The sequence below is a fragment of the Rutidosis leptorrhynchoides genome, chromosome 4, assembly GCF_046630445.1.
Source record: "Rutidosis leptorrhynchoides isolate AG116_Rl617_1_P2 chromosome 4, CSIRO_AGI_Rlap_v1, whole genome shotgun sequence".
Taxonomy (NCBI): Eukaryota; Viridiplantae; Streptophyta; class Magnoliopsida; order Asterales; family Asteraceae; genus Rutidosis; species Rutidosis leptorrhynchoides.
The window spans coordinates 81722092-81866270 of record NC_092336.1 but is presented as its reverse complement, the minus strand read 5'-3'; the positions used below and the strand labels follow the sequence as shown (position 1 = coordinate 81866270).

General features: G+C 35.1%; 4 protein-coding genes and 1 long non-coding RNA gene across 13 annotated transcripts; 1 reads left to right on the top strand and 4 right to left on the bottom strand.

Moving 5' to 3' along the window:
- Positions 1–15977: 15977 nt before the first annotated feature.
- LOC139839916 (nascent polypeptide-associated complex subunit alpha-like protein 2) lies at positions 15978–17656 on the top strand. Its single transcript, XM_071830127.1, has 4 exons — positions 15978–16131; positions 16208–16298; positions 16823–16941; positions 17029–17656. The coding sequence occupies exons 1-4, from the start codon at positions 16081–16083 to the stop codon at positions 17377–17379; spliced, it is 612 nt and encodes a 203-aa protein (XP_071686228.1). The 5' UTR covers positions 15978–16080; the 3' UTR covers positions 17380–17656.
- A 737-nt stretch (positions 17657–18393) lies between these two features.
- LOC139839848 (uncharacterized) lies at positions 18394–22654 on the bottom strand. 4 transcript variants are annotated; one of them, XM_071830023.1, is made up of 8 exons: positions 22527–22654; positions 21706–22428; positions 20549–21612; positions 20280–20454; positions 19755–20081; positions 19561–19680; positions 19435–19497; positions 18394–18791 (listed from the first exon to the last, which is right to left on the bottom strand). In XM_071830023.1, the coding sequence occupies exons 1-8, from the start codon at positions 22591–22593 to the stop codon at positions 18676–18678; spliced, it is 2655 nt and encodes an 884-aa protein (XP_071686124.1). In that variant the 5' UTR covers positions 22594–22654; the 3' UTR covers positions 18394–18675. The 4 variants fall into 4 exon arrangements, with proteins under 4 accessions (XP_071686124.1, XP_071686125.1, XP_071686122.1 ...); XM_071830024.1 differs by having other exon boundaries at positions 19561–19677; XM_071830021.1 differs by having other exon boundaries at positions 19435–19680.
- Positions 22655–23741: 1087 nt separating this feature from the next.
- LOC139840774 (uncharacterized) lies at positions 23742–24212 on the bottom strand. The gene has a single exon (XM_071831021.1). The coding sequence runs from the start codon at positions 24210–24212 to the stop codon at positions 23742–23744; it is 471 nt and encodes a 156-aa protein (XP_071687122.1).
- Positions 24213–47177: 22965 nt separating this feature from the next.
- LOC139845383 (casein kinase II subunit alpha-4, chloroplastic-like) lies at positions 47178–48567 on the bottom strand. 4 transcript variants are annotated; one of them, XM_071835642.1, is made up of 6 exons: positions 48439–48567; positions 48148–48191; positions 47996–48044; positions 47715–47753; positions 47567–47630; positions 47178–47456 (listed from the first exon to the last, which is right to left on the bottom strand). In XM_071835642.1, the coding sequence occupies exons 4-6, from the start codon at positions 47723–47725 to the stop codon at positions 47301–47303; spliced, it is 231 nt and encodes a 76-aa protein (XP_071691743.1). In that variant the 5' UTR covers positions 47726–47753; positions 47996–48044; positions 48148–48191; positions 48439–48567; the 3' UTR covers positions 47178–47300. The 4 variants fall into 4 exon arrangements, with proteins under 4 accessions (XP_071691743.1, XP_071691745.1, XP_071691742.1 ...); XM_071835644.1 differs by having other exon boundaries at positions 47715–47763; positions 48148–48194; positions 48439–48561; XM_071835641.1 differs by having other exon boundaries at positions 48148–48194; positions 48439–48558.
- An 80-nt stretch (positions 48568–48647) lies between these two features.
- LOC139840272 (uncharacterized) lies at positions 48648–92752 on the bottom strand. 3 transcript variants are annotated; one of them, XR_011757311.1, is made up of 6 exons: positions 49722–49965; positions 49513–49630; positions 49236–49415; positions 49060–49122; positions 48906–48950; positions 48648–48702 (listed from the first exon to the last, which is right to left on the bottom strand). It is a non-coding gene; the product is annotated as an uncharacterized lncRNA (long non-coding RNA). The 3 variants fall into 3 exon arrangements; XR_011757312.1 differs by lacking the exon at positions 48648–48702 and adding an exon at positions 91271–92752 and having other exon boundaries at positions 48923–49122; positions 49722–49776; XR_011757310.1 differs by lacking the exon at positions 48648–48702 and having other exon boundaries at positions 48923–49122.
- Between the last annotated feature and the right edge of the window lie 51427 nt (positions 92753–144179).

Here is a 144179-nt window from a genome sequence, read left to right as displayed (position 1 = left end):
ATGCTTAAAAAGTCAACACGAATGTTGGTGAGCTATAGTTTGTTGTAATCAGTAATGTAATGTAGACCACGAGATTTCAGTGCTTCAACCAGCAGTTTAAATCAGTATTTCAAATCAGTATGATAAAGTATATGCTTATCCGTGGGCACCCGGTAACTAAACTTACCAAGTAGTATATCACCCCCTAAAAGTGAACTTGGCGAGTGCGTATGTCCTCGAAGTATTAAACACCCGTTGAATGCTAGCGCGACTAGCCCGAGTGGGGATGTCAAACCCTATGGATCCACATCTAAGATTCGCGTCTACCAGTTCATAAACCAATAGTTAAACGTTACGTGCTAAGGGGAATCTTTGTGCCGTTATGTCACCCACACATATATAAAGTTTAAGTACTCGTGTCTAGTATGTAAAACATAAAAAGCGCATGTATTCTTAGTCCCAAAAATAGTAAAGTAGAAAGGGAGCTATAACTCACTGTGAATAAGCAGTAAAAGTCAATATGAAAAGTATGCAAGTAGTAAGTCGGTCCGAAAGGTCGTCAACCTAAGTCAAAGGTCACTAAGTCAGTATATTGTCCCCAAAAGTTTAAAAGTGCATAAATTAAGTCTTAAGTATCATCATCATCATCATCATCATCATTCGTAAAAGCTAAAGTAAGTTTTCAACATGAATAGAGATCGAAACAAAAGGCTGACTTCGGACAGCTGCTACGACCTCTATACAAAACGAAAAGACTCGTGGTCAGTTCCCAAGGCTCCGTATGTGAGTCCTCTAACCACTGTCCAATTTTCAGATCCTAAATCGATGTTGTTTGACCGTGGCGACGGTTCAAGCGCGAGTAGGTCAGAATTTTCAGTACGTCGTTACAAAGGCGTAGTGATTTTCGGAAGGCTATAAATCCTAAACCGTATATCAGATTTAGTCGAGTCTTAAATGAAAAGCCATCTACTCGAAATGAACTATCTGAAAATCAACTTTACACAAGTCCCAGGTGTCTGATTAGACCCTGAAAAACAGTAAACAAGTGCTCCGGTGGGTTTCTTGGTGCTTGATGCTCATCACAGTTCTCATCTTGATGCGTGTAAGCTTCAAGTGTACAACTCTTTGATATTTTAGCATCACTTTGACCAAGTTTCAACCATCAACACACAAAGTCAAGACTAGGTAAGAATACAACTCACTTAAGAGTTTTAGAATGATGATGAACCAAGGTTACATCATGTTCTTAGTCTTAACACAAATACAAGTTCTGTCTACAACAAAAGCTACAAACTTTCATTCAATCAAACAAGTAAGAACATAAATTTGATCAAACAAAGTAATGGAACCCTAAGTGTAGCGACCCGACCAAATCGTCATTGACGGCGCCGTCTACTTAGGTCCCGTTACGTGGTCATAAGTCTTTAAAATGACGTTTGACCAAAACATGTCGCATTCATTTCAAATGTGTAAGACCTGGATTCTGATTCTGGCAGGTCGCGCGCCGCGCCACTTGGTCGCGCGCTGCGCCAATGGTCGCTGGCAGACTCCTTTGGTTATTTTAAGAGTTTTAAAAGGGCATTTCTGTCTTTTCGCGTTTGAGCCAGATTTGAGGACTTAACCTCATCCACCCATTTCATTTTCGTATTTCTTTTTCCTTTTCTTTCCATTTTCTCTCAACAAACTCAAACACCCATTTGATTCTAAGGGATTTTTTGAAAGGAAGAAGCGGGTTTTGATCTTTGGCGTAGTTGACAAGTTTGTTCCCCTCGTTCTTAGCTTCAAGGTAATACTAGTGGTAAGCTCTAACTCTGAATTTCGTTTCGTATTCATCATTCAATTTTGGGGCTTTTGATTGTATGATTCATAAATGGAACCCATTTAGTTGTTAATTGAATATTAACACCAAGATTCGGGTTTATAAGTGTTAAAGGCGGGTTTTGGGTTGGTTAATGATTTAACTATGATTAAGACTTGTAAATGGTGTATAATCACTAGTATTAGTGATTATTGATGATTTGGAGACCTTTAGGGTTCTTGTGGTTGACAAATTTTGACTAGAGTCAAAATTAGGGTTTGTTGATGATTATGACCCGAATGTCGATTCGATGAGGTTTATAAACTTAAAATGGATTAAGTTGAAATATAAAACCGAGTTAAATATGTTTTGGTGTCAAAACTTGTAATTGGTGAGATTTTGACTTTATGGGTTAAAATTAGGGTTTAATGGCGATTTTGAGAACGATAGGTGTTTAACACTTGTGTTCGGGTTTAATTGGCATATTAGGACCATTATCACTTGTGTTAGTGATTATTGGTTAGTTTGGGCACGGTTTATGCTTGGAAGTGCAATTGGGTCGAAATTGCACTAAGTGTCAAATTGGGTTGGTTTGTAAATCCATCATAATTGTGTTGTGGTATTTATGATTATGGAATAGGTGCTTTCCATTGACGAGTTGCGGATTATTTGGAAGCGTTTCATCAAGGCGACAAGGTGAGTGTTAATATCCTATGTGCATATGTATGTGTAGGATGGGTGCGGGTCGGGTGAAGTGGTTCTCGGTTATAGAGCTCACTTCACATATAGGTGGATTTGATGGACTTTTGTATGAGTCCAATTGGCACGGTTGTGCATTTTAGTTGACCTCCTTTTGGTGAGGTGTACACTTGTGTGTACATTATCACATGTATTGTGATGTGGTTTTGGATAACCCCGATGTGGTGGACTTTATAATCCCGTGACCGTAGGTTTTGTTATTGAAGAAGTGAATCGCGTGTAGTTCGGATTCACGATGACTCGTGTAGTTCGGTCATCTTATTGAGGTAGTAATCTCGTGTGGTTTCGGATTACTAAGGCTCGTGTAGTTCGGCCAACCTCGATGTCGTGAAGATAGTAAACTCGTGTGGTTTCGGATTACTAAGGCTCGTGTAGTTCGGCCAATCTTCGTTGTGGTGTTTGGTATTCGGTAATGGGTTAATGGGTTAACCTTATTTGTTTATATTGTTATATATGTATTGTTGTACCGTCGTGATGCAACTAACCCTCCGGGTGTAGCTTCTTGGCGTTGTTCACATCGTCGTTGGTGAACTTATGTTTGTTGATACATATTTAGCTTGTTGCTTAGTGATCGTACGGTATGCTTAGCTTAGCTTGCCTTTATGCTTGGATGCTCCGGTATGCGGTATTTGATTATTGTGTGGCGTGTCCATTTTATGCATATATATGTATGTAGTATATTTTCACTCACTAAGCATTAGCTTACCCTCTCGTTGTTTACATTTTTATAGATTGCTTGGAGACGGTGGCTCGGGTAAGCGTGGGAACCAGTGACTCGCGTAGTTGCTTTAGAAGGCTTGCTTTTGGATTGATTAAGATTGGGTAGCGTATCCCCAATCGCCATGCTCGGCTTTATTTGTATTAAAAGTCTTGTGGTTGAAAACTTGTATTTTCGTACGAAAGTCGTAAAACGGCCGATGTGGGCCCGATCTTCGTAAAACTAATTTTATTAATGGAACGTGTTAGTTTTACAAATATGAATGCGTGGTTAAAAGCGTTTTGTCTAATTAGGTTGGGAAATGGCCAATCTTTTTCGCATTTCAAACTTTTTGGGACAGAGCAGTTTGGCGTGCCGCGCGGCCTTATGGCGCGCCGCGCCAGTTGCTGAACAAACAAAAATTTTTTTTTTTTAATATTTAATCACAGGTTGTCCGTGGTTTGGTTTGGGTTGTTACAAGTGGTATCAGAGTATGGTCTAAGGGATTTAGGTGACTTGAGATAGGTGCCTAGACTTAGACTTTTGTGTGTGCTTAATTTGTTGCGGGACTTGTTGGATTACAGGTCGAAATGGGTTAAGTTAGTGCCTTGTTTGTAAGTGGACTAACGTTTATATTAGTAATGCGAATATTATTAATATATGATTGTGTTGTGATTAAAATTCTCGCGTGTGTTTATATCGCGTAGGATTTTATTTGTGTTTGTTTATATCATCGAGCGAGGCAGTCGTTGTACTAACGAGTTGATACGGCGTGTATGCGTAATAAGGACTTGCAAACCTTATTACGGGTGCAAATCAGGTCTAGCAAGTGATGTACGACGAGTGTTTAGCAAGATGGGGGCGGTATTGTGTGTGTACTTTATACGTTCGTGATCTAATCGCTTTGCATTCCTTAGAATGGCGATGGGAAATGGGATCGAGACGAACGATGTGGAGTTTAACGCTAGAGTTGCGGCCGCCGTTGCGGAGCAAATGAGTGCGTTTCGAGAAGAAATGGATAGGAAGTATTCCGAACTTCAAGGTAGTGGTGAGATGGAGCGTTGTCTTAAAAGCTTCATGAGGGCTAAACCCCCGATGTACGACGGAGAACCGGATCCTTTGATAAGCACAACTTGGATCTCGGATGTCGAAGGGTGTTTTTGAACAATTGAATGTCCTCCCGAGAAGAAGACGAGACTCGCTACTAGTTTGTTGCGGGGTAGGGCGAAGGATTGGTTGGATGGTAAGATTGATCTTGTCGGTGGTGAACCGTTTATGGCATTATCATGGGACGAGTTTAAGAAGGAATTCTTCAAGGAGTTCCGAACTTCAGCCGATTTATCGGAAATGCTTAATGAGTTGCGAAATTTGCAACAGGGTTCTATGGATTTGAATACTCTCAAGACGACCTTTATGGCGAAGGCTCGTTTTTGCCCGGAGTATTTGGGGAATGATCGATTGTTGATGGGGGATTTCTATCAGACCTTGAATGATGACTTGAAGAGTAGAATTAGCCGGGGTCAAGTGAAATCATTTGCGGAATTATTTGACTTGGCTAGAGGTTTCGAGTCGTATTCACGATCGAAAAGGTGTGAACCTTCAAGTGAGAGAAAGGTTGTTTCGTATGGTGCTCCAAGTAAGAGGACTAAGGGTCCGAGTGTGAGCACGGGTGGTACGCGGACGAGTATGTTAGATTCTAGTACGTCTAGATGTTACAATTGTGGCGTGAGGGGTCACAAGTCTTGGGAATGTTCGGTGCCAAAGGGTGATGGCATGGTGTGTTTCAATTGTCAAGAGGAAGGACATCGTAAGTCGGAATGTCCCAAGTTAGCGGGGACAGGTGCGGCAAGGAGATGTTAAGGTACGTTTCATTTTAAATAAATATGTCCTTTGATTATTTATTATGCGCCGTTGAGTTTGAGTTTATTAAATGCATTGTGTTGTGCATGTTGTTGTTATGGGTGACATTCCTAATGGAAGTACCCTATGGTGACGTTTGATTGTCGGGCGAAGGGCGTAAGACTTGGTGCAACCAAGCATTCCTTAGTATTTGGGAAATGTTTCTACCAAGCCATGGAAATGGGTTTTGGTGTTCGATTGTTAAGCGCATGTTCGCTTGTATGTTGGACTTGATGAACCATGAGATTCGACGGGTAGGATGAAACCCTTGAAATCGAGTGTTTTGGATCTCGATGTACGTTGGTAAAGAAGTCTATGTGACGCGACATTAGGTGCCTCTTTTATACCTACTAGCGTGGTGTTCGACTCCGATTAGGTTGTGGTTACATTGTACTTAGGGTACCGAAGTGAAACCCTTAGGTACATGAGTGACAAGGTGGAAGTTGACAAACTAAAGCAATTTGATGATTGCGAGGGATTTGGGTTGTGTAATTGGTGGTACACTTTTCGTTCGAAGTGTTTAAGGATAGGTTAAGATCCTTGGTATGCTCAAGGTTGGAGCAAGAGATGGTGATGGGTCGTGTGAACCTAATTGTTGGTAAAGTCTACCTTTGGTAGCATTGTACGGTTGTACGAGGTGCGGATATGGAACGTAGTTCCAAGTGAGGGGAGTTACACTTCCGCCCGAGGAAGTTTTAGTGTGAGATTTCGGATGATGCTTTTGGTAGATCCGGAAAATGTTGTCGAGACCTAGTTTTGGTCGATTTGGGGTAGAGTACAATTTCGGATAAATTGTACTTATGGTTTGGATTTGAATTACCACCGAGGTGGTAATGCGGTAAATCTCGATTGAGAGATAATGGACGTGTTTAGCGAGCAAGGTGAAATCCTTCGGTTAAGGGAGGTGTGTGTCAGATTCTCTTCTAAAGAATCATTGTTTTTGTGCCTATGTTTGATATAGGTGGTTCTTGCTCGATTGTGTGGATGGTTAGTGGTATCCGTTAGGGTTCACTATAGTGTAGCAGAGCGCGATGTTACGCTACTCGTTGTTCGAGGCCAAAAGGGCGTTGATTGGTGAAGCATGACCTTTAGGGTCCGCTGACTTCATCATGGTTATTGATTGGTGGAGCATGAGCTTTAGGGTCCGCTGACTTCATCATGGTTATTGATTGGTGGAACATGACCTTTAGGGTCCGCTGACTTCATCATGGTTGTTGATTGGTGGAGCATGACCTTTAGGGTCCGCTGACTTCATCATGGGAGTACATGATTGGTGGAGCATGACTTTCGGGGTCCGCTGACTTCATCAGGAGCGTGGTGTTATATCGGTGGAGCATGACCATTGACGGGGTCCGCTGACTTCATCCGGTGTTGAGATTGGTGGAGCATGACCTTCGGGGTCCGCTGACTTCATCATGGTAGTGGATCGCGTGTGGTTTCAGATTCACGATGACGCGTGTGGTTTCGGTCATCTTATTGTGGAAGTGAATCTCGTGTAGTTCGGATTCACAAATGACTCGTGTGGTTTCGGTCATTGTATTGAGGAGTGAGTCTCGTGTAGTTCGGATTCACAAATGACTCGTGTAGTTCGGTCATCCCTCTAGGATAGTGACTCTCGTGTAGTTCGGATTCACTAAGGCGCGTGTAGTTCGGCCAATCCCGATTGTTGTTGTGGTGAAGGTAGTGAGTCGCGTGTAGTTCGGATTCACTAAGGCGCGTGTGTTTTCGGCCAGCCTTCTTGTTGTGTGATCTGTCGGTTGTTTTATACACCGATGGTGGGGTCGTAAGGACCATGATGTTTGATCTATTGGTTGTTTGATACACCAATGGGGGGGTCGTAAGGACCGTGTTGTGGGAACTATCGGTTGTTTTATACGCCGATGGTGGGGTCGCGATGACCATGTTGTACGTTTAGTGATGCGATAGCCGTGTTTCGCTCACATGTTGTTACGGGTGTGACGATAGTCGATTTTGTACACCTTTGGATTAGCGTTGCCATGGTCGTTTCGGGCGCTATCGGTTTTAGCCGTCTGTTATGATGTTACGGTAGTTGCGTATGGGTTGTATTGCGCACTACAAGGGATGTTTAGTGGTAAGTGTTATCCGTAAGGATTTACTTCTTCTCAGTCTTCGTCGGTTTAGATGGTTGACCTTAAGTTTGGTATGTGGTTACTTTAGCATTGTACTTGGTAATGGTATGCTAGGGGTTGACATCTCGGTTAGAGATTGGATGAGTTTTCCCGATGCGAGGGAATTGAGCAGGTTTTAGTGCTCGGATTGTGGTTTTGATAAATCGCGGGTGACGATCTTAGTTGTTAAAGGTGATTCATTGGGAAGAATTGTCTAGGAAAGTTCGGATTGGGACTTATGATTGAGGACCGTTAAGTGGGTCCGGAGTGGTTAAGTGGTGAAGATCACGAGGACGTGATCGATTTTAAGTGGGGGAGAGTTGTAAGACCTGGATTCTGATTCTGGCTGGTCGCGCGCCGTGCCACTTGGTCGCGCGCCGCGCCAATGGTCGCTGGCAGACTCCTTTGGTTATTTTAAGAGTTTTAAAAGGGCATTTCGGTCTTTTTGCGTTTGAGCCAGATTTGAGGACTTAACCTCATCCACCCATTTCATTTCCCTATTTCTTTTTCCTTTTCTTTCCATTTTCTCTCAACAAACTCAAACACCCATTTGATTCTAAGGGATTTTTGGAAAGGAAGAAGCGGGTTTTGATCTTTGGCGTAGTTGACAAGTTTGTTCCCCTCGTTCTTAGCTTCAAGGTGATACTAGTGGTAAGCTCTAACTCCGAATTTCGTTTCGTGTTCATCATTCAATTTTGGGGCTTTTGATTGTATGATTCATAAATGGAACCCATTTAGTTGTTAATTGAAGAATAACACCAAGATTCGGGTTTATAAGTGTTAAAGGCAGGTTTTGGGTTGGTTAATGATTTAACCATGATTAAGACTTGTAAATGGTGTATAATCACTAGTATTAGTGATTATTGAAGATTTGGAGACCTTTAGGGTTCTTGTGGTTGGCAAATTTTGACTAGAGTCAAAATTAGGGTTTGTTGATGATTATGACCCGAATGTCGATTTGATGAGGTTTATAAACTTAAAATGGATTAAGTTGAAATATAAAACCGAGTTAAATATGTTTTGGTGTCAAAACTTGTAATTGGTGAGATTTTGACTTTATGGGTCAAAATTAGGGTTTAATGGCGATTTTGAGAACGATAGGTGTTTAACACTTGTGTTCGGGTTTAATTGGAATATTAGGACCATTATCACTTGTGTTAGTGATTATTGGTTAGTTTGGGCACGGTTTATGCTTGGAAGTGCAATTGGGTCGAAATTGCACTAAGTGTCGAATTGGGTTGGTTTGTAAATCCATCCTAATTGTGTTGTGGTATTTATGATTATGGAATAGGTGCTTTCCATTGACGAGTTGTGGATTATTTGGAGGAGTTTCATCAAGGCGACAAGGTGAGTGTTAATATCCTATGTGCATATGTATGTGTAGGATGGGTGCGGGTCGGGTGAAGTGGTTCTCGGTTATAGAGCTCACTTCACATATAGGTGGATTTGATGGACTTTTGTATGAGTCCAATTGGCACGGTTGTGCATTTTGGTTGACCTCCTTTTGGTGAGGTGTACACTTGTGTGTACGTTATCACATGTATTGTGATGTGGTTTTGGATAACCCCGATGTGGTGGACTTTATAATCCCGTGACCGTGGGTTTTGTTATTGAAGAAGTGAATCGCGTGTAGTTCGAATTCACGATGACTCGTGTAGTTCGGTCATCTTTTTGAGGTAGTAATCTCGTGTGGTTTCGGATTACTAAGGCTCGTGTAGTTCGGCCAACCTCGATGTCGTGAAGATAGTAAACTCGTGTGGTTTCGGATTACTAAGGCTCGTATAGTTCGGCCAATCTTCGTTGTGGTGTTTGGTATTCGGTAATGGGTTAACCTTATTTGTTTATATTGTTATATATGTATTGTTGTACCGTCGTGATGTAACTAACCCTCCGGGTGTAGCTTCTTGGCGTTGTTCACATCGTCGTTGGTGAACTTATGTTTGTTGATACATATTTAGCTTGTTGCTTAGTGATTGTACGGTATGCTTAGCTTAGCTTGCCTTTATGCTTGGATGCTCCGGTATGCGGTATTTGATTATTGTGTGGCGTGTCCATTTTATGCATATATATGTATGTAGTATATTTTCACTCACTAAGCGTTAGCTTACCCTCTCGTTGTTTACATTTTTATAGATTGCTTGGAGACGGTGGCTCGGGTAAGCGTGGGAACTAGTGACTCGCGTAGTTGCTTTAGAAGGCTTGCTTTTGGATTGATTAGGATTGGGTAGCGTATCCTCAATCGCCATGCTCGGCTTTATTTGTATTAAAAGTCTTGTGATTGAAAACTTGTATTTTCGTACGAAAGTCGTAAAACGGCCGATGTGGGCCTGGTCTTCGTAAAACTAATTTTATTAATGGAACGTGTTAGTTTTACAAATATGAATGCGTGGTTAAAAGCATTTTGTCTAATTAGGTCGGGAAGTGTCCAATCTTTTTCGCATTTCAAACTTTTTAGGACAGACCAGTTTGGCGCGCCGCGCGGCCTTATGGCGCGCCGCACCAGTTGCTGAACAAACAAATTTTTTTTTTTTTTTTTATATTTAATCACAGGTTGTTCGTGGTTTGGTTTGGGTTGTTACAAAATGTAAAGAATTTTCAAGTTTACAAAAGTAGTTCTACAACGAGTTACGTTACAAAGTTTATAAGTACAAATGAAACCCATGCGACACAAGTAAATGTAAAGTCAAAAGATGCTCCATGTATGCATGTATACTCGACATCCAAGCAAGTATCAAAAGTGAGCGGAAGCATGTATCATTTCTCATTCAAGAACCTGAGAAAATATATAGAAAACTGTCAACGAAAACGTTGGTGAAATCATAGGTGTAGTAATAAACGTTGTTTTTGAACCACAAGATTTTGTATTTCCATAACGTAGATTATGCAAATCATTTGCATTCCAAAAGTGTTGTTATACGCGAGCACTCAATTATCAAGACTTAACCAACGTTACCCCATCACACAGTGTTAGAACCTACACTAAAACACGAAAATATATTTCATCCGCATAACGGTAGCGAACCGTCTGAATGAGGGTTTGTCAAACCCATATGGATCCATACAACATAAGTTCTCGCTTACACCCGGCAAGTGTAACTAATGATAATCGAATTGAGGCATTTCGTTCTAAACTCGCACGTGGAATGTTTGTTTTCGTACTTGTGTTCAAAGCATAAAAGTATGTAGTATAAAACTGTATATGTTTCTCATCCCATGATTTAAAAGTATAAAAGTTGTTAAAAGATGGGACTATGATCTCACCTCGAGTGCACGAGTAATAAAGGTACTTCACAAAGTAAACGTGTGCATGAAAGTTGTTTAGTCTTGACCTAAACAATTAGGGTTGTATCAATAACGGTAAACACGATCGGTCAAAGATGTTCAATTAGTCCTATGGCTCGTTACGACTCGATTATATATCATGCGAATCAAATTGTCGAGTTTCATGCAAGATACAAGTAAAGAATCATGTTAGAAAGATTGCATAATCATTTAGTTAAGTTTGACAAAAAGTCAAACTTGAGTCGGGTCAAAGTCAACGAAAAAGTCAACACGTTCGGGTCGGGTCCCGAACTATTTTTCTGTGCTAGTTATTCATATATAAGCATGTTAGAACAAGTTACATGTGAATCGGAGGTCCCTAGCATGCCACACATTTTTCGTATAATGTACAATGGAAACAGAAATCTGGAGACGCCTAATGTCGCGCCGCGACATAGGCTTGCCGCGCCGCGGCACTTAACGTGTGCTGGTACCTGGTCAGTCTCAAATGGCCAAGTCCCAAATCAAAACTCAAACAAACACAAAACACAAACCGTAAACACTTAGAACGCGTATCTTATATCGTTGGAAAGCTCTTTTGACAAGGGATACAACTAAACATGTCTCATCAAACAAAAACATCATTTTCAATAACCAATTTCTCGTCAAGTGGTCATTAAAAGTCTATTTTCAAAGTTTCAAGTTCTCAAAACTCATTTTAAGATTCGGGAATCCAATTCACACATATGGTATGCCGTTTTGAAGGTAATGAAACATACATTACAACTAAACACTTACTAATAACATTTCATGGCATTCAAAACATCAAAAGTTCGTTTTAGGCTTATCAAACCCTAACCAAAATTCACAAAAATCACTAATCATGTATTTGAAGTTTTCTTAATCAACCTACGCATCAAAACGAAGCTAGTGATACTAGTAACACAATTAAAACATGAACTTAAACAATTTAACAACATTAACTCATCCAAAATCAAAGATTAAGCAAACTCATTTTCAAGTTCATGCTAGTTACTCCAAAACAACAAATTGAGCATATAAATCATATATTCATTTTAGACTTGAGCTATAGACACTAATTAACAACTTTATAATTTAAAAACATCAAGGACACAAAATCTAGTGATTTTAGAAAGTTACCCAAATGAGATGAAATTGGTATCGAGTTGTAGAGGATGAAGAGAGGATTTCAAATATGTAATTTGTTTTGTTGCTAGCCTCCTAATCCGAATTTAGATGATGAATTCTTGTTTTGAAGATTGAGAGAAAAATGGTGAAAGTATTTAAGAAAAGGGAAATGAAATGGAAAATGAAAGAAGGAGGTGGGTGTTGACCACTTTGACCTAGTCAAAGGTTTGGTCTTTTGGCAAGTCTAGTCCCTCTAGTTTATAAGCGGGTGCGTGAATTACCTAAACGAGATATTTTAGATACGCACATTAACGGGAGATGTTATAATCCAATAACGAAAATTATTAAGAATGTTAGCTAACGTAGGATACGAATCTAGTCACGAAGGATATTATTTAAAATAAAAAGACGGGCGTTAAAATAATTTAACGGAAAAATGCGGGATGTTACACTAAGCTAGAGAGCTTGGATCCTTTTAACAAAAGTTATGAGATTGCAAAGCTAGAAAGCTTGAATCTTTTATGTTCTTGAAGATCTTGAAAGCATGAAGCTAGATCTTCAAGTTTCATGAAGATCATAAACACAAGTTTTGATATTTCTAACAAAATAAGGAGATCATAAGCTAGAGAACTTAGATCTAACAAGTAAATGAAGATTCAAAGCTAGAAAGCTTGAATCTTTAATGTTCTTGAAGGATTCAAATCAAAGTTTGAATCTACAAGATATAACAAGATCAAAAAAGCTAACAAGCTTGATCTTATAAAGATGATGATGATTTCGAAAATGAAGAAGGAAAAAGAAGAAGAAAATCAAGAAACTTACAAGTTTTAAGTGTGAGAAAAACTATAGAGAAAATAAGAGAGTAAGTGTGTGTAAAATGAGAATGAGATCAAGTGAGAAATGGGTGGAAATGGCTTGGTATTTATAATGGGGAGGGTGGTGGTGGCCGTAGGTTCATGGGGGGATAAAGGGGACACCTTTTTACTTTTTGGTTAGTGATGGTCTAAAGTTGGTGCTTATTGTTAGGATCCCATGCAACATTCCTAGTAATGGTTAATAAAAATGCTAGTATGTTGGCTCTTATAAATGGATTTTTGTCCTACATCTTAATAGGTCACTAGTCCATAAAAATTGGGCTAATTAAATGGTCCACTAGCTAGAGTAGGGTGGGCTTAAGTCCAATAAGGTAGAAAGTCCAACAAGACTAACTAGTGTGTTCTAGTAAATTACTAAGCGTAATTAAGCATCTAAAAATCCAAGTAATTGTTATTATAAAATAACAACTAGTATTACGTAGTCATAATATTCTAATTATAACCAAAGTTAAACGTGTACCAAAATACATAGCTCGTTCTAATCGTCAAGTGACACTAACGGTCATAAAAGTATTTGAGGATCAAGTTAAGTATCTAAGTACTTAATGGCACGTTGTAAGGTATTAACGAAAGTAATTAGTATGAATTATGATCCCAGAACATCATATAGCTCAGTACGCACAGATACGCAATTTCGTGATAACAACAAGCACAAAAGTAAGTCGAAAAAGTCGAGTCGTTACATGTAATCAATTGCTTTTGATTTCGTGGTCATAACAAGATAAGAATCATTCGTTTTCATGATGTAATCTGTGTTTAAATGGAGTCTTTAGTTAGGTTTTTATCTAAGTGGGTTTTGATGTCAAATTGTTTGATTTTGATGTTGGTTTGGTGTAAAACGTTATGGTTTATGTTCCTTTAGTTGTTATAAACGTTTTCTAAGCTTCGTTCAGTCAAAACGTTTAAAATCGAGATTTGGGTGATTTTGGTTCGAAACCCGTCAGTTTCTGCTGCTGTTGCTCGATGAATACAACCGTACGGTTGCAGCTTGCAACCGCATGGGTAGACTGTGCAACCGTACGGGTGCAACCGTACGGATGCAGGGGGTGTTGGTGCAACCAGGCAGTGGGTGTGCAACTATACGGGTGCACGATGCAACCGTACGGATGGACTTGCAACCGTACGGATGCATGTGCAACCGTACGGATGCAGATCAGTACTGCAATGTTGTTTAATTTGGCAGTTTTCTAATCGTTATGCTGCCCACGTGACTTATGATAATCAGAATGCATATTCTGAAAATGCATAAGTGTTAAGTGGACCTTTTTGTGGCGCTTTTGATACTGATTCGATGTATTGTACTGTTTTGTGCTATCGGGCAGAAACTAACTTGGTTTATGAACAAATGAATGTTGCATTGTAATTATATTCATTAATATTAATATTTTTAATATTAATATATTTGCTTTCAATACAAATATTATACTATATACTAAATATGGACAACACCCTCCAATCATAACCCACCACATACCCCAAAAACACTGTAGCGAACTGTAGCTACTGTAGCGAACTCTAGCTACAGTAGTTTTTTTTTTTCCGACCACCAGTTAATATTCGTCTTTTTACATATATTCAAAAAAAAAGAAAGAAAAAAACCATGAACTTATTAGTTTTTGGGTCTCTTTTCCATCTACACCAGTATTCCATGTCCACCAACCACCTGCAACCGCCACCATCAGCCACTTTACACCACCATGCACTGCCACCTACCACTGCCGATTTCACGGCCGGCTACGACCGTCACCGTCCACAACTTTCAACCACCATCAAATCTGATCTAAACAAAAAACATCCAGATCCACACATGAGACAAACTTCCGGAACAAAGGGCAATTTAGTGTTTGATGAAATATATAAACATACCTGAAAACTTAAAAGACACCCAGAATATCAAATACCTCACGAGTCCACCCAATTGTCTGATTTAAGGGGGGGGGGGGAACGATAAACATATATATTAAAGGAACAAAAACAAATCTAAAAATTAACCGATCAATAAACAAATCTGAACATAGGACGGTTTGGTAGTGGTTAGAAAAAACACATACCTGAAAAGTCAAGTTTTTGAGTCGGGTTTTTCACGACCGTGGCTCTGATAAATGTCAAGTGCTGGACCTCCTGTAGGAGAACAACTACAATAGCCCAACACACCACGAGAGTGGCGGTGGAAAGCTACTTCCGGCAACAGTTACGATCACAACAGCCGACGCCGCCGTCGACCTTCACCGTCGGCCAACACCTTACTATTGTAAAAAAAATCAAAAATAATAATTTTTTTCTTACCTGCATTCTTGAGTACAACTAGCGATTCACATATATATTACAACTAAATATGCACACGGTACAACTAACCATATAAATAGTACAACTCTATTGAGCGTGGGGTGTTAGAAAAACCGAAAAACTAAATCGAGTTCAGGTGGTCGGAACTACTGGAAACCACCGAGTCAACCGCAACCATCGATATAATTTTTCTTGATTTTTTTTTTATGATTTTAGTGTAAGATATTATAATGGTAGTGAAAATGAGAATGGAAAATTGGGGAAGATCGGTGGAGAGGATAATAAGCTGTTAAAGGAGAGAATACGGAGTACTAAAGATAGGGTAGGATGGATATGTGGATGAAATCAACCCATTTTACTTTATTATTTTTTTATTTACACCCCCATTTACGATGAAAATGACAAACTGAACCTCTAAGTTATAAATATTACCACTTTAAGTTCTTTTTTTTAGCTTCAATATGTGTTACACAAAACATTGAACCTACATAAAATTGTAAAGATTTATATTTCGAACATCAATTAAATTAAATTCTTATATTATACTCTATATAAACTTTAGAGTATGTTAATATTACCGGTAACCGTTTTCCTTTTACGTATAATTAACTTATCGTTAACCGATCAAAATCATCCCGCAGCGAAATATGATATCGGGTTGGAAAACTAATTTTTTATCTCACGACCGAAACCACCTATTCGATTAATCGAGAGTAAAGGGGTAAGACAAAGTAGTAAAGTAATTGTTGACCAAATCATGTGGCTACCAAATACGAAGTCCAGTTGGCCGTTGCATCTTCCAACTTTTTTTAATCAAAAAAATACTGCAATATTACGGAGTATAAATCCTTTCATTTTTCATATATTTTGCTCTCAAAAACATAATAAAAATAAATGTCTATAAATTTATAGTGGGGATAAATGAGTAAATAATCAACGCTAAATGCGTACAACAAATGTTTTGTCAAAACACGTTATTGCAAAAACTTTATGACAAAAACATTGAGAACCGCAGCAACGCGCTGGCTTCCGAATCTAGTTATCATCTAATACACACAGTGTCATAAATTTAAAAGTTTAAGTAGATATAGATAGATAATGTACATTAAGGATAAGTGAGAAAGTGAATAACAAAGTGGGCTAGGCCCAATCCTTCAACCGGTTAATAGAAGAAAACCCTAACCATAACCACCACTACGAGTAGCAGCTGTGAAAAAAATTATCACATAGCTACGTCCACCATCAACAATGACAGGCGCCGTTGTCGAAGAAATCGAAACTCAGCACCAGAAGCTTGAGGTAATACTTAATCTTATTTACATCATCATATATTTATTATTTCTCTAAACTATATAATAATCTAATAATCGTATAGCATGACGATCACCCAACCATTGAGGACGTTAAGGACGATGATGATATTAACGATGAAGACGCTGATTCCGATGAAGAAGACGCCATCCAAGGTTTTATCCTCCATTTATCTAACTAATTGGTATATTTGATTGCTAATTAAACTTGTTGCAGATGTTTTTAACTTATTTTTATAAATTAGTTGGGCTTATTGCCATATTCTACTTGAATATAATCAGATACGCGGTTTAAATAATTTCAAATATTGTAATGAGTACTCTTTATATTAGAGTTTTGCTAACGTTAAGGTGCATCTGCAATGAACTCTTAATTTTCTTAAATACGAGAATTTGTAGGTTTATCTTTAATGAACTCATTGATTTGGTAATTTTTTAATTACCAGAATTTGCAGGTTTAGTTTAGTTCAATGTGATGCAACTTTTAGGGATATCTTTTTATGAAAATCAGAATTTGTAATTTATAATACAGATAAAAGTAATTATTAGATTGAATTATTAACAGTAAATGCAATTGCTAGTATTTAATTAATTTTCAAAGCTAATTAAATATCGTTATAGCCATAGTTATGCAAATCTAAAGTGCTGTTTGTAATTATTTTTGGAAAAATGTAATGTAGGTGTGAGTGACAGCTCTAAGCAGAGCCGGAGTGAGAAGAAGAGCCGTAAGGCGATGTTGAAGCTCGGTATGCAGGCAGTTATTGGCGTTAGTAGAGTCACCATTAAGAAAACAAAGAACGTAAGCTATTTTATTTGACACGCTAATGATTCAATTTGTGCGAGTGGTGTTTATTTGTTGCATTTCTTGATGATGATATCAATGCAGATGATGTTTTCTATATCAAAACCTGATGTCTTCAAGAGCCCGAATTCTGAAACTTATGTGATATTTGGGGAAGCAAAGATTGACGATCTAAGCTCACAGTTGCAGACTCAAGCTGCTCAGCAGTTTAAAATGCCTGATTTAAGTTCTGTTATGGCTAAATCAGATGCTTCTGCTTTGACTGCTGCTGCTGAGCAGGAAGATGAAGATGAGGAGGTTGATGAAACTGGTGTTCAGCCTAAAGATATTGAGTTGGTTATGACACAAGCAGGTGTGTCGAGGCCAAAGGCGGTCAAGGCTCTCAAGAAGCACGATGGGGATATCGTCAGTGCTATCATGGAGCTCACTAATTAGATTGTCTGAGCATTTAGCCTTTTTTTTTCATACAAACAATGATGGTTTTACGTTTTGTTTCCTTAATGTTTTTTTGGATACATTTGATATTTAGCAGTTTCGGTACTATTTGGTGATTCGAGGTGTTAAGATATTGTTTTTCTTTTTCTTTGCTAAAACAGAAATTACTAATATTATCATTACACAACATTTAAGGTCAACTGAGTTACAAATGAAGGTGAAACAGCCTGTTTGTTACATCAATTGATATAGGGCATGGTATGCAGTTTTTAATTTATATGAAAAACTTCCCATCTAATAAAAAGCTTCTTTTGATTAAAAGAACTTAAAACTTCTAGACACAGGAATAAGTTAGAAGCTAAAATTTAAATTAACTATTATTTGAAAAAAATGTTAATTTTTGCATTTTGCTTTTAATTTTAACAGTTTTAGTTACTCTATCAAACACTTTAAATACATACGAAAAGTTAACATCTATCGGCTAGTTTTGCCAACATACCCATAAGCCTACAACCATTGAGACTATCATCCACCCACATCTTCATGCAAAACATCCGAGGTTTAACATTATCAGAAACGTTGCACAACAAATGAAGACAATAAACAAGTGACCTTCCGATGAAAAGGACATGCGACATCCCGACCCAACCAAATGACAGAAGGAACACCAAGCCATGACCGCACTGAGACCATGAAGGATGAAACAATGCAAACACGACCCGCACACTAACAAATCTTACAAAAGGATATCCCGAGCCACCCAAACCACTCCCAACGCCGTCAACCAAACACCACCAAAACTCTGCTACCAATAACCGGAACCCCAAACTGCAACACCAATAGAATCACCCTAATCTGTCGCCAATACTCAGGATACTACCACCAGGTAACAATATCTAAACACACCATCCTCTCAACGCATTTGATTCCCATAATACTAGTTTGATATCATCATTTAGTACATCTGACTATCATAGTAAGATAGTGGTAAAATGATAAATTATCATCTTGATTTTGTAAAGTATTAAGATGAGTTCGGAAATCCAAGGGTTATAGATACTTCGATTAGATTATCGTATATAAGTTTGCTCATTATGCATCATACATAACCTGAGTTGAAAGGTAAAAACATTCCCCTTTATACAAAGTTTCAAGGTAAAGAAAAACCACCTTTATACAATGCAACTCGAACACATATATGTTGCCAATTACACTACCAAACTTGATACAATGTACCTCCTGAGACTGAAAGGGACATTAACAATCATATCAGTTTAGACTCTGTTCCTTGAAAGCTCATCTTTTCATGACATATTCCCAGTCGGACGATCCACCACAAGTAGTGTATGACCCAGACTCGAACTGGTTATGTATCAGGCTTGTCCCACCAGAGCCTGGTGCCACTTCCTCTTCTGCATCACCATAATCAAACTCTCTTAACAGTTTTAAGATGTTGCAAGTTTCACCAATTGGCTTGTAAAATAATTAATTTTATCACCTCAATAATTAATCAAATAGATAATAAAATCAAAAGTTTAGGTAGTTATGTACCAATACGCCTAATATATAAATGTCAAGACTTATATGTCTTTCAGTGCATAGCTCCTAAACACTATGTTAAAAATATTACATAAGTACTGAACAAAATATCACGGATGGTCCTTGTGGTTTGTATCAAAAATCACTGGTGGTCCCTGCCCTTTTTTTTCGTCATGGATGGTCCCCGTGGTTTGCATTTTGAATCACCCATGGTCCCTGTGGCGCATATCCACAGGGACCATCTTTGACGGAAAGAAAGTACAGGGACCACCGATGATTTCTGATATAAACCACAGGGACCATCCGTGATAATTTGTCTAAATACTGTAATATTTAACAATTTAAAGGTAAAAAAACTGGAACATAAACTACTTAAGGTGAACCCAATTCATTCTCATCAACACCAAAATTGATCCATTTCCTCAACCCACCTGACCCACTAATTTTTATGCCTCTAATATTTGAGGCCATGTTCATTTGTTTAGATGAGCAAATAAGATATAATTAGTTGATTACCTTTACCAGCCAGATGTTTAAAATGAGGTCCAACAGCTACACCAAAACCCTGACTTTCTTTACCTGCAACTTCAGCACGATCATCTTCAAGATGTTCACATTCAATATTAACAGAACTGGACTCACCTCGAGATTTCAAAATATTCAACCTAGCCATAACTGCGTGTTCAACATTCTCATCCTCCATGGCAAGTGAGTAATGTAACCTCTGGTTACCATAAGTAGGAATCGTAACTGCATCGTTTGCTACATATTGACAAGTTAGTCGTCAGTTTGACATTATAATGTAAGATTTTTATATACATTTCCATTAACTTTACCAGGTAGATGCTGTTGCCAATGGGGTTCCTTAGCCACTATAGAGCTTGGAATTTCATTACCAACATATTCTTGATCATCATCATGTTTTTTCTCTTCCAAGTTAAATGGATTAGACTGTTCACGACGTTTCAAAATATTAAAACGTGTCATCACTGTATTCTCAACATCATCGATATGGTCAATGACACCCGAAAAAGATGGATATTGTTCATGGGTCTTTGTTATATTGCTAGCAGCAGCTTCATGCATTAGTTTGGCAGCAATTGGTGACAAATTGGAAGTTGAAACTTTCTTTTTGTCAGAAGCAACTTCAGATACATCTGGGACTGAAAACATAATGTACATTTAGTGGCCATAAACATTAGAGATTTTTATCCTGCGTGAATACATATAAAGGTAGCAAAACACGAACACATTGAAATGGTTTCATATCTAAAAAAACATATCTAAAAAAACACATTTTTAAACGGGCCAAAATGAGCTGGTCCTGGTTTCAATAATAATAGTCACAAATTAAGCAATACCTGATGGTTTAGATTTGTTCATTTCTCTCTTGATACGCTCAAAACGAGCTCTGTAGCTCGAGGCACACAGCTCTGCTTCAGTTTCAAGCCACAGATTTTTGTACAAAAGAGTATCAGAAGATAGATCCTTGTCCTCCTTGTACTCTAAATTCTCATCCAGTAACCTTTTTATTTTCTGCTCAATTAACATTATTCAAGCGATCAAGATTTTTCAAATCTAATGTTAATACAAAACAAAATCCAATCACTGGAAAGAACAAAGTAATTACCTGAATCATATTATAATCTTTCGGTAGATCATCATTGTCCCTCAAAGAGGCACCCTGTAGTTCTACAGTGTTTTTAGCGGAACCATCAAAATAACTTTCGTGATCATCTTGTGCAGGACCCACTTGTTGGTTTTTTCTAGATACACACAGATTAAGATTGTGAATGACATCAGCGAGGGTCTTGTGATCATTTTCCTTTAATCCATATTCATCCTTTGAACTATGAAGCAAAAGCAACTGTGAAAGGTTACTCAGTGCTTTAACAACAACATTCAAATCCAAGATTTCAGTTGGTACAAGATTATCATCATTTCCGACAGAAACATGCATGGTTTTGTCCTCGACTGCATCACTTGATCGGATTTTCATCTCGGGCTCCACAACATTAATTTTTTGTTGTTTTTTCATAGGATGCTGAGATGAATCTGCTTCTGAGGAGGACCCAGATGATGAATACCGAACGGGAGCTCCTTTCCAACATGGAGAATCTTCTGAAGAATTCGGATGATCAAAATGTTCTGAAACATTTGCAGCAAATTTTGAATCTTTAGAGCTTTTGATATTAGGAACTTCCATATTTGTACTTGCTTTGAACTCAAAATTTAACCGACCATCAGTAGAACTCTTGTTCGATGCATCTCTCTGATCGCTCAGTTGGTTTGAAGTTAAAAACTTATCTTTGGCTTCATGACCCTTTTCTTTCAAGGGTTTATGACTAAAGAGATCATCATTGCTGTTAAATATTGTTGTACTGTTTGTAGAAACTGCACCCCGAGTTGAAAAGGGAGGAACTTTGACTGAAGGTTTTATCACAATAGAAGGTGAAGATTTTGTTATTGATGGAGATATGTAACCACTAGAGAAATCAAGCATGATTGGTCTTTTCTCAAAATATGATGTCCCGCCATTCCACGTAATCGTTTGTTCATCCGAAAAACCACTAGAAACATTGCCTTGATTTGTTGAAGAAAATGATGCATCTTGAGACTTTAGAATAATTGAAGGCCCGATGTTGTTTTCTCTAGCAATATCTGACATTCCTCCAAGCAAATAATCTTCTTTTCCTGCACAATTACCTCGATTACACGATAAACTTTATATAATGCTAATGTAGTATTAAAAAAATTAACAAAATGATAAAGCAAGAGGCTCATCACCTTGTGATCCATCAGCTTGTCTACTATATCTTGCTGATCCTGACAAGCCTAGGCCATAATCAACTTGAGAAGGCATGTAATCACGAAACAAACTCCCACTTCCGTTATTATCATTAACGTAATTCCATGTTTTAGGTTGCGGACTCCGTTTTACACCAAACAAATGGCCATCAGACTGATTTACAGGTTCTAACCCTGACTTAATACTCGATTCCATAGAAGACCAGTTAAGAGTGTTTGGTGAATTAATAGTGTCCCGATCTAAAGTCCAATTGTAAGGGCTTTGTGAATTTATCAGGTTCGGCTGCGAAGTCGAACTAAGAGTACACGATGAGTTTACAGCATCAGGATATTTAGTCCGAGCACCGAAAAAATGCTGATTTTCGTGTTGGAAGCCTGATTCAACACTAGAATTCGAATTCATATTCATATTAAAATAGTAATAAGGATTTGTTGTTGAATTAGCATCAGGAACGGTTGCGATCCTAATCGAATCAGCATCTAAACCTTGTGAGGCATTTGAAGAGTGAAATTGGGACCAAACGGAACTACTGTTGGTAGTTAATTCATCTGATTTGCTACTGAAATTAAAATCTAGGTTTGAAGTTGAATTGAGCTTATTAGGGTTAGATCGTTCAACAGTAAAGGGTGGCGCTAATGGTGACAAATTTGAAGATGATGATGATGATGAAAAATAATACCCTAAATTTGTCATTTCAGCGTCTGTTTAAATAAAATGAAAACATACTAATTAGGTTTTGTAAAGATGAATAACATGAAACTATAGTTAATTAATAGAGATGAAAATTAGGGTTACGTACCAGTGGGGGACTTGTGATGATGGTATCTGGTTTTAGTTTTCAACTTTGAATTTTGATTTAATTTCATTGATTTTGATTTCTACTATTAATAGTAAAAAAAACAGTAATGCACCATTATTATATTCTGCAAGTGAAACAGGAAGTGACGCTACGTAATTCCTTTTTTTCTACTTTATGCCGCCTGGTTTGGACCATTTGGTTAAGGGAGATGACTTTTCAGAAATCCATTCAAATTTTACATTAAGAAATTATTATTATTATTATTATTATTATAATTATTATTATTATTATTTTATTATTATTTCTAAAAAGAAAGGCAATTTTTATTAACGGTTAAAACCATGAATAATCGTTATACTTTTGTTACTTCTTCCATCCCATTTTAAGTATACACATTTGACTTTTAATTTTTTTTTATCAACTTTTATCGTAAATATCTTTATTTTTGTTACATAATATTTGATAAAATGTATATGAATGGATTGAATTTTAAACCCGATTTCATTTATATAATTTTAATCAAATAATATATAACACAAATACAAATATTTACGGCAAAGTTGACAAAGAAAAATTTTAAAAGTCAAATGTGAACATTTACAATAAGACGGATGGAGTATAATTTAAGCTATATAACCAAAAATATACCAGTGTATGTCACGTACTTTCAAAAAAAGTGTGATAATATAAACAAATGGTGACCCAGAGGCGAAACCAGAATTTTAAATCGATGGTGTCACAAAATAATACTATAATATATCGCGTAGACAAAGTATGGTTTGATTAAACATTAAAAGGTTAAAGCCAAAAATAGGCTACAAACTTACACAAATGTACCGATGTCGCCCACAAACCCATTTTCGTCCTACTGTCGCCTACAAACTTTCAAAAAGTGTACCAATGTAAACAAAAACTTTTAAAAAGTGTACCAATGTAAACAAAAATGACTTCCTACCGGCTAAACTGGTTAAAATCAACACGTGTCGTTCGTGGATTGGATCTTAATTCTAAAAAAAAAAAAAAAAAAAAAAAAATTATCAGGTCAAAATTAGTATGTAACAGGTCAAAACTATAAAATGTTGATATTAAAACATTTTTTGAAAGTTTGTAGGTGACAGTAGGACGGAAATGAGTTTGTGGGCGACATCGGTACATTTGTATAAGTTTGTAGCATATTTTTGGCTTTAACCCAACATTAAAAGACCAAGTTATCATCTAATACAAATTTCCCCTACGATATTTCATTCGTTGAAAACGGTCCAAAATTGCTTCAATGGTAACACTAACAAGTGTTTCTTTTTCTATGGCAACAAGAAGACAACCGTTCAGAAAATCATCAATATTCATTCGACTACGCAAATCTGATTTTACAAGCTTCATTGTCGAAAAACACCTCTCGCCCTTTGCGGTTGCAACAGGCAAAACCAAAGCAAGTTTTACTAACCAATAGACATAACGATACAAAAGATGCTTTTGAGTTTCAACCATCAATTTAGCAAGGTCGTCAATCCCTTTTAAGTTAGAAAACTTGTCATCTCGACGTATAACCTCATAATAGATGTCAAGTTCACGCTTAAGATGATCTCTTTCCCCTTTATTAAAATCCATAAGATACATCTCACTCAACTTCATTAACTTAGATGCATCAAACATACAAAATGAATTGCGTGGGCTTAAAGCCGCCATATTATTAAGCAATTTAGTACTTACCTCATTAAATCGATCATTAAGCTCTTGAATTATCATATCCAATACAGTGTTAAAAATGTCAACCTCGAAGTAATATTGATTGGCAAAAAATTCTCATACTCTGTGATCAACTATAGTTCTAGGTTATTCAGAGATTTTGTATTTATATTTTTTGTTAGTCTATAACTTTGAAGATTGATCATTGACAATAAGATTGATTGATTACAGTTTGTAATCGTGATTGTGTTGATTATCCCGTGATTTAACAATGGCTAGGAGATGAGATTCTAGCTATTAAGTTTAACAGATTACTCCGTATTTTAATTGGATACTGATGGTGATGATGGTGATTGTAAGTTGTCGGAAAAATGGGTCGATTGCAATTGGAGATGGAAACGAGATCATTTGAGATTAATTGAATCCCATTTGAATTCGATTAGAATTGTTGTGTTATTTTTGGAGTGAATAAGAACGTATATGAAGAAACTTTGGTTTTCTATATATATATTTAATATTTAATATTTAATTAATGAAAGAATACAAATGTTACTACAACAAAAACTTAACAGACACATGAAAAAAACAAATCAAAAGAAGAATGATCTTAGGACTTTTATAACTAGAAAAATACAAGGAAAGATGACGATTCATGCTGGCCATAGACGGTTGTCGATGGCGATGAAAAAGTGTTTGTCGTCGTACCATTACGATTAATGTTTCGCATGTGTCGTCTCAACATGTTGATCGCCATTTGGTATTCTTCCAAAAGCTCTACCATAACCCCCAACTTCATCATCTCTTTCTTCCTTCCTTTTTTTCTTTCTTTGCTTCTCACAAACTATGACTAAGGTGTTTAAGTTTTATTCTGAGTTTCAAGATAAAAGAATGTATATGTATATAACATATATAACATATGCTTATATATATATAGACATAAATAGTAAAATAGAAGACGTGGTGGTTAAGATGTTTACGTCCGAGAGTACTACAATTAAGGAAGATGGGGACTATATTCTTTATCTTTTTCTTCCTCTCTCTCTACACATCACATGTCTTATCAACAATTTATAATAATTATTATAATTATGACAATTACTATAATATAATAATACTAATTTGTTTGTTTTTGTAACGTGAATAGTGAATGATCATATCATATCATAGATATGAGACAAATGTATAAGGATGGAGATGGACATATATATAAAAAAGATAAAATGTCTTAAAATTTAAAAAATATGACCCGAAAAGATAACATAAGTTATTCAATTTAATAATTAATGTAACATTCAATTTGGCTAAGTCCAAAAGGATTGTAATTTAATTTTTGCTTGTATGTTCAAATTTTTAAAATTGAGGTAATATCCAATGAACACAAAATTTAAAATCACGAATTACTTCATATTGAGACTTGAAACAGATTCCTAGAGTTTCGATTATCATTCTTTTTAAGCAACTAGATCCAAAACATCATGAAAAACAACGAATCGGGATGAACAAGTCGACTTGTTCAAACGAATTGTTCATTTCGATTCGTAGTTTTTCATGATGTTTTGGATCTAGTTGCTTCACAAAAAATGATAATCGAAGCTCTAGGAATCTGTTCCAAGTCTCAATTTGAAGTAAATCGTGATTTTAGATATTGTGTTCATTGGATATTACCTCAATTTTTTTAAAAAATATTGAACACGCATTTCTTTTTGTGAGCAAAAATTAAATTGCAATCCTTTTTGGGCTTAGCCAAATTAAAGGTTACTTTGATTGTCAAATTGGGTGACTTAGGTTACCTTTTCGGACCATTTGCCCTAAAATTTACACCATGAATTTGATTAGTAGAACATAGCTACACACTATCAATTTTTAAAGAAGAAAAATTAAATCGGGTAACCTGAATTCATTTGATGTATCATCTCAAGCAGGGTCCGACGATGACGGCTCGATGGGTTCACTAATCCAACTATCGACAGTATATAATCTAGCGAACCCAAAATAAATGCTAAACTCGTCAATCCTAACAAAGAAGTCATTCAAATAAAAAGGTATAACGAATTTTTTAGTGAAATGAGTCAATATGGTCATCCCCCAACTCCTCCCACTATAAAAAAAAATGTCAATGAGATTTGCGTCTTGGAAAACGAGAGGCCTCAGGTCTTGGGAATGAGGTCGTATGGTGGCTGATGGATGTGGAATGTGGAAAATGGAGTGTTGATACGTTTTTGAAATGATATTTGGCTTTCAAATGTTCCTTTATCTATCAAATATCCTTCTATAGACTATACATTGATTATGTTGGTACAAGAAAGAAAATCATATGTTTTACCGCCCTTCTATAAGTGATAATGATGGTGGGTAGTTAGTGCAAATGGACTTTCCATTACAATAGTATGATGCAGCCGAGTATGCTTTATTAATGACCGAGTTATCAAACATTGTTTTAATAGAGGAAAAATAGGATTCTATGTCTTGAACGCTTGCGTTAGATGGATCTTATTCGGTATGTGAGGGTGTAGGCTGTGATGATCCGGAAAATTTTGACTTATTTAACCCAACTCTCTATACGATTTATTATTTTGACACGTTAAACAAAGTCTGTTAGATTGAGTCTCAAAATTTTAGAATTGTTTCATATATATACAATTACCTTTGACTACTCTCGACGATTCATGAACAATTATATATATATATATATATATATATATATATATATATATATATATATATATATATATATATATATATATATATATATATATATATATATATATATATATATATATATATATGTACAAGTAGAAAATGACTTTCCTACAGTAAAACACTATTTGCTACAGTAAAAATGACTTTGCTACAGTAAAACACTATTTGCTACAATAAAACACTATTTGCTACAGTGAAGCCGTATTTTGCTACATTGCTACAGTGAAAACACTATTTGCTACAGTGAAGCTGTATTTTGCTACAGTGCTACAGTGAAAACGACTTTGCTGCATCGCTTTGCTACAGTAAAACACTATTTGCTACAGTAAACCCCTATTTGATGTCGACGAACTAGCAAACAAAAACGGAAAAGGCGGCCATGCGATCGCATGGCAAAAACACTGAAAACTCATGCGATTGCATGAGCTACAGTAAATGCAAAAGTATTATAAAAGGTCAGTTTGCTCGAACGAAGTATCACACTTTTATCTATCTGATTCTTTTATATATATAATTATAATTTTAATTTTAATTTTAAGTTTAATAATAATAAAGTATTTTCGAGGGTATTTTTAATTCGGGTTTCAAACCGTTTTAAGCTAAGGAAATATTGGGTATTGTTCGGAGTATTGTTCTTGAATCCAAGGTCAACCATACAGTCGTCTACCATCATTACGTTTACGCAATTTGTCTACAATATTGAGTCTCAATATTGAACTGTGAGTTTATAGTCTCCCTTTTTAAATACTTTAAATATTTTTGGGCTGAGAATACATGCAATTTATTTTAAACGCGATAAGACACAAGTACATACTAAATTCTACACTGAGCTAAACCGAAAATCCCTTAGCTTTGGTAACTAGTAGCTGCCAGTACATAGGATATGGACTGGTGGGCGCGAATAATTGTATATGGATCCATAGGGCTTGACATCCCCGTCCGAGCTAGAGCGCTAGCCTTTTAACGGACGTATGTTATTTGAGTTTAAGACACGTTAGTGTGCGTGTATTAAAACGAATGGGGTAATTATCACTATAGCATTAAGTTTAGTTACCAGGGTGCTCTGTTACGTAGAATCTATTGATAAACTTTTGATGAAATCTTGTGGTCTATCTTTATATATGTTTATAACTCGAGCAATTAAACCTATAACCAACATTCGTGTTGACTTTTTAGCATGTTTTATTCTCAGGTCCTTAGAATGCTTTCGCTGTGATGTGCTTGTTGCCTGCATGGAGTCTCTCATGCTTTGTACAAAGTTTATTGCATTCAAAATAAAACTGCGTTGTGTAATAAATAATTGGACTGTGATGTCAACCTGTAAATTAAAGACTTATGTATTTTGGGGTTTTGCTTATACCTAAGCACTTGCCCACATGTTTATAACTTTCTATGTTTAGAAAGTCACTTATTTTAATGAATGCAATATTTTATCAAAACGTATCATATAGAGGTCAAAACCTCACTGTGAAATCAATGATTAACGTGCCGCGTCAATAGCGATTTTGACGGGTCGCTACAGTTGGTATCCGAGCTTGAGGTCATAGGGAACCAGAAATTACATTAGTGTGTTTAACTGGTAATTGTTAGGATGCATTAGTGAGTCTGGAGTATGACCATATCTGTTTTTACTGATTTTTGCTTATCATTTGGTCAAAAATATTATATGTGATATATTTATATGCTAACGTAATTGTTGTTTCAATTATGTGATAGATGACTTCTTCTAATCCTATCATTTTGTACGACTCGGAATCGGACACTGAATCTATTCTATCCACAACTGAAAAGGGCGTTCCAATACCTATTAAAGAAGAAATTGTGTTAGCCGGGGAATCTCAACTCCCGGTAAACCCAGAGGAGGTTCCAGCTCCACCCAGCTTTAGTTTTCCGGAGCCACAGTATCGTTGGCATGGACCCATGATCCCTGGAGTAAACGAGGATCGTCCATTTCTAAACAAATATGGACATTGGTCCAGATATACCGCCGACGGGCGGGTTGTGCCGATTACGCCTGGCAGATTTCGGTTCATGACCACCGGTACATATTCTCGCAGTTCGTCATCATATTCTCCTACACATGACTCAGACAGTTCGTCATCAGACGAAATCAGTAAGGAGGAGGATTTCGCTAATGAAATAAAAGAGGTCACTAAGGAGAAATTCCAACTTGCTATAGATAATAAAAACAACCACAATAATAAAAAGTCCTTAATTATTAAAAAGGAACATGACCATTCGATCCGTAACCACCCTTATTGTATTAAACCCACTGAGGCAACGGGTACCTCAAAACCCCAACCAAAAATAAAATACACTGCCAGAATGTCTGTCGGACCATGCGCACACAAACAATTGGCAGAGAGAACCAAATGGGAAGAAGTTTCTGATAGTTCTGAATAAACGACCTCGCAACCATAAATCTTCCATGCGCTATTCTATTGCTTATGTGTGCTACTCTATCTTGTTATGTAAAATAAACATATGTAAAATATCAGTATTGTATGGTATTGTATTATTTTGGTTTATTAATAATAAATGCATGGAATGATTATTTGTATTATTACTACTTCTTATTATTATTATTATATAATAATGTAGTAACTCGCTATAATTTTTCATAGTGGAATATTATTAGGATTTTAGTAGTTAATTTCTTGTACTAGTTATTATGTATGAACTTAACGGGTAGGTAATACCCTAGAAATAATTATAAAATGCTAATAAGAAGAAAAGGCTTTTATAATAATCGTTTCATATTATTAATATGCTACGATTAACTATTGACAACTCATTTTACCTATAATATTCTATATGATTAAATTATATATGTTGTGTTTATTGAAGAAACACGTCTCAAATGTCGGATGCTGAGTTTGAGCAACTAGTCGAGAAACGTGTGAATGAAAGAATTGCTGCAACCGAGGCAGCAAAAGCAACAGCCGAAGCAGCAGCCAAAGCAGCAGCCGTAAACACAAACTCACGAAACGGATGCTCATACAAAACTTTTCAAGGATGCAAACCACAGACGTTTAGTGGAACCGAGGGACTAGTCGGTCTAACCCGATGGTTTAAAAAGATGGAGTCCGTTTTCAAAATCAGTAATTGTGCGAACGGAGACAAGTCAAAGTATTCTTCGTGCACGTTGCAAGACGGTGCACTTACTTGGTGGAACAATTATGCTAAAGCAGAAGGAATAGATACGGCATATGATATCTCTTGGGAAGAACTGAAAAAGATGCTAATCGAGGAGTACTGTCCTCGAAACGAGATCAGAAAAATGGAATCTGAGTTACGTAATCTGAAGGTTATCGGCGCGAATCTCAATAACTATGAAAAGCGTTTCATGGAACTAGCCTTGTTGTGTCCCGAATTGGTGCCAAACGAGAAACGAAAGATAGAAATGTATATTGACGGTTTATCGATCAATATCAAAGGAAATGTTACATCGTCAAAACCAAATACGATGCAGGAAGCCATGACAATGGCACGCCAACTCATGGACCAGATCACAGAGAGTTCGATTAAGGCACCAATTACCGAAGTCAAGACAACTGAAGGAAAGAGGAAATGGGAAGACTATAAGGGCAAAAGTACTCAACTGAAGAAACAAGAAACTTTTAAAGGTAAACAAGATGGGGCAACTGCTAGTCCAAACTATAAGGGACCCCATCCGTTCTGCAAATGATGTTACACACATCATGCAGGTTATTGCCAAGTGGTCTGTGATAAGTGCAACAAGAAAGGACATGTGGCGAAAGATTGTTATGCCACCATTTCTGAAGTAAAGACAAAATCGACCGATGTCAAGAAATGTTATGGATGCGGGAAGTTTGGTCACTTTATAAATCAATGCCCTGATAAGGAGAAGAACAAAGAACCCGCACGTGGGAGGGCATTTAATGTTAGTGCCAGTAAAGCACGTGAGGATCCTAATCTTGTCACGGGTACGTTTACCGTTAATAATCAACTAGCTTCTATTATGTTTGATACGGGTGCTGATAGAAGTTATATGTGTAAAGGCTTTAGTTCTAAACTAAAATGTGCATCATTACCTCTAGACGATAAATATACTATTGAATTAGCTAATGGTAAACTGATAAAAGCCGATAAAATTTGCCATGGTTGCGAAATGAATCTCGCTGGTGAAACCTTCAAAATCGATTTGATACCCGTAGAATTGGGAAATTTTGACGTAATCGTTGGCATGGACTGGATGTCCAAAACAAGAGCGGAAGTTGTTTGCGCTGAGAAAGCAATCCGCATCCCTCGTAAGGATGAAACGTCATTAATGATTTATGGGGAGAAGAGCAACTCAAAGCTGAACCTTATCAGCTGTATGAAGACCCAGAAACTTATAAGAAAAGGTTGTTATGCTATTTTGGCACACGTAAAGAAGATCGATACTGAAGAAAGAAACATTGATGACATGCCGGTTGTAAGAGAATATCCCGGAGTATTTCCAGAAGAATTACCTGGGCTACCTCCACACAGATGTGTAGAATTCCAGATTGATCTCATACCAGGAGCTGCACCTGTAGCCCGATCTCCATATAGACTTGCACCTTCAGAAATGCAAGAATTACAAGACCAGTTTGCAAGAATTATCGGACCGTGGATTTATTCGTCCCAGTTTTTCACCTTGGGGTGCTCCTATTCTGTTCGTCAAGAAGAAGGATGGATCTATGAGAATGTGCATAGATTACCGAGAATTAAACAAATTAACGATCAAGAATCGGTACCCATTACCGAGGATTGATGATTTGTTTAATCAATTGCAAGGATCAAGTGTTTATTCTAAGATTGATCTACACTCAGAATATCATCAGCTGAGAGTGAAGGAAGAAGATGTTCCTAAAACCGCGTTCAGAACCCGTTACGGTCACTATGAATTTTTAGTCATGCCTTTTGGATTGACTAATGCTCCAGCAGTATTCATGGATCTAATGAATCACATCTGTAGACCGTATTTAGACAAATTTGTCATTGTTTTTATAAACGACATATTGATTTACTCGAAGAACAAGGAAGAACATGAGCAACACTTAAGACTGGTACTAGAGATGCTCAAAAAAGAAGAATTGTATGAAAAATTTTCGAAGTGTGATTTCTGGTTACAAGAAGTACAATTTTTGGGCCATGTTGTTAGTAAACATGGAATTAAAGTTGACCCTGCCAAGATCGAAGCCATTAGTAAATGGGAAACACCGAAGACTCCAACACAAATCCGCCAATTCTTAGGTCTTGCTGGTTACTACCGAAGATTCATTCAAGATTTCTCTAGAATCGCCAAACCCTTAACTGCATTGACTCAAAAGGGAAAGAAGTATGATTGGTCCACGGAACAGGAATCCTCATTCCAGTTATTAAAGAAGAAGTTAACGTCTGCACCCATTTTGTCATTACCGGAAGGAAATGATGATTTCGTGATCTATTGTGACGCTTCACGCCAAGCTTTAGGATGTGTATTAATGCAATGCACAAAGGTTATCGCATATGCCTCACGACAACTAAAAATTCATGAAAAGAACTATACGACGCACGATTTGGAACTTGGAGCAGTAGTTTTTGCACTCAAAATATGGAGACACTATCTATATGGCACCAAGTGTACAGTGTACACCGACCATAAGAGTCTTCAGCATATTTTTGATCAAAAACAACTCAATATGAGGCAACGTCGCTTGGTAGAGTTGTTAAACGATTACGATTGTGAAATCCGTTACCACCCCGGAAAGGCTAATGTTGTAGCTGATGCCCTAAGTCGAAAAGAAAGAGTAAAACCTCTTAGGGTCCGAGCTTTGAACATTACAATTCGTACTGATCTCACAAAGCAAATTCAAGCAGCACAGTTAGAAGCTTTAAAAGAAGAAAACGAAAAAGGCGAAATGAGCAAAGGGTTAGAAAAACAACTTGAAGTAAAAGCTGATGGAACCCTGTATTTTGCTGGTAGGATATGGGTACCAAAACATGGTAACCTAAGGCAATTAGTACTGGATGAAGCACACAAAACGAGGTACTCAATTCACCCAGGAAATGGGAAAATGTACCACGATCTCAAGAAGTTCTATTGGTGGCCTAATATGAAGACAGAAATTGCTACTTATGTAAGCAAATGTTTGACGTGTGCAAAGGTCAAAGCTGAGCACCAAAAGCCGTCAGGATTACTGCAACAACCAGAAATTCCGCAGTGGAAATGGGAAAGAATAACCATGGATTTCATTACGAAATTGCTAAGGACTGCAAGTAGTCATGATACTATTTGGGTGATAGTTGATCGTCTCACTAAATCAGCTCACTTTTTACCAATAAAAGAGACAGACAGTATGGAGAAATTAGCACGCCTATATTTGAAGGAAGTAGTTTCCAGGCATGGTGTACCTATCTCCATCATATCTGATCGCGACACCCGATTCACATCACGTTTTTGGCAGTCATTACAAAAAGCATTGGGAACTCGATTAGATATGAGCACCGCTTATCACCCACAGACAGATGGTCAAAGTGAAAGAACAATACAAACATTGTAAGACATGTTACGGGCATGCGTGATTGACTTTGGAACTAGTTGGGATCGACACTTACCGTTGGCAGAATTTTCATACAGTAACAGCTATCATACGAGCATCGACCCAGCGCCATTTGAAGCACTTTACTGTAGAAAGTGCAGATCTCCTATTTGTTGGAGTGAAGTAGGAGAAAGACAACTTACTGGACCAGAAATTATTCATGAAACCACTGAAAAGATCATTCAAATACAACAGCGATTGAAAACGGCCATGAGTCGCCAAAAGAGTTATGCTGATGTAAGAAGAAAACCGCTAGAATTTCAAGTGGACGACAAAGTCATGTTGAAAGTGTCACCCTGGAAAGGCGTTGTACGATTCGGTAAACGAGGAAAGCTAAGTCCTAGGTACGTAGGACCCTTTGAAATCACCGAAAGAATTAGAACAGTTGCTTATCGATTAAAGCTACCGCAAGAACTTAGTAGTGTTCATGACGCATTTCACGTGTCAAATTTAAAGAAATGTTTAGCTGAAGAGGATGTCGTAATTCCTCTTGACGAAATACGAATCAATGATAAACTCCATTTTATCGAAGAACCTTTTGAAATCATGGACCGTGAGGTCAAACAATTAAAACAAAGCAAAATACCAATAGTTAGAGTTCGTTGGAATGCAAGACGAGGACCCGAGTTTACTTGGGAACGTGAAGATCAAATGAAGCAAAAGTATCCACATTTGTTCACTGATATCGCTCATGAAATAGGTACTACTCAAAATTTCGGGACGAAATTTTCTTTAACGGTAAGGTACTGTGATGACCCAGAAAATTTTGACTTATTTAACCCAACTCTCTATACGATTTATTATTTTAACACGTTAAACAAAGTCTGTTAGATTGAGTCTCAAAATTTTAGAACTGTTTCATATATATACAATTACCTTTGACTACTCTCGACGATTCATGAACAATTATATGTATCTATATATATATATATATATATGTACAAGTAGAAAATGACTTTCCTATAGTAAAACACTATTTGCTACAGTAAAAATGACTTTGCTACAGTAAAACACTATTTGCTACAGTAAAACACTATTTGCTACAGTGAAGCCGTATTTTGCTACAGTGCTACAGTGAAAACACTATTTGATGTCGACGAACTAGCAAACAAAAACGGAAAAGGCGGCCATGCGATCGCATGGCAAAAATACTGAAAACTCATGCGATCGCATGAGCTACAGTAAATGCAAAAGTATTATAAAAGGTCAGTTTGCTCGAACGAAGTATCACACTTTTATCTCTCTGATTCTTTTATATATATAATTATAATTATAATTTTAATTTTAAGTTTAATAATAATAAAGTATTTTCGAGGGTATTTTTAATTCGGGTTTCAAACCGTTTTAAGTTAAGGAAATATTGGGTATTGTTCGGAGTAGAGCGCTAGCCTTTTAACGGACGTATGTTATTTGACATCCCCGTCCGAGCTAGAGCGCTAGCCTTTTAACGGACGTATGTTATTTGAGTTTAAGACACGTTGGTTTGCGTGTATTAAAACGAATGGGGTAATTATCACTATAGCGTTAAGTTTAGTTACCAGGGTGCTCTGTTACGTAGAATCTATTGATAAACTTTTGATGAAATCTTGTGGTCTATCTTTATATATGTTTATGACTCGAGCAATTAAACCTATAACTCACCAACATTCGTGTTGACTTTTTAGCATGTTTTATTCTCAGGTCCTTAGAATGCTTCCGCTGTGATGTGCTTGTTTCCTGCATGGAGTCTCTCATGCTTTGTACAAAGTTTATTGCATTCAAAATAAAACTGCGTTGTGTAATAAATAATTGGACTGTGATGTCAACCTGTAAATTAAAGACTTATGTATTTTGGGGTTTTGCTTATACCTAAGCACTTGCCCACATGTTTATAATTTTATATGTTTAGAAAGTCACTTATTTTAATGAATGCAATATTTTATCAAAACGTATCATATAGAGGTCAAAACCTCACTGTGGAATCAATGATTAACGTGCCGCGTCAATAGCGATTTTGACGGGTTGTTACATAGGCTTATTAGTTAATGAATCTATATAATCAATTCCGGAGTGGGCAAATTTTTTATGGTACAACTCTATTCCTTCTAACATTCTTATCTTTGTTTGGCTTGCCATTCAAAGTTGCATTCCGGTCAAAAAATACTTCACTCCAAAGAGGTATTCTACAAGAAGGTCAAAATGTGACTTGTTTTTGGTGTTGTAGCTCGATTGTAAGACCCAAATATTTACTGTACATAATGTATTTATAGTGTACGATGCGTGTATGAAGTGTACGAAGCATGTACGTGTTGCTTGCTCGAATGTCGAAGAAAACTGGACGTTGTTTGAGTTACAAGGAGTGTACGTATCATTTCAACCCCAAATAAAGTTCGTGTTGATGTTTCAAAGCCTTACCATTGGAAAGAAAATCTTATTGTTTCCAACGATATTTGATTCATCGAAAACGGAGCTACGGTCAAAAAGTTATGGCCAAAACAAGTTACTGAAAACTGACCTAAAGGTTGGAGCGGCGCTCCGATTGCCTCTGATGCGTTTTTCAGCTTTTTTAAAGAGCTTAAATGAGGGGTATTATAGTCCTTTCGCATATGGACGGTTTGGGGACCTCAATACTGATCCAAAACCTTATCCTAACTCATTTCCTTCTCATTTCTTCCTTCCCATTCATTTGAAACCCTAGTGAGAGAGTAAGAGGTTCTAGAGAGAGAATCAAGGTTTTGGATAAGAAGAAGGGTGATTCAAGTCGGGTCTCAAGATTTAATGTTGTTCTTCTCGTTCACGGCTACGTTGTGGTAGTGTTGGTAAATTCTAACTCAAAGTTTTCATTATTTGATTTGATAATCAATTTGGGGTTTTAACTTATATGTTCTTGAGATAACCTAATTAGTTCATTAATGGAAGATTGGAACTAGTAATCGGGTTTATTGTTGATGTTGACGGGTTTTGTGTTAGTGAACGATTTAGCTTTGTTTAAAGCTTGTAAATGGTGTATAATCACTAGTATTAGTGATTATAGAAGTGTTGGAGACCATGTGAGTATATTTGGTTGACTAATTTTGTAATAAGTCAAATTTAGAGTTAGTTGGTGATTTTGGGTTGATTTTCGACTATGTAAAGTTTATTAACTCATAAGTGTCAAGTTAAGAAGACAAACTTGAATTAAAAGTGTTTTGGTGTCGAAACTAGCAAATGTTGGAATTTGACTTTGCAAGGGTCAAAATGGGTTTTGTGCAAATTGATGCAAGTAAGATGTTTTGATGATGAAACCTTGAGTAAAATGAGTTGTTGGAACATAATCACTAGTCGATTGTGATTATGGGGGCTTTCGGGTGAGATTTGACTTAGTCAAATGGTGGTATGTGCGAATGGGTCAAAATTGCACTTATTGGTGTTTTGGGCATAAGCTAGAGTGTTTAGCTTATTTGTTTGTGAATTACTTAGGTAATTTGCATTTGGACGATTAGGAGCTCAAGCGGGATTGCTTTTCAAGTAATCGAGGTGAGTGGAATATTTATACGCTTATGTATATAATTTGGTTGCTTGTGTGCGATGTGGTAAGTGACATCCGTTAGGATTCACTTTTCGTGGACCACGATTGAGATGGGAAAATATAGTGAGTGATATCCGTGTGGATAGCTCTTCGTTGGCTATATTCGTTTTGTGTTTGTGGCGAGTGATAAACGTATGACCTATCGCTCTTTGTCGGCCACGCGTGTATATATGGTGTTTGGAATGTGGTGAGTTATATCCGAAAGGAATGACTCTTTGTCGACCACGATTGGAGGTGAGCATGTGACGAGTGATTAACGTTCGACCTATCACTCTTCGTCGGTCACATGTGTGTGTTTGGGCATGTAGCGAGTGATTAACGTTTGACCGATCACTCTTCGTCGGCTACATGTGTATGTTTAGATATGTGGTGAGTGATTAATGTTTGACCTATCGCTCTTCGTCGGCCACATATGTGTGTTGGGGTAAGTGGTGAGTGTTATCCGTTTAGGGATCCGCTATTCGTTGGCCACTTATCGTGGGATGGTAAGCGGTTTCATTTTTCGTCGGCCATCCTTGTGATTGAGGTAAGTGTTAACGTTTCGGTTGCACTTTTCGTCGGCCTCATGGTGCGTAGTGGTGAGTAATTAACGATTTTGACCTACTACTCTTCGTCGGCCACGTACGCGTGCGATGGGTGGTGAGTAGTTAACGATTTTGACATACTACTCTTCGTCGGCCACCATCGAGTCGAATGTCGACATTGGGTATATTGGGATGTGTAATTTTATTAGCATTGTACGTATTTGTATTTGGCGTATATTATTATTGAGATCTCTATGCTAATGATGTTGACTTGTTGTACGTACGATTATTCGTTTATTCGTTATTGCGGTTTGCTAATGTTATTTGTGTTGTTGTGTAGGTGTATGCAAGTAATTGGATTATGTATGTATGCGTATAAGTATTGCATTCACTAAGCATTAGCTTACCCTCTCGTTGTTTACTTTTTTTTTTTAGGTTCGAAGGCGGACGTGGCAGGGTATGCTCGGGATTAGACGATTTTCCCTTTTGTTGTTTGCATGGATCACTTTTGGATTCGACCTAGGATTGGGTAGTTTATCCCCAACATCATGCTCGTAGTTTTGTTGGAACTTAAACTCATTTGGGTCGAACTTGTATTTTGTAATCAAGGGGTAATTTGGGCATATGTGGGCTCGGTGTCGTAAAACTCAATTTTATTATTGAAACATGATGGTTTTACTTATATTAATGTATTGTGAAAAGCGGTTTGTCTAAATACGGCGGGAAGTGGTCAAACATTTTCGCATTTGGGACTTTTTTGGACAGCGGGCTGCCAGACCCATTCTGCGCGCCTCGCAGGGGAATGGCGTGCCGCGCCACCTGCTGAACAAAGAATTTTTTTTTATTTAATATTTCCGTGTGATCGTTTGTATATCGGGTTGGGTTGTTACATCGATTGAAACGGTTAATCATTTACTACTATATCGTCCTTGGGCTAGCTTGATATGGTCGAACATTTTTCGTTGGTTGAATCATAGATGGGTTATGCCGTCTTCACTAGTTACTTTCACATACGCTTGGAGCTCGGGAATGGGAATCAAAGTGGGGAAGTTGTGGCGGTTAATCGGACCGATTTTAATTTGGTTAATCTGGCTTGCAAGAAACAATGCCTTATTCAACGACGAGTTTACATGTTGGATCACGATTGTGAAAAATTCAAAATTTAATCGTTTGAATGAGCAACGAATGCAAAGTTATGTTATTCTCACCAATTTTACATTTGGAACTCGAATAAGTGGGTTCTACTTTAATCAAATAACCGATGACTTCGATGAAGGCGTTCGTGTTTAGCCTCTATTGTAATACTATGTTTTATTTTTCCTTACTATTCAAAGTGTAATTTTTACTTTAAGCATCTTATCCAAATGTATAGTGGATCAATAGAAGGCTAGTTTTGTAACGGGTCAAGCAAACAATTTGATGGCTAGTCTTGATTAATTTAATATACTTCTTTGTTTTTTTCCAAAAAAAAAAAAAAAATTTAAAAGGAAATTAATTTTATTATTGTATATACGGTGTTGAAGGAAGCACATCATATGATCAAACCATTAAAGGAAGTGGCCACATCTTTAAATTTCAATCATATATTCATCAATGTCATAAACAATTAACTTAATTACATGGGACCAAATAATAATGGTGGATGTTTAAGAGGGGCCTATGCCCCCTTTAATGTAGTGTGTACGCGAATATAGATGATAAATATGTGTACAACAACAAAATTGAAAACTATCGTATGTGGAAGATCGAACAATATGAATGTACGATTCTTAGAAAAGGAGCTTGTTTCTTTCTTATTGGTACTATTTGCTGATGATATAGAGTTTATCTTCAAAATGTTTGTTAAGAACCCCAAGGGGTTGGCTTGGTGGTAGGATGCTTGGAAAGTTCCAAAGGGACCCAAGTTCAATCCTCACTTGCTACACTTTGGGGGGCTTGCCTTTCAAAAAAAAAAAAAAAAAAAAAAAATGTTTGTTAAGGTTAACTCAACAATTAATGAAATAATTGCATTATTCAGTCAAAGAATGGTAGTTGGTAAAGCATTATAGAATACTAAAATATTGACAACCTTTACACGAAAGGAGAAGTTAGAAGAAAAGCCGGTTTTGTTGATAAAAGTCGTGTTTTTTTCAACCTTAACCTTTTGAAAATATAACCATTTTATTTTCAAGCCAACCGACCTAATCACCCATTATGCACACCAATAATTTGTCAACCTTTTTTAAAAATAATAATAATAAATAATAAATTAATAATATATCGTAACTTCTTATCTTATGTTATCGATCTCACATCATCAGTTGATAATGTAATAATATCTATCTACAAGTTTTATGAGCATGTGCGTTGCACGATACTTGTATAAATTAGTATATGATTATATTAATCGATACTGACCAAATGTATAATACAATTATAATAAAAAAATCATTTATTACCGATAACATTTTTATCGAAAGTATTAGTATCAAAAGCATTGTATACGATAACGTTAGTATTGCACACACTTTATATAATTTATGATAACATGAGTATGAGGTATTGAAAACATTAGTATCGTAAACTTTAGTATTGAATACAATTACGATACAACAATCAATCGTTCTCATTCAATGTCGCAAAGTTTCTTGAATATAAAGTGATACGTTTATGAGCCCGTCCGTTAAAATACGTATCACAAATGTCAAAAAGTTGATATACTTTAAATCTATTTAAATATCATATTTGTGTTTAGTATAGATATTTGATTGTTTATTTAAATTAAGTTATATACCTAATTTTATTTAAAGTTTATTCATTTATTTCGCGTACATTTCACACACACATTTGTGTTATGGAGTATAATTTATGCTCAAATATAATCTTATGTTTTAGGGTGCAGATCTTGTTTACTACTTTTTACTTGTAAAGCCTGTTAATAAATGATTTAATATTTAAGTAATTGTATTGTACTTAGAATATGATTAAACAATATTAACCTTTATAAATATAATATAATATTTATTTAATTTAATTAAAATTATTATTTAATTTTATATCTTTGTTAACGTCAATGTGAAGTTCTATTGCTCCTGTTACTTCCATTTTTATATTTATATTGCTTTATTTATTTAATTTGATATTTAAAGTAATTGTATTTAAGTATTTTATTTAGAATATGAATAGTTTCCTTATTTGAGAAAATCAATTAAATATGTGGGAAGGACGATAGAATGGCACGTGGCAAGAATAAAGGAGGAGTTGACACGTCAGCATGATGGCACGCGCTTTATATAATGTATAGATAGATAGATAGATATATTTATTTTTCTATTTCTATATCGATATCTATCTATATTCTTTTAACCCTTACATACTAAATATGGTGGGAATATTTGTAGTTTTAGTTCTAACCGATTGTAGTTTTGAGTTTGCGTTCACATTACAGCTGGTCCCTTAACTTCGCCTATATTTACATATGGTGGGAATATTTGTAGTTTTAGTTATAAACGATTGTAGTTTTGAGTTTGCGTTCATATTACAACTGGTCTCTTAACTTCGCCTATATTTACAAAACGGCCCTTCAAGTTTACACTTTTTTCAGGGGTAAAAAGTGTAAATATATAATATATAATTTTATTAAAATAAAAGAAAATAATTCCACCCAAATTTATAATGGGCCCTATCTTCTCGCTCGGTGCGAGTTAAATTTTTCCGAGACCACCGTTCAACTCGAAAAAATCTTACGAACCCGAGGGGACTAACTATACGCGAAACAGACACTTCTCAAAAAACGCTAAACAAAACGACAACCCGTATCTTTCCGCTCGCCGCGAGTTAATTTTTTTCAACACGTGCGTCATACTCGAAATAATTTTATGAACAAAACGATAAAAAGTACGTTTGAAACGGACACTTTTTAAAAAATGCTAAAACAACGACAGCCCGTTTCTTCCTGCTCGCCGCGAGTTATATTTTTTCGCCAACACCGTTAGACTCGAAATAATTTTATCAACAAAACGAAACTAACTACGTTCGAACCGGACAGATTTTAAAAAACAGTAAAGACGACAACACCAACAACGGCGCTTAACACATGGAGCGTTTTCCCTTCTGTAAATACATAAAGCTACGTTAAATATGAATACGCAGGCCGAAAGCCCCCGCAGCATCGCGTGGGCCGGACCCGAACTAGTTTTGTATATATACGTATCGTATTCATTACATGAAATATTTTTCAATTTTAACATTTTACAATATGATAAAATTATTTAATTTGAATTATATGAATTAAGAGTTTATTGGGAGGTGATTTGTACACCACCTTATTTTTGCCATACACCATCAAAACAATTATTTGGACATTTTTACCCTTCCTTTTATTCACCACCAACTCCCCTTAACTTCTCAAAGGAATGGTAGAAATGTCAAAATAATTGTTTTGGTGGTGTATGGCAAAAACAAGGTGGTGTACGGATCAACTCCCTTATAAGTTATATGCTTATTAATACAAAAGGAAGTTTTCTAATCACCGTCTTTAAGTCTGTCATTAAGAATAAAAATATGCAAAAATTAATTGTACTTTCAGGCGTTTATTGGCAGTTTTTTTCAGGATACAATTGACTATATATAATGCATAAGTAACTAAAACATGTCCGAATTTTTTATTGACAACTCTTAAGGCTGTCACACAAAAAATGATAGAGATGTTCCGTCCCTTCTTTATGCATATCTATCGTCTCCTCCCCCCGCAGGAGCGGGAACTTTTGGTGGCTCGGGGCCCCTTGAGATCCATCAAGAGATCGAGCACACTCCTCCATGTGAAATATTCATTTTCATTGGAGCTTTTTTTTTTGTAGTAGTTGTGACCTGACCAATTCACGTGGCCTGCTTGACGAACGTCATCGACTAGAAAAATTCATATAAAAATTGTTATTTTTACAATATTATCCTAAAAACCTTATATGCTTTATTTAATTGTTAATTAATGTATATTTAACATCTTCGCATGTTCCTGGTGTATCCTGTTAAACTCACATCACTAACGTTGTAAGATAATACTACTACTCATATAATATATAATTTGAAAAAATGTTACTTAACATTCTTTATATTTAAAGTTAAATACAAAAATAATTGGTTTGAGCCATTAAAACCATGAATATCGCGACGTGTGTGCTCCACCAATTGAGCCAACACGCCTGCACACGCCATGTAACCCTTGTGTGCTCCACCATGTGTTGGTGGCGTGCACCAAGTGAGCACCGAAGAAATCCATTGCGTGCTGCATTTTTCCCCATTTTTTATTAGTTTTTATCTCCCTTTTCACCCAACTTCCAATCAGATTTTAACACATCATCCAACACGTCACTTTACACTTCACCCCATTACACAGCAGTCTAGCAACACGCTCATCAAGCACCCCACCCCCACCCAGCAAAACGCCAACACGCCCATCAGGGATAAATATGGTCTAAGGCTTATTCCAATGGGGCGTGTTAGCCCTTGTATGCCCGGAACACGTCTTTCAACACGCGTGTAATGTGGCGTGTTGGAGGCCTCTAACCTTAGCGTGCGTGCTTGGAGCATAAGGAAAAAATGGAGTGTAGATATATATGGTCAATTTTCATTAGTCATTGTTTTTTTAATACACTTTTAACACTCAACTTTCTGTCATATTTTAACGTATCCCCTAAGGCCATGAATATCGCGGCGTGTGTGCTCCACCAATTCAGCCAACACGCCTGCACACGCCATGTAACCCTTGTGTGCTCCACCATGTGTTGGTGGCGTGCACCAAGTGAGCACCGAAGAAATCCATTGCGTGCTGCATTTTTCCCCATTTTTTATTAGTTTTTATCCCCCTTTTCACCCAACTTTCAATCAGATTTTAACACATCACCCAACACGCCACTTAACACTCCACCCCATTACATATCAGTCTAGCAACACGCTCATCAAGCACCCCACCCCCACCCAGCAAAACGCCAACATGCCCATCAGGGATAAATATGGTCTAAGACCTTCATAAACGCGCCAGTATTGAGGCGTGTGTGCTCCCAACACGCCTCCAGCACATGGATAATGGGGCGTGTTGGGGTGTGTGCTCGTGGCGTGCATCAACTTGGCACGGAGCAAAATTGTGTGTGCTCAAATTTATGTTGCTTTTGATTGGTTCAATTTGTATATTTAATTATTTTTTATCCACTATTTCACCCAACTTCCAATCAGATTTTAACACATCACCTAACACGCCACTTAACACTCCACCCCATTATACAACAGTGTGGCAGCACGTTCATCAAGCACCCCACCCCCACCCAACAACACGCCAAAGCGCCCTTCAGGGATAAAGATGGTCTAAGACCATCTTTATCCCTACGGGACGTGTTGGCGTGTTGCTGGGTGGGGGTGGGGTGCTTGATGAGCGTGTTGCCAGACTGCTGAGTAATGAGTGGCGTGCTGAGTGGCGTGTTGCTGGGTAGGGGTGGGGTATTTTTTATTTCTTTTTCATTTTTCTTGTATTTAATTTATTTTATTTAATTAGTTATATTATTATTTTGTATTTATAATAAGAAATTAATTTAATAAAACACACTAAAATTAATATTAAAAATACGATTACAATTCTAAAAATAGAAAATTACAATAAATAAAAAGATGACCTAAAGTTACTATATTTAAAAAAAAAGTCCTAAAAATTTAAACTACTACTCGTCGTCTTCATCCGACAACTGAATTAAGTCGTCGTACTCTCGGAGCAAGTTCTTCTTCATCTTCATGCAACGATTTCTCTCTCTCTCTCTCTCTCTCTCTCTCTCTCTCTCTCTCGGGTTCGCGATGTTATTAATGTCCAAGTTCGACAGAAATTTTGTGGCTTTGAGTGCGGCTTTCATACGTTCCGCTTTGGTGATTGCGTCAATTTGTTCAAGCTTTTTATGTGCAACTTCGGACCTATACTCGTTAACTTTTTCACATAACTCTTCAAACTTTGAAGAGTTTGTTGAACGAGAGATTTGTGTTGCGTCGGAAGATGCGGAAGTCCTAGTCGCCTTCTTTGCTTGAGATCATCCGCGATATCAATCGTGTGTACCACGTTATCGTCATCCTCATCACGCAAACCTGCATAAACCGTTCCACCAACCGCAGCAGGCACAAGATACTTTGGTTTGTCCTTTAAAAATTCCCAAGCATCTTTAAACGCCCACATCTTCATCTCGTTTGTACGATACGCCTTTACCGCACCCTCATAAAAGCACTGTTTGGTTTCCCACTACGCTTTGGATTGCGTTTTTCCGCCTCATAATAACCTTGAAAAGCTTTACACCCCCTGTCCACATAACGCCATTTCCCCGATAACGCATCTTCATTTCGATGCCATCCGTGCTCGTTATAGTTGAATTTGTTCATTAAAGTTTGTCACAAAGATTGATATTTTTGAGAGTTTTCGACGATCGGATTTTTGGACGCATCAAGCCAACATCTCGCCAACCAAACCTCTTCGACCGATGTCTAAACTCTTTTTTGGATTGGTTCGCGTGCCTTTCTTTGCCTTTTCGTTGGTGTTTTCTTCTCCTCACGCCACCGAGTTGTTCGACCTCATCTTCGGGTTGAGTTGTGGTTGAGTTTGTGGTTGAGTTTCACCTTGAAGTTGTGACATTTGTTGTGGGCTAAGACCCATCTCTCTTTGAATCTCTTGTAATTTTTGGATTTCCTGTAAACTTTGGATTTGTTGCTCAATTTCTTGTTGGCTCATATTAAACGAGCTAGTAGTATAGTTGGCAAAACCAAGAGATGAAGGTCGAGATGAAGATGATGAGCCCGGAGTAGTTGGTTCACCGGTGCCCGTTAAAATCTTGTTATACAACGACCACTCATTAGGATGAGACATGGTTTGTTGTGTTTGATTTTGATTTTGAGTTTGAGTTTATGTTTGTGTGCAGAGAGAAATCAATGTATATATTTGAAGTGAATATGTGAAGTGAATATGTGTTTGAAGTGAGTTATGTATATATAATATATACTTGAGAAATCAGAAAAAAAAAAACAACCATTGCCCTTGTATGTGGTTGGGAACACCACACGTCGACAATTTCACACAAACACGCGGCCAAAAATTGTGTGTTGGGTTGAAGCACGCGTCGGGGATTCACCCCCAACACGCCGCGCTATTGCGTGTTGGCAGGCGTGTTGGGCCAACACTTGCTGCAGCACGCAGCGTTAAACAAGGTCTAAACGTCTCTCAACACGGCTCCCCACTACTCTCCATTTTACCTACATGCATGTCACGTCACCGCCAACCACCCCACCCCCTAATACGCCTAACTTGCCTATCACTATTGGAATAGGCCAAAGCCGGCCAAATTATATAAAGAGGAGAGAATAGCCCGAATTTGTAGCAGTGAAAGGTTGTTGCGGGTTGGAAAAGTAAGAACAATGAAGGATTAAAATGAAAGAAGAAGGTGATCGAGATTGGTTAACTAAGACTATTCGCTATGGGAAGTGGTTTAGGTTGGTAGTGTTTGTGTTTGCACTTTTTTGATTACGTGGCAGTGTTCGTTGAAAAATTGTTGTGTTATGGTGGTGTGAGTTTGGACTTGAAAGTGTGGTAAAATATGTTTTGTAAATTGAGTAAAAAGGAATAGAAAATAATATATTAAAAATAAAATAAAAGAAGCCAACCAATTAGATCAGGTCACATGGATCCCACACCTTGTTGGAACACCAGTAGGAAGCCTACCCATGCCTCACCCAAGCCATGAACCCACGCCGTGTAACGTGGGGGTTGGGGAGTGGTTTTTTTTCCCAGCTCAATCATCCATGTCCGTGGCGTATCTGCGTAATAAATAGTCTAATTAAGAAAGAGGGAGTTAAAGGGTAGGGATGGCAAAATGACCCGTACCCGATGGGGAAACCCAAAATCCGTTATAATTGGGCCGGATCTGACCCGAGTCTGTCAGGTCATGGGCCGGGTATGGGGATGGTTACAAAAAATTTCCGGGTTCGGGTCCGGGTATGGTTTTGGATACAAACCCGTTTACCCGACCCGCATACCCGTATATTCGGCCCGAGAAATTTTAATAATAATTTTTATGTAAAATTTTAGTATTAGTATTATATTGTTAATGTATGAAATAATTAATGTATGAAATATTTCTCTTATTTGTTTTGAAAATAAGTATAACAAGATTGAAGGTACGCGCTATGCGGCTGTGAATTATCGATGGCCATTTATACTGACTGTCTAATAAATAACCATCGTTATCGCATACAATCTATCAATGTAGTAACTGATAACAGATGTGCTAGTATACATGTCAAACGTATAAATTCAATTACAATCAGATGTAAAAGGATGTGTATCAAATTGAATTGATGGTCTGCAACTTTAAAGGGAGTTGTCTAAAGTGTGCGTTAATAAAACTCGATAAAGCAGTTTATTGTGTAATAGTTATTGAATGTCGACTATTAAATATAAACATAATTTACATATCCAAATATTTAATTCTTACATACGTGAGTTAATTAACATTCTAAATTGTTTTCCGGTCAGGAACTTAGGAACTTACAAGCTCATACAAAAGATGTACATGTCCAATACATACACACACACTAAAGTAGAAGATAATTAAACACAAATATTACCTGAAAACAAAATAGAAGACTAAAGGCGTTGGCCATTTACCATACCAATTGTTTAAGGTTTACAAAACTATGCAAAATTCATGTTATTACGACTGTACAGACAGATAACTAACAACAACAAATATTAAGGGCTGCAAAATATGATAGCGGCATATATACCATAAAAACTGTACAGTTGTGATGTCTCTACATAAAACCCAAATCGTTTGACCATAGCTTCTTTAGCAGTTGGCCTCGCTTTATGATCGTACCGAAGCAGCTTGTTGAGGAAGTCAATCGCCTACACGTTGAAATAAACGCATCAATTACAACAGATAATAATAGCTTCAAATGTATTTTGCGGTCTACAAAAAAGCAAACGGGTATAAGAATGTGCTACAACCAACTAACCTCCGGCATAGCTAAATGTTGATTATCAGCATTAATAAACTTTGTCCATAGTTTCCTGTTATGCCTGGAAAAAAAAAAACAAAAAAAAAAAAGTTGTTAAAATCAACACAATATAATAACTGATTTTAACTTCTTGAGTGTGTTTTACCAGCCTCCCATATTTCTTCCATTGTTAAAGAAATCACACCTGCAAAAAGCTACAAACTTTAAACTTCAAAATTATGAAAACTCCATATGCAATAATAGTTTTCCTATATGTGGCAAGGTAAGTGGACTTGGTAACCGATAAGGTAATAAGAAAAGGTTTGTATTAAACTTAAAAAAAAAGTTGTACATGTCAAAATAAGGATTTGTCTATTTTTATTTATTTTGAATAAAGAACACAACCTAAATTGACACACTAATGTGTAAATGGGTTGACATTGTCACCTTTAAGATTGAACTGCACAGGTTAGAGCATTTTCTGCATTGCAACCTCCTGCAAACAACAAAGTTAGATGGTACTTTGGAGCAAAAAACCTGAAACTACACCGCATGGACATCAAATGCAATAAGCCTGCAGAAAGTGTGTAAGATTATACCTGCAATCCACTTGATCAACTTTTGTACCATTGCAGCTTCTTAGCTTCTGTAAAAAAACAAATCTGAAATATAATGTCACATATATGCAGCAAAACAAAAGTTGTAGCAAAAGGGCAATTAGTAAAAAGATCAGAACACAAATAGTCAAACAATGCAGTAAAACACGAATGAAGTAACAAAAACAAAAAAAAAATCTATGAAAACTATGGTTATGCCTCCTCTTTATCTATAAATTTTCAATGAACACTAAAGAAGGAGATGATTCAGAAAAACTAAAGAACATAACTTACGTGAAGCAAATCAAATGATAAACTGGTATTATAATCTGCAGCAACAAAATCGAGAAGAGAATTTTTAACAGTCCCTTATTTCAACAAAATCAAAACAAAAACCTAGTTTCAAAGAATTTTTAACTATCATAATAAAAAAAAAAAAACAGGTACAATAAGGTAAATAAGCAAACATGTACAATAATAAAAAAAGGAAATTGCCAAACATACCATACATGAGGAATACACACATCGCAACCAAATCCACCAAATAAGGTAAAAATCCTAGAAAATATGTATGTTCAAATTATGATTATTATGTAACTTTGTAACTACTTATATAGAAATTTCCATACAATTCTATACTCACGATATTTTATGAGATGAAAAGAAACAATAATAAATGTTCGAATACAAATTTTCATACAATTCTATACTCACTATATTTATGAGATGAAAAGAAACAATAATAAATGTTCGAAACATACATGTAATAACATTTTTTTTTTTCATAAGAACCTCATGAACTCTGACTGCAAAAAAATATAACGATTTGGCAAGCGAAATTGGGAATTCAAAGTTTAGAACCTCAAAAAAAGGTTAAAGTATCCACTCAAATTGGGAAAAAAAACACTGTCAAACCTCAGTGATTGGGGTATCAACAACCCTTTCAAGATTGTATGTGTCCAATAATCCCTTGGTGATCTATAGCAAAGCAAAACAAAGTAAAAAAATTTGACTATACAGACCAAAACAGAGAAAAGATATAGGGTATTTGCTATGTGAAAAAGAAAAAAATGAAGCATAAAAATTCTAACCTTGTATGCACCTTCGTATTCTCCAACCTGACAAAAAAAAAAGAAAAAAAAAGGTGAGCACAATGGAGATTAAAAAGTTCTTAGCTTTAAAAGAACAATTGATCTCTTCGCCCATCACAAAAACATTAGGATCAGCACCCATTTGCTCATCAAGAGCAGAGTTTAAAGCATCTCTGTCATCTGCAATAACATAAATAAAAACCATATATTAAAAGAAATTTTATAATACCAAGCACGTTTAAAAAAATTCTACTGTATAATTGACGACGCGCTTAACTAATACAAATGCAAAAGCTAATCCACACTTGACTGCTGGACTATACATTAACTTCAGCTTCTAATGTATGTTTCTTTTGCTTCATGACTTCCAATTTGTTTCTTGCAGCATCTGTTTCCTGTAGTTTTCACAAAAAATTAGAAAGCTAATGACATGAATACCCTTTACCCTTTTGTAGTTGAAATAACAACAGAGATTTAGATTTATACCAAAATATTATGCATTTATGCCAATCAGTTATCAATTCTCTTCCCATTCCAAACCCTAATTCCAGAATTTTTGAACCAAATGAAGGAACGGACCAGCAGTGGAACAAAATTAATCAAACAAATCAACGTCAAAAAGCAAACGAATCAAAATTCAAAATCAAGAATTATATGAAAACAGTTACAACAGATGTATAACAATATGTAACATGTAACAACTATAAAATTCAATTCGCAATCAACATCTAACAACTATAAATATAAACCTTAATCAATAACAACCGACTTACTCTTAGCAGAAGAATCAGGGATGATGTAGCAACACTCTATACATCGATTGAACAGTAGCCTCTAATAGTAAACCAACTATCAAAATTCAACTTCAAAAATTCAGTTTAAGAGACAATATGAATTAAATAGGTTAATAAGAAGTAAGAAGGATTGAAAAAATAGGTTGAAGAAAGGGAAAAAAAACCGTTTCTGCTGTCGATTTTCGAGATACAGATCTAGCTGTTCGCGAAAACGGTTCATGTGTAACCTTAGTCGATTTCTTGGATAGAGTCCTAGAGGGATTTCTTTGGAAGAAGCAGGAGAGGAGATAGAAGATGAGATGGCAGAGTGGGTATGAGTAAGAAAGACTATCGAGCGAGTCATAGAGGATGGGAGCGAGTCAGAGAGGATGGTAAAAGTTATGGAAGGAAAGGGTTTGGTCTTGACTTTTTTCATACACGCTATCCTTATTAAAAATTCAGATTGTAATTGTAATATTTATTATAGGCAAAAAAAAATGCCATGGAAAGCGTGAACAGTAATGTGTGCGAGGGGGAATGCCAAGTGGACCAATAGGAAGGCAAAGTCTAGTTCTCCTAATAGTAGTTGGGTAATTTTATTCAATATAATCATATATAACAAGTTTTCGAGATGTGATATTTTATATACTTTGTGTATTTGTGTATTTTAGAAACTTTTCAATCAACTTTTTGTATGTGATATTTTATAATAGTTTAAATATGAAGTAGTTGAGTTATTTTTCGATATTTTGATTTGGTAACTTATTAAAAAGTAGATACATAATTACTAATCGGGTATATCCGTTTACCCGTGGGAAAAAACTCGAAACCCGATAGTATGTAAGTAAATGGGGACCCGACGGGTTTCGGGGCGGGTTTGGGGCGGGGTTTCTTAATCGGGTTCGAGTCCGGGATTACCTAAACCCGACCCAAACCCGACCCGATGCCATCCCTATTAAAGGGTATGTTTGACCAACTTCTTGTAGCTTGTAGCTGTTATCTGTTAGTTTGTTTGTAGCTGATAGTTGTTAGATGTTATCTGTTAGCTGTTAGCTCTTTATATGTATTTAAGTGTTTGACATGATAGTTTGAACTGTTTAATAAAACGTAAAATACAAAAAACTATGAGTTTTTTTTTTCTCAAACGCTAGTCCTAGTATCTTGTAGTTTTTTACTCAATCTAAAAGTTTTAAGCTCTTTTAACAAATCGAAACTTTTTATTAGATATAAACTTTTACATAAAAGTTGAAAGCTAGAATTTTTTAGAACCTTCAAAATGCTCGCATTCAAATATACACAAAGTAAAATGCCGTGAATACAATCATATGAGAGTATTCAAAGCCTTGCTAGAGGGATTTAATTAACAATATTTGTAAGTGATAAGTATTGTTCACATAAAAATTTCAGTTCTCCAATATATGATTTAAATTAAATTAAATGATTTCCTTATTTTATTTTTCGGAATGAAAGTGGGGGCGTATGTGAGTGCAGTGACAAATGAAAACGTTCGATGTTGATATCGTCGTAGGGTTACACGAAATCATTATCAAGATAAAATAAATGTGACAACTCTCATGTAGGCAATTAAAATGTGAAGTCAAGAACATAGAGTTTTATGTATATTATGAATGTCAATTTTTTCACCATCATAATTGAGACAACATCACATTATATACAGAGTTTGAAAAGTTGTATCCTTTGACCAAGGCCGGTCCTGACGGTTATGATGCCCAGTGCGAAATCTTTTAGTAATGTCCCCATTGAAGAATTTTTAAAGAGTTTTTTGATGACTAGTACTATTTCCGATTCAAAATAACTGTCACATTTTCATTTTTGATGTTATCTACTTTAACTTAGAATTTAAATATTTTTATTTCTATTACATACTCCCTCCGTTCCAATTTAATTGTCCACATACAAAAAACACACAGTTTAAGAAAATGTCATAAAAGTACTGTACTTTTTGTTTACACTTTTACCCTTACTTTTTCTTTCTCCTTCAATCTTATCCACATACATTAAAGTCATAATAGAAATTAATCTTCTTATTCTTTTCTATTTATGAAAGTGAACTATTAATTTGGGACAACCTAAAATTAAAACTGGACTATAGATTTGGGACAGATGTAGTAATATTTGATAAAATTTCTATGGGTGAATTAAGTTTTAAATAATGATTTAATTGGTATAAATTTTAGGGAAAATTGTTTAAAAATGCATTGAACTTTCACAAAATTCCTAGTGTATGCATTCAACTTTCAAATCTCATATTGTATGCATTCAACTATTTAAATTATTCTATTGTGTGTATTTAACCTGTTATAACATGTAACATTTCAGGTCACCTCAATTTAATTTCTAGACATTTACATTATTAGTCCCTCATGTTTACAAAACATTATCATCTCCATCCATTCATCATCTTCATCTTCATCATTAACTTCTTAAAACTTAATTTAGTTCAAACCTTCGAAACTTAACATGATTTGTGTAACATCCCGCCTTTTTCCATTTACTTTTCTGTTATACTAATTTAAACTCCGTTATATGTTTATAACATCTCCCGTTAATACGCGTTTTAAATTATCTCGTTTAGGTAATTCACGCACCCGATTCAAATTAGAGGGACTAAACTTGTCAAGAGGCCAAAGATTTGACTAGGTCAACTAGTCAAACCTTCAACCTCCTCCTCTCATTTCAACATCTCCATCTTTCTTCTACTCCCTTTTTCTCTCAAGAACACCAACAAGAATTCATCATCTAAATTCGGATTAGGAAGCTAGCGACAAAACAAATTACAAATTCGTGATCCTTGCATCTTCCTCTTCAAATCCATACCGATTTCATTACATTTGGGTAACTTTCTAAAATCACAAGATTTTGTGTTCTTTATGTTTTTAACTTATAAAAGTGTTAATTAGTGTCTATGGCTCAAGTCTAACATGATTATATGATTTATATGCTCGATCTCGTTGTTTTAGTGTAACTAGCATGAACTTGAATTTTGGTGTGTTGTTCTTGAATTTTGGATGATCATATGTTGTTAGATGTTAAAAGTTCATGTTCTAATTGTGTTCCTAGTATCACTAGCTTCAATTTGATGTGTAGGTTACTTTAGAAAAGTTCATGAACTTGATTTATGATTTTGGTGAATTTGGGTTAGGGTTTGATGAACTTGAAATGGACTTTTGATGCATTGAATGCCATGGATTATTGTTGGTAAGTGTTTAGTTGGATTGTATGCTTGATTACCTTCGAAACGGCATATCATTCATGTAAATTGGTTGCCCGAATCATTGAATTGCATTTATGAACTTGTATGCGATTAATGTTGAGCATTAGATGCGGTTTTGGTTGTTATAATAGGTAGATTGATTGATGAAATGTGTTTAGTTGTCTTCCTCGTCAAATTACCTTCCCAACGGTATAAAATACTTGACTTGATTGTTTGCGGATCATAAATTGTGTTTATTTGGTTTTTGGTTCGTGCACTTAGAAGGTTTCTGCATCAGACTTGAATACCAATCTGGACGCCGTCCAGACCCTTGGATGCCGTCCTAGATTTCAAGGCTGGACGCCGTCCAGATACTTGGACGCCATCCCAGTCTTCAAAGCTGGACGCCGTCCAGACAATCTGGACGCCGTCCAGATACACTGGCAGGCCTCGTTCCTCGCTGGTCATTTTACGGAAAATGTTTGCTATGCTATGGACCTCCGATTCACATGTAACTTGTTCTAACATGCTCATACATGATTAAAAACCTCAGAAAAATAGTTCGGGACCCGACCCGAATGTGTTGACTTTTTCGTTGACTTTGACCGACCAAAGTTTGACTTTTTGTCAAACTTAACCAAATGATTATGCAACCTTCCTAACTTGTTTCTATACTTGTATCTTGCATGAAACTTGACAATTTGATTTCACATGCTACATAATCGAGTCGTAACGAGCCGTAGGACTAATTGAACATCTTTGACCTATCGTGTTTACCGTTATTGATACGACCTATTTGTTTAGGTCAAGACTAGCATTGTTCTTTGCACACGTTACTTGTCGAAGTACTTATTTACTCTTCCGCTCAAGGTGAGATCATAGTCCCACTTTTACTCTTTTGAAACTTACATTTGGGATGAGAAAACATAAACGTTCCTTTTTAACTAAGTGAACACAAGTACAGGAAAACAAACATTCTACATACGAGTTTGAACAAAAATCCTCAATTCGATTATCATTAGTTACACTTGCTGGGTGTAAGCGAGAACTTATGTTATATGGCCATATGGGTTTGACAAACCCTCATTCAAACGGTTCGCTACCGTTTACGAATGAAATGTATTTTCGAGAAACAGTGTATGTTCTAACACTATTGTGATGGGGTTCTATGGAAGGAATGTTAAGCATTGATAATTGGGTGCTCGTGAAACAAACTTTTGGAATGTATTACTATTATCTCATTGTTGCAAATCTTGTGGTTCACTTGTACTTACTTACTCAAACCTATGATTTCACCAACGTTTTCGTTGACAGATTTCTATGTTTTTCTCAGGTCCTTGAACGATACATGATACATGCTTCCGCTCATTATTTTGATACTTGCATTGGATGTCGAGTATATATGTATATATGGAGCGTCTCTTGGCTACTTTTAAATTGTGTCGCATAAGTTTCATTTGTACTTATAACTTTGTAACGTAACTTGTGGTGGAACTATTCTTGTAAACTTTGAACAATCTTTACATTTGAAATGAATGCGACATATCTTTTGGTCAAACGTTGTTTTAAAGACTTATGACCACGTAACGGGACCTAAGTAGACGGCGCCGTCAATGACGATTTTGTCGGGTCGCTACAGATGGTATCAGAGCGTTGGTTGTAGGGATTTAGAGTTCATTGGTGTCAACCTCGAGTCATAGGGTACATTGGTGAGTCTAGACTACAACCGACATATAGACTTAAAGTAGGAATTACTTGACTACTTGTGCATTTATACTCGAACGCTTCTACTCATATCTACTCTTAGTTCATCTTAATCTCACGTTGTTTAATTTGATTGACACGCCACCTTGACTATATGAAATGATGTCGAATGCACATATGAATCAGGGTAATATAATTTCCGGGATTATATTACGGTGACTCATATGAACCTTCCAACATTGTGGCATAAAGAATTTAAGGCGAGTCAAGGAAAATTTTCTCTCTATCTTTATTCCATATCACGGTTAGTGTTATTTAGAATACTAACCAACGGTATTCTTGTGTCTTGAAGGAACAATGGCTCGTCGACGCGCTCCTCCCGAAACTCTCGAACAAGCTCTACAACGAATGATAGCCACCGCCGTGGATGCGGCCATGGCCGGTCACTCTTCCAACAACAATAATAATAACAACCACAACAACAACAACAACAACAACAACAATGGAGCTGGTAACTCAAACGAAGGGTGCTCCTATAAATCCTTCATGGGGTGCAAACCTCACACTTTTGATGGAACCGGGGGACCGGTCGTGCTCACCCGATGGTTTGAGCAAACGGAAGCCGTCTTTAGCATAAGCGGTTGTCGGGACCAAGACAAAGTCAAATACTCCACTCACACCTTCGCCGGTGTCGCTCTTACATGGTGGAATACTTATGTACAATCGGTGGGTACCGATGAAGCTCACGCCCTCTCTTGGGCCGACTTGAGGGAAAAGATGATTGTCGAATATTTCCCTCGTGAAGAAACCCGAAGGCTCGAACAAGAGCTAAGAACTTTATAGGCGATCGGAAATGATCTCAAGGCTTATAATCAACAATTTTCTGAACTAGCCTTGATGTGCCCAAATCTTGTGAACCCCGAAGCTTTAAGGGTCGAACTTTACATGGATGGTCTTCCAAAGAGTATCAAACACGGAGTAATGTCATCCAAACCCACTAATCATCAAGAAGCTTTGAACATGGCCCGCAAATTGATAGAAACGGTTGATGAAATCGTAGTTCCGGCATCTAAGGCCGAGGATAAATCGGGCGGCAACAAAAGAAAGTGGGAACCCTCCCAATCAAGCAACAACAACTTTGCTAAGAAGCCTTACACCTCCGACGGCAAGAAGGGTTATGCCGGGAACCTACCTCTTTGCAACAAATGCAACAAACATCACTTTGGTGAATGTGGCAAGTTAATTTGCCACCGGTGCCAAGGAGTTGGTTATAAGGCCAATGAGTGTAAAAGTGTTGCTCCCATCGCTCGAAAGGGGCCCAATGCACCAAAAACGGGCACTTGTTATGAATGTGGCCAAACGGGCCATTATAGAAATGCATGCCCGAAGAGGAAAGATAACCCCAATACGCGCGACCGAGCTTTCAACTTCAACACCGAGGAAGCCCGAGATGATAATGAATTAGTCACGGGTACATTTCTTCTCAACAACACTTATGTTACTTGTTTATTCGATTCGGGTGCCGATAAATGCTTTGTATCCAAGACTTTGATTCATTCTTTAGCACTCCACCACTCCCACTAGATACCACTTATACCATTGAAGTGGCCAACGGGAAACTATTGAGTGCCGACATATATTACTGGGGGTGTACGATAAACATTTTGGGTAATGAGTTTGAAATTGACTTGATACCCATGGAACTAGGAAGCTTTGATGTAATAATCGGTATGAATTGGCTAGCCAAAATGAAATCTCACATCCTTTGTGATCTTAACGCAATCCGAATCCCTATCGAGAATGGTGAACCTTTGATCGTCTATGGCGATAAGAGTTGCACCGGACTCAACCTCGTTTCGTGTATTAAAGTTAGAAAACTACTCCGTAAGGGTTGTTTTGCGATCCTTTCTCACGTTAAGAAAGTCGAGTCCGATGAGAAGCACATCGATGATGTGCCAATTGTTAGTGACTATTCCGATGTATTTCCCGACGAATTTCCGGGTCTTCCACCTCATCGACTGGTTGAATTCCAAATCGATCTTATTCCGGGAGCCGCACCCGTAGCACGTGCACCATATAGACTCGCTCCATCCGAAATGCAAGAATTGCAAAGTCAAATCCAAGAACTACTTGATCGTGGTTTTATCCAACCTAGCCATTCACCTTGGGGCGCTCCGATTTTGTTTGTTAAAAAGAAAGACGGATCTCTACGAATGTGCATTGACTATCGTGAACTAAACAAATTGACGGTTAAGAACCGATATCCTCTTCCTCGCATCGATGACCTCTTTGATCAATTACAAGGGTCTTGTGTATATTCAAAAATCGATCTCCGCTCGGGTTATCATCAATTGAGGGTTAAGGGAGAAGATGTCTCCAAAACCGCTTTCCGAACTCGTTATGGTAGTTATGAATTTCTTGTAATGCCATTTGGTCTCACTAACGCACCGGCGGTGTTCATGGATCTTATGAACCGCGTGTGCAAACCGTATCTTGACAAATTCGTTATCATGTTCATCGATGATATTTTAGTCTATTCAAAAAGCGAAGAAGAACACGAGGAACACCTCCGACTTGTGCTTGAACTTTTAAGACAAGAACAACTCTATGCCAAATTCTCCAAGTGTGAATTTTGGTTAAAGGAAGTTCAATTTCTTGGTCATGTTGTAAGTGACCAAGGTATTAAAGTCGATCCAACGAAAATCGAAGCCATTAGTAAATGGGAGACTCCTACTACTCCTACTCATATCTGTCAATTCTTGGGTCTCGTCGGATACTACCGTAGATTCATCAAGGATTTTTCTTTGGTTGCTCGTCCTCTAACCACGCTAACTCATAAGGGAAGAAAATTCGTTTGGGCAACCGAACATGAATCCGCATTCCAAATCTTGAAAACGAAGCTAACCACCGCTCCTATCTTGTCACTTCCCGAAGGCAATGATGACTTTGTTGTATATTGCGATGCCTCGAAACATGGTTTTGGGTGTGTATTGATGCAACGAACGAAAGTCATTGCTTATGCTTCTCGACAACTCAAAATTCATGAACGAAACTACACGACGCATGATCTCGAACTCGGAGCCGTTGTCTTTGCACTTAAAATGTGGAGACACTATCTTTATGGAACCAAGAGTACTATCTTTACCGACCACAAAAGTCTCCAACACATTTTCGATCAAAAGCAACTAAACATGAGACAACGAAGGTGGATTGAAACCTTAAACGATTACGATTGCGAGCTTCGTTACCATCCCGGGAAGGCAAATGTAGTAGCCGATGCCTTAAGTCGAAAAGAAAGAGCTGTGCCTCTTCGTGTCCGAGCCATAAACATCACCATCCACACAAACCTTAATAGCCAAATTCGGGTAGCCCAAGATGAGGCTCTCAAGGATGAAAACCTTTCACATGAGCTCTTGAACATTCTCGTCTCTCGATTCGAAATTAGGGAGACCGGACTCCGATATTACGCCGGAAGGATTTGGGTGCCTAGTTATGGGGACCTACGAAGTCTTATTTTAGATGAAGCCCATAAGTCACGATACTCGATTCACCCCGGTGCCAATAAGATGTACCACGACCTTAAACAACTATATTGGTGGCCGAACATCAAAAGGGACGTAGCTACTTATGTTTCCAAGTGTTTGACATGTTCCAAAGTCAAAGCCGAACACCAAAGACCGTTCGGACTACTTCAACAACCCGAGATCCCGCAATGGAAGTGGGAAAGGATAACGATGGATTTTATCACCAAGCTACCAAAAACGACGGGCGGTTATGATACCATTTGGGTTATTGTTGACCGTCTCACCAAATCCGCACACTTCCTTGCCATGAAAGAAACGGACAAAATGGAGAAACTTGCACAACTCTACATTAAGGAGATCGTAGCCCAACACGATGTACCTTTATCGATTATCTCCGACCGAGATGGCCGTTTCGTTTCTAGATTTTGGCGTACATTGCAAGAAGCGTTGGGAACGCGTTTAGACATGAGCACCGCATATCATCCTCAAACCGATGGACAAAGCGAACGTACAATTCAAACCTTAGAGGACATGTTACGAGCTTGCGTGGTTGATTTCGGAAAAGCTTGGGACAAGCACTTACCTCTCGCCGAGTTCTCTTATAACAATAGTTATCACGCGAGTATTAAAGTCGCACCTTTTGAAGCGCTATATGGCCGAAAATGTCGTTCACCTCTTTGTTGGGCCGAAGTAGGGGACGTACAAATCACCGGACCCAAACTCATTCACGAAACCACTGAGAAGATCGTTCAAATCCGAGATAGGCTTCGGACGACCCGGAGTCGTCAAAAGTGCTATACCGACAAAAGACGCAACGACCTTGAATTTCAAGTCGGTGACCGCGTCATGTTAAAAGTCGCACCTTGGAAGGGTGTAATCCGTTTTGGGAAATGCGGGAAGCTAAATCCGCGGTATATTGGTCCTTTCGAAATCTTGGAGCGTATTGGAACCGTTGCTTATCGTTTAGATCTTCTGCCTCAATTGAACTCCGTTCATCCTACCTTCCATGTATCTAACTTGAAAAAGTGTCTTGCCGAACCCGATATCGTCATCCCTCTCGAGGAACTTACTATTGATGACAAACTTCATTTTTTGGAGGAACCGATTGAAATTGTGGACACCTCCGTCAAGACATTGAAACAAAGCCGAATCCCGATTGTTAAAGTCCGTTGGAACGCCAAAAGGGGACCCGAGTTTACTTGGGAAAGACAAGATCAAATGTAAAGGAAGTATCCTCACCTATTCGTGAATTTGGAAACGCAAGATCTCGAGGAAGAAACAACGACTACTACGCCTACTTAAATTTCGGGACGAAATTTCTTTTAAGGAGTAGGTAATGTAACATCCCGCCTTTTTCCATTTACTTTTCCGTTATACTAATTTAAACTCCGTTATATGTTTATAACATCTCCCGTTAATACGTGTTTTAAATTATCTCGTTTAGGTAATTCACGCACCCGATTCAAATTAGAGGGACTAAACTTGCCAAGAGGCCAAAGATTTGACTAGGTCAACTAGTCAAACCTTCAACCTCCTCCTCTCATTTCAACATCTCCATCTTTCTTCTACTCCCTTTTTCTCTCAAGAACACCAACAAGAATTCATCATCTAAATTCGGATTAGGAAGCTAGCGACAAAACAAATTACAAATTCGTGATCCTTGCATCTTTCTCTTCGAATCCATACCGATTTCATTACATTTGGGTAACTTTCTAAAATCACAAGATTTTGTGTTCTTTATGTTTTTAACTTATAAAAGTGTTAATTAGTGTCTATGGCTCAAGTCTAACATGATTATATGATTTATATGCTCGATCTCGTTGTTTTAGTGTAACTAGCATGAACTTGAATTTTGGTGTGTTGTTCTTGAATTTTGGATGATCATATGTTATTAGATGTTAAAAGTTCATGTTCTAATTGTGTTCCTAGTATCACTAGCTTCAATTTGATGTGTAGGTTGCTTTAGAAAAGTTCATGAACTTGATTTATGATTTTGGTGAATTTGGGTTAGGGTTTGATGAACTTGAAATGGACTTTTGATGCATTGAATGCCATGGATTATTGTTGGTAAGTGTTTATTTGGATTGTATGCTTGATTACCTTCGAAACGGCATATCATTCATGTAAATTGGTTGCCCGAATCATTGAATTGCATTTATGAACTTGTATGCGATTAATGTTGAGAATTAGATGCGGTTTTGGTTGTTATAATAGGTAGATTGATTGATGAAATGTGTTTAGTTGTCTTCCTCATCAAATTACCTTCCCAACGGTATAAAATACTTGACTTGATTGTTTGCGGATCATAAATTGTGTTTATTTGGTTTTTGGTTCGTGCACTTAGAAGGTTTCTGCATCAGACTTGAATACCAATCCGGACGCCGTCCAGACCCTTGGACGCCGTCCCAGATTTCAAGGCTGGAAGCCGTCCAGATACTTGGACGCCGTCCCAGTCTTCAAAGCTGGACGCCGTCCAGACAATCTGGACGCCGTCCAGATACACTGGCAGGCCTCGTTCCTCGCTGGTCATTTTACGGAAAATGTTTGCTATGCTATGGACCTCCGATTCACATGTAACTTGTTCTAACATGCTCATACATGATTAAAAACCTCAGAAAAATAGTTCGGGACCCGACCCGAACGTGTTGACTTTTTCGTTGACTTTGACCGACCAAAGTTTGACTTTTTGTCAAACTTAACCAAATGATTATGCAACCTTCCTAACTTGTTTCTATACTTGTATCTTGCATGAAACTTGACAATTTGATTTCACATGCTACATAATCGAGTCGTAACGAGCCGTAGGACTAATTGAACATCTTTGACGTATCGTGTTTACCGTTATTGATACGACCTATTTGTTTAGGTCAAGACTAGCATTGTTCTTTGCACACGTTACTTGTCGAAGTACTTATTTACTCTTCCGCTCAAGGTGAGATCATAGTCCCACTTTTACTCTTTTGAAACTTACATTTGGGATGAGAAAACATAAACGTTCCTTTTTAACTAAGTGAACACAAGTACAGGAAAACAAACATTCTACATACGAGTTTGAACAAAAATCCTCAATTCGATTATCATTAGTTACACTTGCCGGGTGTAAGCGAGAACTTATGTTATATGGCCATATGGGTTTGACAAACCCTCATTCAAACGGTTCGCTACCGTTTACGAATGAAATGTATTTTCGAGAAACAGTGTATGTTCTAACACTATTGTGATGGGGTTCTATGGAAGGAATGTTAAGCATTGATAATTGGGTGCTCGTGAAACAAACTTTTGGAATGTATTACTATTATCTCATTGTTGCAAATCTTGTGGTTCACTTGTACTTACTTACTCAAACCTATGATTTCACCAACGTTTTCGTTGACAGATTTCTATGTTTTTCTCAGGTCCTTGAACGATACATGATACATGCTTCCGCTCATTATTTTGATACTTGCATTGGATGTCGAGTATATATGCATATATGGAGCGTCTTTTGGCTACTTTTAAATTGTGTCGCATAAGTTTCATTTGTACTTATAACTTTGTAACGTAACTTGTGGTGGAACTATTCTTGTAAACTTTGAACAATCTTTACATTTGAAATGAATGCGACATATCTTTTGGTCAAACGTTGTTTTAAAGACTTATGACCACGTAACGGGACCTAAGTAGACGGCGCCGTCAATGACGATTTTATCGGGTCGCTACAATTTGATTTACAGAAGATGACCAATTTTGTTAAAACCAAAAATGTATCAAACTACACATCCAGTAAAGAGGTATGCATACTCAACAATACAAGATCACTACATATAACTAATGAACAACAATGTTAAGACTAGTAACAAGTCACAATCATAACCATCACTAATTAGTAATCAATCACACTAATTAAACACTAAGATCTAAACATACTCAACAAAATTAATTAAATACTAGTCATACAACTAACTTCACTTCAGTACACTGATAATATACATACATAGTTCTATAATCCAAGTACTAAAATAGGTATTCAAGAAAATGAAACAAAAAGATAATAAATAAATCATACCCCTCCATCAGAATCATGTCTTATTCTGACCAACTCATTTCTTTTATGAGATCCAGCCACTAATCTTGCATTTGCTTCCAATTTTCAAATTAATAAAAAAGGGATAAAGGATTAATTTAGACAAAATTTCTCCGTTGGTCCTTCAACTTTGTATCAAACGTCTTAGATGACCTTAAACTATTTTTTTTTAACTTTGTTGACCTTGATCTATCAAGAAATTTCATGAATGACTTTGATGCTAACGAAAGTTAACTTTTAGCGGCTATTTGTAATCATGTGCACAACATGTGAGGGTATTTTAGTCCACACACATTAATTGTTCTTGATCAATTTGATTAAATGTACGTACGTGCACTAAATCTGTTAAAACGTTGATTGATAACTCAAGTTTTACAATTGCCATACGTATTAATAACTCAAGATATTCTCTTACCAAAGTCTGGTCAACCTTCATTTTTCATTTGACATTTTTATACGTTCACACTTCTGTATATGTTCGTCTCCATTCAATTAAACACTCTTCTAACGTCTTCAAGAAATCCACATTTTTCTCCAACCGTAATTCCCAAAATTAATAAAAATACTCGTCTTGGACATCATCGTCTTGGACATCCTGGCAATTTTATTCTTAAAAGTCTTAGCAATAAACGTTACATTCATTGTAATTCGAATTTTAATAGTAATAAACTTTGTCAATCTTGCATTTTTGGCAAACAAATTAAATTGCCTTTTTATCCTTCTTCTTCCTTTACTTGTGCACCATTTGATATTATTCATAGTGATCTTTAGACATCTCCTGTTTCTAGCAATGCCGGACATAAATATTACATTCTTTTCCTAGACGATTATACTAATTACCTATGGACTTACCCTCTTGGACACAAATCAAATGTATATAAAACATTTACCACCTTTAATACTCTTATAACTACTCAATTTCAAAAATCTATTAAAACATTCCAATGTGATAATGGAACCGAGTACAACAACATCTCTTTCCATAACTTTTGTCGACACCATGGCATGAGTTTTAGATTTTCGTGTCCCTACACCTCATCACAAAATGGCAAAGCCGAACGCAAGATTCGAGCTATCAACAACATTATTCGCACTCTTCTTGCTCACTCTCACGTTCCTCCTACTTTCTGGCATCACGCTCTTGAGATGGCAACTTATATTCTCAATATCCTGCCTAATAAAACTTACAACAATCTTTCCCCCACTCAACTTTTCTACAATCGTGATCCCACATACCATCACCTACGTGTCTTTGGTTGCTTATGTTACCCACTCATTCCTTCAACACAACGCAACAAGCTTCAACCTCGATCTATCCCGTGTGTATTTCTCGGTTATCCTTCCAATCATAGGGGATACAAATGCTATAATTTATCATCTCACAAAATAATCATCTCTCGACATGTAATATGTAATGAGACCAAATTTCCTTTCGCCACCTTGCATCAAACACAACCTGACACATACCAGTTTCTACACTCATCCTTTTCTCCTATTATCTATACGAATACCACCACTCCTTCGGCCCAATCTCCCCCACCAGCCCAACTACCAATCGGACCAACACTCCATCTCCCTCTACCTCTCTATCACCAACGCATGCTAATATTACACCACCTTTACATGACCCATCAAATAATACTAATTTTCAAACTCCACCTCCTACTGTTAATACTCCAACTTCGCCTACTACCTTCTCCCAACCTGCTTCTTCAGTATCGACTCAACCCTCTTCCTCCCCATATCCTTCGATCGCTCCTAATCCTCCTACCCGTACCATGACCACACGAGCTATGTCTGGCATTTTTAAACCTAAAGCCCCCTTCAATTTATCGACTTCATCATCCATATCCCCTATTCCATCCACTCCTAAGATTGCTCTTGTCGACCCGAATTGAAAAAAGGCTATGTATGATGAATTTAAGGCTTTGATTGATAATAAGACTTGGAATCTTGTCCCACGAGAACCTAACATGAAAGTTATTAGATCTATGTGGATTTTCAGGCATAAGACGAAGTCTGATGGTTCTTTTGAACGATATAAGGCTCGGTTGGTTGGTGACGGTCGTTCACAACTTCTAGGTGTTGATTGCAACGACACCTTTAGTCCGGTTGTTAAACCGGATACTATCCGCATGGTTCTAAGTATAGCGGTTTCTAAATCTTGGCAAATTCGACAGCTTGATATTAAGAATGCTTTCCTCCATGGTAATCTCAACGAAACCGTATACATGTATCAACCATTTAGGTTTCGTGACAAGAATTTTCCGGACCATGTTTGACTTCTCAAGCGCTCTCTTTATGGCTTGAAGCAAGCTCCTAGAGCTTGGTATCAAAGATTCTCCACATATGCCAAACGTATCGGTTTTGTACACAGTTCTTGTGATCACTCCCTTTTCATATACCACCATGGCAAGGACATCGCTTACCTACTCCTATATGTGGACGACATAGTTCTTACTACTTCAAATGATACACTGCGTCTCAAGCTACTATATCTCCTATCACACGAATTTTCCATGAAGGATTTGGGTCCGCTTCATTCTTTCCTCGGGATACATGTAAGTCGCTCTTCACAGGGTCTTTTTCTGAGTCAGCGAGCTTATGCTAAAACAATTATTGAGCGAGCAGGACTCACAGGATGTAACCCTGTGTCCACGCCTGTTGATACCGCACGTAAGTTAAGTTCAAAACAGGGAAGGCCATATTCGGACTCAACCAAATATCGTCAACTTGTAGGTGCCTTGCAATACTTAACGTTTACACGACCCGATATATCCTATGACGTGCAACAAGTGTGTTTACATATGCATGACCCAAAGGATGATCACATGAATGCTTTGAAACGCATAATCCGCTACCTGATAGGTACCTTACCTCTCGGCCTTAACATCACTTGCTCTTCTTCGACTAATATCATCTCCTATACGGATGCAGATTGGGGTGGGTGTCCCGACACTCCACGCTCCACCTCAGGTTATTGCGTTTACTATGGAGACAACTTGATTCCTGGTCGTCTAAAAGCCAACCCACTGTGTCTCGATCGAGTGCTGAGGCAGAATATTGTAACGACCCGAGTTTTTCGACTTGCTTTTGTGCTTTGTGTTTTTGCGAAACTGCGTATTTGTGTGTACTGAGCTACATTATACTCTGGGGACTCCCTACATGTTGAATACTTTTTTTTATATGTTAAAACATATCATTAAGTACGTAGGATACTTAACTTAACCCCCGTAAGCCTTTATGACCGTTAGTGTTACTTGACGTTTTTAACGAACTGCGTACTACGTACACGTTTAACTTTTGTCGTAATCGGAATATTATGACTACGAAATACAAATTGTTATTTATAATAACAATTACTTGGGCTTTTGGATGCTTAATTACGCTTAGTAATTTACTAGAGCACACTAGTTAGTCTTGTTGGACTTTCTACCTTGTTGGACCTTAGCCCACCCTACACTAGCTAGTGGACTATTTAATTAGCTCAATTTAAATAAATTAGTGACTCATATTAATGAAAGACAAATGCCCATTTATTAGAGGGAACATACTAGTATTTTTGTCAAGTATTATCCTTAATGTTGCATGAGATTCTAACATAAGCACTAACTTTAGACAACCATTAACCAAAAAGTGAAAAAGGTTTCCCCCTTGTCCCCTTGAAAACCTACGACCTAGACCACCCACCCACACCCTCACCACCTATAAATACAAGCCTTATTCCATCCATTTTACACTTGCTTTCATTTGTAATTTACACACACTTACTCTCTAATTCTCTCTCTATTTCTTCTCTCTCTAAAAAGTGTAAGTAATTGATTTTTCTTCTTTTTCTTCCTCTCACTCTCACGAAATCTTCATCATCATCAAAGGGTCCAGCTTTTTAGCTTTTGATCTTGATTACATCTTATAGATTCAAACATGGATTTGAATCATTCAAGAACATGGAAGATTCAAGCTTTCTAGCTTTGAATCTTCACCTACTTTGTAGATCTAAATCTTTTAGCTTTAATCTTGTTATTTTGTTATAAAGATTCAAATTTGTGCTTGTAATCTTCATGTATCTTAAAGATCCAAGCTTTATGCTTCAAGATTTTCAAGAACACTAAAGATCCAAGCTTTTTAGCCTAGGGTCTCATTATTATGTTAAAGATCTTAGCTTTTTAGCTTATGGTCTCATTACTTTCATTATTTTGTTAAAGATCTTAGCTTTATAGCTTATGGTCTCATTAATCTTGTTGTGTGAAAAGGATCCAAGCTCTCTAGCTTAGGGTTCCATCACTTTATTTGATTTAGATTATGTTCATATTTGTTTGATTGAAGTAAAGTTTGTAGCTTTAGTGGTAAATAGGACTTGTATTTGTGTTAAGACTAAGGATATGATGTAACCTTGGTTCATCATCCATCTAAGACTCTTAAATGAGTTGTGTTCTTACTTGGTCTTAACATATTGTGTGTTGATGGTTGAATCTTGGTCAAGGTGATGCTAACCCACCAATGAGTTGAACACTTGAAGCTTACAAGCATCAAGGATGAGAACCGTGATGAGCATCAAGCACCAAGAAACCCACCAGAGCACTTGTTTACTGTTTTTGGGATCTGATAAGATTCCTGGACTTCTGGAAAACTGATTTTCAGTTAGTTCGTTTCGAGTAGATGACTTTTCGTTTAGGCCTCGTCTTAATCCGATATACCGTTTAGGATTTATAGCCCTCCGAAAGTCACTACGCCCTTGTAACGTTGTGCTGAAATTTCTGACCTACTCGCACTTAAACCGTCGCCACGGTCAAACGAAGACGAGTTAGGTTCTGAAAATTGGTCGGCGGTTAGGGGACTCATATACGAAGCCATAGCCACTGACTACACATCTTTTCGTTTTGTATAGAGGTCGTACCAGCTGACCGAAATCAACCTATTGTTTCAATCTCTATTCTTGTCAAACTTACTTAGCTTTTATGATGATGAATGATGATGATGATGACACTTAAACATAATTTATTCACTTTTACGCTTATTGGGACAACATACTGACCTAGTGACCTTTGACTTAGGTTAACGACCTTTCGGACCGACTTACTACTTGCATACTTTCATTATCGACTTTACCGCTTTTATCACTGTGAGTTATAGCTTCCCTTTTTACTCATACTATTTTTGGGACTGAGAATACATGCGCTTTTTATGTTTTACTTACTTTACACGAGTACTTAAACTTTACATATGTGTGGGTTATATAACGGCATAAACATTCCCCCTGTCACGGTAACGTTTAATCATTGGTTTTAAACCGGTGAACGCGAATATTATGTATGGATCCATAGGGTTTGACATCCCCACTCGGGCTAGTCGTGCTAGCATTTAACGGGTGTTTGATACTTCGAGAACATACGCACTCGCCAAGTGTACTTTTAGGGGGTATTACTATTACGTTAAGTTAGTTACCGGGTACCCACGGATAAGCATATACTTTTTATACTGTTTTGAATTTGATAACTCGTGGTCTACATTACTTTACTGTATACAAACTATAGCTCACCAACATTCGTGTTGACTTTTAAGCGTGTAATTCTCAGGTGCTTAGACGATATTGCTTCCACTGTTAGACTTGCTGTCTTGGTGTTATAGACTTGCTGTCATGGACCTGCTGTGTTAGATTTCCGCTGCATTACTTAGAGATGTCTCAATCATGGAACTTTTATTTACATTCGTAACTTATGTTATTTTCAAATAATGACTTTGTAACGACCTTTGTGTCACGTTATCTTTTGTAAAAGCTATCTTTTTATGAATGTAAAACTGGTTTTCAAACAACATGTAGTATTTGACCGTGTAAAGATCCTGTTGTTGATGAATTGTACACGATGGTTTTGTACGGGGCGTCACATTTGGTATCAGAGCATTGGTTGTAGGGAATTAGGTTGCATTAGTGAGTCTTGACCGAGCTGAGTAGGATTCACTGCTAGGACTAATCTACAACTTGCTTGTTTAACTATTTCTGCGGAACTTACTGTATGCTACTGCTTACTTTTACTACTATGTGTACTTGCTGTATGCTTGATAATGCTAAAAACGAACATATATTTCATAGCATTATTCCTCAAGAAAGACAAGCTTTTAGTTGCAATTGTTCTATTTACAAGTGATATTCGTTTAAATAATAAAAGGTGAAGACAAAAGACAGATTCGACGAATTGAAGACGCAAACGACCAAAAAGCTCAAAAGTACAAAAGACAATCAAAAAGGTTCCAATTATTGATAAGAAACGTCTCGAAATTACAAGAGTACAAGATTCAAAACGCAAAGTACAAAATATAAAATTGTACGCAAGGACGTTCGAAAATCCGGAACCGGGACCAGAGTCAACTCTTAACGCTCGACGCAACGGACTAAAAATTACAAGTTAACTATGTATATAAATATAATATAATATATAATTAATTATATTAATTATATATATATTATATATATAATAAAAACCGTCGGCAGAGAAAGACTCCAAGATGTGAGCTGGAATTTCAAACTCCGCGACTCGCGGAGTTTGAAGGCAAAATTCACCGCGAGTCGCGGAGCCCCAAAAATCAAAAATCCCTATAAAGCAAACCGAATTCTGATCAAAATTTCATATTCTATTTCTCTCTTCTCTCATATATACGATATATATATATATATATAATTTATATTTTAATTTTAATTTTAATTATAATTCTAATAATAAGGGTATGTTAGCGAATATTGTAAGGGTGTAAGTCGAAATTCTGTCCGTGTAACGCTACGCTATTTTTAAATCATTGTAAGTTATGTTCAACCTTTTTATATTAATGTCTCGTAGCTAAGTTATTATTATGCTTATTTAAAACGAAGTAATCATGATGTTGGGCTAATTACTAAAATTGGGTAATTGGGCTTTGTACCATAATTGGGGTTTGGACAAAAGAACGACACTTGTGGAAATTAGACTATGGGCTATTAATGGGCTTTATATTTGTTTAACTAAATGAAAGTTTGTTAATGTTAATATAAAGATTTACAATTGGGCGTCCCTATAAATTACCATATACACTCAATCGGACACGATGGGTGGGGTAATTATATGTACGAATAATCGTTCATTTAACCGGACACGGGAATGGATTAATAGCCACTAGAATAATTAAAACAGGGGTGAAATTACATTCAAGGGTAATTGGTGTAATTGTTAACAAAGTAGTAAAACCTTGGTTTACACGCAGTCGATAACCTGGTGTATTCATTAAACAAAGTATTAAAACCTTGTTACAATTCGAATCCCCAATTAGTTGGAATATTTAACTTCGGGTATAAGAATAATTTGATGAGGACACTCGCACTTTATATTTATGACTGATGGACTGTTATGGACAAAAACCAGACGGACATATTAAATAATCCAGGACAAAGGACAATTAACCCATGGGCATAAAACTAAAATCAACACGTCAAACATCATGATTACGAAAGTTTAAATAAGCATAATTCTTTTATTTCATATTTAATTTCCTTTATTTTATATTTAATTGCACTTCTAATTATCGCACTTTTATTTATTGTTATTTAATCGCACTTTTAATTATCGTACTTTTTAATTATCGTAAGTTTATTTTATCGCACTTTTATTATTCGCAATTTCATTATCGTTATTTACTTTACGCTTTAATTTAAGTCTTGTATTTATTTTATATTTTACATTAGGTTTTAACTGCAACTAAAGTCTTAAAATCGACAAACCGGTCATTAAACGGTAAAAACCCCCCTTTATAATAATAATATTACTTATATATATATTTGTATTTTTAATAAAAGTAAACTAATATAGCGTTGAGCTTTGTTTAAAGATTTCCCTGTGGAACGAACCGGACTTACTAAAAACTACACTACTGTACGATTAGGTACACTGCCTATAAGTGTTGTAGCAAGGTTTAAGTATATCCATTCTATAAATAAATAAATATCTTGTGTAAAATTGTATCGTATTTAATAGTATTTCCTGCAAAAATTTAATAGTATTTTATACCCCTCTGCTTTGACATCAAGTATTTTTGGCGCCGCTGCCGGGGAACTATCTTAAAAGCCGGAAGCGCAACGCTAATATAAAAAAAAAAAGATTTTTAGCTTACTTCTATTAAAAATTCGTTTTTGTAAAAATACGTTTTAATTATTCAAAAATATAAAAAGAAAAACAAAAATTTATATATTTTTAAGAGTTTGTTAAAAGTTTTATAAGTTTCTTTATCTTTATTTTAGTTTATAATAATATAAATTTTATTAAATATCTTTTATATATAGAAAAAAAACAGAAAACAGAAAATAAAAAAATATATATAAAAACGCGTAAAATTTCAAACCTGTCAGCTGAATTCTGGAACCCCGCGACTCGCGGGGTTTGATGCTTTAATTGCCGCGACTCGCGGAGCCTTTCTGACAGGCGACAAAAAACCCTAAACCAGCATTAATTACGGGTTTTAATTAATTATTATTATTTAAACCTAATTATTATTATTATTATTATTAGTTTTATTTTAAGATTTACTTTTTATTTAATTTGTTTTATTTAGTATTAATTAGTTTAATTAATTTGTAAAATTAATAGTTTTATTAAATAAATAATATAAAAATAATATTTTTATAAAAATTGTACTTTTTACAACTTTTTGTATATTTTTATATTTTGTCCCTTTTTAATCATTGTAGCGTAATATTTGTATTTTTAGCTCATATTTAATTTTAAACTTAGTTTTTGCTATAGTTATTTTTACTCCTAGATTTTTAGGCTTTGCCGTAGAATTCCTTAAGTGCTTTTTCTTTAGACTAAGATTTAGGTACTTTAGAATTTTGCGACGCCTTTTTAAGTTTTAGTTTCTTTTTAAGTTATTTCTATTTGGGATTTAGTTTTTCTTGTAAGCTTTAATAATTTTTAGACACCTTTTTACTATGTATCAATTATCATTCCAATTAGTAATTTCAATTTGCGATTATAATTTTAAGTTAGTTGTAGTAATAAGGTTAGGTTAGTCAAGTATTTTTAAGTTTTTATAAGTTTCTTTTATTTTTCCGTCACCTTTTATTTTTCAACCATTTTTTTTTTCTTTTTCGACCTTTTGCGACGAACTCTTTTTCTCTCTTATTTCTCGCCATTCTAGTTTTTAGGACTTAGAATTTTTTCTACTTCTTATCTAAATTTCTTAAAATTACAAAAATTTATTTTAAGTGGTTAAATTAATAGACATCAAAATTTTCTGGTTCGTAGTAATAGTTGGATTTGTACGTGGACCGGGTTATTGGAGCCAAACAGTCCTCAATTATATTGAGACCAAACGAATCCTGCCCCTCTGCTGCATCTTTTGGCTATTCGAAACGTGGGCAAAATCAGAAAAGTCTATTAATTGGATAACTTATTATAATTTTTCTTTCCTTTTAAAAACTAATAGGATATTCAGTGAATGCACCGAGCAAGACGTTCACCACCTTTTGTACGTTCACCACCTGTAACTAGATCAAGACATTTAGCAAATATAACCGCCGTTGATTTTTCTTTAGAATCGTCATCCAGTAGACCAAGTACTTCAGTTCAAATTTCCGATAATCCATTTTTTGAACCCGACCTCACAATTGAGAATCCGGAAAATATTCAGGAACGGTTCGTAGATCCTGAACCATTAAACTTTCCTCCGGAACCACCAATCATTCAAACAGAGATTGTTGAGGAACGAACCATTAAATCAGAATCATCTAGTGATACCGATTCAACAAATCCAATTATGGAGAATCTGGAACCTTTAAGTATGGAAGACCGAATGAGAGCTAAACGCACTGGCCAAGGTCATGCAATTACTCATCCAGACATTAATGCGCCAGATTATGAAATCAAAGGACAAATTCTACACATGGTGACTAATCAATGCCAATTTAGTGGTGCGCCGAAGGAAGATCCAAATGAACATCTACGTACCTTTAATAGGATCTGCACACTATTTAAAATCCGAGAAGTGGAGGATGAACAGATATATCTCATGTTATTTCCCTGGACTTTAAAGGGAGAAGCCAAAGATTGGTTGGAATCGTTACCTGAAGGGGCGATTGATACATGGGATGTTTTAATTGACAAATTTCTTAAACAATTCTTTCCTGCATCTAAAGCCGTAAGACTTCAAGCAGAAATTGTTACGTTCACACAGAAACCAAATGAAACTCTATATGAGGCGTGGACAAGATATGGAAAGTTATTAAGAGTATGTCCGCAACATGGTTTAGACACCTGTCAAATAGTACAAATATTCTACCAAGGATGCGACATCACTACAAAAAAAGACATAGATATAGCAGCTGGTGGTTCTATTATGAAGAAAACCGAAACTGATGCTTACAAAATTATTGATAATACTGCTTCCCACTCACATGAGTGGCATCAAGAAAAAGATATCATTAGATCATCTAAAGCAGCTAGAGCCGATTCTAGCCATGACTTAGATTCCATTTCCGCAAAGATAGATGCTGTGGAGAGACGAATGGAAAAGATGACTAAAGATATTCACTCAATACGAATTAGTTGTGAGCAGTGTGGAGGACCACATTTGACAAAAGATTGTCTCAGTATTGAATTAACAATGGTACAAAGAGAGAATATTTCATACATAAACCAAAGGCCTGGAAATAATTATCAGAATAATTATCAACCGCCAAGACCGATTTACAATCAAAACCAGAATTATAACCGAAATATTCCATACAACAACCAACAAGGTCCTAGCAATCAACAAGTATCCAATAATACTTATAATCAGCAAAGACCTAATTTTCAAAACAAACCACCACAACAAACCGATGATAAAAAGCCGAATTTAGAAGATATGATGACGAAGCTAGTTGAAACTCAAACGCAGTTTTTCACATCTCAAAAACAAACTAATGAACAAAATGCTCAAGCATTTAGAAATCAACAAGCTTCTATTCAAAATCTGGAACAAGAAGTAAGTAACCTAGCAAGGTTAATAGGTGAAAGAAAACCGGAAAGTCTACCTAGTGATACAAATGCTAACCCCCGGAATGAAACAGCTAAAGCTATTACCACAAGAAGTGGTACAACACTTAAACCACCTGAAATACCTGTAACTTCTGATGAAACTATTCCTACTCCACAAGAACCACAACCTGATCAAGATAAGGAAAAAGAACCGGTAGTTGAAAAGGTTAATGAAAATAACACAGTTAAGGATAAACCTTATGTTAAACCATACCAACCACCACTTCCTTACCCGAGTAAAATGAAGAAAGAAAAACTTGAAGCCGAGCAATCCAAATTTTTGGATATGTTTAAACAGATAAATGTAAATCTTCCTTTCATTGATGTGATTTCAGGAATGCCAAGATATGCTAAATTCTTGAAAGATCTAATCTCAAATAGAAAGAAAATGGAAGAACTCTCGGCTGTTACTATGAATGCTAATTGTTCAGCAGTGCTGTTGAATAAGATACCAGAAAAACTATCTGATCCAGGAAGTTTCACAATTCCATGTTTTCTGGGTAGTCTTAGTTCAATAGAAGCATTGGCAGACTTAGGTGCTAGTATAAATCTAATGCCGTATTCACTATACGCTAAACTAGACCTTGGAGAATTGAAACCAACCAGAATAAGCATACAACTAGCCGATAGATCAATAAAATATCCTAGAGGGATAATGGAGAACATGCTAGTTAAAGTTGGTACTTTAGTATTTCCAGTAGATTTTGTTGTTTTGGACATGGAAGAAGATTCTCAAGTTCCTCTCATATTAGGAAGACCATTATTAAACACGGCTAAAGCAATGATAGACGTGTTCGGTAAGAAATTGACCCTAAGTATAGAGGATGAGAGTGTTACCTTTTCAGTTGATAGAGCAATGCAACAACCACAATCTGCAGATGATACATGTTATTATATTCAAACTATAGATGCACATGCAGAATTATTAAAAGAATTTCCAGAATTACAAGGAACAGGAGAATGTTCTTTAGGAGAAGGTAATGAACCAATTGATGAAGCTGAAATGTTAGCTACACTTATAGCTAATGGATATGAACCAACAACAGAAGAAATTCAAATGCTAAAAGAAGAAGACAGATATCGATATAAATCATCGATAGAAGAACCTCCGAAATTAGAGTTAAAGCCACTTCCAAACCATTTGGAATACGCTTATTTACATGGTGAATCTGAATTACCTGTAATAATATCGTCTTCTCTTACTGAAAATGAGAAATCACAACTCATTTCTGTGTTGAAAGCTCATAAACCAGCCATTGCATGGAAGATTCATGATATTGAAGGAATAAGTCCTTCGTATTGCACACATAAAATCCTTATGGAAGAAGGTCATAAAACGTATGTGCAACGCCAACGAAGACTAAATCCTAATATGCAAGATGTAGTTAAGAAAGAGATTATTAAACTGCTAGATGCAGGTTTGATATATCCAATTTCTGATAGCCCATGGGTAAGCCCAGTTCAATGCGTGCCTAAGAAGGGTGGCATGACTGTCATTACAAATGAGAAAAATGAGCTTATTCCTACTAGAACTGTAACAGGATGGCGTGTATGTATTGATTATAGAAAATTAAATGACGCCACCAGAAAAGATCACTTTCCCTTACCTTTCATAGATCAAATGTTGGAAAGATTAGCCGGAAATAGTTACTATTGTTTTCTAGATGGATTTTCCGGATATTTTCAAATTCCAATAGCACCCGAAGACCAAGAGAAAACCACATTTACGTGCCCTTATGGTACTTTTGCTTACAAACGCATGCCATTTGGACTTTGTAACGCCCCTGCAACCTTTCAAAGGTGTATGATGGCGATTTTTCACGACATGATAGAAGAATGCATGAAAGTTTTCATGGATGACTTTTTAGTCTTTGGTGATACATTTGAATCATGTCTAGTTAATCTGGAACGAATGCTTCTTAGATGCGAACAATCCAATCTAGTACTTAATTGGGAGAAATGCCATTTCATGGTTAAAGAAGGCATCGTTCTTGGACATAAAATTTCAAAAGAAGGAATTGAAGTGGATAGAGCTAAAGTAGATGTAATTGCTAAACTTCCACATCCCACCAATGTTAGAGGAGTTAGGAGTTTTCTAGGGCATGCCGGTTTTTACCGACGTTTCATAAAAGATTTTTCTAAAATTGCCACTCCTATGAATAAACTCCTAGAAAAGGATGCGCCATTCATCTTTTCAGATGAGTGTATCAAATCTTTTAATATTCTTAAAGAGAAACTCACTAATGCACCGATCATGATAACACCAAATTGGAATCTACCATTTGAACTAATGTGCGATGCAAGTGATTTTGCAATGGGAGCCGTTTTAGGACAAAGGATTGAAAAACGATTTCAACCTATATATTATGCTAGTAAGACATTACAAGGAGCACAAACGAACTATACAACTACTGAAAAAGAACTCCTTGCTATTGTCTTTGCTTTTGACAAATTTCGATCATATCTCGTTCTAGCAAAAACGGTGGTCTATACCGACCATTCTGCTCTTAGATACCTATTTTCAAAACAAGATGCTAAACCAAGATTAATCCGTTGGATCTTACTCTTACAAGAGTTTGATATTGAAATCCGAGATAAAAGATGAGCAGAAAATCTCGCAACTGATCATCTTTCTCGTCTTGAAAATCCCGAATTAGAAGTTCTAAATGAATCGGCCATACAAGACAACTTTCCTGATGAATATCTATTGAAGATAGATTATAAAGAAATCCCATGGTTTGCAGACTATGCAAACTACTTAGTTTGTGGATTCCTTGAAAAAGGATTATCGTACCAAAGACGAAAGAAATTCTTCAGTGATATAAAACACTATTTCTGGGAAGATCCACATCTGTTTAAAAGTTATCCCGATGGAATAATACGCTGATGTGTATTTGGAGATGAAGCTAGTAAAATTTTAAACCATTGTCACACAGGACCAACAGGAGGGCATTATGGGCCTCAACTAACAGCAAGAAAAGTTTATGAAGCTGGATTCTATTGGCCTACAATTTACAAAGATGCACACCTTCTTTGCAAATCTTGTGATGCATGTCAAAGGGCTGGAAAAATAAGTCAACGTGATGAAATGCCACAAAATGTCATCCAAGTATGTGAAGTATTTGACATTTGGGGTATTGACTTTATGGGTCCATTTCCAAAATCTCATAATAATCTATATATACTCGTAGCCATTGATTATGTATCTAAATGGGTGGAAGCACAAGCTCTCCCAACTAACGATGCACGAGTTGTAGTCAACTTTTTAAAACGTCTTTTTGCAAGGTTTGGAACACCGAAAGCTTTAATAAGTGATCGGGGTACTCATTTCTGTAATAATCAACTTGAGAAAGTTCTTAAAAGATATGGAGTAACTCATAAAATCTCCACCGCATATCATCCACAAACAAGTGGACAAGTTGAAAATACCAACCGAGCTTTAAAACGTATTCTAGAGAAAACTGTAGGATCAAATCCGAAGGAATGGTCCATTAAATTGGAGGATGCACTCTGGGCTTTTAGAACAGCCTACAAAACTCCAATTGGAACCACACCTTTTAGACTTGTTTATGGAAAAGCATGTCATCTTCCAGTAGAAATTGAACACAAAGCATTTTAGGCTTTGAAAACACGTAATCTTGATTTACATGAAGCCGGACGTCTACGATTAAGTCAACTAAATGAATTAGAAGAATTAAGACATGAAGCATACGAAAATTCGTTAATCTATAAAGAAAGAACGAAGAAATGGCATGATAAAAGAATCAGAAGTTCAAAAGAATTTAAAGAAGGAGACAGAGTTCTTCTTTTCAATTCACGATTCAAGCTATTTCCTGGAAAATTGAAATCAAGATGGTCTGGACCATTCATAGTCAAAAGAGTTTTCCCATACGGAACGATAGAATTGATAAATTCAAATGGGATTGAATTTAAAGTTAATGGTCACAGAGTTAAACATTACATACATGGTCCGATGGAAGTCGACAACGAAGTTAATCACAATTTCGACACCACAGCTAACTAAGTGTGGGGAGAATCAAGTCTTTAAAGGATAATATGTATTTCTGTTAGAGTTAGATTGTCTGTTTTCGTGTAGTTCTCGAAAATGGAACCCGAATGGTCTTTCCCTAGCAGACCCTAAAGAACTAGTCTTCTCCCCCCATTCTGAATTTTTATTTTTTTTTAGGTTTTTACAAAATAAAGACTGCCTGTGAACTAAACCATGGTCTAATGCTACACGCTTTGATCACTAAAAGAAATAATGACATACTACCGAGTGAAATAGTATCAGTAATCAGAGAAAGAATGGACGGAGTTAGAAAAGAATCCAGATGCGAAGATAATAAGTTACAATTTGGTAAAGGAAAATCAAAATCCGCAGCGAAAAGAAGAGCACGACACCTAGAAAGATGTCACAAATGCGGAAAATGGTCACATGGAGGTAAATGTTCCAATAATCAAACCTATTCAAATACCGAATTTGTTACTTTATGCAGAGACGGACCGTTCATATGTTTAGAAGAAAAGACACTGAATGCTCGAGGTTACGCCTATGTAGCCATGGAAAACCAATTAAACCGACTATCTTATGAATGGGATAGATCATATAACTAAGAAATCTATTTCACAGGTATGTCTGTACAGATTTTATTTTTATTTTTAACCTTTTGATAATAAACGCTAATTTGTTCGCTAAAAAGTATTAAATTGGTATTGAATAAAATTAGGTTTGGCGACCGAAATTATTGATATCATTCAAAAAGTTATTACATCACTGCGAAATTTAACGTTTATTCTTAAGGTATAAATATCTTTAAACAATCAACCCAAAATATTTCAAAAATTCGTCATGAGTTAAATTAGGTCTTGGAACCGAAATTACTTTACCGAAAAGAGGGGCGCATATTTTTGATAATATTTGATTGATTAAAGTGGGATAAAAAGACAAAAAGATTTTTAATTTTATTTTTACCATGTTTTTAAAATTAATATTTAAATCTTAAATTAATATTGTAAACTTTGTAAAAACAATATTTTTAAAATTATAAATATTTGAAAAATTAATATAAGTTTGGTATGAATTTATAAATTTTTAAATTAAGTTTGGTGTGAATTTTTAATTTTTAAAATATAAAATTTTAATTTTATGCATTTTAAATTTTGAGTTTGGTGTGAATTTTTAATATTAATTTTGAATTTTATATTTAAGTTATGTGAATTTAAAAACAAAAATTTACTTTATCTCATTAAGTTAAGAATACGATTTTTAAAATTCGTCGTAAGTTGAAGACTAGGTCTTTGAACCGAAATTGCTTTACCCAAGGGAGGGACGAGAACTTTTATTATCATTATTTTTAATCTTATTAATTTAAAGTATGCCAAAAACATTAAAAAACCCAAAAATCTTAGCTTTTAAAACAATCGCTACAAAAAGACAAATTTTAAAATTTTGTCGAGAGACGGACTAGGACATCGATCCGAAACGACCTCGTCCTAAATAACAAGGGAAACAAAATTTTAAAATTAATTTCTTAATTGTTTTCAAAAGTTAATGATTATAAAAAAAAAAAAAAAAAAAAAAAAAAAAAACTCCGCGAGTCGCGGAGTTTTAAGTGCATTTCGCCGCGACTCGCGGAGGGGCCGGATTACAGAAAAAAAAAATAAGAGCTGCAACAGCTCAGTTTCAACCCCAAAACAGAAAAACTGCTGCGAAAAACTCCGAAAAACCACCCAAAAACACCCCAAAAATCACAATTTTTAACCGTTAATCACCAAATCTTTTGCTAAAATCATGTTGAGAAGGATGCTATCTAAGAATTACTCAAGAAAAACGGTAAATTTCTACACCTAAACACCATTTAATCCGAAATTTGGTGTTCTTGAGCAAATTTTTCCCCAATTTGATTTTGATGCTTTTTAGTGTAATTAGACTTAAATTGTTTATGTATTATGCTTGTATAACCTAGATTGATGCTGTTTAACATGATTAGAAGCCTTAAACTTCAAATTTTGAATAATCTAGGGTTTGTGTTCTTGAGCAATTTGGGGCTTTTTGATATAAACAGGTTATGGCCGATTTTTGTCATGAATTGTTGCTAAATTAAGTAGTGTAACATGTCTAGGTAGTTAAATGATCCAAACTTTGAGCCTAAACATGATTTTGAGAATTAAAGTGGACTTTTTCAAGTCTAAAATTCATGAACTTGATTTTTGAAAGATAATGCCATTTGAGACTTGTTTGATTGCTAGTAATGATTATTTTGACATGTTATTTGAGTTGAATGCTTATGAACTTGGCGAACATTTTCGTATATGCTTATATGAAAAAGTGTAGATTTGATAAAAATGTGAAAATGAGCTTAAGTTTGATATAAATTGATAATGTCATTGTAATTATTTTGATTGATGATTTTGCTGACACTAATGCATATTTGGATGCACAAAAATTGTGTTTGATGTGTTTTGCAGAATGAAAGGGGTGAATCTTCATCCCAAGCCCGCAATGCTCCTGCTGAGAATTTGGAACAACAGGAGGTGGATAACTACTACAAGCAGGATATACCTCATCCAGTCATGACCTTTTCTGATATGCACTTGGAAGAGTTGCACCCGAACCTGAGATTTGACAGACTTTGGATAGATTATCCAAAATATCAACGGGGTTTGCATACTCTTCATTCTAAGGTTGTTGAGGTACCGAGGGTCATAGAATGGGGACCCTTAGAAGCTGTAGAATTGGCCGGGCCAATTAGGGAATTACTTGTACAGAGGTATGGTAATTCTTCTTTTAATGACTGGGTACATTTATTCACATTACATAGACCTGTATATAAAGTATGGTGTGAAGAATTGTTATGTAGTATAGAGTTGAATGATCGGGTAGCTAGTTTAACCGATCGTTCTTTTATTAGATTTTTGTTAGGCGGTTCGATGCGCCACATGTATTTACTGGACATGGCTCAGGCTTTACGTATATATACGCCTGAGGAGTTAGCGTCTGCCGATTGTAGAGGATTGATACTAAACGGTAGAAAGATAGATGAAAATTTTGATACACACGGTGTGTGGAGTCAAATGACAAGCCATCACCGTTTCAAAGGGGGAAATTACTCTTATTTGGATATAGATAGAGCCGAATTAAGAGTGATACATAGGTTTTTAGCTAATTCGATTACACAAAGGGGTAAGAACAAAGAAAAAGTAAATGAACAGGATTTGTTTTACCATATGTGTATTCGAGACCCACAAAGCGCTGTAAGTATACCATATTGTGTGGGTTATTATTTATCAGCTATGGTTCGGGGGATGCGACCACATAGCATAATAGGAGGTGGTATTTTTATTACTTTGATTGGTGAATATCTCGGTGTGGATATAAGTCGGGGGGGATTATTACTAGAAGAGCCGGAACCCCGCGATACTATAGGTTTAAATGTATACCATGGTGCGAAAGTTTTGAAGAGGCGAAATAACGCCGCAGTACGATACCATGGTAGACATCCACAGGTGGAGAGAAACCAGCAGCAAGGTAATGTAGGAGGGGGGAATGATATGCAAGAAATGCATAGGTTTATAGCTTTTCAGGAATACGAAAATGCTAGACAGAGAGCATTTGAAGATTGGCAAGTTCATCAGAACCAGATCATAGCTCATTGCCAACATATAGGTAGAAACTATATTCCTACACCGAAACCCATCTTCCCTCCTTGGTCTATAGAGATGCAGCCACCATATCCTACGTATGACCCTGCCGAAGCATTCTATAGCACTTATGGTTATGCCTGGAACCCCTATTGGTACCAATATCATCCTTAGTTTACTTATTATTTTATTTTTATTTTGTAATTTGTAATTATTGATACGTTTAATACTTTTGTTAATATTGTAATCATTTTTATAATTATCTAACTTTTATTCTTAGATTTTAATAATTTTTGAATGTGGGGTAATATACCAAACGTCAAAAATAGGTATATATGTTTGCAGTTTATCTTATGTACACAACAGGGTAAAACAACGCATTTTCAAAGACTGGCATTAAGTTCAGCAAAAGCAACTAATTTTGACGATAAGATGCAAAATATATGTGAAATAACAACAAGACGGAATGAACAAATGATGTGCACCATTTATCATTCAGCAAACAAACGCCAATATATTTGGAAACTTTGGTAAAATTTAATCATTTTTACACAAATCACCCTCAATAATTTAAATTGTTACTGATTTCTTGCAAATGAGGGCATTGCAAGATCTTAAGTATGGGAAGGGGTTAAATTCTTTCGGATTTTAAAATTTTTTACTTTATACACTTGGTTACCATTAAAAATACTAGTAAAGCAGTAGTTGTATTAGAATCTAGTGCTCTCTGATAAAAAAAAGAACAGCCCTAGTCTTATATACTGACTACCCAATTCTAGTACGATTTTTCAAAATTTTCAATTAAATGAATTCAAAATCATGTTTATACATATTTATGAACGATAAAACTAGGTTTTAACACCGAAATTATTGTTACCTCGGAAAGGACATAAATTAAGAAACAAACTAAAATGTCAAAATTCATTTAAAATGGAATAGAGGACGATAAAAAGAAAAATAAAAAGCCAAGTGTGGGAAAATTTACCAAGTTATCTTAAACATATGTCACATATATCTGTGACAAATAACTGAAAATACTTTTGCTTTGGACTAAACTAAACTGTTTTACCCGATGAAAGAAAAGAAGAGATGGATCTACACGATGAATCAATTCCATCATTAAAAGGAAGTAAAGTCTTCCGAAAAAGACACGCGCTTCTTGATTTAGGTCATGAAGTTGTCGTTCAGACCAGCTGTAGGTTGACGAAAAATCTAGAAAAGTCATCACTAAAATCAGCAGGAAATCCACGGACCTCAGCATTCAACAGGGTCGCCAAGTGGTCAGATTTATCCTAACCATGAGAAGGATTTATCTCGTACAATGGGGGGCACCGTGGAAATTAGCTTGATAAGACTAATGAATCAGATCCCCAGAAAGGATAATCTCCTTAAAGATTAAAAATCAGCTTTTAAGACTGATATTACTCAATCCTAGAGATTGACCTTAAAGATTGAGAATTACAAACTCATGGAATTCAATGATATCTAAACTCGAGCTTGAACGAGAAAATATTTTGATCAAAATTACAAACCGATTTGTTTTCTGAAAACCCTATTTTCAATACGTTCATTACCATTGAACGTAAAATCCTAGGAATTCACCTGGAATTCATTAGGTCACCTGCACTAAATCGGGTGTCAACCGTAAGAACGGTGGTTGCATAGTGGTCAAAGACAGGACTTTGTGCCAGGCCGAAAAATTATAAGGGTGAGCTTTACTATTGCTCCTACCAAGAATAGTAATTGCGTCCGACACGTTATAGACCATAATCAAAAGCATGTCACGGGACATTGCCTTAACAGTTGCTTGTTCAACGCTTTCCTTTACAACCGGACGGTAGTTTGCCGAAAGGTAATATACGGAACAAGTAAACTGGACGTGTTGCTTTCCAAATACAAGGTTAGCAAGTGGGTGACACAAAACCATAAGTTTTGAGCTAAAATTTTCAAATCTGAAACCCACCAAAACCACAAAAATATTTTGCAAACACCGGTAAAGGGTTATCCCGGAAAACTTATCTAGGGTAAAAACTAGATTTAATTTTCAAAAGATCAAATGTTTTCATAAAGATCCAATTTCCTTAATGGATCTAAATTTTTATAGTCACGTGGGACTGTAAACCATATCATTACTACCATTGTTTATACCGCCGTATAGAAATCACTGATGTACAAAGTGTGAAGAATAAAGAAGTGATTCTTGTATTTCAAGACAATATTGCTTGAGGACAAGCAACACTCAAGTGTGGGAATATTTGATAATGCTAAAAACGAACATATATTTCATAGCATTATTCCTCAAGAAAGACAAGCTTTTAGTTGCAATTGTTCTATTTACAAGTGATATTCGTTTAAATAATAAAAGGTGAAGACAAAAGACAGATTCGACGAATTGAAGACGCAAACGACCAAAAAGCTCAAAAGTACAAAAGACAATCAAAAAGGTTCCAATTATTGATAAGAAACGTCTCGAAATTACAAGAGTACAAGATTCAAAACGCAAAGTACAAAATATAAAATTGTACGCAAGGACGTTCGAAAATCCGGAACCGGGACCAGAGTCAACTCTTAACGCTCGACGCAACGGACTAAAAATTACAAGTTAACTATGTATATAAATATAATATAATATATAATTAATTATATTAATTATATATATATTATATATATAATAAAAACCGTCGGCAGAGAAAGACTCTAAGATGTGAGCTGGAATTTCAAACTCCGCGACTCGCGGAGTTTGAAGGCAAAATTCACCGCGAGTCGCGGAGCCCCAAAAATCAAAAATCCCTATAAAACAAACCGAATTCTGATCAAAATTTCATATTCTATTTCTCTCTTCTCTCATATATACGATATATATATATATATAATTTATATTTTAATTTTAATTTTAATTATAATTCTAATAATAAGGGTATGTTAGCGAATATTGTAAGGGTGTAAGTCGAAATTCTGTCCGTGTAACGCTACGCTATTTTTAAATCATTGTAAGTTATGTTCAACCTTTTTATATTAATGTCTCGTAGCTAAGTTATTATTATGCTTATTTAAAACGAAGTAATCATGATGTTGGGCTAATTACTAAAATTGGGTAATTGAGCTTTGTACCATAATTGGGGTTTGGACAAAAGAACGACACTTGTGAAAATTAGACTATGGGCTATTAATGGGCTTTATATTTGTTTAACTAAATGAAAGTTTGTTAATGTTAATATAAAGATTTACAATTGGGCGTCCCTATAAATTACCATATACACTCAATCGGACACGATGGGCGGGGTAATTATATGTACGAATAATCGTTCATTTAACCGGACACGGGAATGGATTAATAGCCACTAGAATAATTAAAACAGGGGTGAAATTACATTCAAGGGTAATTGGTGTAATTGTTAACAAAGTAGTAAAACCTTGGTTTACACGCAGTCGATAACCTGGTGTATTCATTAAACAAAGTATTAAAACCTTGTTACAATTCGAATCCCCAATTAGTTGGAATATTTAACTTCGGGTATAAGAATAATTTGATGAGGACACTCGCACTTTATATTTATGACTGATGGACTGTTATGGACAAAAACCAGACGGACATATTAAATAATCCAGGACAAAGGACAATTAACCCATGGGCATAAAACTAAAATCAACACGTCAAACATCATGATTACGGAAGTTTAAATAAGCATAATTCTTTTATTTCATATTTAATTTCCTTTATTTTATATTTAATTGCACTTCTAATTATCGCACTTTTATTTATTGTTATTTAATCGCACTTTTAATTATCGTACTTTTTAATTATCGTAAGTTTATTTTATCGCACTTTTATTATTCGCAATTTCATTATCGTTATTTACTTTACGCTTTAATTTAAGTCTTGTATTTATTTTATATTTTACATTAGGTTTTAACTGCGACTAAAGTCTTAAAATCGACAAACCGGTCACTAAACGGTAAAAACCCCCCTTTATAATAATAATATTACTTATATATATATTTGTATTTTTAATAAAAGTAAACTAATATAGCGTTGAGCTTTGTTTAAAGATTTCCCTGTGGAACAAACCGGACTTACTAAAAACTACACTACTGTACGATTAGGTACACTGCCTATAAGTGTTGTAGCAAGGTTTAAGTATATCCATTCTATAAATAAATAAATATCTTGTGTAAAATTGTATCGTATTTAATAGTATTTCCTGCAAAAATTTAATAGTATTTTATACCCCTCTACTTTGACATCAAGTATTTTTGGCGCCGCTGCCGGGGAACTATCTTAAAAGCCGGAAGCGCAACGCTAATATAAAAAAAAAAAAAAAGATTTTTAGCTTACTTCTATTAAAAATTCGTTTTTGTAAAAATACGTTTTAATTATTCAAAAATATAAAAAGAAAAACAAAAATTTATATATTTTTAAGAGTTTGTTAAAAGTTTTATAAGTTTCTTTATCTTTATTTTAGTTTATAATAATATAAATTTTATTAAATATCTTTTATATATAGAAAAAAACAGAAAACAGAAAATAAAAAAAAAATATATAAAAACGCGTAAAATTTCAAACCTGTCAGCTGAATTCTGGAACCCCGCGACTCGCGGGGTTTGATGCTTTAATTGCCGCGACTCGCGGAGCCTTTCTGACAGGCGACAAAAAACCCTAAACCAGCATTAATTACGGGTTTTAATTAATTATTATTATTTAAACCTAATTATTATTATTATTATTATTAGTTTTATTTTAAGATTTACTTTTTATTTAATTTGTTTTATTTAGTATTAATTAGTTTAATTAATTTGTAAAATTAATAGTTTTATTAAATAAATAATATAAAAATAATATTTTTATAAAAATTGTACTTTTTACAACTTTTTGTATATTTTTATATTTTGTCCCTTTTTAACAATTGTAGCGTAATATTTGTATTTTTAGCTCATATTTAATTTTAAACTTAGTTTTTGCTATAGTTATTTTTACTCCTAGATTTTTAGGCTTTGCCGTAGAATTCCTTAAGTGCTTTTTCTTTAGACTAAGATTTAGGTACTTTAGAATTTTGCGACGCCTTTTTAAGTTTTAGTTTCTTTTTAAGTTATTTCCATTTGGGATTTAGTTTTTCTTGTAAGCTTTAATAATTTTTAGACACCTTTTTACTATGTATCAATTATCATTCCAATTAGTAATTTCAATTTGCGATTATAATTTTAAGTTAGTTGTAGTAATAAGGTTAGGTTAGTCAAGTATTTTTAAGTTTTTATAAGTTTCTTTTATTTTTCCGTCACCTTTTATTTTTCAACCATTTTTTTTTCTTTTTCGACCTTTTGCGACGAACTCTTTTTCTCTCTTATTTCTCGCCATTTTAGTTTTTAGGACTTAGAATTTTTTCTACTTCTTATCTAAATTTCTTAAAATTACGAAAATTTATTTTAAGTGGTTAAATTAATAGACATCAAAATTTTCTGGTTCGTAGTAATAGTTGGATTTGTACGTGGACCGGGTTATTGGAGCCAAACAGTCCTCAATTATATTGAGACCAAACGAATCCTGCCCCTCTGCTGCATCTTTTGGCTATTCGAAACGTGGGCAAAATCAGAAAAGTCTATTAATTGGATAACTTATTATAATTTTTCTTTCCTTTTAAAAACTAATAGGATATTCAGTGAATGCACCGAGCAAGACGTTCACCACCTTTTGTACGTTCACTTTACGCTACTGTATGACCTGTCATTAAACGATAAAATAAGTTTATTTTATCGCACTTTTATTATTCGCAATTTCATTATCGTTATTTACTTTACGCTTTAATTTAAGTCTTGTATTTATTTTATATTTTACATTAGGTTTTAACTGCGACTAAAGTCTTAAAATCGACAAACCGGTCATTAAACGGTAAAAACCCCCCTTTATAATAATAATATTACTTATATATATATTTGTATTTTTAATAAAAGTAAACTAATATAGCGTTGAGCTTTGTTTAAAGATTTCCCTGTGGAACGAACCGGACTTACTAAAAACTACACTACTGTACGATTAGGTACACTGCCTATAAGTGTTGTAGCAAGGTTTAAGTATATCCATTCTATAAATAAATAAATATCTTGTGTAAAATTGTATCGTATTTAATAGTATTTCCTGCAAAAATTTAATAGTATTTTATACCCCTCTGCTTTGACATCAATGCTACTGCTTATTCTCGCTACTGCATGCTACTATCTGCTTTCGATTGCATGATACTTTTGTAGGATTTTTGTTAATATTGCCATGCTATGTACTGCTAGGATGCTGTAGTGCCTAATTACGTGCCTGCTATATGTCCTACTGACATGGAAAAAGTTATTTTTCCTTGTTCAGATGTCAGACATGCTGCCTATGACCTTTGACTTCGAGAGTGGCTCAGAGATGACTGTTGCCTTACCTACGATTGTTGCTGACTCACAGATCCCTTCACCGCTATCCGACGATGACTCTGACGATTCACCTTCTAGTGAACTCGTGCTTGACCTTATGGACGTCTCAGACGGAGACGAGGATCCAGAGTAGATTCCAGCTCCACCTAGCCCTAGAATCCCGGGGCCACAGCACCATCCCAGTGGTACTGTGATTCCTGGGGGAAATGGGGACGATACTTTTCGTAATGAGCGAGGACATTGGGTCAGACGCCTTGCTGATGGACATGTTGTGCCGATCCCGCCTAGAAGATATCGACTTATGACCACCGGCAGGGCAGATCCACCTTCAGATGATTCAGACGATTCGTCATCCGACGACTCCAGCGAGGAGGATCCCGAGGATGATTCTGAGGAGGACCTTGAGGAGGAGCCCGTGCAGCCGCCTTATACCCAGCCGAAGAAGCGGTATCGTTTCGATGGTACCGTTATCCCAGGGATTAATGGAGGAAGACTGTTCGTGGATGCACATGGACAGTTGGTTAGGGTCACAGCCCGTAAGAGGGTCGTACCGTATCCCGCTGACCCATTCGTGCGTAAGACCACCCGTACTGTGTCGTCTACATCTGCACCACCTGCACCATCCGCACCATCTGCACTGCCTGCCCCACCAGCATCCCCCATCGTCGAGGAACTGACGAGGGAAGTGCATATCCTTCGTGCTCGGGTAACTGAGCTCGAAGAACAGGTGTCCCACCTGATGGACATCATTTACCCACCATCACCGTAGGATTATTATATTAGATTTCCTTATGTAACTCTGTTAGTAGTTTCATGTTTTACTCACGTATTGTACGAACCTTATGCGAATGTATGCAACTTTCTTATTAATGAATAGAACTTAATGTTGTTTAAATTTCGTACGGTGTTCTATTTATGCTACTGTATGACCTGTGTCTGGTTGCTTTACTTAATTAATTGCGTGTCGTGTTGATTCCATACTGGGTGCCTTATGCTATAATATTATGGAATGCTGGATTATGACTTGAGTCAAAAATTTTGTTTAGAGGAACAATGGCAAACGGAAGAGTCCCAAGGGAAACACTCACAGCAGCACAGATTGAGGAAATGATTGCTGCTCGAGTAGCCGCAGCTATGGCAAATGCCAACCCTGCTCCAGCTCCACCGGCCAACCCAGCTGTGCAAAACAGGTGTACCTATAAGGAATTCCAAAGCTACAAGCCCCACAATTTCAGTGGTACTGAAGGGCCAGTTGGACTGACGAGATGGTTTGAGAAGTTGAAAGCTGTGTTTCGAGTGAGCAACTGCTCGGAAGGAAACAAATCTAAGTACGCCTCCTGTACTCTGTCGGACGGCGCTTTAACCTGGTGGAACACGCTTGCTCAGGCTAAAGGAATTGACGAGGCTTATGCTACACCATGGGAGGAGTTTAAGAGTGCTATGATCGAGGAGTATTGCCCCCGAACCTAAATTCAGAAGATGGAAGCTGAGTTTTGGGAGCTGAAGGTTGTGGGAACCGACCTTGATGGCTATAACCGAAGGTATTTAGAGTTAGCTTTGATGTGCCCCGCGATGATTACCCCGGAATTTAAGCGAATGGAACGATACTTGTGGGGACTTCCCAAGACCATTCAGGGAAATGTTACCTCTTTGAAACCAGCAGATGTCCCGGAAGCTATGCGCATGGCGCACACCCTGATGAACCAGATCATCCGCAAGGAACCAGAGAAAGCGAAATCAGAATCAGGAGCTAGTTATGAGAAGCGTAAGTGGGAAAGCAACAAAGGGAAGATCTTTGATCAGAATCCAGCTAAGAGACATGAGGGTTTCAAAGGAAACAACGACTGGAGGAACCCTAACCCAAACCCTAGTGAAATGACCCATCCTAATCCATCTGGACGAATACATTACATTTGGTTACATCGCGAGGTACTTGACCTCTATATGATACATTTTACAAACATTGCATTCGTTTTTAAAAGACAATCTTTCTTTACATCGAAAGTTGACGGCATGCATACCATAATATATCCAACTATAATTGACTTAATAATAATCTTGATGAACTCAACAACTCGAATGCAACGTCTTTTGAAATATGTCATGAATGACTCCAAGTAATATCTCTAAAATGAGCAAATGCACAGCGGAAGATTTATTTCATACTTGAGAATAAACATGCTTTAAAGTGTCAACCAAAAGGTTGGTGAGTTCATAAGTTTATCGTAAACAATAAAATTCATCATTTTGATAGACCACAAGATTTAAATATAGTATACCTATCTCGTGTACGAAACCATTTTTCATAATGCTTAGCAGAGTAGGTTCGTATCCTTTTCTCCCCCGTAGGTTGCCTCGCGATTTTAAATAATCGTGCACATATCTCGTGCACAAAACTAATACACTTAACCTGTGTATAAAAATCATTCTCTCGATACATAACATTCATTTCGATTTCATTGCTCAACATGGTAACCGACCTTAACATATAATGCGCATCAATAATATCCCCACAACAGAACATCTCGTCTGTATAATATATAAACTTCGAAGTACTAAACACCTCGCCCACTAGCTCTTCCGTCTAGTGAACATTCTGGGTGGGGGTGTTAAACCCGGTAGCTACCTTTAGGATTCACGTGAATTAGGTCCATACCCGTTTCTAATTCTTAGGTTACCAAGCAATAATAATCAGGGAAAAATATTCACAACAATTAGTGGCAATTATAACGTCCAACTAATTCAATAATAATCGACAGAACTTATGTCTGCATAATAATTCATTCGAGGAATGTTTTGCTTGTGTCTATCTCGTCAAACATTTATAAAAGCATTTCATGTATTCTCAGTTCAAAATATATTTCAAAAGCAATTAATAAAGCAGTTATAAGAACAACGCATGTATTCTCAGTTCCAAAAATGTAAAGAGTAAAAGGGAGCAAATGAACTCACAATATTATATTTTGTAGTGAAAATATGCATACGACGAAATGAACAATGCAGGGTTGGCCTCGAATTCACGAACATATATCATTTATATATATATATATATATATATATATATATATATATATATATATATATATATATATATATATATATATATATATAATAACACATATAATGGTAATCGAACAAATTTATGTATTATTAGTGAATTAATTGTTATTTTAATTATGTGTTTCATTAATAACCTAATTAATTACATTTATTAATATTTATTATAAAAGTATTAATATAGTTATGTTATATGTAGTAAATATATTTTTTTCTTATATATATAATATTTATTTAGTACATTAATAATAATAATCTTAATAGTGATAATGAAAATAATAATTTTGATAATAATAATACTAATACTAATAACTATGATAATAATAACTTTACTGCTAATGATAATAATAATAATAATAATAATAATAATAAAAGTAATAATAATAATAATAATAATAATAATAATAATAATAATAATAATAATAATATTACTAATACTAACAATAATGATAATAATATTAATTGTATGAATGATACTAATAATTATATTTTTAATATTTGTAATAATCTAATAATAATAATAATAATAATAATAATAATAATAATAATAATAATAATAATAATAATAATAATAATAATAATAATAATAATAATAATGAGTAATAAGTAAACTACCTCAAAGAAGTAACCCTTAAAAAAAATGCCCAAGTCCGGGTTTGAACCCGCGACGTCCCGCTAACCCGATAACATCCTTAACCATTACGCTATGTGTTTCAATTCTGAAATAACACCCAACTTAAATTGTTTAACTTTTACTTCTGCAACCTTCTTCTTTTCTAAAAAAAATATTGCCCGAGCCCGGACCGGAACCCAAGACCTCTCACTTAACCCACCACACCCTAACCAATGCTCTGTTGTTTCTTTTCTTTAATACACATTCGTTTAATTTCTAATATGCATGAGTCCATTTATCATTCTCATCTCACCGTGTTTAACCCGATCATCATCATCATCAATCTTTATTTCTCCTCCTCATCTTATCACTTTATGTTCTCGTCTGTGCCATCATAATCCCATCGGGTTATTATCATCGTTATTTATAATTATTGTTATCATTGTGATTGATCTTGAAACCAAAGGAATTACAATTTTTAAAGCCCAATTTCCTTTTCAACCCATAAACAATCAAGACCTAAGTAACAAGCCCATTTAGATTAGGCCCGTTAGAATCAAGTGGTTATGTGGTATTTTGTGAAATCGATAGAAATAGAATAAAGCAGCCGTGTACAGTAAATCGTGTCATCTTCATCATTCTTTGTGATACCAATATTATCTAATCATTTTTTCTTCATTTTCATCATTAACATGCTCGAGGTAATTGTTGTTGACATCAGTAACACCAATGAAGATGGTGTCGATGATGGTTAAAACAGAAATAGGAGACAAGTAACAAAAAATAGCAGCGATTCACGAAGGTGGTGATGAATAGTAGTGGGTATTCAAAGATGGTGAATTTTGGTGATGGTTTCGATTGTAAACAAAAGAGTTATAGCAGCAGCGTACTGCAAGACATACTGCAGCAGTCAACAGTTCATCTTGATTAGAGGGTTATGGCTGTTTTGGGTGGTGAAATAGTGACGCCTAGGGTGGTTTATGATTGGGAATCAGTAAGTATAGTAGCAACAGTCAAGCAAACAACCGAATGGGTGGTGATTGAACAAGAAGGTGATGGGTTTATGGTGATCAAGGGTGGTCGTTTGATCAAAGTAGAAAACGAAAAGAAAAAATAAATAAATAAATAAATAAGATCATAGGTGGTGTTAACGGTTGTTGTGGGGTGGTTTGTTGCAGCGGTTGTAAATAAAATATAAGTGAGAGAGAGAGAGAGAGTGAGTGAGGGGTGGCTCGTGGTTTTCTGTAACAGAAAAATGCATAAGTGTAGCGGCTTGTAACAAACGTATAAGTATAGCAGCCTGCAACAACTTTGATCGAGTCATAAATAAAACATGAAGCAGCTAGGTGGAGGTGTGGTGATGAAGTGGTGGATTGTGGGTGATGTGGTTGGGTCTCGATGGAAATGGATACACATAAGTGGGTTTTGTGTTGTAGGATGCAGTGTAGGTAAATGTATATATATAGGGAAAAAGATAGTTTAGATGGGAATTTAAGATGGCAAGTGGTCTTAAAGAAGAAAAAATAGAAACCACATCAACAATAGTTTAAATGGTGGGGTTGAATTTGGTTTGTATGTGTCATCTAATGCACTCTAATGCATATCCATATATCAATATATATATAGGTAAAGTAGTAGCAATTAGCAAAAGTGGAAACACAAAACTAATTAGATATTAGACAAATTATAAAATGGAGAAAGAAAACGTGGAATGATTGGTGATTCAAGAGCAATAAAAGTAGGGATGATTGGGATGATTGGTTGAGGTGATGGTGATTTCAAGTGCGCCTATTGTATGTGCATATATATATATATATATATATATATATATATATATATATATATATATATATATATATATATATATATATATATATATATATATATATATATATATATATATATATTACATGCTACAATTATAAAGTAATAATATAATATTTATAATAATAATATATTAATATATGAAACGTGTTAAACTCTCTAGCAGCCTTTAAGTTGTAATTTACTTACCGACAGTTTTATTAGGAATAGTATTTCGTACTCCATTGGTAATTAGTGGCGAATTAAAAGTCTTCGGAAAAATTCCAAATTTTTAGATTAACTATATTTATTTATTTTGATCATTATGGTATAAAATTCGGTCGTTAATTTGTTAAATAAAAATTACATCAATTGTCCCTCTCAATTCTGGGTAAAATATAAAAAGTGTTAAAATTTAATAACTAGGTCATAAATACATTTTTAGTAAGCCTAAAATTTATAGAACTCATTTTTGAATCACCGTTTATTTTAAAATCATATAAGTTTGAATTTAACTTACTTAATATCAATCGGGACATCAAATGAGTATTACAATCATTTAATATTTATTTTAATATACTTTATTTATATATATAGATATATTTTAAATAATAATTATTATAATATCCTATTTTTATTTTATTTTACATAATTAAATTTTAATAGCAATAACATATAATATTTCAAATTATATTTTCAATTACTATTTATATATATATATATATATACACACATATCTATTTACAATTTATCATTCGTGAATCGTCGGAAGCAGTCGAAGGGTATTTGAATATATGAAACAGTTCAAAATTTTGAGATTCAGTTTAATAGTCTTTGCTTATCGTGTCAAATCATAATAAGATTAGGTTTAAATTTGGTCAAAAATTTCCGGGTCGTCACAGTACCTACCCGTTAAAGAAATTTCGTCCCGAAATTTGATCGAGGTCGTCATGGCTAACAATAAGAATGTTTTTATGACGAATATGAGTTGATAAATAGAGTTTTATCATTATTGAGTAATACAGATAAAACAATTCGATTATTCGAAGCGTATGAGTGAGGTTATCACAAAAGAGTGAATTGAAGAAATAAAGTTTCGTCTTAACTTTTGACGTTTCTTGATTGAATTCCGGAATTCAAGGGATTTAAAGAAAATTTTCGAAATCTAAAAGATTTGATTCTTCGGCGAATAAGTAAATTAAGATCTCTATAATTAAATACGGTGATATGCCTCGATTACTCTGTCTGATATTTCCATTATAAATTAAACTTTTTCCGTTCCATTATTTTCACCATTCATATACTTTCTTTCTTAGTTCATACATTCAAAAGATTGTGAAAATGCTTAATCCCGTTCTAATCCTTGATATTTTCCTAATTATTATTTCTGTCATCTTTCTTTTCAATCTTCCACCAGAAAAATCTGTTACTTCTACTATTACCTTGGGGTGACACTATTCTTAATTATATCGTGTCTTTATATTGCTATTCGTATTAATATCCACGGTTTGTAACCTCAGTGGTGTTATTGGGCTTTATATTTTCTCTTATATTTTGGAGCTCTTTGCATTTTTATTATGTTCTCGGCCTCTAGTAAAGCGAGTAACGGTCCAGAATTCGTAAGTATGGAATTTCGAATGAACTTAATGTTCTAAACAAGAAAGAACATAATCACACGATCTTGATGTGTTAAATTACCAGAATTCCGGAGAGAAGATAGAATTACCAGGAAATTATGTTCTTGATATGTTTATAGATTAGATAGAATGTCAGAGTCTTGTAACATGGCACATGATGATGTTATAGTCTATGAATCATCATGTTTCATTAGAAACTCAGCATGACTTACTGTAATATAATCACGTTGATCAAGTGTCATTATATTATATAAACTCATGCATTAATTTCCAACACTACTTCAATATCATTCATAATTCAAACTCTAAGTTTTCAGAGATTTAGAAACTAAAACAGTTTTCTTTTATGATATAACAGTTTTCTTGCGTAGCCCAAGATGAGGCTCTCAAAGAGGAGAATATTTCTCAAGAGCACTTGAACATTCTCGTTTCTTGATTTGAGGTTAAGGAGACTGGACTCCGATACTTTGCCGGAAGAATCTGGGTGCCTAGTTATGGGGATTTACGGAACCTTATTCTAGACGAAGCCCATAAGTCAAGGTATTCGATTCATCCAGGAGCTGGTAAGATGTACCACGACCTCAAGGTTCAATATTGGTGGCCGAATGATAATGCTAAAAACGAACATATATTTCATAGCATTATTCCTCAAGAAAGACAAGCTTTTAGTTGAAATTGTTCTATTTACAAGTGATATTCGTTTAAATAATAAAAGGTGAAGACAAAAGACAGATTCGACGAATTGAAGACGCAAACAACCAAAAAGCTCAAAAGTACAAAAGACAATCAAAGAGGTTCCAATTATTGATAAGAAACGTCTCAAAATTACAAGAGTACAAGATTCAAAACGCAAAGTACAAAATATAAAATTGTACGCAAGGACGTTCGAAAATCCGGAACCGGGACCAGAGTCAACTCTCAACGCTCGACGCAACGGACTAAAAATTACAAGTCAACTATGCACATAAATATAATATAATATTTAAATAATTCTTATAATTATTTAATATATTATATTTATTTATCAAACCGTCGGTAAACAAAGAGCCAAACTCTTGTGAGCTGTAAAAGCAAACTCCGCGACTCGCGGAGTTTGAAGGCAAAATTGGCCGCGAGTCGCGGAGGCCCAAACTCTGAAAATCCCTATAAAAGCAAACGAATTCTGATCGCAAAAATCAACAATATATCCATCCATCTCTCTATCTATATCGTAAATATATATATATATATATATATATATATATATATATATATATATATATATATATATATATATATATATATAAAATTTATATTTTAATTTTAATTATAATTCTAATAATAAAGGTATGTTAGCGAATGTTGTAAGGGTATAAGTCGAAATTCTGTCCGTGTAACGCTACGCTATTTTTAATCATTGTAAGTTATGTTCAACCTTTTTATATTAATGTCTCGTAGCTAAGTTATTATTATGCTTATTTAATCCAAAGTAATCATGATGTTGGGCTAATTACTAAAATTGGGTAATTGGGCTTTGTACCATAATTGGGGTTTGGATAAAAGAACGACACTTGTGGAAATTAGACTATGGGCTATTAATGGGTTTTATATTAACTAAACAATACCTTGTTAATTTAATATACAAACTTATAATTTGACATATTTATATATAACCACATACGCTTGACTGGGTACGGTGGGCGGGATATCTATAAATACCAATAATTATTCATTTTACCGGACACGGAACTGGATTAATAGTTAATAGACTTGTTAAAACAGGGGTGAATTACATTCAAGGGTAATTGGTGTAATTGTTAACAAAGTAGTAAAACCTTGGTTTACACGCAGTCGATAACCTGGTGTATTCATTAAACAAAGTATTAAAACCTTGTTACAATTCGAATCCCCAATTAGTTGGAATATTTGACTTCGGGAATAAGAATAATTTGACGAAGGCTTTCGATCTATATATTTATGACTGATGGACTATTATGGACAAAATCCGCATGGACATATTAAATAATCCAGGACAAAGGACAATTAACCCATGGGCATAAAACTAAAATCAACACGTCAAACATCATGATTACGGAAGTTTAAATAAGCATAATTCTTTTATTTCATATTTAATTTCCTTTATTTTATATTTAATTGTACTTCTAATTATCGCATTTTTATTTATTGTTATTGTATTTAATTGCACTTTTAATTATCGTACTTTTTAATTATCGCAAGTTTATTTTATCGCATTTTTATTATTCGCAAATTCATTATCGTTATTTACTTTATGCTTTAATTTAAGTCTTGTATTTATTTTTAATATTTTACATTTAGTTTTAACTACGACTAAAGTTTTAAAATCGACAAACCGGTCATTAAACGGTAAAAACCCCCCTTTTATAATAATAATATTACTTATATATATATATTTGTATTTTTATAAAAAGTAAACTAATATAGCGTTAAGCTTTGTTTAAAAAGATTCCCTGTGGAACGAACCGGACTTACTAAAAACTACACTACTGTACGATTAGGTACACTGCCTATAAGTGTTGTAGCAAGGTTTAAGTATATCCATTCTCTAAATAAATAAATATCTTGTGTAAAATTGTATCGTATTTAATAGTATTTCCTGGTAAAATTTAATAGTATTTTATACCCCTTAGCTTTGACATCAAGTATTTTTGGCGCAGCTGCCGGGGAACTCTTAAACGCCGGAAGCGCAACGCTAATATAATAAAATAAAATAAAATAAAAAATTTTAGTTTACTTTTATTAAAATTCGTTTTTATAAAAATACGTTTTAAATATTCGAAAATTTAAAAAGAAAAACAAAAATATAAGTATTTTTAAGATTTTGTTAAATATTTAAGTTTTATAAAGTTTCTTTATTTTTATTTTATAAAAATATAAGTCTTATTTAAATATTTGGTTTTCATTTAAAACATAAAAACCGGAAAAAAAAAAAATCTAGTTTTAAGATTTTTATTTATAAACTTATAAAATATTTCTATTTTAGTTTTTAGATATAAGTTTTTATTATATAAATACTTTTATTAAAACAGAAAATATAAAATAAAATAAATAAATAAAAACGCGTCGAATTTTAAACAAGCTGTCATTTGAATTTCTGAACCCCGCGACTCGCGGGGTTTGCTGCTTCTAATACCGCAACTCGCGGAGCTTTTTCTGACACGCCTGCCAGAAACCCTAACTGCAATTAATACGGAGTAATAATTATTATTATTAATTAATTAAGATTTAGGTTTTAATTAAATTAATATTTAATTTTAATCATTTAGTTATATTAAGTTTTAATTAGTTTTATTTATATATTTAAATTAATACTTTTATAAAATAATATAAAAATAATATTTTTGTAAAAATTTTAATTTTTACAACTTTTTGTATATTTTTATATTTTGTCCCTTTTTAATCGTTTTAGCGTAACTTTTGTATTTTTCGCTCATATTTAGTTTTAAACTTAGTTTTTGCCATAGTTATTTTTACTTCTAGATTTTTAGGCTTTGCCGTAGAATTCCTTAAGTGCTTTTTCTTTAGACTAAGATTTATGTGCTTTAGAATTTTGCGACGCCTTTTTAAGTTTTAGTTTCTTTTTAAGTTATTTCCATTTGGGATATAGTTTTTCCTGTAAGCTTTAATATTTTAGACGACTTTTACCTATGTATCAATTATCATTCCAATTAGTAATCTCAATTTGTGATTATAATTTTAAGTTAGTAGTAGTAATAAGGTTAGGTTAGTCAAGTGTTTTTAAGTTTTATAAGTTTCTTTTATTTTTTCGTCACCTTTTATTTTTCAACCATTTTTCTTTTTCGACCTTTTTCCGACGAACTCTTTTTCTTTCTTATTTCTCGCTATTCTAGTTTTTAGGACTTAGAATTTATTCTACTTCTTATCTAAATTTCTTAAAATTACGAAAATTTATTTTAAGTGGTTAAATTGATAGACATCAAAATTTTCTGGTTCGTAGTAATAGTTGGATTTGTACGTGGACCGGGTTATTGGAGCCAAACAGTCCTCAATTATATTGAGACCAAACGAATCCTGCCCCTCTGCTGCATCTTTTGGCTATTCGAAACGTGGGCAAAATCAGAAAAGTCTATTGATTGGATAACTTATTATAATTTTTCTTTCCTTTTAAAAACTAATAGGATATTCAGTGAATGCACCGAGCAAGACGTTCACCACCTTTTGTACGTTCACCATGTAACATCCCGCATTTTTCCGTTAAATTATTTTAACGACCGTCTTTTTTTTTTTAGATAATATCTTCCGTTATCTAAATTCGTAGTTTCCGTTGACTAACGTTCATAATATTTCCGTTACTTAATTATAACATCACTCGTTTACTCGAGCGTTTTCAAAATATTCGTTCAGTAAAATCCCGCACCCGCTTCTAAACTCGAGGGACTAAAATTGACACGGGGCAAACTAGTTGACTAGGTCAACTAGTCCACCCCAATCACCACCATTCAATCATCTCCATCTCTCTCTCTTTCTCTCTAGCAAGAACACACACACATTTACCCAATTCAATCATTCATCATCTAAATTCGATCTAGGAGGCCAACATCAAAACAAATTACGTATTTAGAATCCTCTCTTCATCCTCTACAATTTGATACCAACTTCATCTCGTTTGGGTAACATTTCTAAAACTCTAGATTTTCTCTAAATTCGTGTTTTTATACTTGAAATGGTGTTAGTTAGTGTCTATGGCTCGTGTGTAACATGAATATATATTTTGTTTGCTCGATTTGTTGTTTTGAGTAACTAGTTTGAACATTTGAAATGGGTTTGCTTAATCTTGCATTTTGGAAGATTAAATGTTGTTTGATTGTTAAAGTTCATGTTTTAATTGTGTTACTAGTATCACTAGCTTCGTTTTGATGCGTAGGTTGATTAAGAAAACTTCAAACACATGATTATTGATTTTTGTGAATTTTGGTTAGGGTTTGATAGACTTTGAAATGAACTTTTGATGCGTTGAATGCTTGTTAATGTTGTTAGTAAGTGTTTAGATGCAATGTATGCTTAATTACCTTCGAAGCGGCATATCGTATGTGTAAATTGGATTCCCGAATCATAAAATACGTTTTACGAACTTGAAACTTTGAAAATAAACCTTTCTTGATCAATTGACGAGTTTTCGGTTATTGTAATTGATGTTTTTGCTTGGTGAAAGGTAGTTAATTGTATTCCTTGTCAAAGGAACTTTCCAATGATATAAGATGCGTATTCTAAGTGTTTACGGTTTGCGTTTTGTGCTAAATTGAATTTTGGATCAAGACTTGAACTTTTGAAACTGACCAGGTACCAGGCCACGCCTAATGTCGCGGCGCGACAGCTCTGGCCGCGGCGCGGCAATAGCCGTGTTTGGGTTCTGAACTACTTTGTCAAATTTTGAAAAATGTTTGCTATGCTACGCACCTTCGATTAACATGAAACTTGACCAACATGCTCATATATGATTTCTAAGCTCAGGAAAATAGTTCGGAACCCGACCTGACCCCGTTGACTTTTTCATTGACTTTGACCAAGTTTGACTTTTAGTCAAACTTAACAAAACACTTATGCAATCGTTCTAATCTTATTTTATACTTGATTCTTGCATGAAACTTTACAACGTGATTCACATGCTACATGATCGAGTCGTAACGAGCCATAGGACTAATTGAACACATTTCGCCCGACCTTGTGTCGTAACCGGTTAATTGATACAACTTACTTGTTTAGGTCAAGGCTAAGCAACATTCATGCACACGTTTACTTTGTGAAGTACATTTATACTCGTGCACTCGAGGTGAGATCATAGTCCCATCTTTCAACAACTTTTATACTTTTAAATCATGAGATGAGAAACATATACGGTTTTATACTACATACTTTTACACTTTGAACACAAGTACGGAAACGAACATTCCACAGCGAGTTAGAACAAAAATCCTCAATTCGATTATCATTAGTTACACTTGCAGGGTGTAAGCGAGAACTTATATTGTGTGGCCATACGGGTTTGACAAACCCTCATTACGGACGGTTCGCTACCGTCTACGGATGAAATATATTTTCGAGAAACAGTGTATGTTCTAACACTATTGTGATGGGGTTCTATGGAAGGAAACGTTAAGTCTTGATAATTGGGTGCTCGCGAACAATACTTTTGGAATGCAAACGATTTTGATAATCAACTATGGGAATACTACATCTTGTGGTTCAAAAACAACGTTTACAAATACACCTATGATTTCACCAACGTTTTTCGTTGACAGTTTTCTATATGTTTCTCAGGTTCATACTCGGCTACTTGATACATGCTTCCGCACACTTTGATTACTTGCTTGAGGTCAAGCATACATGCATACGCTAGTGATAGCACTTTTGGATTAAACCTTAAAGCATACATACTTACGCTATTTATAGCAACTGTGATTTTCAACTTATATTATGTCGCAAGTTATTTCATTTATACTTTACAATTTTTGTAATCTTAAACTTGTTGTCGAATTGTTTGTAAACTAAACTTTGCAAGTCTTGTACGTTTCAAATGAATGCGACATAATTTTGGTCAAACGAGTCTCATATAGGGACTATGACCACGCAACGGGACCTAAGTAGTCGGCGCCGTCAATGACGATTTTGCCGGGTCGCTACAGATGGTATCAGAGCGTTGGTTGTAGGGAACTAGGATGTGCATTAGTGTGTCTGACAGAGTCGTTAGGACGCATTAGTGAATCTAGACTACAACCGGATAGTTAATCATTGCATCCTGACTTGCATTTGCTATAGATAGCACTTACTTGACTATTTGTGCATATATACTTGAATCTTTCTTAGGTGAACTCCATAATGGTACCAAACTTTCATCATACGAATCCGTATTCTGCCACTTCCTGGTAACACACGTAAATTCGAGATTCATGTGCGTAAGGATGACAACGACTTCATTGGTCACACTTGTCCGGGAACCCTGTCTCCCAGATTATGATTCGCCACCGTTTCAACTTACTATCGGTGTCACACCGGTGTTCCTTACTATCTACCACTTCTTGTTACTACCATCACTACTCTAGGTGAGTATCGTCATCGCTAATTATCACTACGGTTGCGTACTTTTTGTTATCATGATTCGTTACTCTTTTCGTGCCTAAGGGCATTATCGCTTGACTTGAACCGCAATGACGTGAACAATCATTTATACACTTCCCTCGGGGAACGCTTCTTTATAGTTGCACTAATTCTTTCGATTCAATACGAGTCACGTTAGAGACGTCGTTACACTTTGTTTATTTTAAACTTCACGATTACTCGAACTTGAATCTATAGAGTGATGTGGGAATGGAGGTATGAGTTAGCGTAATATAACGACACTCGATCAACGTGGTTATATTACGGTAAGTCATACCAAAGTTCTAATGACACATGATGGTGGTTGGACTCGATCAACCTAATCACCACCATGTGCCATGTACATGACTTCATCTATTCATGTTTGGACATCTGAAAACTCCGAAAGTACTGACAACAACCATACCGGGGACACACCTTCGAATATTGTCGAACCATATTTATGCTTCCGAATGAATGACAAATTCTTTCAACATCAAACATATGTTACACGTGTATACTATCTCATTTTCGCACAGTTTTATTGGCGAACTTCAATATGTTTGTTATGCTCACATCGAGGCAGAAACTTCTCTCGTATTACACTCGTACTTCCGTATAAGGAAATCTTTGATTCTAAATTTTCAATGGAGAGATAGACTCTTCACGTTATACTAGTACTCGCCTCGAGGGTGAATAGCCCCGACGAACGTTTTCAGAGACCGATGAGAACTTGCTCCGACAAACGTTTTCGGAAACCGATAAATCTTTCGCGGCGTGAAATTCTTGAGAAACAGAAACTTGTTCTAACTAAAGTTTTCAAGTCCTAACAAACTTATTCAAATTTATCTTAAGGAAATGTACCTCGTTTCGGATCGTGATCCTCGTTTCACTTCTAGATTTAAGAGTGCCTTACAAAAGTCTCGGGAGCACGTTTAGACATGAGTACCGCGTATCATCCACAAACCGACGAACAAAGCACATGTACAATTCAACCTTGAAAACCGTAATACGAATTTGCGTTATCAACTTCAAATTCACTTGAGAAAAGTATTTGCCTTTAGCCGAATTCTAGTACTACAATAATTTTCATTCGAGTATTAACGCCACACCTTTCGAGAACTCGTATAGCCACAATTGTCATTTTCTAAATTGTTGAACCGAAGTAGTTGACATGCAAACCACCGGACCCAGACTCATTCATGAGATAACCGTTATGATCGTTCAAATCCAAGAAAGGCTCAAGGCGGACCGTAGTCGCCAAAAGAGCTATGCCGATGTTAGACGTGGACCTCTCGAATTCCAAGTGGGTAACCGCGTAACGTTAAAAGTCGCACCTTAGGAAGGTGCAATCCGTCGGGAAAAGTAGGAAGCTAAATCCGCGATACACAAAACCTTTTAAAATCCTGGGGCGTTTCGGACTCGTTACTAGCCGTTTAGACTTTTCAACTCATTCAAGTCTTCGTACATCCCACATTCTACGTATCAAACTTAAAGACGTGCCTTGCGAAACCAGGACTTGTTACCCTCTTCGACGAACCTACTATCGATGACAAACTTTCCTTCCTAGGAGAACCGGTTGAAATTTTGAATCATGAAACCAAACTCTGAAACAACGTAAAACCCCGACTGTCAAAGTTCGTTGAAATGCCCGATGAAGTATTTTCACTTATCCGTAGAATGGGCAACGCACGATCTCGATGAAGGAACAACGACTACTACTTTCAACTAAATTTCGGGACGAAATTTCTTTTAAGGTGTAGGTAATGTAACATCCCGCATTTTTCCGTTAAATTATTTTAACGACCGTCTTTTTTTTTTATAGATAATATCTTCCGTTATCTAAATTCGTAGTTTCCGTTGACTAACGTTCATAATATTTTCATTACTTAATTATAACATCACTCGTTTACTCGAGCGTTTTCAAAATATTCGTTCGGTAAAATCCCGCACCCGCTTCTAAACTCGAGGGACTAAAATTGACACGGGGCAAACTAGTTGACTAGGTCAACTAGTCCACCCCAATCACCACCATTCAATCATCTCCATCTCTCTCTCTTTCTCTCTAGCAAGAACACACACACATTTACCCAATTCAATCATTCATCATCTAAATTCGATCTAGGAGGCCAACATCAAAACAAATTACGTATTTGGAATCCTCTCTTCATCCTCTACAATTTGATACCAACTTCATCTCGTTTGGGTAACATTTCTAAAACTCTAGATTTTCTCTAAATTCGTGTTTTTATACTTGAAATGGTGTTAGTTAGTGTCTATGGCTCGTGTGTAACATGAATATATATTTTGTTTGCTCGATTTGTTGTTTTGAGTAACTAGTTTGAACATTTGAAATGGGTTTGCTTAATCTTGCATTTTGGAAGATTAAATGTTGTTTGATTGTTAAAGTTCATGTTTTAATTGTGTTACTAGTATCACTAGCTTCGTTTTGATGCGTAGGTTGATTAAGAAAACTTCAAACACATGATTATTGATTTTTGTGAATTTTGGTTAGGGTTTGATAGACTTTGAAATGAACTTTTGATGCGTTGAATGCTTGTTAATGTTGTTAGTAAGTGTTTAGATGCAATGTATGCTTAATTAACTTCGAAGCGGCATATCGTATGTGTAAATTGGATTCCCGAATCATAAAATACGTTTTACGAACTTGAAACTTTGAAAATAAACCTTTCTTGATCAATTGACGAGTTTTTGGTTATTGTAATTGATGTTTTTGCTTGGTGAAAGGTAGTTAATTGTATTCCTTGTCAAAGGAGCTTTCCAATGATATAAGATGCGTATTCTAAGTGTTTACGGTTTGCGTTTTGTGCTAAATTGAATTTTGGATCAAGACTTGAACTTTTGAAACTGACCAGGTACCAGGCCACGCCTAATGTCGCGGCGCGACAGCTCTGGCCGCGGCGCGGCAATAGCCGTGTTTGGGTTCTGACCTACTTTGTCAAATTTCGAAAAATGTTTGCTATGCTACGCACCTCCGATTAACATGAAACTTGACCAACATGCTCATATATGATTTCTAAGCTCAGGAAAATAGTTCGGAACCCGACCCGACCCCGTTGACTTTTTTGTTGACTTTGACCAAGTTTGACTTTTAGTCAAACTTAACAAAACACTTATGCAATCGTTCTAATCTTATTTTATACTTGATTCTTGCATGAAACTTGACAACGTGATTCACATGCTACATGATCGAGTCATAACGAGCCATAGGACTAATTGAACACATTTCGCCCGACCTTGTGTCGTAACCGGTTAATTGATACAACTTACTTGTTTAGGTCAAGGCTAAGCAACATTCATGCACACGTTTACTTTGTGAAGTACATTTATACTCGTGCACTCGAGGTGAGATCATAGTCCCATCTTTCAACAACTTTTATACTTTTAAATCATGGGATGAGAAACATATACGGTTTTATACTACATACTTTTACACTTTGAACACAAGTACGGAAACGAACATTCCACAGCGAGTTAGAACAAAAATCCTCAATTCGATTATCATTAGTTACACTTGCAGGGTGTAAGCGAGAACTTATATTGTGTGGCCATACGGGTTTGACAAACCCTCATTACGGACGGTTCGCTACCGTCTACGGATGAAATATATTTTCGAGAAACAGTGTATGTTCTAACACTATTGTGATGGGGTTCTATGGAAGGAAACGTTAAGTCTTGATAATTAGGTGCTCGCGAACAATACTTTTGGAATGCAAATGATTTTGATAATCAACTATGGGAATACTACATCTTGTGGTTCAAAAACAACGTTTACAAATACACCTATGATTTCACCAACGTTTTTCGTTGACAGTTTTCTATATGTTTCTCAGGTTCATACTCGGCTACTTGATACATGCTTCCGCACACTTTGATTACTTGCTTGAGGTCAAGCATACATGCATACGCTAGTGATAGCACTTTTGGATTAAACCTTAAAGCATACATACTTACGCTATTTATAGCAACTGTGATTTTCAACTTATATTATGTCGCAAGTTATTTCATTTATACTTTACAATTTTTGTAATCTTAAACTTGTTGTCGAATTGTTTGTAAACTAAACTTTGCAAGTCTTGTACGTTTCAAATGAATGCGACATAATTTTGGTCAAACGAGTCTCATATAGGGACTATGACCACGCAACGGGACCTAAGTAGTCGGCGCCGTCAATGACGATTTTGCCGGGTCGCTACACACCACCTGTAACTAGATCAAGACATTTAGCAAATATTACTGCCGTTGATTTTTCTTTAGAATCGTCATCCAGTCGACCAAGTACTCCAGTTCAAATTTCCGATAATCCATTTTTTGAACCCGACCTCACAATTGAGAATCCGGAGAATATTCAGGAACGATTCGTAGATCCTGAACCACTAAATTTTCCTCCGGAACCACCAATCATTCAAACAGAGATTGTTGAGGAACGAACCATTAAATCAGAATCCTCTAGTGATTCCGATTCAACAAGTTCAATTATGGAGAATCTGGAACCTTTAAGTATGGAAGACCTAATGAGAGCTAAACGCACTGGCCAAGGTCACGCAATTACTCATCCAGACATTAATGCGCCAGATTATGAAATCAAAGGACAAATTCTACACATGGTGACTAATCAATGCCAATTTAGTGGTGCGCCGAAGGAAGATCCAAATGAACATTTACGTACCTTTAATAGGATCTGCACACTATTTAAAATCCGAGAAGTGGAGGATGAACAGATATATCTCATGTTATTTCCCTGGACTTTAAAGGGAGAAGCCAAAGATTGGTTAGAATCGTTACCTGAAGGGGCGATTGATACATGAGACGTTTTAGTTGAAAAATTTCTTAAACAATTCTTTCCTGCATCTAAAGCCGTAAGACTTCAAGCAGAAATTGTTACGTTCACACAGAAGCCGAATGAAACTCTATATGAGGCGTGGACTAGATATGGAAAATTGTTAAGAGGATGTCCGCAACATGGTTTAGACACCTGTCAAATAGTACAAATATTCTACCAAGGATGCTACATCACTACAAGGAAAGACATAGATATAGCAGCTGGTGGTTCTATTATGAAGAAAACCGAAACTGATGCTTACAAAATTATTGATAACACTGCTTCCCACTCACACGAGTGGCACCAAGAAAAAGATATCATTAGATCATCTAAAGCAGCTAGAGCCGATTCTAGCCATGACTTAGATTCCATTTCCGCAAAGATAGATGCTGTGGAGAGACGAATGGAAAAGATAACTAAAGATATTCACTCAATACGAATTAGTTGTGAGCAGTGTGGAGGACCACATTTGAAAAAAGATTGTCTCAGTATTGAATTAACAATGGAACAAAGAGAGAATATTTCATACATAAACCAAAGGCCTGGAAATAATTATCAGAATAATTATCAACTGCCAAGACCGATTTACAATCAAAACCAGAATTATAACAGAAATATTCCATACAACAACCAACAAGGTCCTAGCAATCAACAAGTATCCAATAATACTTACAATCAGCAAAGACCTAATTTTCAAAACAAACCACCACAACAAACCGATGATAAAAAGCCGAATTTAGAAGATATGATGACGAAGCTAGTTGAAACTCAAACGCAGTTTTTCACATCTCAAAAACAAACTAATGAACAAAATGCTCAAGCATTTAGAAATCAACAAGCTTCTATTCAAAATCTGGAACAAGAAGTAAGTAACCTAGCAAGGTTAATAGGTGAAAGAAAACCGGGAAGTCTACCTAGTGATACAAATGCTAACCCCCGGAATGAAACAGCTAAAGCTATTACCACAAGAAGTGGTACAACACTTAAACCACCGGAAATACCTGTAACTTCTGATGAAGCTATTCCTACTCCACAAGAACCACAACCTGATCAAGATAAGGAAAAAGAACCGGTAGTTGAAAAGGTTAATGAAGATAACACAGTTAAGGCTAAAACTTATGTTAAACCATACCAACCACCACTTCCTTACCCGAGTAAAATGAAGAAAGAGAAACTTGAAGCCGAGCAATCCAAATTCTTGGATATGTTTAAACAGATAAATGTAAATCTTCCTTTCATTGATGTGATTTCAGGAATGCCTAGATATGCTAAATTCTTGAAATATCTAATCTCAAATAGAAAGAAAATGGAAGAACTCTCGGCTGTTACTATGAATGCTAATTGTTCAGCAGTGCTGTTGAATAAGATACCAGAAAAACTATCTGATCCAGGAAGTTTCACAATTCCATGTTTTCTGGGTAGTCTTAGTTCAATAGAAGCATTGGCAGACTTAGGTGCTAGTATAAATCTAATGCCGTATTCACTATACGCTAAACTAGACCTTGGAGAATTGAAACCAACAAGAATAAGCATACAACTAGCCGATAGATCAATAAAATATCCTAGAGGGATAATGGAGAACATGCTAGTTAAAGTTGGTACTTTAGTATTTCCAGTAGACTTTGTTGTTCTGGACATGGAAGAAGATTCTCAAGTTCCTCTCATATTAGGAAGACCATTCTTAAACACGGCTAAAGCAATGATAGACGTGTTCGGTAAGAAATTGACCCTAAGTATAGAGGACGAGAGTGTTACCTTTTCAGTTGATAGAGCAATGCAACAACCACAATCTGCAGATGATACATGTTATTATATTCAAACTATAGATGCACATGCAGAATTATTAGAAGAATTTCCAGAATTACAAGGAACAGGAGAATGTTCTTTAGGAGAAGGTAATGAACCAATTGATGAAGCTAAAATGTTAGCTACACTTATAACTAATGGATATGAACCAACAACAGAAGAAATTCAAATGCTAAAAGAAGAAGACAGATATCGATACAAATCATCGATAGAAGAACCTCCGAAATTAGAGTTAAAGCCACTTCCAAACCATTTGGAATACGCTTATTTACATGGTGGATCTGAATTACCTGTAATAATATCGTCTTCTCTTACTGAAAATGAGAAATCACAACTCATTTCTGTGTTAAAAGCTCATAAACCAGCCATTGCATGGAAGATTCATGATATTAAAGGAATAAGTCCTTCGTATTGCACACATAAAATTCTTATGGAAGAAGGTCATAAAACGTATGTGCAACGCCAACGAAGACTAAATCCTAATATGCAAGATGTAGTTAAGAAAGAGATTATTAAACTGCTAGATGCAGGTCTAATTTATCCAATTTCTGATAGTCCATGGGTAAGCCCAATTCAATGCGTGCCTAAGAAGGGTGGCATGACTGTCATTACAAATGAAAAAAATGAGCTTATTCCTACTAGGACTATAACTGGATGGCGTGTATGTATTGATTATAGAAAATTAAATGACGCCACCAGAAAAGATCACTTTCCCTTACCTTTCATTGATCAAATGTTGGAAAGATTAGCCGGAAATAGTTACTATTGTTTTCTAGATGGATTTTCCGGATATTTTCAAATTCCAATAGCACCCGAAGATCAAGAGAAAACCACATTCACGTGCCCTTATGGTACTTTTGCTTACAAACGCATGCCATTTGGACTTTGCAACGCCCCTGCAACCTTTCAAAGGTGTATGATGGCGATTTTTCACGACATGATAGAAGAATGCATGGAAGTTTTCATGGATGACTTTTCAGTCTTCGGTGATACATTTGAATCATGTCTAGTTAATCTTGAACGAATGCTCATTAGATGCGAACAATCAAATCTAGTACTTAATTGGGAGAAATGCCATTTCATGGTTAAAGAAGGCATCGTTCTTGGTCATAAAATTTCAAAAGAAGGAATTGAAGTGGATAGAGCTAAAGTAGATGTAATTGCTAAACTTCCACATCCCACCAATGTTAGAGGAGTTAGGAGTTTTCTAGGGCATGCCGGTTTTTACCGACGTTTCATAAAAGATTTTTCTAAAATTGCCACTCATATGAATAAACTCCTAGAAAAGGATGCTCCATTCATCTTTTCAGATGAGTGTATCAAATCTTTTAATATTCTTAAAGAAAAACTCACAAATGCGCCGATCATGATAACACCAAATTGGAATCTACCATTTGAACTAATGTGCGATGCAAGTGATTTTGCAATGGGAGCCGTTTTAGGACAAAGGATTGAAAAACGATTTCAACCTATATATTATGCTAGTAAGACGTTACAAGGAGCACAAACGAACTATACAACTACTGAAAAAGAACTCCTTGCTATTGTCTTTGCTTTTGACAAATTTCGATCATATCTCGTTCTAGCAAAAACGGTGGTCTATACCGACCATTCTGCTCTTAGATACCTATTTTCAAAGCAAAATGCTAAACCAAGATTAATCCGTTGGATCTTACTCTTACAAGAGTTTGATATTGAAATCCGAGATAAAAGAGGAGCAGAAAATCTCGCCGCTGATCATATTTCTCGTCTTGAAAATCCCGAATTAGAAGTTCTAAATGAATCGGCCATACAAGACAACTTTCCTGATGAATATCTATTGAAGATAGATTATAAAGAAATTCCATGGTTTGCAGACTATGCAAACTATTTAGTATGTGGATTCCTTGAAAAAGGATTATCGTACCAAAGACGAAAGAAATTCTTCAGTGATATAAAACACTATTTTTGGGAAGATCCACATCTGTTTAAAAGTTGTCCCGATGGAATAATACGCCGATGTGTATTTGGAGATGAAGCTAGTAAAATATTAAACCATTGTCACACAGGACCAACAGGAGGGCATTATGGGCCTCAACTAACAGCAAGAAAAGTTTATGATGCTGGATTCTATTGGCCTACAATTTACAAAGACGCACACCTTCTTTGCAAATCCTGTGATGCTTGTCAAAGGGCCGGAAAAATAAGTCAACGTGATGAAATGCCACAAAATGTCATCCAAGTATGTGAAGTATTTGACATTTGGGGTATTGACTTTATGGGTCCATTTCCAAAATCTCATAATAATCTATATATACTCGTAGCCATTGATTATGTATCTAAAGGGGCGGAAGCACAAGCTCTCCCAACTAACGATGCACGAGTTGTAGTCAACTTTTTAAAACGTCTTTTTGCAAGGTTTGGAACACCGAAAGCTTTAATAAGTGATCGGGGTACTCATTTCTGTAATAATCAACTTGAAAAAGTTCTTAAAAGATATGGAGTAACTCATAAAATCTCCACCGCATATCATCCACAAACAAGTGGACAAGTTGAAAATACCAACCGAGCTTTAAAACGTATTCTAGAGAAAACCGTAGGATCAAATCCGAAGGAATGGTCCATTAAATTGGAGGATGCACTCTGGGCTTTTAGAACAGCCTACAAAACTCCAATTGGAACCACACCTTTTAGACTTGTTTATGGAAAAGCATGTCATCTTCCAGTAGAAATTGAACACAAAGCATTTTGGGCTTTGAAGACATGTAATCTTGATTTACATGAAGCCGGACGTCTACGATTAAGTCAACTAAACGAATTAGAAGAATTAAGACATGAAGCATACGATAATTCGTTAATCTATAAAGAAAGAACGAAGAAATGGCATGATAAAAGAATCAGAAGTTCAAAAGAATTTAAGGGAGGAGACAGAGTTCTTCTTTTCAATTCACGATTCAAGCTATTTCCTGGAAAATTGAAATCAAGATGGTCTGGACCATTCATAGTCAAAAGAGTTTTCCCATACGGAACGATAGAATTAATAAATTCAAAGGGGATTGAATTTAAAGTTAATGGTCACAGAGTTAAACACTACATACATGGTCCGATGGAAGTTAACAATGAAGTTAATCATAATTTCACCACCCAAGAAAACCTTTAAAATGAAAACATAAATATGTTATCAACAACATATGAAAAATCAAAACTGGAATATAGGGAGGATTCAAATTTGAGTGATGAAGAAGAATTCCTATACAAACCTCCCATTCCAAGAAACGAAGAAAAATGTGAACAAGAAATTCAAATAGAAATGAAAGAATCAAGGAAAGAACACCCGAAAAAGGTTTACAAACCAACTCGACTTACTAAAGCAGGAGACCCGGGTGAATTTATCATTTCTTGCTTACTTAATGATGGTGCTGTATATAATGGACTCGCAGATTTAGGAGCAAGTACAAATATTATGCCTCTTTCCTTATACAAAAGATTAGGCATGGGTAAATTAAAACCAACCAAAATAGGTGTTCAATCATTTGACCAAACCATTAAACACCCGGTTGGAATAGCAAATAATTTACTTGTTAACGTGGGAAGTTTGACCTTTGTTGCAAACTTCATAGTGATTAATATGGAGGAAAACCTTGATATTCCTCTAATTCTAGATCGCCCATTTTTAGCAACCACCGAGGCATTCATTGATGTAAGAGAAGGTAGAATGACACTTAGGGATGGTGATACATCAATCACCTTTGTGAACCGAAAGTTTAGATCTCCACAAACCAAAACTGTTAGACCAATAAAAACGCATAAGTGTGGGGAAGATGAAGAAACACTTAATGATGATCCAATCACAAAGAATTCCGTTGATGATACGAAATTAGATGAATCCATTTTTAACAGTTCAACGAAGAAACTTTATAAACGGATTCACGATGCTAAGATTAAAGGAAACTTTAAGTTATATAACCGATTAATATCCAATTTATCGTCAAAAGAAAAGGCAATGTTAGTTGAATTTGTGAAAGTTACGGAGGAAATCAACAAATGGATTGAAGTAAAAGTCAAAGATATACAAGTTGTTGATGATTCAATTGAAAATAATGTTAATCACAATTTCAATACCACAGCTAACTAAGTGTGGGGAGAATCAAGGGGTTTATGTATATCTGTTAGAGTTAGATTGTCTGTTTTCGTGTAATTCTCGAAAATGGAACCCGAATGGTCTTTCCCTAGCAAACCCTAAAGAACTAGTCTTCTCCCCCCATTCTGAATTTTTTTTTTTTTTTTTAAGAAATGAAGACTGCCTGTGAACTAAACCATGGTCTAATGCTACACGCTTTGATCACTAAACGTAATAATGACACACTTCCAAGTGAAATAGTATCAGTAATCAGAGAAAGAATGGACGGAGTTAGAAAAGAATCCAGATGCGAAGATAATAAGTTACAATTTGGTAAAGGAAAATCAAAATCCGCAGCGAAAAGAAGAGCACGACACCTAGAAAGATGTCACAAATGCGGAAAATGGTCACATGGAGGTAAATGTTTAAATAATCAAACCTATTCAAACACCGAATTTGTTACTTTATGCAGAGACGGACCGTTCATATGTTTAGAAGAAAAGACACTAAATGCTCGAGGTTACGCCTATGTAGCCATGGAAAACCAATTAAACCGACTATCTTATGAATGGGATAGATCATATAACTAAGAAATCTATTTCACAGGTATGTCTGTACAGTTTTTATTTTATTTTTTTTATTTTTAACCTTTTGATAATAAACGCTAATTTGTTCGCTATAAAGTATTAAATTGGTATTGAATAAAATTAGGTTTGGCGACCGAAATTGTTGATATCATACAAAAATATATTACATCACTGCGAAATTTAACGTTTATTCTTAAGGTATAAATATCTTTAATCAATCAACCCAAAATATTTCAAAAATTCGTCATGAGTTAAATTAGGTCTTGGAACCGAAATTACTTTACCGAAAAGAGGGGCGCATATTTTTGATAATATTTGATTGATTAAAGTGGGATAAAAAGCCAAAAAGATTTTTAAATTCTATTTTTACCATGTTTTTAAAATTAATATTTAAATCTTAAATTAATATTGTAAATATTGTAAAAACAATATATTTAAAATTGTAAATATTTGAAAAATTAATATAAGTTTGGTGTGAATTTATAATATGAATTTTTTAAATTAAGATTGGTGTGAATTTATGATTTTTAAAAATATGAATTTTAAATTTTAAGTTTGGTGTAAATTTTTAATATTAATTTTGAATTTTATATTTAAATTGTGTGAATTTAAAAACAAAAATTTACTTTATCTCATTAAGTTAAAAATATGATTTTTAAAATTCGTCGTAAGTTGAAGACTAGGTCTTTGAACCGAAATTGCTTTACCCAAGGGAGGGACGAGAACTTTTATTATCATTATTTTTAATCTTATTGAATTAAAGTATGCCAAAAACATTAAAAAAAAAAACCAAAAATCTTAGCTTTTAAAACAATCGCTACAAAAAGACAAATTTTAAAATTTTGTCGAAGGACGGACTAGGACATCAATCCGAAACGACCTCGTCCTAAATAACAAGGGAAACAAAATTTTAAAATTAATTACTTAATTGTTTTAATTAATATAAGATATAAAAAAAAAAAGCAAACTCCGCGACTCGCGGAGTTTGAAGGCTTAAATGCCGCGAGTCGCGGGAGGATCGAATTACAGAAAAAAAATATAGCTGGAACAGATCAGTCCCAACCCACAAACACACCAAAACTGCGAACATAAACACGCAAAAACCCGAAAAAAACACCCTAAAATCACAATTTTTAACCGTTAATCATCAAATCTTTTACTAAAATCATGTTGAGAAGGATGCTATCAAGGAATTACTCAAGAAAAACGGTAAATTTCTACATCTAAACACCATTTAATTCGAAAATTAGTGTTCTTGAGCAATTTTTTCCCCAATTTGATTTTGATGCTTTTTAGTGTAATTATGCTTAAATTGTTTATGTATTATGCTTTTATAACCTAGATTGATGCTATTTAACATGATTAGAAGCCTTAAACTTCAAATTTTGAGTAATCTAGGGTTTGTGTTCTTGAGCAAATTTGGGGCTTTTTGATATAAACAGGTTATGGCCGATTTTTGTCATGAATTGTTGCTAAATTAAGTAGTGTAACATGTTTAGGTAGTTAAATGATCCAAACTTTGAGCCTAAACATGATTTTGAGAATTAAAGTGGACTTTTTCAAGTCTAAAATTCATGAACTTGATTTTTGAGAGATAATGCCATTTAAAACTTGTTTAATTGCTAGTAATGATTATTTTGACATGTTATTTGAGTTGAATGCTTATGAACTTGGCGAACATTTTCGTATATGCTTATTTGAAAAAGTGTAGATTTGATAAAAATGTGAAAATGAGCTTAAGTTTGATATAAATTGATCATGTCATTGTAATTATTTTGATTGATGATTTTGCTGACACTAATGCATATTTGGATGCACAAAAATTGTGTTTGATGTGTTTTGCAGACTGAAAGGGGTGAATCTTCATCCCAAGCTCGCAATGCTCCTGCTGAGAATGCAGAACAACAGGAGGTGGATAACTACTACAAGCAAGATATACCTCATCCAGTCATGACCTTTTCTGATATGCACTTGGAAGAGTTGCACCCGAACCTGAGATTTGACAGACTTTGGATAGATTATCCAAAATACCAAAGGGGTTTGCATACTCTTCATTCTAAAGTTGTTGAGGTACCTAGGGTCATAGAATGGGGACCCTTAGAAGCTGTAGAATTGGCCGGGCCGATTAGGGAATTACTTGTACAGAGGTATGGTAATTCTACTTTTAATGACTGGGTACGTTTATTCACCATGCGTAGACCTGTATATAAAGTATGGTGTGAAGAATTGTTATGTAGTATAGAATTAAATGATCGGGTAGCTAGTTTAACCGATCGATCTTTTATTAGATTTTTGTTAGGAGGTTCGATGCGCCACATGTCTTTACTAGACATGGCTCAGGCTTTACGTATATATACGCCTGAGGAGTTAGCATCTGCCGATTGTAGAGGGTTGATACTAAATGGTAGAAAGATAGATGAAAATTTTGATACACACGGTGTATGGAGTCAAATGACAAGCCATCACCGATTCAAAGGGGGAAATTACTCTTATTTGGATATAGATAGAGCTGAATTAAGAGTGATTCATAGGTTTTTAGCTAATTCGATTACACAAAGAGGTAAGAACAAGGAAAAGGTAAATGAACAGGATTTGTTTTACCATATGTGTATTCGAGACCCACAAAGCGCTGTAAGTATATCTTATTGTGTGGGTTATTATTTATCAGCTATGGTTAGGGGGATGAGACCGCATAGCATAATAGGAGGTGGTATTTTTATTACTTTGATTGCTGAATATCTCGGTGTGGATATAAGTCGGGGGGGATTATTAGTAGAAGAACCAGAACCCCGCGATACTATAGGTTTAAATGTATACCATGGTGCGAAATTTTTGAAGAGGCGAAATAACGCCGCAGTACAATACCATGGTAGACATCCACAGGTTGAGAGAAACCAACAGCAAGGTAATGTAGGAGGGGGAAATGAGATGCAAGAAATGCAAAGGTTTATAGCTTCACAGGAGTACGAAAATGCTAGACAGAGAGCATTTGAAGATTGGCAAGTTCATCAGAACCAAATCATAGCTCATTGCCAACATATAGGTAGAAACTATATTCCTACACCAAAACCCATATTCCCTCCCTGGTCTATAGAGATGCAACCACCGTATCCTACGTATAACCCTGCCGAAGCATTCTATAGCACCTATGGTTATGCTTGGAACCCCTATTGGTACCATTATCATCCCTAGTCTACTTAGTTTTTTATTTTATTTTGTAATTTGTAATGATTGATACGTTTAATACTTATGTTAATATTGTAATAGTTTTTATAATTGTCTAACTTTTATTCTTAGATTTTAATAATTTTTGAATGTGGGGTAATATACCAAACTTCAAAAATATGTATATATGTTTGCAGTTTATCTTATGTACACAACAGGGTAAAACAACGCATTTTCAAAGACTGGCATTAAGTTCAGCAAAAGCAACTAATTTTGACGACAAGATGCAAAATATATGTGAAATAACAACAAGACGGAATGAACAAATGATGTGCACCATTTATCATTCAGCAAACAAACGCCAATATATTTGGAACCTTTGGTAAAATTTAATCATTTTCACACAAATCACCCTCAATAATTTAAATTGTTACTGATTTCTTGCAAATGAGGGCATTGCAAGATCTTAAGTGTGGGAAGGGGTTAAATTCTTTCGGATTTTAAAATTTTTACTTTATACACTTGGTTACCATTAAAAATACTAGTAAAGCAGTAGTTGTATTAGAATCTAGTGCTCTCTGATAATAAAGAACAGCCCTAGTCTTATATACTGACTACCCAATTCTAGTAAAATTTTTCAAAATTTTCAATTAAATGAACTCAAAATCATGTTTATACATATTTATGACCGATAAAACTAGGTTTTAACACCGAAATTATTGTTACCTCAGAAAGGACATAAATTGAGAAACAAACCAAAATGTTAAAATTCATTTAAAATGGAATAGAGGACGATAAAAAGGAAAATAAAAGCCAAGTGTGGGAAAATTTACCAAGTTATCTTAAACATATGTCACATATATTTGTAACAAATAACTGAAAATACTTTTGCTTTGAACTAAACTAAACTGTTTTACCCTATGAAAGAAAAGAAGAGATGGATCTACATGATGAATCAATTCCATCATTAAAAGGAAGTAAAGTCTTCCGAAAAAGACACGCGCTTCTTGATTTAGGTCAAAAAGTTGTCGTCCAGACCAGCTGTAGGTTGACGAAAAATCTAGAAAAGTCATCACTAAAATCAGCAGGAAATCCACGGACCTCGGCATTAAACAGGGTCGCCAAGTGGTCAGATTTATCCTAACCATGAGAAAGATTTATCTCGTAAAATGGGGGGCACCATGCAAATTAGCTGGATAAGACTAATGAATCAGATCCCCAGAAAGGATAATCTCCTTAAAAGATCAAAAATCAGCTTTTAAGACTGATATTACTCAATCCTTGAGATTGACCTTAAAGATTGAGAATTCAAACTCATGGAATTCAATGATATCTAAACTCGAGCGTGAACGAGAAAATATTTTGATAAAAATTACAAACCGATTTGTTTTCTGAAAACCCTATTTTCAATGCGTTCATTACCATTGAATGTAAAATCCTAGGAATTCACCGGGAATTCATTAGGTCACCTGAACTAAATCGGGTGTCAACCGTAAGAACGGTGGTTGCATAGTGGTCAAAGACAGGACCTTGTGCCAGACCAAAAAATCATAAGGGTGAGCTTTACTATTGCTCCTACCAAGGATAGTAATTGCGTCCGACACGTTATAGACCATAATTAAAAGCATGTCAGGGGACATTGCCTTAACAGTTGCTTGTTCAACGCTTTCCTTTACAACCGGACGGTAGTTTACCGAAAGGTAATATACGGGACAAGTAAACTGGACGTGTTGCTTTCCAAATACAAGGTTAGCAAGTGGGTGACACAAAACCGCAAGTTTTGAGCTAAAATTTTCAAATCTGAAACCCACCAAACCCACAAAAATATTTTGCAAACACCGGTAAAGGGTTATTCCGGAAAACTTATCTAGGGTAAAAACTAGATTTAATTTTCAAAAGATCAAATGTTTTCATAAAGATCCAATTTCCTTAATGGATCTAAATTTTTATAGTCATGTGGGACTGTAAACCATATCGTTACTACCATTGTTTATACCGCCGTATAGAAATCACTGATGTACAAAGTGTGAAGAATAAAGAAGTGATTCTAGTATTTCAAGACGATATTGCTTGAGGACAAGCAACGCTCAAGTGTGGGAATATTTGATAATGCTAAAAACGAACATATATTTCATAGCATTATTCCTCAAGAAAGACAAGCTTTTAGTTGAAATTGTTCTATTTACAAGTGATATTCGTTTAAATAATAAAAGGTGAAGACAAAAGACAGATTCGACGAATTGAAGACGCAAACAACCAAAAAGCTCAAAAGTACAAAAGACAATCAAAGAGGTTCTAATTATTGATAAGAAACGTCTCAAAATTACAAGAGTACAAGATTCAAAACGCAAAGTACAAAATATAAAATTGTACGCAAGGACGTTCGAAAATCCGGAACCGGGACCAGAGTCAACTCTCAACGCTCGACGCAACGGACTAAAAATTACAAGTCAACTATGCACATAAATATAATATAATATTTAAATAATTCTTATAATTATTTAATATATTATATTTATTTATAAAACCGTCGGTAAACAAAGAGCCAAACTCTTGTGAGCTGTAAAAGCAAACTCCGTGACTCGCGGAGTTTGAAGGCAAAATTGGCCGCGAGTCGCGGAGGCCCAAACTCTGAAAATCCCTATAAAAGCAAACGAATTCTGATCGCAAAAATCAACAATATATCCATCCATCTCTCTATCTATATCGTAAAATATATATATATATATATATATTTATAATTTATATTTTAATTTTAATTATAATTCTAATAATAAAGGTATGTTAGCGAATGTTGTAAGGGTATAAGTCGAAATTCTGTCCGTGTAACGCTACGCTATTTTTAATCATTGTAAGTTATGTTCAACCTTTTTATATTAATGTCTCGTAGCTAAGTTATTATTATGCTTATTTAATCCAAAGTAATCATGATGTTGGGCTAATTACTAAAATTGGGTAATTGGGCTTTGTACCATAATTGGGGTTTGGATAAAAGAACGACACTTGTGGAAATTAGACTATGGGCTATTAATGGGTTTTATATTAACTAAACAATACCTTGTTAATTTAATATACAAACTTATAATTTGACGTATTTATATATAACCACATACGCTTGACTGGGTACGGTGGGCGGGATATCTATAAATACCAATAATTATTCATTTTACCGGACACGGAACTGGATTAATAGTTAATAGACTTGTTGAAACAGGGGTGAATTACATTCAAGGGTAATTGGTGTAATTGTTAACAAAGTAGTAAAACCTTGGTTTACACGCAGTCGATAACCTGGTGTATTCATTAAACAAAGTATTAAAACCTTGTTACAATTCGAATCCCCAATTAGTTGGAATATTTGACTTCGGGAATAAGAATAATTTGACGAAGGCTTTCGCTCTTTATATTTATGACTGATGGACTATTATGGACAAAATTCGTATGGACATATTAAATAATCCATGACAAAGGACAATTAACCCATGGGCATAAAACTAAAATCAACACGTCAAACATCATGATTACGGAAGTTTAAATAAGCATAATTCTTTTATTTCATATTTAATTTCCTTTATTTTATATTTAATTGCACTTCTAATTATCGCATTTTTATTTATTGTTATTGTATTTAATTGCACTTTTAATTATCGTACTTTTTAATTATCGCAAGTTTATTTTATCGCATTTTTATTATTCACAATTTCATTATCGTTATTTACTTTATGCTTTAATTTAAGTCTTGTATTTATTTTTAATATTTTACATTTAGTTTTAACTACGACTAAAGTTTTAAAATCGACAAACCGGTCATTAAACGGTAAAAACCCCCCTTTTATAATAATAATATTACTTATATATATATATTTGTATTTTTATAAAAAGTAAACTAATATAGCGTTAAGCTTTGTTTAAAAAGATTCCCTGTGGAACGAACCGGACTTACTAAAAACTACACTACTGTACGATTAGGTACACTGCCTATAAGTGTTGTAGCAAGGTTTAAGTATATCCATTCTCTAAATAAATAAATATCTTGTGTAAAATTGTATCGTATTTAATAGTATTTCCTGGTAAAATTTAATAGTATTTTATACCCCTTAGCTTTGACATCACCGAACCTCAAGAGGGATGTTGCAGCTTATGTTGGAAAGTGTTTAACTTGTTCCAAGATCAAAGCCGAACATCAGAAGCCGACTAAATTACTCCAACAACCCGAAATCCCGCAATGGAAGTGGGAAGGAATAACAATGGATTTCATCACAAAGCTACCGAAGACGGTAGGAGGTTATGATACCATCTGGGTTATCGTTGACCGTCTTACCAAATCTGCTCACTTCCTAGCCATAAAAGAAACTGATACGATGGAGAGACTGGCACAGCTATACATAAAGGAAGTTGTATCTCGCCACGGTGTACCCTTATCGATTATCTCAGATCACGACACCCGTTTTGCTTTTAGATTTTGGCGTTCTTTGCAAGAAGCCTTGGAAACTCGTCTCGACATGAGCACTGCGTATCACCCGCAAACTGATGGACAAAGCGAACGAACGATTCAGACTTTGGAGGACATGTTGCGTGCTTGCGTTATTGATTTCGGAAAATCTTGGAAAAAGCATTTGCCGCTAGCCGAATTCTCTTACAACAACAATTATAATTCGAGCATTAATGTCGCACCTTTCGAAACGTTGTATGGCCACAAATGCCGTTCTCCTATTTGTTGGGCTGAAGTAGGTGAAAAACAACTCACCGGTCCCGAACTAATCCATGAAACGACCGAGAAGATTGTCCAAATTCAAGCGAGGCTCAAGACGGCCCATGATCGTCAGAAGAGCTATGACGACCTTAAACGTGGAGATCGCGAATTTCAAATCTGTGCGTTATGTTGAAAGTCGCACCTTGAAAAGGTGTAATCCGTTTCGGAAAGCGTGGGAAGTTGAATCCGCGATATATTGGTCCTTTTGAAGTTTTGGAACGTGTTGGACCCGTTGCTTACCTTTTGGATCTTCCGACTCAATTGAGCTCCGTTCATCCTACCTTCCATGTATCGAATCTGAAGAAGTGTCTTGCGGAACCAGAACTCGTCATACCACTTGAGGAGCTTACGATTGATGACAAACTTCATTTCGTGGAAGAACCTGTCGAAATTATGGACCATGAGGTCAAAACCTTGAAACGCAATAAGATTCCGATCGTCCGAGTCCGATGGAATGCAAAACGAGAACCTGAGTTTACTTGGGAACGAGAGGATCAAATAAAACAGAAGTATACTCACCTCTTCCCGACTCTACCGTCTACCTCATCCTAAAATTTTGGGACAAAATTTTTATTAACAGGTGGGTAATGTAACGACCCGACTTTTTCGACTTGCTTTTGTGCTTTGTGTTTTCGCGAAACTGTGTATTTGTGCATACTGAGCTACATTATACTCTGGGGACTCCCTACATGTTGAATACTTTCGTTTATATGTTAAAACATATCATTAAGTACGTAGGATACTTAACTTAACCCCCGGAAGCCTTTATGACCGTTAGTGTTACTTGACGTTTTTAACGAACTGCGTACTGCGTACACGTTTAACTTTTGTCGTAATTAGAATATTATGACTACGAAATACTAATTGTTATTTTATAATAATAATTAATTGGGCTTTTGGATGCTTAATTACGCTTAGTAATTTACTAGAGCACACTAGTTAGTCTTGTTGGACTTTCTACCTTGTTGGACCTTAGCCCACCCTACACTAGCTAGTGGACTATTTAATTAGCCCAATTTAAATAAATTAGTGACCCATATTAATGAAAGATAAATGCCCATTTATTAGAGGGAACATACTAGCATTTTTGTCAAGTATTATTGATAGTTAAAGCTAAGGGGTATAAAATACTATTAAATACGATACAATTTTACACAAGATATTTATTTATTTATTGAATGGATATACTTAAACCTTGCTAAACACTTATAGGCAGTGTACCTAATCGTACAGTAGTGTAGTTTTTAGTAAGTCCGGTTCGTTCCACAGGGAATCTTTTTCACAAAGCTTAACGCTATATTAGTTTAAATTTATAAAAATACAAATATATATATAAGTAATATTATTATTATAAAGGGGGGTTTTTTACCGTTTAATGACCAGTTTGTAAATTTTAAAACTTTAGTCGCAGTTAAAACCAAATGTAAAATATTAAAAGGACTTTAATTTAAAGCGTAAAGTAAATAACGATAATGAAATTACAAATAATAAACTTGCGATAATTAAAAAGTACGATAATTAAAAGTGCAATTAAATACAATAATAATAAATAAAAATGCGATAATTAGAAGTGCAATTAAATATAAAATAAGGGAAATTAAATATGAAAAAAAAGAATTATGCTTATTTAAACTTCCGTAATCATGATGTTTGACGTGTTGATTTTAGTTTTATGCCCATGGGTTAATTGTCCTTTATCCTGGATTATTTAATATGTCAATACAGATTTGTCCATAATAGTCCATCAGTCATAAATATAAAGAGCGAAAGCCTTCGTCAAATTATTCTTATTCCCGAAGTCAAATATTCCAACTAATTGGGGATTCGAATTGTAACAAGGTTTTACTACTTTGTTAACAATTACACCAATTACCCTTGAATGTAATTCACCCCTGTTTTAATAATTCTAGTGGCTATTAATCCATTCCCGTGTCCGGTTAAATGAACGATTATTTGTACATATAAATACCCCGCCCATCGTGTCCGATCGAGGGCATATGGTAATTTATAGGGATGCCCAATTGTAAATCTTTATATTAACATTAACAAACTATCATTTAGTTAAACAAATATAAAGCCCATTAATAGCCCATAGTCTAATTTCCACAAGTGTCGTTCTTTTGTCCAAACCCCAATTATGGTACAAAGCCCAATTACCCAATTTTAGTAATTAGCCCAACATCATGATTACTTCGGATTAAATAAGCATAATAATAACTTAGCTACGAGACATTAAATTAAAAAGGTTGAACATAACCTACAATGATTAAAAATATCGTAGCGTTACACGGACAGAATTTCGACTTACACTCTTACAACATTTGCTAACATACCCTTATTATTAGGATTAAAATTAAAATTAAAATATAAATTATAAATATAAATATTACGTATATAGATAGAGAGATTGATGGATATTGGATTAAAAATTGATCAGAATTCGTTGGGCTTTATAGGGAGTTTCAGTTTTTGGGGCTCCGCGACTCGCGGCCCATTCCTTCTTCAAACTCCGCGAGTCGCGGAGTTTGTAAATACAGCTCACTCCATTTTGGCTCTTTGTTTACCGACGGTTTATTATATAAATATAATATATATATAATTTATATAATTAATTATATATTATATTATATTTATATACATAGTTAACTTGTAATTTTTAGTCCGTTGCGTCGAGCGTTGAGAGTTGACTCTGGTCCCGGTTCCGGATTTTCGAACGTCCTTGCGTACAATTTAATATCTTGTACTTTGCATTTTGAATCTTGTACTCTTGTAATTTCGAGACGTTTCTTATCAATAATTGGAACCTCTTTGATTGTCTTTGGTACTTTTGAGCTTTTTGGTCGTTTGCGTCTTCAATTCGTCGAATCTGTCTTTTGTCTTCACCTTTTATTATTTAAACGAATATCACTTGTAAATAGAACAATTGCAACTAAAAGCTTGTCTTTCTTGAGGAATAATGCTATGAAATATATGTTCATTTTTAGCATTATCAAATATTCCCACACTTGAGCGTTGCTTGTCCTCAAGCAATATCATCTTGAAATACTAGAATCACTTCTTTATTCTTCACACTTTGTACATCAGTGATTTCTATACGGCGGTATAAACAATGGTAGTAACGATGTGGTTTACAGTCCCACATGACTATAAAATTTAGATCCATTAAGGAAATTGGATCTTTATGAAAACATTTGATCTTTTGAAAATTAAATCTAGTTTTTACCCTAGATAAGTTTTTCAGAATAACCCTTCACCGGTGTTTGCAAAATATTTTTGTGGGCTTGGTGGGTTTCAGATTTAAAAATTTTAGCTCAAAACTTGCGGTTTTGTGTCACCCACTTGCTAACCTTGTATTAGGAAAGCAACACGTCCAGTTTACTTGTCCCGTATATTACCTTTCGGTAAAATACCGTCCGGTTGTAAAGGAAAGCATTGAACAAGCAACTGTTAAGGCAATGTCCCCGGACATGCTTTTAATTATGGTCTATAACTTGTCGAACGCAATTACTATCCTTTGTAGGAGATATAGTAAAGCTCACCCTTATAATTTGTCGGTCTGGCACAAGGTCCTGTCTTTGACCATGCTATGCAACCACCGTTCTTACGGTTGACACCCGATTTGGTTCAGATGATCTAATGAATTCCCGGTGAATTCCTAGGATTTTATGTTCAATGGTAATGAACGCATTGAAAATGGATTTTCAGAAAATAAATCGGTTTATAATTTGATCAAAATATTTTCTCGTTCAAGCTCGAGTTTAGATATCATTGAATTCCATGAGTTTGAATTCTCAATCTTTAAGGTCAATCTCTAGGATTGAGTAATATCAGGCTTAAAAGCTGATTTTTAATCTTTAAGGAGATTATCCTTTCTGGGGATCTGATTCATTAGTCTTATCCAGCTAATTTGCACGGTGCCCTCCCCATTTTACAAGACAGATCCTCTCATATTTAGGATAAGTCTGACCACTTGGCGACCCTGTTTGATGCTGAGGTCCGTGGATTTCCTGCTGATTTTAGTGATGACTTTTTCTATGTTTTTCGTCAACCTACAGCTGGTCTGGACGACAACTTCATGACCTAAATCAAGAAGTGCGTTTCTTTTTTGGAAGACTTTACTTCCTTTTAATGATGGAATTGATTCATCGTGTAGATCCATCTCTTCTTTTCTTTCATCGGGTAAAATAGTTTAGTTTAGTCCAAAGCAAAAGTATTTTCAGTTATTTGTTTCAGAAATATGTGACATATGTTTAAGATAACTTGGTAATTTTTCCCACACTTGGCTTTTATTTTCCTTTTTATTGTCCTCTATTCCATTTTAAATGAATTTTAACATTTTGGTTTATTTCTCAATTTATGTCCTTTCTGAGGTAACAATAATTTCGGTGTTAACACCTAGTTTTATCGTTCATAAATATGTATAAACATGATTTTGAGTTCATTTAATTGAAAATTTTGAAAAATTTTACTAGAATTGGGTAGTCAGTATATAAGACTCGGGTTGTTCTTTATCATCAGAGAGCACTAGATTCTAATACAACTACTACGTTACTAGTATTTTTAATGGTAACCAAGTGTTTAAGATAAAAATTTTAAAAATCCGAAAGAATTTAACCCCTTCCCACACTTAAGATCTTGCAATGCCCTCATTTGCAAGAAATCAGTAACAATTTAAATTATTGAGGGTGATTTGTGTGAAAATGATTAAATTTTAAGAAAGTTTCCAAACATATTTGTGTTTGCTTGCTGAATGATAAATGGTGCATATCATTTGTTCATTCCGTCTTGTTGTTATTTCACATATATTTTGCATCTTGTCGTCAAAATTAGTTGCTTTTGCTGAACTTAATGCCAGTCTTCAAAAATGCGTTGTTTTACCCTGTTGTGTACATAAGATAAACTGCAAACATATATACATATTTTTGAAGTTTGGTATATTACCCCACATTCAAAAATTATTAAAATCTAAGAATAAAAGTTAGAAAATTATAAAAACTATTACAATATTAAATAAGTATTAAACGTATCAACATTACAAATTACAAAATAAATAAAACTAAGTAGACTAGGGATGATACTGATACCAGTAGGGGTTCCATGCATAACCATAGGTGCTATAAAATGCTTCAGCTGGGTTATACGTAGGATACGGTGGTTGAATCTCTATAGACCAGGGAGGGAATATGGGCAATGGAGTAGGAATATAGTTTCTACCTATATGTTGGCAATAAGCTATGATTTGGTTTTGAAGAACTTGCCAATCTTCAAATGCTCTATGTCTAGCATTTTCGTACTCCTGTGAAGCTATAAACCTTTGCATTTCTTGCATTTCATTTCCCCCTCCTACATTACCTTGCTGTTGGTTTCTCTCAACCTGTGGATGTCTACCATGGTATTGTACTGCGGCGTTATTTCGCCTCTTCAAAACTTTCGCACCATGGTATACATTTAAACCTATTGTATCGCGGGGTTCTGGTTCTTCGACTAATAATCCCCCCCCCCCTCGACTTATATCCACACCGAGATATTCAGCAATCAAAGTAATAAATATACCACCTCCTATTATGCTATGTGGTCTCATCCCCCTAACCATAGCTGATAAATAATAACCCACACAATAAGGTATACTTACAGCGCTTTGTGGGTCTCGAATACACATATGGTAAAACAAATCCTGTTCATTTACCTTTTCCTTGTTCTTACCTCTTTGTGTAATTGAATTAGCTAAAAACCTATGAATTACTCTTAATTCAACTCTATCTATATCCAAATAAGAGTAATTTCCCCCTTTGAATCGGTGATGGCTTGTCATTTGACTCCATACACCATGTGTATCAAAATTTTCATCTATCTTTCTACCATTTAGTATCAACCCTCTACAATCGGCAGATGCTAACTCCTCAGGCGTATATATACGTAAAGCCTGAGCCATGTCTAGTAAAGACATGTGGCGCATCGAACCTCCTAACAAAAATCTAATAAAAGATCGATCGGTTAAACTAGCTACCCAATCATTTAATTCTATACTACACAACAATTCTTCACACCATACTTTATATACAGGTCTACGCATGGTGAATAAACGTACCCAGTCGTTAAAAGTAGAATTACCATACCTCTGTGCAAGTAATTCCCTAATTGGCCCAGCCAATTCTACAGCTTCTAATGGTCCCCATTCTATGACCCTAGGTACCTCAACAACTTTAGAATGAAGAATATGCAAACCCCTTTGGTATTTTGGATAATCTATCCAAAGTCTGTCAAATCTCAGGTTCGGGTGCAAATCTTCCAAGTGCATATCAGAAAATGTCATGACTGGATGAGGTATATCTTGTTTGTAGTAGTTATCCACCTCCTGTTGTTCCGCATTCTCAGCAGGAGCATTGCGAGCTTGGGATGAAGATTCACCCCTTTCAGTCTGCAAAACACATCAAACACAATTTTTGTGCATTCAAATATGCATTAGTATCAGCAAAATCATCAATCAAAATAATTACAATGACATGATCAATTTATATCAAACTTAAGCTCATTTTCATATTTTCATCAAATCTACACTTTTTCAAATAAGCATATACGAAAATGTTTGCCAAGTTCATAAGCATTCAACTCAAATAACATGTCAAAATAATCATTACTAGCAATTAAACAAGTTTCAAATGGCATTATCTCTCAAAAATCAAGTTCATGAATTTTAGACTTGAAAAAGTCCACTTTAATTCTCAAAATCATGTTTAGGCTCAAAGTTTGGATCATTTAACTACCTAAACATGTTACACTACTTAATTTAGCAACAATTCATGACAAAAATCGGCCATAACCTGTTTATATCAAAAAGCCCCAAATTGCTCAAGAGCACAAACCCTAGATTACTCAAAATTTGAAGTTTAAGGCTTCTAATCATGTTAAATAGCATCAATCTAGGTTATACAAGCATAATACATAAACAATTTAAGCATAATTACACTAAAAAGCATCAAAATCAAATTGGAGAAAAAATTGCTCAAGAACACTAATTTCGGATTAAATGGTGTTTAGGTGTAGAAATTTACCGTTTTTCTTGAGTAATTCCTTGATAGCATACTTCTCAACATGATTTTAGTAAAAGATTTGATGATTAACGGTCAAAAATTGTGAATTTGGGGGTGTTTTTTCGGGTTTTTGCGGTTTGTTTTCGCAGTATTTTCTGTGTTGTGGTGTGCAACTGAGCTGTTCTGGCGTTTTATTTTTTTTCTGTATTTCGGTCCCTCCGCGACTCGCGGTGTTTGACCCATCAAACTCCGCGAGTCGCGGCGTTTGTATTTTTTTTTATATCTTACACTAATTAAAACAATTAAGTTATTAATTTTAAAATTTTGTTTCCCTTGTTATTTAGGACGAGGTCGTTTCGGATCGATGTCCTAGTCCGTCCTAGTCCCTCCCTTGGGTAAAGCAATTTCGGTTCAAAGACCTAGTCTTCAACTTACGACGAATTTTAAAAATTATATTTTTAACTTAATGAGATAAAGTAAATTTTTGTTTTTAAATTCACACAATTTAAATATAAAATTCAAAATTAATATTAAAAATTCACACCAAACTTACAATTTAAAATGCATAAAAATAAAATTCATATTTTAAAAATTAAAAATTCACACCAAACTTAATTTAAAAATTCATATTATAAATTCACACCAAACTTATATTAATTTTTCAAATATTTACAATTTTAAATATATTGCTTTTACAAAGTTTACAATATTAATTTAATATTTATATATTAATTTTAAAAACATGGTAAAAATAAAATTAAAAATCTTTTTGGCTTTTTATCCCACTTTAATCAATCAAATATTATCAAAAATATGCGCCCCTCTTTTCGGTAAAGTAATTTCGGTTCCAAGACCTAATTTAACTCATGACGAATTTTTGAAATATTTTGGGTTGATTGATTAAAGATAGTTATACCTTAAGAATAAACGTTAAATTTTGCAGTGATGTAATAAATTTTTGTATGATATCAATAATTTCGGTCGCCAAACCTAATTTTATTCAATACCAATTTAATACTTTATAGCGAACAAATTAGCGTTTATTATCAAAAGGTTAAAAAAAATTAAAAATAAAAACTGTACAGACTTACCTGTGAGATAGTATTCTTAGTTATACGATCTATCCCATTCATAAGATAGTCGATTTAATTGGTTTTCCATGGCTACATAGGCGTAACCTCGAGCATTCAGTGTTTTGTCTTCTAAACATATGAACGGTCCGTCTCTGCATAATGTAACAAATTCGGTATTTGAATAGGCTTGATTATTTGAACATTTACCTCCATGTGACCATTTTCCGCATTTGTGACATCTTTCTAGGTGTCGTGCTCTTCTTTTCGCTGCGGATTTTGATTTTCCTTTACCAAATTGTAACTTATTATCTTCGCATCTGGATTCTTTTCTTACTCCGTCCAATCTTTCTCCGATTACTGATACTATTTCACTTGGTAGTGTGTCATTATTACGTTTAGTGATCAAAGCGTGTAGCATTAGACCATGGTTTAGTTCACAGGTAGTCTTCATTTTGTAAAAACCTAAAAAAATAAAAATTCAGAATGGGGGAGAAGACTAGTTCTTTAGGGTCTGCTAGGGAAAGACCATTCGGGTTCCATTTTCGAGAACTACATGAAAACAGACAATCTAACTCTAACAAAAATACATATTATCCTTTAAAGACTTGATTCTCCCCATACTTAGTTAGCTGTGGTGTCGAAATTGTGATTAACTTCGTTGTCAACTTCCATCGGACCATGTATGTAATGTCTAACTCTGTGACCATTAACTTTAAATTCAATCCCATTTGAATTTATTAATTCTATCGTTCCGTATGGAAAAACTCTTTTAACTATGAATGGTCCAGACCATCTTGATTTCAATTTTCCAGGAAATAGCTTGAATCGTGAATTGAAAAGAAGAACTCTGTCTCCTTCTTTAAATTCTTTTGAACTTCTGATTCTTTTATCATGCCATTTCTTCGTTCTTTCTTTATAGATTAACGAATTTTCGTATGCTTCATGTCTTAATTCTTCTAATTCGTTTAGTTGACTTAATCGTAGACGTCCGGCTTCATGTAAATCAAGATTACATGTCTTCAAAGCCCAAAATGCTTTGTGTTCAATTTCTACTGGTAGATGACATGCTTTTTCATAAACAAGTCTAAAAGGTGTGGTTCCAATTGGAGTTTTGTAGGCTGTTCTAAAAGCCCAGAGTGCATCCTCCAATTTAATGGACCATTCTTTCGGATTTGATCCTACGGTTTTCTCTAGAATACGTTTTAAAGCTCGGTTGGTATTTTCAACTTGTCCACTTGTTTGTGGATGATATGCGGTGGAGATTTTATGAGTTACTCCATATCTTTTAAGAACTTTTTCAAGTTGATTATTACAGAAATGAGTACCCCGATCACTTATTAAAGCTTTCGGTGTTCCAAACCTTGCAAAAAGACGTTTTAAAAAGTTGACTACAACTCGTGCATCGTTAGTTGGGAGAGCTTGTGCTTCCGCCCATTTAGATACATAATCAATGGCTACGAGAATATAGAGATTATTATGAGATTTTGGAAATGGACCCATAAAGTCAATACCCCAAATGTCAAATACTTCACATACTTGGATGACATTTTGTGGCATTTCATCACGTTGACTTATTTTTCCGGCCCTTTGACAAGCATCACAGGATTTGCAAAGAAGGTGTGCGTCTTTGTAAATTGTAGGCCAATAGAATCCAACATCATAAACTTTTCTTGCTGTTAGTTGAGGCCCATAATGCCCTCCTGTTGGTCCTGTGTGACAATGGTTTAAAATTTTACTAGCTTCATCTTCAAATACACATCGGCGTATTATTCCATCGGGACAACTTTTAAACAGATGTGGATCTTCCCAAAAATAGTGTTTTATATCACTGAAGAATTTTTTTCATTTTTGGTACGATAATCCTTTTTCAAGGAATCCACAAACTAAGTAGTTTGGATAGTCTGCAAACCATGGAATTTATTTATAATCTATCTTCAATAGATATTCATCAGGAAAGTTGTCTTGTATGGCCGATTCATTTAGAACTTCTAATTCGGGATTTTCAAGACGAGAAAGATGATCAGCGGCGAGATTTTCTGCTCCTCTTTTATCTCGGATTTCAATATCAAACTCTTGTAAGAGTAAGATCCAACGGATTAATCTTGGTTTAGCATCTTGTTTTGAAAATAGGTATCTAAGAGCAGAATGGTCGGTATAGACCACCGTTTTTGCTAGAACGAGATATGAACGAATTTTGTCAAAAGCAAAGACAATAGCAAGGAGTTCTTTTTCAGTAGTTGTATAGTTCGTTTATGCTCCTTGTAACGTCTTACTAGCATAATATATAGGTTGAAATCGTTTTTCAATCCTTTGTCCTAAAACGGCTCCCATTGCAAAATCACTTGCATCGCACATTAGTTCAAATGGTAGATTCCAATTTGGTGTTATCATGATCGGCGCATTAGTGAGTTTCTCTTTAAGAATATTAAAAGATTTGATACATTCATCTGAAAAGATGAATGGAGCATCTTTTTCTAGGAGTTTATTCATAGGAGTGGCAATTTTAGAAAAATATTTTATGAATCGTCGGTAAAAACCGGCATGCCCTAGAAAACTCCTAACTCCTCTAACATTGGTGGGATGTGGAAGTTTAGCAATTACATCTACTTTAGCTCTATCCACTTCAATTCCTTCTTTTGAAATTTTATGTCCAAGAACGATGCCCTCTTTAACCATGAAATGGCATTTCTCCCAATTAAGTACTAGATTTGATTGTTCGCATCTAATAAGCATTCATTCCAGATTAACTAGACATGATTCAAATGTATCACCGAAGACGGAAAAGTCATCCATGAAAACTTCCATGCATTCTTCTATCATGTCATGAAAAATCGCCATCATACACCTTTGAAAGGTTGCAGGGGCGTTGCAAAGTCCAAATGGCATGCGTTTGTAAGCAAAAGTACCATAAGGGCACGTGAATGTGGTTTTCTCTTGGTCCTCGGGTGCTATTGGAATTTGAAAATATCCGGAAAATCCATCTAGAAAACAATAGTAACTATTTCCGGCTAATCTTTCCAACATTTGATCAATGAAAGGTAAGGAAAAGTGATCTTTTCTGGTGGTGTCATTTAATTTTCTATAATCAATACATACACGCCATCCTGTTACAGTCCTAGTAGGAATAAGCTCATTTTTCTCATTTGTAATGACAGTCATGCCACCCTTCTTAGGCACGCATTGAACTGGTCTTACCCATGGACTATCAGAAATTGAATAAATTAGACCTGCGTCTAGCAGTTTAATAATTTCTTTTTTAACTACATCTTGCATATTAGGATTTAGTCTTCGTTGGCGTTGCACATACGTTTTATGACCTTCTTCCATAAGGATTTTATGTGTGCAATACGAAGGACTTATTCCTTTAATATCATGAATCTTCCATGCAATGGCTGGTTTATGAGCTTTCAACACAGAAATGAGTTGTGATTTCTCATTTTCAGTAAGAGAATACGATATTATTACAGGTAATTCAGATTCACCATGTAAATAAGCGTATTCCAAATGGTTTGGAAGTGGCTTTAATTCTAATTTCGGTGGTTCTTCTATTGATGATTTATATCGATATCTGTCTTCTTCTTTTAGCATTTGGATTTCTTCTGTTGTTGGTTCATATCCATTAGCTATAAGTGTAGCTAACATTTCAGCTTCATCAATTGGTTCATTATCTTCTCCTAAAGAACATTCTCATGTTCCTTGTAATTCTGGGAAATCTTCTAATAATTCTGCATGTGCATCTATAGTTTGAATATAATAACATGTATCATCTGCAGATTGTGGTTGTTGCATTGCTCTATCAACTGAAAAAGGTAACACTCTCGTCCTCTATACTTAGGGTTAATTTCTTACCGAACACGTCTATCATTGCTTTAGCCGTATTTAAGAATGGTCTTCCTAATATGAGAGGAACTTGAGAATCTTATTCCATGTCTAGAACAACAAAATCTACTGGAATTACTAAAGTACCAACTTTAACTAGCATGTTCTCCATTATCCCTCTAGGATATTTTATTGATCTATCGGCTAGTTGTATGCTTATTCTGGTTGGTTTCAATTCTCCAAGGTCTAGTTTAGCGTATAGTGAATATGGCATTAGATTTATACTAGCACCTAAGTCTGCCAATGCTTCTATTGAACTAAGACTACCCAGAAAACATGGAATTGTGAAACTTCCTGGATCAGATAGTTTTTCTGGTATCTTATTCAACAGCACTGCTGAACAATTAGCATTCATGGTAACAGCCGAGAGTTCTTCCATTTTCTTTCTATTTGAGATTAGATCTTTCAAGAATTTAGCATATCTAGGCATTCCTGAAATCACATCAATGAAAGGAAGATTTACATTTATCTGTTTAAACATATCCAAGAATTTGGATTGCTCGGCTTCAAGTTTCTCTTTCTTCATTTTACTCGGGTAAGGAAGTGGTGGTTGGTATGGTTTAACATAAGGTTTAGCCTTAACTGTGTTATCTTCATTAACCTTTTCAACTACCGGTTCTTTTTCCTTATCTTGATTAGGTTGTGGTTCTTGTGGAGTAGGAATAGCTTCATCAGAAGTTACAGGTATTTCAGATGGTTTAAGTGTTGTACCACTTCTTGTGGTAATGGCTTTAGCTGTTTCATTCTGGGGGTTAGCATTTGTATCACTAGGTAGACTTCCCGGTTTTCTTTCACCTATTAACCTTGCTAGGTTACTTACTTCTTGTTCCAGATTTTGAATAGAAGCTTGTTGATTTCTAAATGCTTGAGCATTTTGTTCATTAGTTTGTTTCTGAGATGTGAAAAACTGCGTTTGAGTTTCAACTAGCTTCGTCATCATATCTTCTAAATTCGGCTTTTTATCATCGGTTTGTTGTGGTGGTTTGTTTTAAAAATTAGGTCTTTGCTGGTTGTAAGTATTATTGGATACTTGTTGATTGCTAGGACCTTGTTGGTTGTTGTATGGAATATTTCGGTTATAATTCTGGTTTTGATTGTAAATCGGTCTTGGCGGTTGATAATTATTCTGATAATTATTTCCAGGCCTTTGGTTTATGTATGAAATATTCTCTCTTTGTTCCATTGTTAATTCAATACCGAGACAATCTTTTGTCAAATGTGGTCCTCCACACTGCTCACAACTAATTCGTATTGAGTGAATATCTTTAGTCATCTTTTCCATTCGTCTCTCCACAGCATCTATCTTTGCGAAAATGGAATCTAAGTCATGGCTAGAATCGGCTCTAGCTGTTTTAGATGATCTAACGATATCTTTTTCTTGGTGCCACTCATGTGAGTGGGAAGCAGTGTTATCAATAATTTTGTAAGCATCAGTTTCGGTTTTCTTCATAATAGAACCACCAGCTGCTATATCTATATCTTTCCTTGTAGTGATGTCGCATCCTTGGTAGAATATTTGTACTATTTGACAGGTGTCTAAACCATGTTGCGGACATCCTCTTAATAACTTTCCAAATCTTGTCCACGCCTCATATAGAGTTTCATTTGGCTTCTGTGTAAACGTAACAATTTCTGCTTGAAGTCTTACGGCTTTAGATGCCGGAAAGAATTGTTTAAGAAATTTTTCAACAAAAACATCCCATGTATCAATTGCCCCTTCAGGTAACGATTCCAACCAATCTTTGGCTTCTCCCTTTAAAGTCCAGGGAAATAACATGAGATATATCTGTTCATCCTCCACTTCTCGGATTTTAAATAGTGTGCAGATCCTGTTAAAGGTACGAAGATGTTCATTTGGATCTTCCTTCGGCGCACCACTAAATTGGCATTGATTAGTCACCATGTGTAGAATTTGTCCTTTGATTTCATAATCTGGCGCATTAATGTCTGGATGAGTAATTGCGTGACCTTGGCCAGTGCGTTTAGCTCTCATTCGGTCTTCCATACTTAAAGGTTCCAGATTCTCCATAATTGAATTTGTTGAATCGGAATCACTAGAGGATTCTGATTTAATGGTTCGTTCCTCAACAATCTCTGTTTGAATGATTGGTGGTTCCGGAGGAAAAATTAATGGTTCAGGATCTACGAATCGTCCCTGAATATTCTCCGGATTCTCAATTGTGAGGTCGGGTTCAAAAAATGGATTATCGGAAATTTGAATTGGAGTACTTGGTTGACTGGATGACGATTCTAAAGAAAAATCAACGGCGGTAATATTTGCTAAATGTCTTGATCTAGTTACAGGTGGTGAACGTACAAAAGGTGGTGAACGTCTTGCTCGGTGCATTCACTGAATATCCTATTAGTTTTTTTTAAAAAAGGAAAGAAAAATTATATAAGTTATCCAATTAATAGACTTTTCTGATTTTGCCCACGTTTCGAATAGCCAAAAGATGCAGCAGAGGGGCGGGATTCGTTTGGTCTCAATATAATTGAGGACTGTTTGGCTCCAATAACCCGGTCCACGTACAAATCCAACTATTACTACGAACCAGAAAATTTTGATGTCTATCAATTTAACCACTTAAAATAAATTTTCGTAATTTTAAGAAATTTAGATAAGAAGTAGAATAAAAATCTATGTCCTAAAAACTAGAATAGCGAGAAATAAGAAAGAAAAAAAGCGTGTCAGAAAAAGATCGAAAAATAAAAATAAGAAAGAAAAAGAGTGACTTATAGAACTTAAAAACACTAGACTAACCCAACCTTATTACTACCACTAACTTAAAATTATAATCGCAAATTGAGATTACTATTTGGAATGATAATTGATACATAGTAAAAGGTGTCTAAAAATATTAAAGCTTACAAGAAAAACTATATCCCAAATGGAAATAACTTAAAAAGAAACTAAAACTTAAAAAGGCGTCGCAAAATTCTAAAGTACCTAAATCTTAGTCTAAAGAAAAAGCACTTAAGGAATTCTACGGCAAAGCCTAAAAATCTAGAAATAAAAATAACTATGGCAAAAACTAAGTTTAAAACTAAATATGAGCTAAAAATACAAATATTACGCTAAAACGATTAAAAAAGGACAAAATATAAAAATATACAAAAAGTTGTAAAAAGTACAATTTTATAAAAATATTATTTTTATATTAATTATTTATTAAAACTATTAATTTTATATTTTATTAAACTAATTAAAACAAAATAAACTAATAAAAACTAAATATTATAATAAATATACCCTAATTAGGGTTTAAGTTTAAATATAATTAATAAAAACCCGTAATTAATGCTGCTACGGCTTCTGTGTACCCGTGTCAGGCTGTCTCCGCGAGTCGCGATATTCGAGGCTGCAAACTCCGCGAGTCGCGGGGTTCCAAAATTCAACTCTGGTACAGTTTTTTAATTCGACGTTTTTTTTATGTTCTAAATAAACACAAAATATTTAAATAAAACTTATATTTTTATAAAATAAAAATAAAGAAACTTTATAAAACTTAAATATTTAACAAACTCTTAAAAATATTTATATTTTTGTTTTCTTTTTATATTTTCGAATAATTAAAAACGTATTTTTTTACAAAAACGTATTTTTATAAAAGTAAACTAAAAATAAAAATCTTTTTTTTTTATATTAGCGTTGCGCTTCCGGCTTTTAAGCGAATCCCCGGCAGCGGCGCCAAAAATACTTGATAGTTAAAGTTAAGGGGTATAAAATACTATTAAATACGATACAATTTTACACAAGATATTTATTTATTTATTGAATGGATATACTTAAACCTTGCTACAACACTTATAGGCAGTGTACCTAATCGTACAGTAGTGTAGTTTTTAGTAAGTCCGGTTCGTTCCACAGGGAATCTTTTTCACAAAGCTTAACGCTATATTAGTTTAAATTTATAAAAATACAAATATATATATAAGTAATATTATTATTATAAAGGGGGTTTTTTACCGTTTAATGACCGGTTTGTCGATTTTAAAACTTTAATCGCAGTTAAAACCAAATGTAAAATATTAAAAGGACTTTAGTTTAAAGCGTAAAGTAAATAACGATAATGAAATTGCAAATAATAAAAGTGCGATAAAATAAACTTGCGATAATTAAAAAGTACGATAATTAAAAGTGCAATTAAATACAATAACAATAAATAAAAATGCGATAATTAGAAGTGCAATTAAATATAAAATAAGGGAAATTAAATATGAAATAAAAGAATTATGCTTATTTAAACTTCCGTAATCATGATGTTTGACGTGTTGATTTTAGTTTTATGCCCATGGGTTAATTGTCCTTTGTCCTGGATTATTTAATATGTCCATACGGATTTGTCCATAATAGTCCATCAGTCATAAATATAAAGAGCGAAAGCCTTCGTCAAATTATTCTTATTCCCGAAGTCAAATATTCCAACTAATTGGGGATTCGAATTGTAACAAGGTTTTACTACTTTATTAACAATTACACCAATTACCCTTGAATGTAATTCACCCCTGTTTTAATAATTCTAGTGGCTATTAATCCATTCCCGTGTCCGGTTAAATGAACGATTATTTGTACATATAAATACCCCGCCCATCGTGTCCGATCGAGTGTATATGGTAATTTATAGGGACGCCCAATTGTAAATCTTTATATTAACATTAACAAACTATCATTTAGTTAAACAAATATAAATCCCATTAATAGCCCATACTCTAATTTCCACAAGTGTCGTTCTTTTGTCCAAACCCCAATTATGGTACAAAGCCCAATTACCCAATTTTAGTAATTAGCCCAACATCATGATTACTTCGGATTAAATAAGCATAATAATAACTTAGCTACGAGACATTAAATTAAAAAGGTTGAACATAACTTACAATGATTAAAAATAGCGTAGCGTTACACGGACAGAATTTCGACTTACACCCTTACAACATTTGCTAACATACCCTTATTATTAGGATTAAAATTAAAATTAAAATTAAAATATAAATTATAAATATAAATATTACGTATATAGATAGAGAGATTGATGGATATTGGATTAAAAATTGATCAGAATTCGTTGGGCTATATAGGGAGTTTCAGTTTTTGGGGCTCCGCGACTCGCGGCCCATTCCTTCTTCAAACTCCACGAGTCGCGGAGTTTGTAAATACAGCTCACTCCATTTTGGCTCTTTGTTTACCGACGGTTTATTATATAAATATAATATATATATATATATATATATATATATATATATATATATATATATATATATATATATATATAATTTATATAATTAATTATATATTATATTATATTTATATACATAGTTAACTTGTAATTTAGTCCGTTGCGTCGAGCGTTGAGAGTTGACTCTGGTCCCGGTTCCGGATTTTCGAACGTCCTTGCGTACAATTTAATATCTTGTACTTTGCGTTTTGAATCTTGTACTCTTGTAATTTCGAGACGTTTCTTATCAATAATTGGAACCTCTTTGATTGTCTTTTGTACTTTTGAGCTTTTTGGTCGTTTGCGTCTTCAATTCGTCGAATCTGTCTTTTGTCTTCACCTTTTATTATTTAAACGAATATCACTTGTAAATAGAACAATTGCAACTAAAAGCTTGTCTTTCTTGAGGAATAATGCTATGAAATATATGTTCGTTTTTAACATTATCAATTATCCTTAATGTTGCATGGGATCCTAACATAAGCACCAACTTTAGACAACCTATTGTTACTACGCGTCTTTTTGTTTTGTATAAAGGTCTTAGCAGCTGACCGAAGTCAGCCTATTGTTTCGATCTCTATTCTTGTCAAACTTACTTAGCTTTTATGATGATGAATGATGATGATGATGACACTTAAACTTAATTTATTCACTTTTACACTTATTGGGACAACATACTGACCTAGTGACCTTTGACTTAGGTTGACGACCTTTCAGACCGACTTACTACTTGCATACTTTCATTATCGACGTTACCGCTTTTATCACTGTGAGTTATAACTTCCCTTTTTACTCATACTATTTTTGGGACTGAGAATACATGCGCTTTTTATGTTTTACTTACTTTACACAAGTACTTAAACTTTACATATGTGTGGGTTATATAACGGCATAAACATTCCCCTTAGCACGGTAACGTTTAATCATTGGTTTTGAACTGGTGAACGCGAATATTAGGTATGGATCAATAAGGTTTGACATCCTGATGTGTGCAGCGGTGTGTACGAAATACTATTAATTTTATTACGAAATACTATTAAATACGATACAATTTACACAAGTTTTATTTATTTATAAAGATGGGATATACTTAAACCTTGCTACAACACTTATAGGCAGTGTACCTAATCGTAGAGTAGTTTAGTTTTTAGTAAGTCCGGTTCGTTCCACAGGGAGCTAGCTGAGTTTAACGCTATATTTTTAACAACTATATTTATATAAAATATATATAATTATATATATTAATATTATTATAAAAGAGGGTTTTTACAGTTTAATGACCGGTTTGTCGATTTTAAATAAAGCGTAAAGATAAATGACGATAATATAAATGATAGAATTTAAATTGCGATAAAGTAAATTTCAGTAATTAAAATGACAGTAAATAAAGGTACGATGAAATATGAAATAAAAGTATTATGCTTATTTAAACTTCCGTAATCATGATGTTTGACGTTTTGATTTTAATTAATTATTACCCGGGTTAATTGTCCTTTGTCCTGGTTTATTTGATACCTCTCTGGTTTTTGTCCATAATAGTCCATCGGTCATAATTATAAACTGCTCGTCAAATTAACCTTATTCCCGAAGTTAAATATTCCAATTAATTAGGGATTCGAACTGTAACAAGATTTTAATACTTTGTTAATAATTACACCAGGTTAACGACTGCGCGTAATTCAAGGTTTTAATACTTTGTTAACAATTACACCAATTATCCTTGTATGTAATCCACCCCTGTTTTAATGGGATATAAATATTAATTTACCCACTTGATCAGAATAAATAATCAATTACCCAATCCGAATAATTAATTAAATGATCGTAAAAGATGTCGTATAAACGTCACTAAATAGAACATACATAATCATTTTAATAATTATTAGATTAACTAATTTGAAGATAGGTTCGACAGGTTCTAATGAGTTGCCATTCGATTAGACAATACCCCCTATCTATTAATAGTCAATAGTCCAATGTCCACAAGTGTCGGTCTTTTGTCCAAACCTTAATTATGGTAGAAAATCTAATAACCCAATCTTAATTTTTAGTCCAACATCACGATTACTTTGGCTTAAATAAGTATAATAATAACTTAGTTACGAGACATTAATTTAAAAGGGAAGAACATAGCTTACAGTGGTGATTAATCGCGTAGCGTTGCACGGACAGAATTTCGACTTGAAACCCGTAAAACATTCTTAAAATAACCCAATTATTATTAAACTTAAATTAAAATTAAAATTATAAATATATATATTTATGTTACAGATGAAGAGAAGAGAAAAAGATATGTACATAATTCGCTGAAAAACGTTGCAATTTATAGATGTGGCCAGCCATTTGGGCTCATGCGATCGCATGAAATATGGGCATCCTGGCCATGCGATCGCATGGCCAGCTGGATCAGCTCACATGTTTTTGTTTTCTAGTTTGCCGACGTTTTATTTATATATAATATAATATATATATATATAATTTTAAGAATTATTTATATATTATATTATATTTATATGCATAGTTGACTTGTAATTTTAGCTCCGTTGCGTCGCGCGTTGAGAGTTGACTCTGGTCCCGGTTCCGGATTTTCAAACGTCCTTTCGTACGCGGAGATATCTTGTACTTTGCGTTCCGCGGCTCGTACTCTTGTAATTTTTAGACGTTTCTCATCAATATGCGGAACCACTTGGATTGTACTTTGTACTTTTTGACTTTTTGGTCATTTGCGTCTTCAAATCGTCGTTTTCTTCTTTTGTCTTCGCACTTATTTATTTAAACGAATATTACATAAAAATAGAACAATTACAACTAAAAGCTTTACATATTGGAAGGATATTTTGCCTAAATATATGTTCATTTGGAGCAGTATCACATCCCCACTCGGGCTAGTCGCGCTAGCATTTAACGGGTGTTTGATACTTCGAGGACATACGCACTCGCCAAGTGTACTTTTAGGGGGTATTACTATTACGTTAAGTAATTTACCGGGTGTCCACGGATAAGCATATACTTTTCATACTGTTTTGAATACGATAACTCGTGGTCTACATTACTTCACTGTTTACAAACTATAGCTCACCAACATTCGTGTTAACTTTTAAGCGTGTAATTCTCAGGTGCTTAGACGATGTTGCTTCCGCTGTTAGACTTGCTGTCTTGGTGTTATAGACTTGCTGTCATGGACCTGCTGTGTTAGATTTTCGCTGCATTACGTAGAGATGTCTCAATCATGGAACTTTTCTTTGCATTCGTAACTTATGTTATTTTCAAATAATGACTTTGTAACTACCTTTGTGTCACGTTATCTTTTGTAAACGCTATCTTTTTATGAATGCAAAACTGGTTTTAAAACAGCATGTGGTATTTGACCGTGTAAAGATCCTGTTGTTGACGAATCGTACATGATGGTTTTGTACGGGGCGTCACAAATATCGGGGCGTGACAAACGTTGTTGCTGAATCATGTTGGTTACGTAATTTACTTCTTGAACTTCATTGTCCGATCATTAAGGCTACTCTTGTGTTCTGTGATAATATGAGCGCTATTTATCTTTCGGGAAATCCAGTTAATCATCAACGTACCAAACACATTGAAATGGACATTCATGTTGTTCGGGAAAAAGTGGCTAAAGGGCAGGTTCGGATTTTGCACGTTCCAACTCGTTATCAGATTGCCGATATATTTACCAAAGGGCTTCCACGGTTACTTTTTGATGAATTTCGTTCCAGTCTTCGCATCTCATTACCGACGGCTTCGACTGCGGGGAAGTAATAGAGATATTGTTTGACTTTAGCCTAAGGAAAGATCTTGTAATTATTTGAATTATTGATGTATATCATATTATAAAATAGAAGATTTAGCTAGCATATATAGGGGATGTAAACCGTGTAAACTGGACATTCATTGGGTATAAATATATACCCACGTATATTGGAAGGACAGGCAACAATTTGAGCATACTATTCTTTCAATGGCTATGTTTAGTTGCTAGCTTTTTAAAGTTTTTAGAGATTTTAGCTTTTAACTTTTATGAAAAAGTTCAATTTTAATTAAAAGTTTCGTTTGTTAACTAGAGCTTATAGCTTTTTGAATGAGACAAAAAGCTCCCAAACTAAACGCTAATGTAATCAGCTTTGAGATTATTAAGTAGCTTTTGTGCCTTAAATACCGAAAATAACTATCCTAACATATCTAACGGATTAACTTTGGACTTTAAATTTCAATTTTTAATTCCTTAAAGTTGATGCTAGTAATACGTGTTTAATTCCTTTATATAATTTTGTGAACAAGACATTTGCACCTCTTCCAATCACTTTAACAACTTTCCATTAGCACGTGTATTACATACGTATTTTTTTAATTCCTTCGTATATGATTTTAATGCTGCTGTATTTCTTTCTTTTAGTCTTAATTGGCTACTCTTTGTGGATGAATGCAATATACATGTATGTACAGTTTCCTTCTTACAGTCAAATAATAAGTTTTGTTGCTTTTACCAAAAAAACAAAAAGTAAAAAAAACAAAAAACAAAAAAAAAACACAATCTTAATAAGAGTTTTGTTTCTGTATAATGTTTTATATTATTAAATGTTTTGTTTTATGGTAGTGCTTTTATAAGGATAAGAAATATTTATATTTATATGTATCATTAAGTTTTTTCCTCGTGCCCATTTTTGTTATTTTACTTATTTTATTAGAGCTCCAGCTACTTTGCCAAACAATTAAATACATTTAAAAAGCTTCAGCTAAACGCTTGCAGCTAAACGCTTGTAGCTAAACGCCTGCAGCTAAATGCTTGCAGCTTCCAGCTAGTTTTGGCAAACATACCCAATATCACATCACATCTAAAATCAAAGAACTTGTAAAGATCAGAGAAATGGAGAACACTATTTTCTTCATCACCTTCTACGGTCACCACTACCACCATCGCCTCCTCCGGTGACCATCACCACTGCCTCATCCGGTCACCATCACCAATGTGTCTACCGCCTCCATGTTTACCGGAGGTCGGTTTCTAAGATCCAACTAAGATCGTCAAATGGTAGCGTTAAATGGAGACTGATTTTGTAAGGTTTTGTAAGTTATGTAATGGTTTTGTAAGGAGACTGATTTGTTAAAGTAGTTTAGTTCAAACTGATTTTGGGAATGAATCCTTCGTCGCCCACGTCACTCTAAATTCAAAACTACCGTCGTCACCTTCGATTAACAGGTATAAATCGGACTAATATTTGTAAGGAGATCATCAGGTAATTTGCTGATAAAATCTTCTTTTTTTCTGGTGATCGATGATGAGTATGAATCAAGTAAGCGATTACTGAGTATGGTGTCGGCGACGGCCACGGTTTTTAAGCTTACAATTTCGCTGGAAAAGAGGGCTTGTTGCTGATAACATCTTGGTTTGAATTTGGTTTGTGAAATTAATTAGGTTGTGCAATTAGTAGTCTAAAAAATGGATGTATTTACGGTAGTAGATCTGTAGAAGGGTTACTGATGTTGGTGATATCATATAGGTTGATTATAGTTATTTGTAGGTGTTAATGATTTGTAGGTGTTTATGAAGAATTGGTTGAAATTCTCCATTATTGGTAAACTTTAGGGCTTGTAAAGTTGTTAGGGTTCATGAGCATAATTTGACTTAGTAGTCTAAAAATTGATCCAATACATAGCACTTGATTAATTGTTCTTGATCGACTTGTACCTACGTTGTATTAATGTTTGTGGACTAAAATACCCTCCTTTGATGTGCACGTGACTAAACTTAACGAACAAAAGTTAACTTTCGGTAGTACCAAGGTCATACGTGAAATATCGTGATAATTCGAGGTCAACGAAATTAAAAAAATAGTTTAAGGTCATCTAAGACATTTGGCACAAAGTTAAAGGGCCAACGGAGAAATTTTGTCATTAAT

What these genes read in the sequence shown, in the direction of transcription:
- LOC139839916 (XM_071830127.1), top strand. Translation starts at nt 16,081, where the DNA reads ATGACAGGCGCCGTTGTCGAAGAAATCGAAACTCAGCACCAGAAGCTT. An exon ending in CTCAGCACCAGAAGCTTGAG is followed by an intron (nt 16,132 to 16,207) that starts GTAATACTTAAT and finishes ATAATCGTATAG; the next exon opens with CATGACGATCACCCAACCAT. An exon ending in CCATTAAGAAAACAAAGAAC is followed by an intron (nt 16,942 to 17,028) that starts GTAAGCTATTTT and finishes ATATCAATGCAG; the next exon opens with ATGATGTTTTCTATATCAAA.
- LOC139839848 (XM_071830021.1), bottom strand. Translation starts at nt 22,593, where the DNA reads ATGAAATTAAATCAAAATTCAAAGTTGAAAACTAAAACCAGATACCAT. An exon ending in TCATCACAAGTCCCCCACTG is followed by an intron (nt 22,429 to 22,526) that starts GTACGTAACCCT and finishes TTATTTAAACAG; the next exon opens with ACGCTGAAATGACAAATTTA. An exon ending in GAACAAATCTAAACCATCAG is followed by an intron (nt 20,082 to 20,279) that starts GTATTGCTTAAT and finishes TTATGTTTTCAG; the next exon opens with TCCCAGATGTATCTGAAGTT.
- LOC139840774 (XM_071831021.1), bottom strand. Translation starts at nt 24,212, where the DNA reads ATGGCGGCTTTAAGCCCACGCAATTCATTTTGTATGTTTGATGCATCT.
- LOC139845383 (XM_071835642.1), bottom strand. An exon ending in AACATTTAGCTATGCCGGAG is followed by an intron (nt 47,457 to 47,566) that starts GTTAGTTGGTTG and finishes TTCAACGTGTAG; the next exon opens with GCGATTGACTTCCTCAACAA.